The 137,577-nt window shown below is 30.9% G+C and overlaps 12 protein-coding genes across 14 annotated transcripts; 5 read left to right on the top strand and 7 right to left on the bottom strand.

Moving 5' to 3' along the window:
* Window positions 1–10,298: 10,298 nt before the first annotated feature.
* LOC119678928 (fatty acyl-CoA reductase wat) lies at window positions 10,299–14,164 on the bottom strand. The gene is made up of 10 exons (XM_038091029.1): window positions 14,095–14,164; window positions 12,919–12,993; window positions 12,741–12,853; window positions 11,882–12,130; window positions 11,489–11,744; window positions 11,315–11,425; window positions 11,172–11,253; window positions 10,860–11,099; window positions 10,540–10,797; window positions 10,299–10,461 (listed from the first exon to the last, which is right to left on the bottom strand). Exons 1-10 carry the CDS (start codon window positions 14,153–14,155, stop codon window positions 10,371–10,373), a joined length of 1,536 nt encoding a protein of 511 aa, XP_037946957.1. The 5' UTR covers window positions 14,156–14,164; the 3' UTR covers window positions 10,299–10,370.
* A 44,521-nt stretch (window positions 14,165–58,685) lies between these two features.
* LOC119675811 (SCY1-like protein 2) lies at window positions 58,686–61,963 on the top strand. The gene is made up of 7 exons (XM_038087030.1): window positions 58,686–58,967; window positions 59,027–59,626; window positions 59,734–59,936; window positions 59,997–60,669; window positions 60,733–60,952; window positions 61,144–61,326; window positions 61,381–61,963. Exons 1-7 carry the CDS (start codon window positions 58,832–58,834, stop codon window positions 61,883–61,885), a joined length of 2,520 nt encoding a protein of 839 aa, XP_037942958.1. The 5' UTR covers window positions 58,686–58,831; the 3' UTR covers window positions 61,886–61,963.
* Window positions 61,964–61,966: 3 nt separating this feature from the next.
* Window positions 61,967–63,932, bottom strand: LOC119675812 (beta-1,4-galactosyltransferase 1). Its single transcript, XM_038087032.1, has 3 exons — window positions 63,550–63,932; window positions 63,051–63,497; window positions 61,967–62,994 (listed from the first exon to the last, which is right to left on the bottom strand). The coding sequence occupies exons 1-3, from the start codon at window positions 63,833–63,835 to the stop codon at window positions 62,759–62,761; spliced, it is 969 nt and encodes a 322-aa protein (XP_037942960.1). The 5' UTR covers window positions 63,836–63,932; the 3' UTR covers window positions 61,967–62,758.
* A 75-nt stretch (window positions 63,933–64,007) lies between these two features.
* Window positions 64,008–64,887, top strand: LOC119675813. The gene is made up of 2 exons (XM_038087033.1): window positions 64,008–64,333; window positions 64,403–64,887. The coding sequence occupies exons 1-2, from the start codon at window positions 64,258–64,260 to the stop codon at window positions 64,783–64,785; spliced, it is 459 nt and encodes a 152-aa protein (XP_037942961.1). The 5' UTR covers window positions 64,008–64,257; the 3' UTR covers window positions 64,786–64,887.
* A 363-nt stretch (window positions 64,888–65,250) lies between these two features.
* On the bottom strand, window positions 65,251–66,553 carry LOC119679481 (venom protease-like). The gene is made up of 3 exons (XM_038091862.1): window positions 66,380–66,553; window positions 66,051–66,321; window positions 65,251–65,914 (listed from the first exon to the last, which is right to left on the bottom strand). Exons 1-3 carry the CDS (start codon window positions 66,483–66,485, stop codon window positions 65,323–65,325), a joined length of 969 nt encoding a protein of 322 aa, XP_037947790.1. The 5' UTR covers window positions 66,486–66,553; the 3' UTR covers window positions 65,251–65,322.
* Window positions 66,554–66,756: 203 nt separating this feature from the next.
* Window positions 66,757–68,570, bottom strand: LOC119679482 (probable dimethyladenosine transferase). The gene is made up of 3 exons (XM_038091863.1): window positions 68,168–68,570; window positions 67,393–68,108; window positions 66,757–67,195 (listed from the first exon to the last, which is right to left on the bottom strand). The coding sequence occupies exons 1-3, from the start codon at window positions 68,223–68,225 to the stop codon at window positions 67,046–67,048; spliced, it is 924 nt and encodes a 307-aa protein (XP_037947791.1). The 5' UTR covers window positions 68,226–68,570; the 3' UTR covers window positions 66,757–67,045.
* Window positions 68,571–73,425: 4,855 nt separating this feature from the next.
* On the top strand, window positions 73,426–77,289 carry LOC119675454 (uncharacterized protein K02A2.6-like). The gene has a single exon (XM_038086654.1). The coding sequence runs from the start codon at window positions 73,426–73,428 to the stop codon at window positions 77,287–77,289; it is 3,864 nt and encodes a 1,287-aa protein (XP_037942582.1).
* A 399-nt stretch (window positions 77,290–77,688) lies between these two features.
* Window positions 77,689–79,976, bottom strand: LOC119675453 (putative nuclease HARBI1). Its single transcript, XM_038086653.1, has 2 exons — window positions 79,179–79,976; window positions 77,689–78,086 (listed from the first exon to the last, which is right to left on the bottom strand). Exons 1-2 carry the CDS (start codon window positions 79,252–79,254, stop codon window positions 77,689–77,691), a joined length of 474 nt encoding a protein of 157 aa, XP_037942581.1. The 5' UTR covers window positions 79,255–79,976.
* An 8,938-nt stretch (window positions 79,977–88,914) lies between these two features.
* LOC119679328 (protein kinase C) lies at window positions 88,915–103,608 on the bottom strand. 2 transcript variants are annotated; one of them, XM_038091615.1, is made up of 14 exons: window positions 103,435–103,608; window positions 102,389–102,574; window positions 102,131–102,324; window positions 102,014–102,071; window positions 101,834–101,946; window positions 101,685–101,758; window positions 101,052–101,083; window positions 91,151–91,221; window positions 90,807–91,094; window positions 90,328–90,738; window positions 90,013–90,240; window positions 89,703–89,955; window positions 89,447–89,586; window positions 88,915–89,379 (listed from the first exon to the last, which is right to left on the bottom strand). In XM_038091615.1, the coding sequence occupies exons 2-14, from the start codon at window positions 102,540–102,542 to the stop codon at window positions 89,218–89,220; spliced, it is 2,178 nt and encodes a 725-aa protein (XP_037947543.1). In that variant the 5' UTR covers window positions 102,543–102,574; window positions 103,435–103,608; the 3' UTR covers window positions 88,915–89,217. The 2 variants fall into 2 exon arrangements, with proteins under 2 accessions (XP_037947543.1, XP_037947544.1); XM_038091616.1 differs by lacking the exons at window positions 101,052–101,083; window positions 102,389–102,574; window positions 103,435–103,608 and having other exon boundaries at window positions 102,131–102,162.
* An 11,824-nt stretch (window positions 103,609–115,432) lies between these two features.
* Window positions 115,433–116,728, top strand: LOC119675452. Its single transcript, XM_038086652.1, has one exon. The coding sequence runs from the start codon at window positions 115,433–115,435 to the stop codon at window positions 116,726–116,728; it is 1,296 nt and encodes a 431-aa protein (XP_037942580.1).
* A 6,888-nt stretch (window positions 116,729–123,616) lies between these two features.
* LOC119679326 (probable cleavage and polyadenylation specificity factor subunit 2) lies at window positions 123,617–127,041 on the top strand. 2 transcript variants are annotated; one of them, XM_038091610.1, is made up of 7 exons: window positions 123,617–123,706; window positions 124,215–124,504; window positions 124,564–124,829; window positions 124,888–125,545; window positions 125,594–126,057; window positions 126,120–126,364; window positions 126,417–127,041. In XM_038091610.1, exons 2-7 carry the CDS (start codon window positions 124,356–124,358, stop codon window positions 126,873–126,875), a joined length of 2,241 nt encoding a protein of 746 aa, XP_037947538.1. In that variant the 5' UTR covers window positions 123,617–123,706; window positions 124,215–124,355; the 3' UTR covers window positions 126,876–127,041. The 2 variants fall into 2 exon arrangements, with proteins under 2 accessions (XP_037947538.1, XP_037947539.1); XM_038091611.1 differs by lacking the exon at window positions 123,617–123,706 and adding an exon at window positions 123,846–123,934.
* On the bottom strand, window positions 126,899–128,920 carry LOC119679327 (pre-mRNA-splicing factor Slu7). The gene is made up of 5 exons (XM_038091614.1): window positions 128,193–128,920; window positions 127,879–128,107; window positions 127,645–127,828; window positions 127,329–127,580; window positions 126,899–127,274 (listed from the first exon to the last, which is right to left on the bottom strand). Exons 1-5 carry the CDS (start codon window positions 128,788–128,790, stop codon window positions 126,915–126,917), a joined length of 1,623 nt encoding a protein of 540 aa, XP_037947542.1. The 5' UTR covers window positions 128,791–128,920; the 3' UTR covers window positions 126,899–126,914.
* Window positions 128,921–137,577: the final 8,657 nt, after the last annotated feature.

Here is a 137,577-nt window from a genome sequence, read left to right as displayed (position 1 = left end):
ATTTTTTTTTTTTTTTTTTTGCTTCCCTTTATTATACAACTGCCAAGATTTAGCATTTAGTATACATTTTTACATAATGGAACTTCAAGTAATAATTCAAAAACAAGATTAAGAATTACATGAGTGAACTATTATTAGTGGATAAAAAGAAAACTTTTCTTTAAATTATATAAACTAAGTATTATAAAATAATTAAAATTAATGGATAGATGATATAATAAATGAGTCAATTAAATAGACTGCTATGAATTTACTATGAATATATTAGTTAGTTTGCTAGTTCTGATGGAAATAAGCGTTTCAATCTTCTGTTATGTGTGGCTTCGTCATTAGGTAGCTGCCTCATTGTTGGGTTAGGATGGAAAAGTAATCTGTCTGTGTGCTTTTTACTATTTTTTCGGATAACGTCTGCAACGAAGGGTATCTTTAAATCGCGATGAATGTCATAGTTTGAGATGTACCATTCAGCGTTGATGATAGTCCTAAGTATTTTTGATTGCAGTCTTTGCAGTATTTGAATGTTGGATTTACATGCTGTGCCCCATATTTCGGCTCCATATTTCCATATTGGAGCGATTACTGTTTTATATACTAGAAGTTTATTTTCCACTGTTAGTTTTGATTTCGAGCAGAGTAGCCAGTACAATTGTCCAAAGCGGCGTATTTAACATTCTTGTCTTTACCTAAAGTGCGGTGCAGACTATCATACTGGTATGTCATACGAGAGAGAAAAACGTCGTATGACACACAGGTATGATAGTCTGCCACCTTTACCAACGTGTTGGCGTGCTCACCAAAATTTTGGTGAACAGCTCTCGCATACGCGTTGTGTATGATAGTCTGTCACCCCTAACGATTCATACGTCATACAAGAGCATTTTTGCCTTGCAAATTTATTGTGAGCAGGTGATATATGTAAAATTTTAATATGAATTTAATATGTTTTTTTATTATTTTATTATTATTGTATTTATTATTATTATATTTATTATTATTAAAATTACACTTATAAATTTGTGTAAAATATTTAATTGTATTTTAGTTAAAAAAAAAATATAAATTTTTACATAAAATTCTTATAAAAAATTAAAATACAATTAAATATTTTATATAATATATTAAATATTTTATTTAATTTATTAAATATTTTATTTAATTTATTAAATATTTTATTTTCTTTTATTTTAATTTATAAACGATGATTATAAGTAAAATTTTTTTAAAAAAACATCTAAATATAAACATAATTAAATTTATGATCTAAGCCCAGTAATAAAAAAACATATTGAAAATTGGTCGTAATAACAATTAATTAATAACCTAAATTTAAGATATAATACTTTGTATTCTAAATATGCTTTTCTTTCTTAAAACTTGTTATTAAAATAAAAGAATTTTAAATGTTAATAACCTTTAAGTAACAAAAATATGGAAATGATCAAATTTCTTGAAAAACAATGAAGATATATACATTCTTATGTATATATATATATACATTATTTGTATGATCTATTTATGAAAAATTTCTTAAGAAACTTTACAGGTAGTGAATGAAATTAACTACGGTTCTTTACTGATCTTTTCATTTTAACTACTGTGCTTAATGACCAATAAACCTAAAAAAAATATGAATATGGATGCAGATAAAGCATTTTTAGATGCTTTCATCGAATGTTAATAAAAGTAATCGCTGTTTGTGTAATGTCCAAAGCTGTGAATATAAAGATCGCAAAAAGAAACGCGGCATATATAAAATATACAACATTATAATCAATAAGCATAGCACAACCTATACGTTAACTATCAATTTTTTCAATTTTAAAATTTTATTTTAAACACACAAATTTTCACAGCACTACCCGCAAAAGCACTCTTCAAAAATTTTGCTTACTCTTGTGTGTCATACCTGTTCAAATTCGGTCGCTAGAAGAAATTTGAGCAAGAGAGAGCGCAACTCGTATGACACACCAGTATGATAGTCTGCACCCCACTTTAGAGCGACAACTCTAAAGATACCACATTAAGAGATTGAGATATTTTTGTTTGTTTTGAATCGAATATCAGGCTTTTTCGGACTTCTAATTTTAAAGCAATTAGATTTAAACTTATTTCTCTTCAAGTTTATATATATGTATATATTGTTTTTTATTGGACACTATTTTGTCATGAAATTTTTTTTACAATTATGTTGTTTTCATAAATTACTATTTGGATATTTTTACTTTATGATCATCAATAATAATTAAAAAATGTATATAATTAAAGGTTGGGAGTACTATTAGATAAATATCTATCCATAGATGCCCCCAATGTAAGAACGTTTACCTATATATCAACGGACATATATTTTAGAGTGTATTCGATGCAGCAATTTTTAAAAAATTCTATTGTAATAATTTTTGTACAGTGACAATTCTAATTATTAGCCATTATTAAAAATGTTATACCTTACGTTTTGCTTCTTCATATAGAAAACCTACACATAATATACTTTAGTTTAAAGTGTATATATTTAATATACGTATCATTTTAACAACTAAGAAAATGGGATTTTAACCATTTTTTCGTAAGGTGACTACTTAAGAATTGATTCTAATTAGAAAATTTATAGCCAATATGGCTTTTACTTAGTACAAAGATCATTCAGTTTCATTCAGCCGTCTGACAATAGCATCATGTCTTTAAGTTTTATATCATTATGCGTCATTTAACTAATTGCTTTAATAATATAATCACTAAATTTGCGACTTGGCAATACTACTGTGTCAGTAATTTATTAATTTAAGAATTACATATTTAAAGATTCTTTACTTGAAGTAAGATTCAATATCACAAGTTCACAAGTCACAATTAATTTAAGAATTACATATTTAAAGATTTTTTACTTGAAGTAAGATTCAATATCACAAGTTCACAATTCACAAGCTGATAAAAGATGTATTAATGTGGGGATTTGAGGTTCCCAAGATATTGATCCGGAGGCCAGAGGAAATCAAAGGAGTTTTTTATCCCAAAATTTTAATTCTATTAAGTGGCTTTATCTAAAAGTCGTGGTCCTTACAATTCAAAATAATCAAAGTCAAAGTTTCGAAGAACTTCAAAGGAATTTATAAAGCTGTTTCAATTTATTCTCTGGAAGTTACGATAAAAGCACAGAAGCCGACAACAGGTCTACCTCAATGTTATAACAGTCAACAGTATGGTCATATTGCTTTCAATTAAAAAGCCCTGTCATAATGTGTTAAATGTGCTGGAGTTCTAAATTATTAAACTGCAAAAAAAATGAAAACATTAAAAGAGATAAGCCTAAAGTTGCAAATTGCAAACAACCAAGTAATTCGTTAAACTAAAAGAAATTCAGATCTAAAATCTCCAAAGATGCAACTATCGCAGCTAATGTCATTCATACAGTATCTTAAGCTGATGCAGTTAAATCATAGAGTCAGCTAGTATTTACGTTCTCTTAATGAAGCGCAACATGATGCTTTATATTATCAATAATGAAATTAATATCTGACTGGCGCAAGAAACCTTTCTAAGGCAATGACTTTTAGATTACAATAGTATAATATTTATAATATGGATAGAAGACATAGATGAGATGGTGGTAAAGCTATGATGCTTAAAAGAGGACGGCCACATTTTTTATTCCGAATTTGCATCTATAGATGCCACAGCAGCCGTTGTGGTCTACATTGCTGACCTGGATATTATATTTGCTTCGATACTTTGAATTTTACTAACGAACTTCACATCTTTTTTCATTTTAATGAGCGTACTTTTTATAGAGGCATGTAAACATAAATTTGATCGACCTTTATTTAGAAGGTTCGGTTGGTTGAGTATTCGTTAAACTGAGAGTCTTGAGCATGGAATATTTTGGTTTATTATATGACATTTTCTTAAAACTCATAATAAAATATTTATGTTATATTGTTAATGAAAATGGATTATTCAGAGTCATGTCCGTATTAAACATTGTCTTTAATTTTTATTATTTCACAAAATTTGAATGTTGAGTAACTAAATTTCAGTGAAATAAACAGTCAAAAATTTTATGGATCATATTTCTTTGAATCTGAACACATATGAAATTTGTTAGTAAATTCTAATGAACAAAAACCTTTTTTTTATTTATATTCAATGCACTTTTGTGCTTTTGAGCATTCACGAACAACACAAGCTTTTATGTGAATAAACAATGGCAAATGCGTTCAACTTCAATAGAAAAACACCTATACAGTGTCAACGAGCTTCAGGGCCAACATTAATATCGTAAAGAAGAAAAAAAGCAGGAAACCAAAATACGATTACTATGAATGAAACATATTTTTAAAATTATTTTGAGATATATATATTTAATAAATAGTACATACAAATTTCAATCGAACTCGAAATCGCACAGATTGATTCGACTCACTCTCAATTACTTAAGTCGGGAGCAATGTTAGTTACATAAAAAAAATTTAGTTATAAAAAATTATAATAAAATACAAAGAAATGAAAAACAAAAATATAATACGAGCATAATAAAACAATAATCCAAGGAGAACTTTGTTTCTTTACTCCTTAGATGTTGAAAATGCGTTTGGTTCGTCAACCAAACACAAAATCTACAACAAAGTTTCGAACTGTAACTAGTGCACTCATACACTTTCTGCCATGGTCGGTATCCTTTGTGTTTAAATCCTTGATGCTGCCGCTATTGTTGTTGATGCTTTCGCGCTCTTTTAAACACGATACTGGTGCAGTATTTCGAAAGTTTGTGATACAGTAGTTGCTTTTATTGTGTTATTGGTATGGGTTCGGCTATTTTTGTGTTTGTTGTTGTAATTGATTCATTTGCAGAATATCTCTATAACCATTTTCCGCATTACATTCGTTTATACTCACACAAACACATAAACGCGAAACTTATAACATGAAATATATAAGAAAAATAAAAATTATCACTTTCCACCCTGGCACCTTATAGTATACTTAAAGTTTTTACGAAATTTACTCAAATCCTAGCTCGAAGGCGAACCGACTGTGAAGTAAAATGGAAAAGCATAAGTACGAGTTTAGGTTGCAGCTGCTACATTTCTTGCCTTCGATTGTTAAGTTTTAGTTTACTTCGTACACCAATACACCATTCCTTCAAGCACTTAATCTTTTTCTTTTTTCTATATACATATATATTTATTGAAGTTGCAGTATGTGTGTAGTGTTTGTATTAAATCAGAGTTTTTCGTTTTCGTTTCGTATATTGAACAAAACTATTTCAACACATGTAAATAGTGTATAAATTCTGTTCATGCAGCAACATGAACAGCGTACGTTCACATATCTTATAAATGCCTAAGTATTATTCAACTTGAATGGTTGAGTGAAGTATGCGTGTATTGATCTGCATACTTGTTTTTGTAGTTGTAAGTTTTTACTTATGCTTGCGGCAATTGTTGTTTGTAAGAAAAGAGAATCAAACAAAGAAAACAATTAAAGAAAAAGGCTTTTATGCCGCGCACATGAATTAAAGGTATTATAAAAATTTGGATTTAATTAAAAATAAAAGTTATTGATGACCTTTGACCCAACTGGCCATTATGATTTTTTACTGTTTTTTTTTTGGTCAAACGGCTGAGAAAAACTTTTCTCCTGATTTTTTTTTAAATTTTGTACTTTATATATTTATATATATATTATATTTATAATATATTATTGTACATTATATAGCGTATTATCCATATAGCGTTTAGCTTTTAAGTGTTTTTAAATTTTACTCAATTTAAACATGTCGAAGCTATTTGACATTGGTTTTCAATTTATACTTAAATAGAAACATGAGCTCTTGAATAATAAAACACAAAAACAAAATTGAAATATTGAAACAAGGCCTTTTCTTTAAAAATGGAAGCCACAGTAACAAAGTTTTTGAATAATAAAATTGGAATTATTGCAAAATAGTTATATATTCAAATATTATTATTAGAAAACTTTAGGTATTATCATTTGGAATTCCATTTGACATACCTAAATAATGATATTAGCGTACTATTGTTAAACAAGCCCTTTTTAATTTCTAAAAATATAATCCGAATTTAAAAAAATTGAATTTTAACACATTTGATGCATTTTCGGAGATTTTAAATGGAATTAAAAATGATAAAATTCACCTTCACTATTTATAATAGTTTATTTATTTCTCAATAATTTCTTACTTTTTACTAATTTAAATAATATATAGTATTAAACATAAATTTTCAAATTTTTGTAAAAAAAAAAATCAACATAGTATTGTGAAAGTGTTATGTAAAATTCAATATCACTAATTTAGTTACTCATACGCAACACGGCGGTAGACAGAATTTCATTATATAAGAAAGAAAGTATAGTCTCCAATTTTTTGCATTCCTTGCTTATTGTTAGGTAGAACTACCACATTTAAATACTTTAAACAATTTTTATATTGAAATTTTACAGGATTCATCATTCATTAATGAATTATTGTATTAATAATACATATATGTACACATAAAAGGAAAAAAATTTCTTAACACTACTAAGGAATGGTAATGACAAAAATGCATGAATATAATCTAATATAACATAATATCTTACCATTGCAGTTTTGTAGTACTTATTGATATTGTTTAAGCTATTTTTAATCGAGAAACTATGTATGCTTTTAGTATTAGTGAGATTTATTTAAATAGTTTGAATTTCAACGAATTATCGGAGGTTATAATTACATATGACGTAAACAATAAATCACAATAACTTTTAATTGAAAAACAAATATTTTTTATGCAAAAGACTCGCTTTGTTTAGCGACAACAAGATAATCTCTTTGTACATATGTTTTCATACCACTTGATAAAGAAGCATCCTATGATTAAGTATAAGTGTTGTACTTGTGTATGCCCTTAAATGCTATTCCAACTAAAACAGCCATAAACAAACAAAGCATAAAAAAGTAATGAAAGAAGCTGTGATAATATTCGCTCACTCATTTTACATATTTTTTGTTTTCGTTTTTGTGTATTATTTAGTAAGGCACACACTTGCACACTTGCACAATTCCATACTCCCACACTCGCTCACTCAAGCACTCAAACACTTTCCCACTCACGCAATCGCTTATCTAGCATCTCATTCTCGATATGGAGGAATTTTACTTTAAATTATATTCAGTTTTTTATTGCAACTTTTTTCTAATTCTTTGCAAATATATAAACACTAAAGTTGCCACTTATAAAGATAAAAATTGAGACTTAATAGCGTCTAAGAATGGTCCTTATACTATAATGTATCTTAAAATAATAATTTCTTTTATTCTATATACTTCCGAATTTTTTTTACTCAAATTAATATTAACTATTTATGTATTTTAAAACCACAGTAGTACGGTAGAGAATATGTTTAAATTTGAAATTAATAATTTTAATAAGCGTAGAGTCATTACGAAATCTAATTAGTTTGGTCCACCGCTGGCTTTGACGTTCCCAATAAACTGATTGCGAGCGCGTAAGGACGAACTTCAAATACCCTCGAAACTTTACGAGCAAATATTTCAACAAATCGAGAAACGTTCAGTTTTTCTATGTTCAACATACAAAAGCATTAACCGCACAACAACAATACCAAGCATAACATAAAAACATACAACTACATGAAGATAATATAGTGTTCCTAGATATCTAACTTTATCACAAACATGCCTCCCAATATTAATTTCACGAATGAACAACCCTTGAACAACCGTTATTATTGTAATAACTCGAGATGGAGCATGTCCCCAGCATCTTTTTGAGTGTTGTCTGCTGCTTGCTACATTTGAGACTTATTGAACATGAGAGTATGTAAAACACGAGCGAGTTTTCTTGTTTATGTACGAGTATGTGAGTGTATACAATGTGCGCTTTGTAGACACACATACAAGTACAATGCGCCGCTTTTTCTCTTTCGCTTTGTATTATCTTTTAAGCTTTCTTCTCTAAAAAAGCTTTTTTAACGCAAAGTTCATTCCTTTATTGGTATTTTTGCATTTATTATCGCAAATTCTATACATATAATTGACTGGTTTTTCGCCGCTGAAGTACATATTTCCCAAACGTGTATTTTGGTAAAAAAACTAATTTGAGAGATTTGTACAAGAGCCTCAAGCTTCCAAATGTCCAAAATAGAAAAGTACATATTCTTTCTCGTTCCCAGCTATGCGCAAGTACTTTAATTGAGTGCATTTTGTTGTCATAATTCTAAAGAGCAGCTTTAGAATGCAAAAATAAATTATTTCCATCAACAACGCACAGTCTGATTTCTTACAATACTTTATTAGTATTGTAAAACTCGATTAGGTCCGGTGGTTCTATTTTAATGTTCAAATTTAAGTTTTGACCCTTTCAGGTTATCAGAACTCAGTGTGACATATAAATATGGGTTTTTGAAATATTCAAACTGATATTCTTCAATATATTCTGTTTTAATTACTTATTACATTTTCTACACATATTTTTAGTAGGATTCGTCAAGACATTCACAAAAGGTCTTTATTTGTGATATTACTTCTTTATTGGAGCTATGTAATTCTTAAAATTTGGCTTTCTTCTTTTCCATTTAGGTCATCTTTATGAGATATCATTTTTTTCCAGTAAATTCTTGAAATTGAAATACAAAGAAAGAAAGAAAATAAAAATAAAATATGAAACGATTGCTTTCTATCAATCTAATCTAATCCAATCTATGCTAATCTTATCTAATCTAATCTAATCTAATCTAATCTAATCTAATCTAATCTAATCTAATCTAATCTAATCTAATCTAATCTAATCTAATCTAATCTAATCTAATCTAATCTAATCTAATCTAATCTAATCTAATCTAATCTAATCTAATCTAATCTAATCTAATCTAATCTAATCTAATCTAATCTAATCTAATCTAATCAATCTAATCTAATCTAATCTAATCTAATCTAATCTAATCTAATCTAATCTAATCTAATCTAATCTAATCTAATCTAATCTAATCTAATCTAATCTAATCTAATCTAATCTAATCTAATCTAATCTAATCAAATCTAATCTAATCTAATCTAATCTAATCTAATCTAATCTAATCTAATCTAATCTAATCTAATCTAATCTAATCTAATCTAATCTAATCTAATCTAATCTAATCTAATCTAATCTAATCTAATCTAATCTAATCTAATCTAATCTAATCTAATCTAATCTAATCTAATCTAATCTAATCTAATCTAATCTAATCTAATCTAATCTAATCTAATCTAATCTAATCTAATCTAATCTAATCTAATCTATTTATACAAATTATTCTATACGAAAATATTGAATAATGCCTAATTAACAATAAAAATTAATGCATTATTCACAAAACAATAAATTTGTCCACGCTGAGCTGACATAATTATTAGTCAAAATACTAAACCCTTTCTTCAGGACAATGACCAACAAGAAAAGCTGATGATAATTCAGAATTGCACTTTTCGCTGGTGAAAGGCTGGTGGTACTGCGGGCCTAAATGAAATGTAAACACACGTAACCAAATATTAGTTGCTAATAATAATAGAAGAATTAATAAAAATATTGAATAATTGTAAACATAATCACTGTATTTAATAAAAAGAAATCAATATCAGTGGAAAAAGTTTATAAGATTCTTTTAATGCATTTTATTTTAATTAAAAGAACCTAAAAGGTTATGCTTATATTGTGGCAAGATTTTTACGAAACGATGCATCTACCCCTTGAAGTGATCTCATTCTTGCAGCAATGTTCTTGCAGACACACTGCTGTAATTGGGACATAGTACTCATATTTTTCGAAGCATTCAAGTTTTTGTTTTTTGGATAGAAGAACATATTTGTGATATGATCATATGTTGTATGGTGTTATTCGTGGTTTTTAAAATTTTCAAGATTTTGGAAATCAATGTAATAACCAATGTTTTCTATATTACCCGGAAATTAATTGTTATATTTCTGTGCATCTTCCATTTAGTTATTACTTCACTTTTAATTAAGAGTACATAATATTTTCAAAGAAAATAAAAAGAAAAAAAGTTTTTTAGCAAATAAAACCTATACATAATTCGAGAAGTGCTACCTAGTGTAATAGTTACACATCGTTCAAAAAAAAATAATGCAGGAAAAAAATATATGTGTAAAGTATAAATTATTATTGTTTCATTAAAATAACTCGTTACCCCCACTAAATGTAACATGATAAATTTTTAAAAATAATTTTACACAACATGAATAACAATTTTTTACAAAACTTAAATTTAATTACATTGTATTTTGGTAAAATATTCTAAATTTATTTTATGTTTTAAGAACATACTTTATGTGTACGTTCTATGTACAAAAATTACAAAAATATTAATTTGCATATCTGATATAGTGCAGTAAGGGCCAAGCCGTAGATTACGAATAATGTGCAGTAGTGTAACACTTTAAGGCTGTAGGAAATAAATTTAATTTAAATATAGTTAGTTAATGAGTCAAGGATATATATACATATATTTATATATAAATACCGTTCATAGCGTTTCACTGACTCAGGTATGCTAGCAGGATCGTCCTTTACCACATAGTGTCGTAAGCCAACCAAACTAACTCGAAACAGTTCAATCCAATTCAACTTGCGCATATCAAAGTCAAAAAGCAGCCTGTCCTTTTCATCCAATTTTTCTGACAGCTTGCGTATATTGTGATTATCAAATTTAAAATCATTTGCACTAAAGTATTCCATCACAGAACAGAATTTATGTATTTTCCGATAAATTTTTAACATTCTTAATACAGGGAACATAAAATAATTAAATAAAAATTACATATTTAAAAACGTAAAACTCACTGGGGTTTCTTTCCGACAACTATCCTTGACAAGTCCATTAACATAGCCGGAATTGTGTGGTATAAAAATGATAACAAATGGTACTGCCATACTGATGGCACAATAGTAAATCTTGGATACCAAATGGATTTCCTCAGGGGAATATCACAACCATATTTAAAACCGAATTGCATGTATTCTTTCCATGTGACTATATTGTCGGCATCAGGTACGTAATTATAAATCGGAGGCGTATCATAGCTATGTATACATAAAAATATTAAATAATGATATATTTTAATATAACCTAATTGACTTGAATTGGATACATACGAGTTTCGGGCAATATCCCAAGCACTCGCCAGTAATGCGTTTACACATAAATCAACTGGTACAATATGAGCTTTATTGTCAACTTTTTGATAAGAAAAGCAATTGCGTTAATTTTTTTTAAATTTTTACTCTAATTTTAATACCTTTTCCACTAAAAACTCGCAATACACCGGAACCAATTCCTACAATAATACCACATGGACCATACATATTGTCTATCCAACCAGCAACGGGCTCCTTGTATGTAGTGATCACTAAAAAATATAAAGAACATAATTAATTCAGTCGGTTTCAATATTAAATTCAATAAAATTTACCTATTCCAGGTCGGAACACAGTCACCGGCAGGTTAGCAGCATATTCTTGTACAATATTCTCAGCTAGAACCTTCGTAAATGTATAAGTATTTGGATAATCTTGAATTATAGATGGTGTTAACATATTCAATGTATTCTCATCAATACATTCGCCCAATTTGCAAGCATTCTCACCGGTTAAGTAACTATTATAGAATTTTTCTTGAATATACCTATGATTGCAGTGAGCAAAGGCCGTGGAAACATGTACAAATGCCTTCCATTCAAAGTTAGAATTTTAATTTATAATAAAACAATTACATGAAAGAAAAAACAGCAATAATAATTAAAATGCTATACACGAATTCACCACAAAAATGAATTAATTGAATTGCTTCAAGCCAAGTGGCTTACCTTCAAGTGCACGATTTCTTTACCCAGTTTGAGTATTTCTTTGGTTCCACTGACGTTGATAGCAATTGCCATTTTTAGTTTCTCATCAAATCGAACAGTTGCAGCACCGTGTATAACAATATTGACATTATCTTTTATTATATCACGTTCATTTTCATCAATTCCTAGTGAAGGCAGAGAACAGTCGCCACTGATAATAGTTACTTTCTCACGATAATTTGGATTACATTTCTTAAGTTTCTCAAACACCTAAAATGAGATATTCGATGTGTATATTTTAAGGATATAGAATTTTAATAAAGAAAAATAACATTTATACTTCTTTTTTAATAATTTCATTACATATTGTAAATAAATTAAAACCTCGCCCATATAATTCTTACCTAACAAAGGTTTATGAGAAGAGCGGATTGAGTATGTCAGATTGTTTTTGATAGAATGAAGGAAACATCAGAGCCTGTATACATATATATATATATATATGTTTCATAGCTTATTACTAGTGGAAATCTAATTGTTATATAGTGTATAGTACATTCATCACTGGTCATCAGATCGTTTCATAATAGACATATAGATCGATATACTTTGAAATATGATCAATTAGAAACAGTCTCGTCAAGTTGAACGATTGTATAACAAAACAGATTTCGAAAACAATGCAGAAACGGGCATTCTTCCCACCAGTACAAATGTATATATATGTATAGCTCAATCAATTTACAGTCGGCTTTCTGGACAGAAGTCTTAAAGTTAATATTTTTTCGACTGTAAATGGATTCACAACATTCATTTTTAATCTATGTGTAGTCTAGGGACTTTTATTTAAGTTTAAATAAAACATGTTATCTTTACTTACAGGGTCATTGAACAAATCATCAATGCGTGCAAATGCGTCTTTACCCTTTTTAGTACGAATAAGTAAATATATATTCGCAACGTCAGTAACGCGTAACAGTTTTTCTATAATAACTATTTGAGATTTAATAATTAAACATTTTAATAAACACATTTAATTAATTTTAAACAATACTCACTTTTGCCAAAAAAGCCCGTGCCACCGGTTAGAAAAACGCCTTTGTCTTTGTAAAATTTCTGCATCGGTGACTCTTCTATACAATAAAAACAAAAACAAAAACAAACATTGTTAATTTATACAGTAAATTCAACTAAATGCAAAAAATGTATATATCATAATTACATTGGAAGTTTATTATAATTTTTTTGTATTTTGCAAAGTAATTGTGACAGCAAAGCAAAATTTTAAGCGAGAAACTCAAATGCTTTCGTAAGTTAACACAAGGGAGACTCTGAAGTGCACTTATTGCATCTTATTGCCGAGCTCCTTCAGATTGGCACTGCACTTTGCACTTTTATTTTTGCTAAGAGCGACTCAAGCTTGATTTCTATATTTCGAAATAAATTCAATGAAATGGGGTGATAGTTCGTAAATATTTGTACACGACAATAGCTTTGAATTAGTAAGCACATAATTGCCAATCGACGTAAATGTACTTGGTACTTTAATAGACGGAATGCCCAGACTCTGTATAGGCTTTTCAAATTTCTGAACAGTGCTACTTAATAGATAATCAACTGGCATGTGCAATATAGGGTGTGATCCACTCATGAATCTGAATTTGTTTGCATGCATAATTATGCAAACAATAAGATTGGTTCTATTTCCCTCCCTGTAATTAGTAGTCTACGTAATGGTTGATAGTTAATGATTAAAAAGATATTACGCCTGTATTTAAAATTATGTTTATGTAAGGAATCTGCCATTAAGTTAACCTTCTACAATATGCAAGCAAATACTTTCAAATAATTAATACATAATTTTTAACTTTTTTAAAGCTTAACAAATTAAATTGCACAATTCAATAATTACAAAAAAAAAAAAACTGTCTAAATGTTTCTCATATACAAATGGTAAGTTTTGTTCAATTTTATACCGATGAGAATATTGCTACATTCCAAGTTGCAATAGATTTTTTATAGAAACACATGCCCCTTTTTTCAAGAATTCAGTATGATGATTTTACAAGCTGTGAACAAGCTATATTTGGGAATTCCTACAGAGCAAATTTTCTTCGTTATTATATGACTTAAATACTTTATTGGTAGTTATAAGATTTATATTTTATAAAAAAATAAAAGTGTAGTGTTCGGGCTTAATGGACTTGAGAAAGTGAAAATGAAAATGTACTTACGCTCCAATTCAGTTATTAGATGATTGTCCATTTCATAATAGTTTTTAAAATGATTTTTCATTTCTTCGATTATCTAAAAATAAAAGCAAAAGCTTTGTTTAGAAGGATTTTTTTTGTAAACTAAAAAAATTAAATATAATTGTGAGCATCCAGCACTTGACCAAACAAATTAATGAAACCATCAATTGGAGAAATAAATTGATAAAAATGTGTTTAAAATTAATTAAGAGGAAAGATAATGCATATATCTCTTTAGTAATCTAACAAAAACTGAGAGACTTTGACTGAGATGTTCAGATACAACCAACGTACAGGATAGTTATAACACCGTCAAATAATCAATTGTTGTGATTTAAATAATGGCAACATCTTATTCGCCCGATAAAAGCTGATTATATCACTCATTAACTTGACAAGAATATATAAAGATAAGGTTATTATTGATAAATTCATAGTGGTTTTAGTAACTCTACTTTTATCATTATTAAACAATCGAAAAGAGTGGTAAAAATATCGGTTAAGCAATGCAATTCACAATGCTTTGTTGAAATCAACTGTTTTGGTTTACTGAGTTTACCCCATAAACATCGATAATAAAAAATACTTTATACGGACGAATTTGTTGCTAACTACTGAAAGCAAAATAAAACTTAATAAAAACCATTTCATGTGATAAAATAATGAAATTCAGGGAAAGAACGTTGGGTCCTTAAGCACACAACGATTATTTAACGATATAAATTTGTGTTCGATATGGGCAACGTATTTGCATATACTAAACTAAAAACAACGATGCGTTGATGATTTCTATCACTATTAATGCAACAAAAAGGATTATTTCATGCAATATATAGTAGTTAATGAATCACGGCAGTCAAGTGATAGACAGCAAATGGCGAATTTTGTCCAAAACAGAAGAAAATATATATATCATCTTGTACAGCCTTCATATTTTTAGCCTACATATTAGGTGTAGTAAAAAGAAATCCATTATTTTTGCATGAAAGACTGAAGACTTATTTACCCTTGTTAGAATGACCCGATATAGGTCAAATATGCACTATTTTGTTTAATAAATTCTTGACTATTCCGATATGGTTCGGCAACTGAATCGTTCGGTGATGCATCACTGTTCCTTCAATAATTACACTATATATAGAAGTAAACAATGTTGAAGTTAAAGATGGCAAGTTTTAAAGTTTTATTTGAAAATTCTGTAAGCCAAACCATAAAATATTCATTCATTCAATGAACATTAAATAAAAATTAAGAGGTTCTAGTATTTCATTACACCTAGTATTATTTTAAGACTTGGGTTTCAAAATGAATCATTAATTCTTATATATTAGTTGCAGTAGACGCTGTTAATGATAATGACTTAGGTTCATAGCAGAATTTCTTTAGTTGTGTTCACCTGATAGGATGATCTCATCAACTAGCACGGGAACCAATAATTACACGGTGATTATAGAACCAGTCTGTTTCACGTACTGGTTCTATAATCAGTACGTTATACTGATTATATAATAATATATAATTGTGGAATGTATGTGCAAAAAAAGCGTGGAACATAATGAAAAATGTCGTTGGCAATGCAGCAATCACAAAAACAAATAAAAAAAGAAGCTACAACTAAAAGAGTAAACTAAGAGCTGATATATGTATATAAAGCTTTGCCAATCAATTACATTTGTGCTCTGCATCGTTTCAGCAAGGAAAATCCAGGTTAATCTTTGCTAAAATGGAACTTTTGTTAAATACAATTTAATGCAACTAATAACGATCAAAGAGAATTATTCAACTGATAAATTTCTACATTTTATAATTGTAATGACAACTACATATACCTATAAAGGAAATGCTTTTAAATTTTTTTTTTTGTGACACTTTTTAAAATGCTCTGCAATCAAAATTCGGTAAACTATTTTAAATAATTGAATTAAATATTATGATGTTTGATAAACTTTTAGCATTAAATTTTTATACCCACTAACGTCGCGAGGTACTTTTTTTATTGTCAGAAATGAAACTGAAAGCTGCCAAACAATTTCAACATAAACAAGAAAAACGAAGAGCACAATAAGCATAACAGTAACAATACTAAAAACGAATAACACATACCATAATTAAACGGAAAGCAAACATATAAAAAATACTGTGCGAAACACAAAAACAAATAAAAACAAATCAAAACAAAGTTGCACTACTACAAGCATGTGACCAGACGCATAAGGCGGCTAATTGAATTTTTTGAAATCACCAACAATGGCGCGAAAATTACAACCAAGAACAACAACAGTGGTATTGCAACAGCGCTGCACCTGTACTACGCTACTACCTGTACTACAAAAACTCTTAGGCGAACACAACAGTGCAATGTGCATATGTAGCCACAAATGTAAAAAGATATTTTGCGCTACTGTTCCACATTATTTTTTGTTATGTTATGTTATTTATTATTTTATTTATGCTCTATGTGAAAGACACAGAGCATTAAACGTTGTTAGTAACTGGAAGTGCTTTGACCGTTAGTAAAAAGCAGTTACAGAAATTGTCTAAAACAGCGCCGCACACAAAATGTCTTCAGATATTTTTAGCCTTATTTTTCAGTGAAATTGAAGTATTAATTTGGTTCGACTGAATTCAATCTGTATCCAACAATTTGAAAAATACTATTGTGAAAAAAGGGATATGTGATTCGTTGTAATGTTCGAAAAGTTATTACAGAGATGTGGGAGTTCAAACACAAACACACCATACACTCGTTCATTATTGACTTACATAATGATAAATAAACGAATCGACGTGACAAACCTAGCAGACCTAACAGACGTAACAGAATGGACTTTTTTGAATCCAGAATGATCCAAAGTTTGTGAACGCTATATTCTAATACTCAGTGCCTGCGTTAAAGCTTAAATTTATTGTATTAAATTGTATTGGCATTAATATTAAAGAATAATCACATTTGCAGAACCCACAAGAATTGTAAGATTGTAGCAATTATTTGCGAAATTGACATTGCATATTTCTACAACATATTGTTGTAACATATTATTATATGTTATTATTGTAACATAATATGTCATAATAAAAATTGAAGGCCAAAATTATATAACAAACATTATTTATGATAATAAATTAACGATTAATGATCAGGAATTAGCAGGCGTGCAGAAAATAGAGGGTAATAGTGCTCATTTCGCCTCATTTTGTTGAAATCCAATTGAATTTGGGACGTTTATTTATTTTTGTGAATTGTTATTCGTAAGAGCAGTATTATTTAATGTCGTGATGTTTCAGATTATATGGAAAAATCCATCAGAATTTTGAACTTTATTTTATTTTGAATTATATTGCCTACATGATTTTAAGATTAAAAACGATAATGAATATAGAATTAAGTAATTATAATAATAAATAATCATTACTTCGGTCACTCCGAAGTACGTCGACAATAATAAATCTCTTACTATTTCTTTTACTATCTCTATCTATACTTATGGAAATGCCTTATTATCTCCAAGAGACAGCAGAAAAAAACATTCCAAAGCTATGAGCGATTTATCGTGCTCCTTATTCGGAAATTTAAACGAATAAGTCAAACGGTCAAAAGTTATTTTCAAAGTAAAATTTAAACAAAATTATAATTTCACAAATTTGTTCATTTCGGCAAAGAAACATTTTAGAAATATACAAAAACTAGATGACCCCGCGAACTTCGTACCGCGTAACAGTCAATAAATGTTATATTAAATTACAGGTAAACTAAATTTAGAAATTTATTAACGTAATAAAATGAATACAAAAAATTTATTGTATTCAATAGTTTATTAGGATATTGATATATAATTAATTATTTTAATGGTCTGTCAGCAAGAACCTATGGGTTGCACTCCGATTGATTCTCTTCAATAAAGAACCTTGTGATATACGATATTTTTTTTTTATCAGGCGCAAGAACAAATAAAGCAGATGGTTTGCCTACTCGTGAACATGCCACGTACAATTGACCATGAGAAAAGCATGCATTTTCTAGATTCAGACCACAAACACTTAAGGATTGGCCTTGTGATTTATTTATAGTCATAGCGAATGCAAGCCGAATAGGAAATTGAATTCGTTTAAACTCAAAGGGCATATCGATTGAGATCATTGGAATCCTCGGAATGAGAACTTCATCACTTTTGAATTTTCCTTTGAGTATCATTGCGTGAATCACATTGGCCATCAGTTTTGTTATCACTAAACGCGTTCCATTGCATAGTTTTGGTTGGTTTAGATTTCGAAGCATAATGACTACCGAACCAATCTTTAATTGTAAATTGAGTGGTGGTAAGCCAGGCACATTCAAGGAGTTCAAAAATTCAGTTGGATAGTTGGTAGCTTCTTCTTCGTTTGTTACACAGTCAATAGATTCAATAGCAGTCGGAATATCGCGCGAACAGTGGCCAAAATTAATGACATGAGGAATGTTTTACCAGTTCCACCGGGGGCGTCCAGGAAAAAAGCCACCATTTTCTTTATCAATCGCTTTCATTAATGTTAAACTTCCTTCTGTTGCGGATTCAATAGAGGTACATTAGTTTGAACTAATTCATGTCGATCATATTCACGTTCACGTTCCAATTCTCGATTAAATGCAACAATATTTATTTATTATATTTGAATTTATCATATTTGAAATTTCAAATATTTCAAATATTTGAAAAAAAAATTTAAAAAGAAATCAATATCACTCAAACTGTCGAACTGTCAACAGTTTGAAACAGCACTTACAAATTTATTATTTTTGCTAAAATTAGTGGATTTTTCCAATATTTTATAATGTATTCTGCTATTCGGAGCGGAGACGATTCCAACAAATCAAAGATAATTAAAATCGGTTCAGCCGTTCATGAGTTATGAGTGGTGTAACTAACACAACTTTCTTTTATGTATATAGATTAGAAAAATATTGTTTTGTTGTATATTCGTACCTACATTACTAAAATAGAACAAGTTTTGAAATTCAGTGATAAATCGAAAACTATTGGGTAAACCAATCACCCTGATGGGAAAGCATACGGTGGTACTGGTATCTTGGTACGAAGGCGTCTAAAACACAATTTTTCAGGTACTTGTGCTCATAATTCTATGCAAGCCACTTTAATATACCTTAAGCATAAAGAAAAATATTTAATTTTGTCGGCAGTTTACTGCACCCTCGTTTCAACATTACTGAGATCCAATTTACGGATTACTTCTTAACTCTGAATGACAGATTTCTTGCAGCAGGAGACTACAACGCCAAGCACACGTATTGGGGTTCACGGCTCTGAACCAAAAGATTAACAGCTTTATAATTCTATTTTAAATAGGAAAAATGCACTAGACGTAATCTCTCCTGGGCAGCCAACATATTGGCCTGCAGATAACAATAAAATACCAGACCTAATAGACTTCGCTGTGACCAAAGGCATAAGCAAAAATTTTATCTCATCGTATACATGTTGCGATTTGTCTTCTGACTATTCTCCGGTTACATGATAACCTCAGCTACATGACTGTTTCTATAGCCTAATAAGTCCTAGAACAACCTGGCTCAAATATAGAAAGTACAATAGTTCGCACATATACACTGGGATATGATAACATCTCACTATCATGATAAAAAAACTTACCCTTTTTGGTCATAAATTTTATTACAAGACTTTTTAATGCCTTTATTAAATTTGGCTTTTACCCAACAGAGTGGAAAACATCTATGATTATTATGATTCATAAATCAGGTAAAGATCCCACGCTCGCCTCTTCATACACGCTAATAAGCTCACTGTTCTTAAAGCTGAAACCATTCCTTGACGAACAAAACCTAATACCCTCGCACCAGTTTGATTTTAGGGAAAAACATGGAACTATTGAGCAAGATAATCGTATCATGAACGAAATAAGACTCGAATTTGTGGTCAGAGAATATTGTTCCGCGGTATTTCTCGATATTAAATAAGCATTTGACGAAGTATGGCATAATGGGCTCATAGGTATATAATATAATATACGCTGTTCGTTATCTGCAAATGTCCAGTCAGTTTTAGAATCGTATTTGCATAACAGAAGCTTTAAAGTTAAATGTAAATCATATACTTCTAATAATTTCCAAATAGAAGCTGGTGTTGTACAAGGAAGTAGCTCAGTCGTCACCACAACGTTTGCTGATGATACGACAATTTTATGTCGAAACAAAAACGTTGTGCTAGCTTCAAACCAACTTCAATCTCACTTGTTTCGGGTGGAGAAATGGATGTCAAAATCGCGAATTAAAATTAATGAACTAAAATGTAAATACGTCATTTTTATCTTATATCGGAGCACATCTCCAACAATTTCACTAAATAGCATAAATAGTATACTCATGAATTTGACAATATAAGAAAAAAATACAATAAAAGACTGTCAGAACATGTTAACCCCTTAGCTAGGAGTCTGACATTCCAATGAAATTCAGCTTTACTTATTTTATTCTATATTATGCAATGTATAGTTAAAATAAAAATTGTAATATTATGTAATTAGTGATAAGATTTTACAACTTATTGTTAGTCTCATTGTAAGAGAAAAAGAGAAAAAAAGAAAATAAAATTGGGTAGACCTACAAAAAAATTTATATAAAACAAAGTAAAGGGCAATAGATTAAGCAACCAAAAAATATTTATTGTAAATCCAATTTTTTATTTTTCTAAAAGTTATTGTAGTTTTAATTTGTTCGTACGTTATGTGTCGTATGTTACAAAATGTAACATCTGGTATTATCAATATAACCGTATGAATCCATTTAAAAATAATGTAAGGAACATAGCCTTATATTTAAAATAGATATTAAAACTATTTACTTTGTTTTTCTGAACTTAAAACTAATTTAAATTTGTTTCTGGAATTATCCATACATCAAATTTGATATGGGAAAGTATGTCAAAGGACTTAATTTTTCCACAAAGCCAAACTACTCGAGTGAAAATCGTAACTTGAGTATAAAAAAAAATTAACTCAGTGGTCTTCAATTTGACTAATAAGACGATAATTTTCAGCAACATTTACTTGTAGTATAACCTTTTTTTAAGTTTAAATTAATTTTGCTGATATTGTTTGATATAGCAATGCTTTTTGAAATGTGGCAATTGCCAAAAGGGGTAAGTCTAGGGGCGACTCTAGACAAATTTGAGATGCAATACTGAGGTCTCGGATTGATTCAATATCATGCGGTTTTCAAAAGATGCATATGTCACAAGATACCGATATTTGTTGTTCTATTTGATTCATTTTTTTTGGTAATATATTCTTTGACACTCACGTCCAGCACATTTTATATGAGCTCAGTTTTTTCCTACACAAACATATAGGTTTCTTAGCTTCCTTTTTCCGAAACTAGTTCACTATAACATTTTCTACCATTTTATTTCGCCATTTTGTGGATATTCTTATATGCAGATACGATTCTAAACAATAAAAATTTACTTTTATAAATTTTAAATAAATAAATATTTATTTTAGGTGTCATACGTTATAGGTATGTAACTTCAATCTTTTGTCTTATCATATGTTAGGTCACTATCATCTGTGTTACTTTTTTTAGTACTTGCAATATCATAAAAAATACCATAAAAACATAAAATGAGCTTTTGTAGTTGAATCCGTCCTATATATAAACACTTTTTTCAGAACAAGATAAAACGTAATGAATAGCGAAATAAATTAAGATTAGAGGATTAATCAAATATATAAAAAAATTTTAAAATCGATTTTTGGCAGAAAAAACTAATTTTTTTTCTTATTTTCTTAGTCTTAGTCACTTAGTTGAGTGATGTGTTATCATATTCAGTTTGGAATATGAAAGTAGAAATATATATAAATGCATAAACAGTCAAAAACAAAAAACAAAACAAATGTGCAAAAAAGAATTTCAGTTTTGGTGGAGCTTTTCTGGAATTGCCCACATATAAGCGTTTAATTATATATCTACTATATAATCTACTATAAAGAGTATATTACACAATGTTTACTTATTATTTTAGCATAATTATGAACAATAACAGTTTGTTCACACATGCGCAAGTGAACATAAATTTCAAATTGACGCGCAAAGATTTTCAGATAAATTTTGACCTTTAGTGTGTAGATATTTTCTACTTATTTAAGTAATATTTCATGGTTGTTAACACAAAAGCCATTAACATAAACATAAAGAAACAAGTATAATTGTACGCCGCACAGCAATGACCAAGGCATAGCGTGTAAAACCTGATGTATAAATATTTAACCATTGTTATTGCACGAACAAAATAATATCACTTTTTAATCAGACAACCATGCCGAAGATTTAAATGCTAAAAATTGTCGCAACAATTACTTTGAAAGAAAATAATTAAGTTGATTTTGAAGCAAATATTCAGACTCGAAACACAGACATCAAATTAAATAATTATACTTAAATTGATAAATATTCATTTCCCGAAAGTTTAGAGTGACGTTAGCAAAGTTAATGAAAGTACAGTACAGTTGTTAACCGCTTTAGATGATTACTTTTGCAAATAGACGTTATTCAGCTATTTGCTTTAAAAATTTTAAAGACGTAATCTTCCAATCGCAAGCCTTTTTGTTCTACTACTAAATTAAGTTCTAAATAATCATATTTAAAAACAATTTTATAAAAATAGGTATTTTACCGATTCCTTCCTAGTTCTTCAAAATAATTTATACTAATCTGTATTTCTCTGTTAATTTTTAATATTATACAATTATTTCCATTATACAATATTATACTAAATTATTTGATCGATTTATACATTTTTTCAGTCTCACGTAGTAAAAGTTTGAGTTAACTTTTAATTTTTCAGTTTATATCTGTGGACATATATTTATGTTATATTATTACATACTCAATTATTATTTCATTATTATTATTATTTCATTATTTCAACTGGACTGTCACGTCAAATTTTGTATTGTAAACACTTTTATGCACATCATTTTCCGGAAAGATATTTACATCGGTCCTTGTAAAACATATTGAATATTCGTCCGTCCTGTAGTACGTTTTGGTTTGAGCAACAACTAACGACCATTATAAATATTTTCCTACCAGATTAAATGTAAAAAGATTTATTTATAAATTCAATATCAACAGTTCTTGTGAATTTTTACGCAAATTATATATTTTAAAAGTTAATAAGCGGCCGACATATCGACATACCTTACACCAACAAAAAATTTTTAAAACTTAAGAGGTTTTAATTGAATTTCAAGAAATCGTTAAATTGCTATAAAAAAAATTACAGGCGCCAGTATTTAATCCCCTTTGTTTTAATAGAACAAGAACTTATTCCACATTTAATACTTAAAAACTTTCCGACTACAATATAATTATATTTAAATTAGTAGAAGTGTTCGAATAAATTACAGGGTTGCTGACGAAAATTGTTGGATCTAGTTGCCCGCAAGTGACTTTGCGGCATTTAGACCTTTTCTTGGGTTAGCGCTTGGTTTAGACCATTGACATTTTGATATTTTTTAGTGCTAACCTTACTTGTTAAAATACCCCAGATCGAGAAATCTAAAGGATTTATATCAAGGGAACACGATGACCTTTGTGGAATAAAGCACAAAATTTTGTTTTTCAGTCACTTTTGGTGGACGCGCGATTTGTGCAAAAATGCTGAGTCCTGTTGAAATGTTCAACGTCTGCGACCGAAATGCTTATCTACCCAGGGCTTTAGTGCTCACTCTAAAATAATTTCCCGATAAATTTGGGCGTTTATTTTCACCCCACGGTCGATGAATAATAGCGGAGAGCGACCATCGTCCGTTACGGCGGCCCACACTATCACCATCGGTGGCGCCTGCTTTCTGGTGACCATTCGTATGTTTAAATTTTCAGCTGACCTCTCTGACAAGTAAACTCGATCAATTTGCTTGTTTCCGTACTGCTCAATTAGAAATGGTGCCTTATCAGCGAAAAACCAAATTCGTAACAGTTTGGCTCTTTCGACTAAAACTTTTAGGTATTTTAGGTGTTGTAGGGCTCCAGTTGTGTTTTTCGAACTAAATATAAAGACATTAGACTATCACGTTTGAACTCTATCACATACAACTTCTTTTCTACAACACAAAAATCAAAATGCCTTCGAACTCTTGTATTCAAGACAATGTACTATCAAATAAATTAGTTTTGAAGTTTCATTCCTTATTGGTTTGACAGCTAGATCGGTGCGAAGTTTGTTGTAATTTTCGTCAGCGACCTTTTAAATCCGTGTCTATATTTATTTTCAATGTGTTATTCAAAATTAAGCCAATAACAGTAACACAAATTTAATATTCGCACCAGTATACACATCTAATCAGGTTTTAGTACAGGAAAAACAAAAAAGTAGTTGTCGAGTTATAGTTTTCTGTCATTGCTATTGTTCGATGTATCATACTAGCCACTTGCAACTATTTACTTCGTAATAACATGCAAACGAATAAATTTCGAATGGTTGAATGCTTGAATCTAAAACAAGTCGTATACCTGTATGGATAGAAAGTTTTTATTTGTGTTATGTGTTTCCATCCTTCTAATTTTTCCGTGTAGCTTGCCACAAAAAAAACTGTTTTCGAACCCCTAAATGAATATTAACAAGTGTGTAAGATATCTGTACTGATCCACCACTACATTTATATCAGTGTTAGCTGCTTTAATTGTCCTTTTATTTCTGATTGAGTTTTTTTAATTACCGCTAAAAGCGTTGATACCGTTGGAAATATTGAACGACTCTTCGCAATCATTTGTTCTAAACACTAAACTGATCACGATAAATTTAAACAATTCGATTTCTGAAATGATGATGTCATAACTTCGACAAAAACTTGTATATCACATGCTAAGAAGCTTTTCGGTACATGTGTACAGAAAAAGCAGAAAAAAGAAATACTTTAACTAATGCAGATAAGAAGTTGGATGAAATTATAAGAAGAATGACCGCAAAATTTGAAATCTATCAAGTTATGATGATGTTCTCTATACTCCATACTCTTTATACGCTTAAGTTGTGATATGGAAAAATTTTCGATAGAGTAATTCTAACCAATTACAATAAATATGCTTAATTTAACTATAATGGGTTTCTCAAAAACTTTTAAACTAAACTATAATTGAAAAAAGTCTCGTAAAAGATACTAAAAAACTGAAGTGAGTTAAAGTCAGCGAGAATGGTAACGTTTGACATCGTCAAAGTCTATAAAATGTGATAATCGAATTAAGCTTGGAAATGACGGGAACGCGAATATTCTAATCGACTTTAAGTCAAAATCGAAAGCCACTGCTCTGAAATAATGAAAATTTAAGATCCTCTACCACAAGGCTCCCTCTTATCACCAATCTTATACAGCTGAATTTCCAATTGAAGACAATAACACATTACAAAAATCCATATTTATTACCAGGAAATCAAATCAATACACAAGCAAACAACTTAAAAATAATTCCTTGACTAACTAACTCTAATGTAGAAATATAATTTAGAAGCAGTTAATCAGACTAAACTACCTTAGTGGCTGCGTAGCATTTGGTAAAGCGTCTCGACTATTTTAAATAAACTTCAATCAAATAAAATATATGTAGTTCTAAGAAGACTAGTAAATGTCCTGTGATATGTAAGAAATTCGGACAAACACAAGAGTATTAAAGTTAAAGGCATAAAAAAAATATGTTAAGGCAATGTGATTACTCGCCAGAATACAGATTGAAACTCATCAAATACTAAAAATTCTTTTGTCACCAGAAGCAAATATGCTTTAAGGAAGATCACATATGATATCTTCAAAGTCGATATCATAAGAATGCAATTTACTACATTCAATATAATAAATTTCATCTATACTTAGTAGTGAATTCTTCTTATATAGTATGTTCAAGAAGTTTAAACACTAAGTTCAGGATGAAAGCACAGTAAGCCAAAAAAAAATTGTATGTGAAAATGTTCAACTTTGAAGTCTTAGTTATATTGATATATGAGGATGTGTAAAATAAGGTTCACAATATCTGCCTTTACTAAATTCAGTTGTTAAACACGCCTGCCTAAGAAATCGGAATCTCACCGAGTTAGGGCCCAACCGCTTAACAGGCTACGTACCTGACTATGATTGTAGTTTCTGTATCGCTTTTTATACCTACAACTACTTTATGCTGAATATGTGCGTTGATTTGCTTTGTCTTATTTTGAAACTAAATGTATTAAATATCATTTCTTATGTCTGTGATAATTAAGTTTAAAAATAATTTTGTGGCACAACGTGCCATAAAGTAACTGTAATTTAGACAAAAATAATTGTTGAGTTTGTGTGAAGAGTATGAGTGGTTGTTTGGCCGTGTATTTAATATTAATTTGCACTAATTTAGAAGCTAGAGAAAAAGTATCATTTCTTAAAAACTAGTCGAAATCTTCTTTGACTTTTGTTGTAAATGATCTAGTACGTATATTGAAAAAATTATTAAAAACTATTTACTATTTACCAAAATTATTTTATCACAAATCAATTATTTACCCCAGTCACTTACTGTTTCTTTGGGATGTTCTTTCACGTACTCAAACTCACAAACTAATTTAAAAACTTATCTTCATCATGTACTCTATCGGTTTGGTCCATTTGTCGGCTTGATCTACATGAATGCAGACATTGTCATTGAGCAAAGTTTCATTCAAATACACAAAAAACTGACATTTTTTTCCAACATCGATATAGTTCACCTAAAATAAGTGTGGTTTATAGCCATGTGCCTCTGACACATTTTCCACTACGGTAGAAAGTTCCGAACTTAATAAGCCTCTTGTGCATAACAGTGTAGTGCACAAAAAATATAGATGAATATGCATAAATAAACGAATATATAAATATTTTTGCATCTACGTATTTTTCTTCAACATTTGCTCTCTTTCCATTAATTAAAATTAGCCAAAAAAATTGAATAATTTTCAATAATAAGTAAATAAGGAGAAGACAATTTACCAATAAATAAAGAGAAGAGTACCTGAACCTAAAAGCGGAAGTAAATAATGCTAATGATCATATATAAAAAATTCAATTTAAAAAAGATATTCATTTAGCAACGATAAAAATCAAAATATAGTGCATTATAAATAAAATCAAATTTTGGAGTTGAGTGTCTGAATTGTAGTTGATTAAATGAAACATGCAATATACCTTGTGGCTTCAATTTTTCAAAAAGCAAAGGTAACTGACCTACAAAAACCGGCTGATTTTTTAATTGAACTCAATAAACACGTCAACACACTTCATTTATTTTAAACTTCTTGGTAGTCATCGAAAATTTCCTGTATTGAATTAAATAAAAAACAAAATTAAACAAAAAAATAAAATGCACAATAATAAAAAACGTTATTGGCCACAAAGAACAACGAAACTATGAGGTAGAATATTCGTCACTCAGATTTGCAAAATAATCTAATTACAACTGAAGGCTTTAAGTGCGAAGACATATATGGTACTAGTTGTATATCGGTTATATATACTCCACTCGAAATTGAAAACAATCATAAGTAAACCTCAAAAATATGTGACATGCATTTAGTCACAATACTACGCCAAATAACTCAGCTTACAATTACAATTTGTTTATAACTTAGCAATTTCATCTTATTCAAAATATATTGCAATCTTCCTAATACTGTAATCATATAAAAATAATATTAATATAGACAATAATAATGCACAATATATAATATGTTTAATAACTATGAGCATAATAAAGAGCTTTAAATGACTATTAGGGCTTAAGAAAACAAGTGATAAGTAAATGAATTGATAAATGCAAAAACCCATATGAATGACTTTATAAAATACTAGAACTTAATCACACAAGCTGTTAAAAATACAGTATGTCCTTTGTTATGCCATAGAATTGGATTTATGAAAGCGAGAAAGAAATTGAAATGGCGATATTCGCGCACAAAAAGTTTTGCGATATGATTACAGATTCCAAATCCAACTATCAAATATAAATATATCACGTTTTTATTAAGAAATTTAGAAATTCAGTTAAGAATTTATTTTCTCTCTCTCCCTCTCTCTCTCTCTCTCTCTCTTTCTTTTATCTTCATCTCCCAGTGGAGCATAGGGCCACCACGATCCTTTTATATCGGATTCTATTACTTGATTCTCGGCAGATATTAATTAATTTATTTTCTACCGACTATGTACTACTTTTTCAGTTGAATATGAAATCTCTAGATTTATATTCTTAAGGTGCTTATGGCTCTTGTTTTAATAATGTATAAGAATTAAAGATCGCTTCAGCTTAACTGAAAAAACTTTATTTTATCAATAAACATCATTTGCAAAGCAAGAATCTCAGCTATTTTTCCAAAGACAGGTGTGGAGCAAATTCCACACAGGGTTTTTCGTATTGAAGTACTTTACTTTTGAGAGTTGGATTTCTGTGCCTAAGAAACAAAAAAAAATCAATATTTGCCAAAGTATGGGATTTTAAAGAAGCACCAATCCAAAAAAAACAGTCAAAAAATCCCTTATAAAACAAAAATATTTTCGAAATCGAATAACTTGAATCGCATACTACTGAGTCGTTCATATTCCTTTTTTTAGTTTTTTGTTTTTAATTGACTATTCAACTTTAGTAGGCTCAAGAATTATAGTAGTTCAAAGTTGATATTTTTTTTTGTCTAAACTCATATTTTATTTACTCATACTTTGTATTTTAGCTTCTTATTTTCTTGTGATCATTTTTATGAACATTTCCATTTCCACATTTGACCTAAAAAGGCCTCTTGAAATAATTTTTTTATTATTAATCATATGCACTGAAAGATTTGTACCATTTTAAACAAAAAAAAAACTGTGGATTAAACCCTTCAGAGGGAAAATACAGCATGACAAAAGGAAAATGTCTGAAAATAAAATGTTTACAAGACCGATAGATAATAACAATATAGTTTGAAAAGGAAACTGAAAGCATTCTGAAATGAAAATAATTTATTATGTAATTACAGAAACAGTATCTGAAAGTACTGACTAGAGTCAAATAGCACAACACAAGTGGGAATCACTTCACCATCGATCCAACATATCAATTATATAGTGAAAGATGTGGACAATACATACCATTTCGTCTGTTATGGTTCTCTTTCTTTTTTTTTCTCTCTCTCTCTCACTTCTATCTTTCTCTCTTCTCTCTCTCTTTCTCTCTCTCTCTCACAATCTACCTGCCCGATTATGTTAGATTTGTTATGACAAGTAAGACATTCGTGTAATATTTTTAGAAAAAAATGAATGAGGTATTTATATAAGAACAATAAACCAAAGTAACTGTACTTTTAATTTTTGAGAAAAATTAAATATATTAATCAATTACCGCCACATTTTCAGAATCCATTTTAATACTAGAACTTATTAGATATAAAACTAAATAAAAAATTTAATTAGTACTCGGTGGCATAATTGAATATCCGGATAACTACTTTTTTTGACTGCATTGTTTTTTTTTTGGGGTAAAGTTCCATTTCACTCCTCATATATCGCTAAATATTAAAAATGAATCAACATACATCACACTTTTATTTTTGCTTTCGAAGTTCAAGTACTTTAATACAAAACACCCTGTGTGTATATCGACTTCAACACTTTAAATAGTTTTTTGTGATAAATAAATAAACTTAGTAAATATTTTTAACAAGGCAAAATATATAAAACCGGAAGATCTTATAGATGCATATATATTAGCAAATCTAAAACTCCAAAATAGTTGCGCTTAAACAAGAATTGAAAGTAAACAAGTTCGGGTTACTTTTCGGTATCCAAAAGTTTTTTAATTAATTTAATAGTTTTTAAATTATTACTGACTGCAGCTGTGTGCATTTGCAATATGCAGCATTTACTATGTAATAAATATGGTTTCAACATCTTTGTAGAAATGTGAACCAAGTGACAGACAGACCCATTTACGAGTATATTCACATACACTTGTACAATCAACTTTTATTTTGATACACATAGGTGTTTGTATTAAAACTATTGAATTATCATACTAAAGTTTACAATAATTTCTTATTATTTATAGCAATATATAAAATTATATCTACTATGTATATATAAATATGCAACAAGCATGCAACCAAAAGCATTCGACCACAAAGCGTTTATTTGTAACCGTGCAAATTAGCCTCGTGCCAGTAAATAATGCAACGCACTATGTCTGATTGAGACAACACTGCAATTCAAAATATTATGTTGAAGCGATTCAGATACATTTGTTAACGGTTCGAGGTTGTGAAAATATAGTTAACTTACCGGCATTTCATGTAGTAATCTTATAGATTGTGACAGCCTCAGCCAACAAATTTCAAATGAGAATACTTTATTACGTTTTCAGAATCTAAATAAAATATGTGAATTTTTCTTAAACATTGACAAAAATTTATTTGGAATATTATCGTGCATAATGAACGTTGTACGGGATAACGCGCTCCCTATCTAGCAGACCCACTCATACAAATAGTCCCATTATTAGCAGGCAGTGGTCAAAACTGATGCTGGTAGCGATATTACATTTAAAGGAGTAACTCACACCTTACTCAAGAAAAATAAAGCTACCGGTATTGACAATATCTGGGTAAAAATACTGTTATGTAATATAGAAGTGTTTACAATACTTTAGCATCCGTTTATACAGAGAATTTGATAAAAAGAACGCCCGCCAATCTCGTGGAATGAAGGTATTTTGGTCAAAATACTCAAAATAGGAAATGCAAAGGACTGCAATAATTACCTCAGTATAACGTTACTCCCTGTACCAAGTAAAATACTAAATCGAATGAACCTAACAAGTATTTCTGGGCGGTTGTAGCTACACTAGAATATGTAGATGACCTCTATCTCCTCAACCAAACTCCTAATACTCTGCAAACTAATATTGATCTCATTTACAGTAAGTCTTTAAATTTGGAACGAGAAATGAACATAAAGGTAATTATAGTCATGGCTAGTGGCTACCGCGCCGATCCTACCGCAAGTATTAACTTAAATTTAAATTTAAACCAGTAGAATATTGAATATATTAATAACTTCAACTACCTTGGTAGCATGATCAATACTAACGGTGGGCTTATGAGGACATATCTGTGCGTATGAAAAAAACTAAGGTTTCATTTGTCACTCTACGCTCTATTTGGAAATCTAAACATATCTCCATAAAAACCAAGCTACGCATCTATAATTCCTGAGTCAAATAAGTGTTTTTAGTAGATATGATACGTGAAAACGCACTACTGTCATCGACATACGCCTAAAAACATTTTTCAACAAATTCTTGCGTTAGATTTTCAGCATTTATTGACCTAATCGTAACAGCAATGCTGATCTTGGGGATGTCACCAACCAAATGCTAACCTATGAAGAATTGTACATGTCGAAATGGCGTTAGATCGCTCGTACTCTTTGCAGATCCATTAAAAAACATTGCTCGTCAAGCAATCAGATGGAACCCCTAGAAAAGTAGTCATCTTTTTTCGGCGGCTTCTAAAACATGCCGAAGGACAGTCGATGCAGAATTGAAAGTAGGAAATTATTTTTGGAATGACATCACACGACAAGCACACAATAAAGTTCGATACAAAAGGATGGTGGCGGCCCTATGCTCCACTTGGAGAAGAGGATAATAGAAGAAGAATTAAATGATACATGGGGTCGGAGCTGTTTTCTTATTTATCTGCACTTTTCCAAACTACAATGATCAAGTACAGAGCTGTATAGTTGTTTTTGTATACCACAGATGTTACGTTTCACTACATGTAAATTCCTATTTAGCTTGAAAGCGCGGTTAAATACAAGTTGGCATCTATTATATTTAATTCTGCTATGGAAGTGTAGAATAGAAATGAGCAGAGTACCTTCTACTAACAGAGCGGACCACTGCAACCATAGTTGATATTTTGTGCTGCTACAGACCCTAACCGAACAGAAAACAATCCACTCTACGAATGAAAGCCAAAATGTTAACCGTTAAGGACCTCCTAATGTCAGAAGGGGAAAGGTTTTCGATCCAGTGACCTCCTCTTGGCCCAAATCAAGGCTGTTTTTAAGCAGAGTCTACAACCTATTTGTTCGGACAGACCCATTTTGTTAAGGCGATAATGTAGTCTGTGCTGACCGGTTAAACATTCCGCCAGCAGCCTCAGCTGAGAAAAGATACCGTACCGCAACTGTTGGGCCAAACCACATTTCCTCACCCTGAGTTTTAGATATATGACAAATTGAAAAGTTAACATACATTTCTTAGCCCCATATATAGGAGTAATTTTTCAAAAATTATATCTACGACTGCTGTTCAAAAAATGTTGAACTCCACAGAGAAAGGAACAATTGAAAGTTTTTGTTTATTTGTTGACATAATCTGTTCTTGACTTGGTTAATTTCCATCAACGATGCCTTAATTGATTTATCAAGTTATGGTTAGCATAAAGCTGTGCCAATGACCGAACGTTTTACTCAACCTCTCGACGGGTTCAGTAATAGTTGAAATAAAGTTTTAGAGATTCTATCATTAAATATTACTTAGCAAGTCCGCAACAAGGCAATATTGTATGACTAATTAGCAATCAGCCTCACTAGCGCAAAAAACTGTAGTCATGACCCTCCTAGCTAGAACCACAGTCTGTTCTCATTAGTATTAGTAGTGGTGGATCCACACTCAGAAATCTGTTCAACCTATTTTAACAGAACCTTAAAATGTACTATTTTTCTCCATAATATTCGTACTTATGGAGAGCCAACGATGCGCATAGAATAGTGTTTTAGTATTTAATAAACAGTTTTGGGTATCACCTCAACTATATGTTAACTATTTAAGTACACAAACGCAAACATATACAAAAGACAAACACAAATATTTGTAATTATTGACACTTATTTTTTATTTCTAATTGAAAAATAACAAAAAAAAAATTAATAGTAAATACATATATTAATGTGTTGTGTATCTTATATCGTCATAAGATAAGAATTAAAAAATCAATAATATGTGAGTGCGACTAAGTTGGAACGCATCAAGTTCAAACATGGGAAGCAGAGTCATTTGGTTTTAGATGAGTCAATAAAATTCTTCTACTGAACTGAGATGCCTGCATTGTAAGCGAATTGTGCGGAAATCACTTAATGGAGAAAACAGGTTCTTTAAGGAACAGCAATGGAGCAAAATTCGTGTTACCAAGAACACAAAGCTACTTCCACAATGATTAGCAAAGACAATGGAAAGTGATCTTGAAGCCGTTTTCTAGTTCCTTTGGATCACTTAGTCTTCTGTGCATTAAGAACTATTAAACAACCTTCAACTTTTATTATCATCTTGTTTTGTCTTTAAAAATAATATTCGAGTCAACTTTTTTATTAACTGAACGCTGTCGGTATCTTAATTTATATATAGAACGAAATACGCAAATTTATTTTTTTTTCTTTCTATAAAACATTAAATGAAATGTAAACAAGTTTCTCCTTTAAAACACAGTTCACTCAATTTGTTTTTAATGTTTCTAGAATAGAATACGAAGCGTTTAATAGTAGTGAATTGTGAAGTTCGTTAAAGACTTTACCGATCAATTTAATTCAATTTTTTTTTAGAAAGTCCGAAAATAAATTTTGTGTTCCTTCCAAAATCTGATAAAAACCATTTCAAGGCATTTTTAGCGAAAAATTTTTCTTATTCCAGTACAATTGATGTCAAATATCAATGAAATATTCATTCAATTTCGAGGAAAAGGAGCTTTGTAAATCTTATAAATAATGATTTTTTTTTTAAACTTCTGAGCAGATACGAACCATTAGCATAAAAAAATGAAAAGGTAACGCATATTTTAAGAGGCAGTATTTTATCAGTAAATGTTAAATTTTTTTTAAAGTACAAAAAATAACAAATAAATAAATTGAAGAAGCAAAAGATCTTCTTGGTTTATATCCGTTAATGCAAATTCTGCAATTAACAACAGATTAACAACAGAATTGAGATTAATATAGTGAAGTTTCATTTGTCCATCTTGTTGACCGTATTTTTCTGATGTTCTGTGCTGATCCATTCATGCAACTAGTATCATCCAACACTTTAAATTCATTTTTTGTGTGATTTCTTTTCGAGTACCACTGGGATCATTGACGTTAAAACTACAATTTCAGTTTTTTTATACTATTATTATTTAAAGCTTAACGCTATGTGGCTTTGTAAGTGGACATTTCTTACTTATTTTATGGAGCTTCTTTTAGTCTTTAGCAAACTCAAAGTTACTATCGCTATCTAATTTAACAAATACTTTTATAGCGTTTTTCTTTATGCATTTTTTTATGAGTTCTACTTTTATTGTTATTCATTATCTTCAAAACAAAAATCGCAATCATGTAATAAAATAAATAAATATCCATTACTACCGTTTGTGAAACGAAATATTCGTATAATTTGTTAGCAGCGGATAGGTAAAGCTTAAATCAGTTGCATTTTCTCTTAAAGAAGTGGCTCATGTCTAAATAGAAAATCGGACATCTTAATTTTGCCTATTAGTCATTTGCGTATTGGTCTATTTACTTTGCTTTTTTTTCACGAAACGAATGGATTCTGCCAATTTTACTATGTTAATATTAGAGTACGTATTATAAAATAAATAAAGCACGAAAACGTCAACGGTTTTCCTTCTACCAAAATTGAAAACAAACTAAAAAATTAATGATCATGTTATAATATGCAGTGACATCATCACATTACAACGCTATATAGTTACAATATTGTGAAGCACTTAAACCATCCCATGATACCTCATATTTGATTTATACTTTTATTGACAGTGATATAGAAAACCTATACAATATAACATAACTGTGATTCTCTTATATATAAGATAGGAGATTCACAGTCATAATTTAAAGCTCAATTAGTTGTGCTGTATAAAATCAGTTGATCCATTTTACCTTATTGAAAACAATGCGTTCATGCCAAAATAAAAATCATGTAAAAGGGGGGAAACGTAAGACCCAATTAAACCAATTTCTTGACGCTTTTATAAACACAAATAAATAAAAATACTTTTATTTATTTTTAAACCCGACATATCATTGGTTCCTTTGCAACTTCTTTGGGGATTGAAATAATATTTAATTAATCTGTAAATTATATTAAGAGATTTTTGAATAATTATTAATATATGTAGACATGAAATTTAATACTGAATTTTTGGTTTGAAACTAAAAATTGTAGCATATAAGTTTATAATAAGTAATTATAATGTCCCTTGTTTATTTTTTAATATTTTTTGCCACTTAGTTTTATCTATGCAGAACCAAATAAAAAAGAATTGGAAAGATGTGTTAACCGTTCATTTGATAAATATAGAAGCAACTGATGCTTCTTAGTTGTCAAAAGTATTTACACACATTTTTTTCGCGTCAAAAGTATTTACACAAAACATTAATTTCATTTTTTTCTTCTCAATTGATAAATTTTAAAAAAAAATTTTATGCTTATTTAATTAATATAATTATTATTTAGTTACACCACCTTTGGCATCAATAACTGCCTGCAACCTAGCTGGAATTGATCCAATCAAGTTGTCCATAGCATGATAGACATCCGCAGAACATCGCCGTGGCACCTTCAAACCTATTAAGTGGCTGCATTGATTTATTCTTTTGGTATTGTAAATGAATGGAGTTCGATCGAACCCTAGAATTGAAATGCAGACTCATCTACCCATAACACATTGCACCTATACAGTATAGGTTTCTAAAATACTTCAAGGCAAATGAGACACGATTTGATAGGGTCGTTGATAGGTATTGATATTAACATCTTTCAACCTGCGATGCAGTGTAGCATCATTAATAATGTTGTGAATCAACTTCTGCGATGATGCTTCTTATTTTTAATTAGATTTTACACCGTTTTACGTGAAATTTTGTATATCTTTACTAAGACCGTCGCAGAAATACCACTCTTATATTAGGAACGAACCTCAGATCGAATTTAAACTGATAAATCCATTTTCCGGAATAATTTCTGAAATTTTAAAATCTCTAAATTTGTGTAATATGTCACAAAAGCTAACGATTGCACTAATTTAAAGGAAATCCCAGAATAAATGCTAATTTGCATTGTGTAAAAAAAAGTATGTAAATACTTTGGACAACTAATAAGCATCAGTACATTTGCTTCTATATTTACGAAGGCGGTCTGATAAGTTAGTTACTTTTTGAATAAAACAAATTTTTTAGGGCAAATAAACATTTTTCTTTTTACATAATCACCTTTTAGCTCGATACATTTAGTCCAGCGTTTTTCTAATTTTCTTATTCCCTCTAAATAATAGATTTTCTCAAAGCTTTCAAAATACGCGTTTGTTTCGGTAATGACTTCTTCATTCGACTTAAATCTCTTACCGCCCAGCCATTTCCTTAGGTTTGGAAAGAGAAAATAGTCGCAGGGGGCTAAATCTGGAGAATATGCTGGATGGGGTAGCAGTTCGTATCCCAATTCGTGAATTTTGGGCATCGTGACTAGACAAGTGTGCACACGTGCATTGTCTTGATGGAACAGCACTTTCTTCTTCGCCAAATACGGCCGTTTTTGCTTCAAATCAACGTCGAATCTGTTCAAAAACTTTGAATAATATTCGCAGGTGATCGTTTTACCTTTCTCGAGGTAATCGATGTGAATGACACCGCTTGGATCCCAAAAACCTGTGGCCAGGACCTTTCTGGCTGACAGAGTCTGTTTGGCCTTCTTTGGTCCACGATCACCCCTAGCAACCCACTGTTTCGATAGTTCCTTGGTCTCTGGCATATTGTGATGGATCCATGTTTCGTCCACAGTAACAAAACGGCGCAAAAATTCGTTCGGATTACGGCTGAACATCTCGCGGAGAGTTTTTTCATGTCCAAATATTCGTGTAAAATGTGATGTACCCGTTTAGTTGAGATATCTACAGTATAAGCCAACTCACATACTTTCATTCTCCGATCATCAAATATCATTTCATGGATTTTATCGACGATTTCCGGCGTGATCACTTCTTTTGGGCAATCTGAATGTTCGGTGTCACTAGTACGTTTCTGTAATGTTGTAATTGCTACATGACCAATTTTCCCGAAAAAGCAAGCGACTATTTGTTTCGAAATGCTTCAAGCGCAAACAACTTTTATTGGATTTGGTTCATCTAGAAACACTGATACAGTCAACTGCTGTTTACGTTCTGGCTCATATGCATATACTCGTATCCATGATTTGTCACCTGTTACAATCTTATATATGTCCTTTGAAACAACGGTAATGTACTTCCTGAGCATATGTGTGCACCAATCGACACGAGCATCTTTTTGAGATTTTGTCAAATGATGGAGGATGGGGATCCAACGAGCACAAACCTTTCTTACGGCTAAATGTTCATGCAATATTATATCTATGCTGATGGAATTAATGTTTGGGATTTCCTCAGTCTTACAGTATGTTGCATGTCGATCTTGCATTATCAGTTTTTGCATATCATCAATGTTTTCTGTCACTACAACTGAACCACTGATTTTGGACGACTTTCACGAATTACATCAGTGAACGAAATTCAGCCACGATTAAAATCTCTTGTCTTGATAATGTTATCAAGGTTCAAAATATTAATAGTACGTCTCTATTAAAAAACGCATTTTTATCATTTCTAGCCACTGTCTTCATAAATTCCACACTCTTATACTTCTGTACTGTGCATAACATATCGTGAATACCCTTAATATTATCAAGTGACAATTTATCAATATATTTGTACTCACAAGTATTAAGCAAACAAATTAAAAAATAATGATAATTATTATTATTATAATATATATACTAGATATCATATACAAGAATTATCACATATTACATATATTTCAAGGAACACTTATAAACTTATTATATACATATGTGTACACATTTGCTTGTAGAGCTTCAATTTATTTGAACTTGTAGATGTAGGATGGTATAGTGTGTTAGGAATAGTGGAGTCTTATAGTTTAAAAGAGAGTAATCGAAAGTATTTGATTCTATTTATATTTAAACTATACATTGCAGATGAGAGCCCAAATGTTTTTCTTAAAATGTTTCACGCTTGCATGAGAGAAGACAATTTTAGAAAGGTATAGAAAGCAACACCTAACACTGATAACTAAGATAAAAGAAAATCCGGAATCACCATAAGCATACCGGCCACTTTGCTAGACTCTAGAGGAAAGTTGTTGGAACACTTGATAAAAAACAGGCTAACAACTGTCATACAGAAAGCTGATGGGTTATCGCTACGATAACATGATGATCATAGTTTAAAACTTGCAACAGTGAAGAGAGAGAGATACTTCTAATAACGAGACAACACATGTTGCTAGAAGTTAAAATCGACAAATGTGAAGACAGATTCTATGTGAAAGTAGTAATAAAATATTTGGAATTGAGTTTAGATTTCAAGCTAACATTCTGTCAACATTGCTAATGTCAACAGCAGGCTAATGTCAATGTCAGTTGATTACATTAACTCTGTCCTACTATATGAAAGCAAAATATTGTAAGGTATTAGCATCAGTGTAATGAATGACAGCTCGAATGAGTCTCTTCAGCATACCATATAGTATCTGAGGCCACAGTGCTGATCATTAGTGGCATCTTACCTATAGATTTAGCAGCCAAAGAAAGAAAAATGAGGTGACAAAGAAATGAGCAACAAATCATTAGGTTAAATTATCTAAAGGTTAAACGACAGATTCAACAGCTGTGTCAACAAAGATGAAATGCAGAAACAAAAAGGTAACAGACAACAATATTGATTCCAGACGGACAACAAGATTGATTAATTCCAAATAGGTAAACTGGGGAAGTAATATATTATCTAATGCAATACATTACTACCATGAATATTATCAAAAATACCTTTTTCGAATTGGTGCAGCAAACGTTCCGAAATGTATATACAGAAATACAAACGGAGACAACGCTGAAGACAGCATTTTCAGATGCAACAGATGGAACACCGAAGGAACATCACTTGAAACAGGAATCGGTGAGATAAATGTCGAAAATATTACAACGAAGATTATGCTATCCGATGAAAACAAAGGGACATAGGCCTATTCAATACGATCATACTCAAATGGAGAAAAAATGATCTCGAAAATTGATAATTAAGAAGAACAGGTAAACAAATAAACTTGTGCGAATATGCTGGATGCCACCTAACGAAGAAAACTATCAATGGTTAATAAACATAGGGACCCTAACCTGAAGAAACGGTCTGGCGTACGAGGGGCATTGTTTCTGATCCGTATAAATCGAGCATACTACTGTTGCGACGACATAGTGACAATGCGTTATACATTTTTAAACCTCCTTTCGCACAAAAAGAAATAACGTTTACACTGTAAAGTTAAAAGCGGTTGAGTGATAACATTGATTACGATACGGTTAAAAAATCCAATATCAATGCTAACATAATTTGATGCACAATAAAAGTACAAATCAATAAATTATTTACATAAAAGTACAGAGTTTTTTGAAATACGTGAAACTCAAAAGAAAATCAAATTTTTTAAAAACTGCTATTCACCTTATTCATCAAACGAAGCTGCATTTTTTGCAGTGCTGACCTTGTCTTTTGCTCATTGCACTTCAGCGCTGGTTATTCTTGTCTGTAACTTGAATTTAAGTCTAAAAACTTTAAAGAATTGAAAAGGAAAGAATCAAAACATGAAAACACTAAACGTGTAGTTTGTTTCACGAGTAATCTTGTCTGAGGTTGGCATAAATGTAATCGTAGACTACCGAGAGCATTGGTTAGATACTGCTTTGTAACCAATACAAAAGGTACTGAAAAGCAAAACACATCGGTAATGCCACAAACATTCAATGATTAAAAAAATTTAGTTTATAAATTTACAAAAATTATAAATTTTATTTCAATTTATTTCACAATTTTTTGTGTGTTTCTGCTATAAAATAAAACCACATTGTATGAAAAATTCTAAAAACTCTGAATAAGAATAAGCAATATAGATAAAATATCTATCTGATCGCAGTGACAATACTCGTACTCGTACTTATGGCAGCAGCAGTCGCAATAGTTGTTGCTGTTGCTGTTGCTGTTGATGCCAAGAACAACTAGATTTTTCATTGAATTTTACTAATTTTTTTTTGTAACTTTTTTGTAGATTTTATTTATTTTACTAGAATTAAAATTCTTATAAAAATTCAGAAGCATAGAATGGAATATTGTAAATTGGTCAAAACAATATTTAAGTTTTGTGGAGAGGTGCAAATGAACGTAACCTGCAAATTAATGAGTTTGTACGAGTGCATATTTAAAAAATATTTGTATTCTTCTTCACTTATTCAACTTTAAGCTCTTCACTTTGTTTCTCGCCAGATATTTAATTGGAACTTGTATTTTTAGAATACTTATATCTATTTCAGTTTATTGCATTTAAGGATTGCCTTAACTGGAAGTATTTTAAATGTTTTATTTATAAGTTATTTTTATAATTTGTTTTTTATTAGTTTTCTTTTTTAATTTGACCGCAACTCATTTAATTTTGCGTTAGCCGTACTACTTTAACACAATATTTGCTATGGCGTGGCATATCGCATACGAATTATTTTAAATTAGCAATATAAAAACATACGTCATATGCATATATACATATTCACAGATACAAACATTTTGCAGTATTGTTTACCTAATTGTATCTAGATACTAGTACGTTTCGAACTCTCAAATTTGATTTTTTCATTGTTGAGATTTTCTTTGATTTTATTTATTAGTATTCTTAGTAACTAATTAACCTGTGCGAAAAAAAATTAACATTTTTGTTGATAAAATTGTGTGTATTTACTTTAAATATTATTTGAAGTCGATTTATTTAATTTTTCATAAATGTGTATTAGTATATGTGAAAAAATCTGCTAATTATCGAACACGTGATGCGGAGGGATAATTCGAATAAAATATATGTCAGGGGACTTTTCACAATTTACGACGTATAAGAAAAGCTTCTCAAAATATGCTAACAGAAATACAATTTATGTCTATGAAGTCAAATAGGTCAAATAAAATAAAACGCTTAATTTGTAAACATTGTATAATTGTTGTAGAGTGTTGAATTCTTACATGTATTACATACTACAATATAATTCGAAACCTGCTTTTAAAATCTAGTAAAAAAACACATAAACAAATGGAGTTATTAGCCGTTTAAGTAAGATGTCACGTACATTTAAAATCGAATGAAAGCAACAAACTTCCAAAAACTGGGATTATTACTTTATGTCATATTTGTAATATATAAAATAGTAGTTGTCAACAACCAGTAAAGTTACTTGCAAATTTAAAAAATACGAATTATACAAAATGTTTATTGAATAATAGTTTGCAAATTGTGTATGATTTGCTTATTAATCAATTTTCTATTTAAATAAACAGACTTACTGGTATAAATAGAAAGGTATATTTACATTTTAAAGACTGCAGGGTTTTGCAGTCTTTAAAATAACAGAATTCAATACTATAAAAATAGAATTGCTAAAAAACCTATGCACTTACAACACGATTAGGACGTATATACATATTTATAATGTTGGTAGCGATGGTTGGACGTTCTGTATGATACATCTTAGACACTTTGTTTTTTCTAAAAACACTACATATATATTGCCTTTCGAAATAAATTAAAATTACGTACATATATATATATATATATATATATATATATATATATACAAAGTCATACGATTTGAGGTTCATAAATACCTTGTAGTAATAATAATTGACTATATAAAAAGACAGAAAATTTTCACATATTTCCTTGTTGCCACACTAAATTCTCATATTTAGAAGCTGTAGATATGTTGCTTATGCTTAAAAAATGCATTCTTTAAAAGAAACTTATTTATTTCCAATTTTAACCAGTCTATAAAATATGAATGTTTTGTTAACAAAAATTATTTATTAGGAATTATTTAAGGCAAACTTACAACTTACTTACTTAAACTTACTTATGTTATACATACATTACTTACATATTATGCTAGATGAATATGTAGGGCTAATTTTTAAACTTTTAATATAATTTGCTATAATATTAAAAATATATATTTAAAAATGCACAAAAATTCGATTGATTATTGAAATTTACTTCTGATTTAGTAAATGCTTTTGAACTGAATTTTAAATCGAAATTGAAAATGTTAAATTTGTAATAAATTTCTGCACTTAACAGTTTCACACACTGATTTTAGATTCTTGTTAAAATTTAAAATAAATTGAAAAATTTAAACATCCACTATTTTATTATTTAAACCGTCCTGTAGTCGTAACAGTCAAAATCAGACTTAAATGAAAAAAATTGTAAAACAACCTACAACAGCTCAGCAGCTAAGAAGCAATTGGAACAAACAGAAATTGAAACAAAAAGTTAACGTTAACTGCGCAAGCGGAACTGCAACGACAACCACATGTAATAACATTGAAGTGTCGAAGCTCATATTTACTTCGTTCACTAAGTTAAGCGAATTATTTCAAAGACATTAAAACGGCTCCCACATTTGTATATGATATGGATATGCATATATAGAACAGATCACTGAACGTCAGAAAATATAAAAATTAAACAGCCCATTCATTTAAACGATCTTCTCAAGAAAAATTCTACTCAACTCGTGCAACTGTCTTAAAGTACGTACAACCAGATGTTGTAGGGTACGTTATGCGATACTTATAATCATTGCGATATGTGGAATAATACACACAGATGCAGTACAATACTTGGGTAGTTTACGGTATCAAATCGTACCGAATTTAATATTGAATCGTATTGATCGAACGATACTAGGAAGTCATTTTTCTTAAAATAGATAAAAAATAAATATTAAGCGTCAATAGAGCAGTGAATTTGAGAAATTGACTAAATAAAATTACAAAGAACAATAAGAATTCAATGCAATTCAGTAGCAAATCTGGCAAAGTTACCTCGCCTATATTGAGGAAAATGTAGCAATATCAGCTAAGAAGCATATATTTTGCCTTCAGTTTTTGGTTATTTTTACATGTACACCTTTGGCAACTAATGCGGCATTAACTCTTATTGTATTTACTATTAATGAATTTTGTTCTAATTTCTACTGAATATTTTATATGTAGATATTAAAAGATTTCATTTAAATTTCAAATAATTTAGCTTTTTCATTAGCGTTTAAATATCTGGTCTATATATAATAAATTAACTTGTATGAGAATACCTATTTATATTTTGAACCTTAGCAACACTGATTGTTGTCAGGTGTCATCTGCGTTTCTATACGGAAGGTTGACATTATTTAACATAACCTACCTGAGACTTTTTGTTGAAAGAGCGTTATTTACAGTTATTTGTAAATTAAGTGATCGCGAGAAAATTTTCGTATGATTATTTATTACGACTTTCGACGTGGATGATTTCAATCGTGGCCGGAGTTCGCTCACTGACGAAATTCGTGAAGGTCGTCCGAAATTTGTTGTTCAGTTGTTGTGACAGAAAACATTGAGGCTGTGAAAAAACTGATATATTATATATTTAATAATATATATATTATTATATTATATTAAAAATTTTCTCAAATATGATTTTTTAAATATAAATAATAAATATAAGTTCTTTAAAATGTAAATTTTTTATTTAATATAAATAATATTTAATAATAACATATTTAATAATAATATATATTATAATACATATTTAATAATAATATATATTATAATACATATTTAATAATAAAATAAATTTAATGTAATAAAATAAAACAAAAAAACATGTTTTTAATTTTCTGCATAGAATACAAAAAAAAAAAACATAAAACCGTGCAAATAAACCAAATGCTTTCATCCTTCAAATAATTTGTGTGATGCACGTTTGTTTGCATTTTGCGCTCTCACTTCACCTTTTGCTTACGAAGTCTTCGAAGTCTTCGAAGTTTTTCACTACACTTAAACTTCGAAGATTTCGAGAACAAAAACTCACAAAAACTTCGAAGTTTTTTCCAACTTCGGAGACTTCGTTTACTATTCGAATATTCGAATTCTTCGAATACTTCGTAAATTCGAATATGAACAGCACTAGTATATATATATAATAAGGATATATTTGAAATAAGGAAAAGATTGGACAAATAAACAAGTACTCAAAACTCTTTGGACAGTTAAGTAGAAACTCAGGCAGTTTATATTACTAAACATTTTTTATATAGAAAGTATGTGAAGTTTATGCTAAGCTGTTGTATTTTGCATAATTTATACAACTAAACCAATAGATATTTCCAAAGGACCACTAATGATCGATATTTGAAGGTTTCTAAAACAACTATATGCTCAGACTAAAAATTTACTTGATTAAAAAATTTTTTTTGGATTTAACAACTTTCTCTCTATTACCACCCTTTCCTACTCGATATAAATTTTTTTTCATAGAACATAAAATTCTTAATTGATTTGTGCATAGAAAAAGGTAACTTGTGATGAGAATATTTATTGCCTCAAACAACTGAGATAGTATGCATTGAACAAAATGTTATTAACATATGTAGTTTAAAAAATGAGAGGAAAATTAAAAAGAAGTTTTATTGCAGCCAATTTATACATTGAATACAATTGAATAAAATAAAATATGACAACAAATATTATAAATATATCTATTTGATATTTATACCCATATTCAATATTTGCTCATATCTCTTTTGCTTGAATTTTTTTTTGACTATAACATTATTCGATCGCTTCAACTTATTTTTATTCAAAGACATCTTTTAAAAATACATGTTGTTTTCACTTATCTCTCAATCTCTATATATATAGTATATATATATTTTATGGTGTATTTAAAATTCCAGCATATTTGCTAAGTATTACAATATTTCAAGTTTTTCAGCAAGCAGTAAAAATGGAAACAAGAAAGTGTAACCTGAATGAAAAAGGGTGTAAATAATACTTCCACCTGCTTCGATGGTGGTATTCTCCGATTTACCTTTCTTTACGGATTTCGACGTAACCTTAAGCGTACGGAAATATTTAAAAGGTTCCAATGGCATAGGAAGCTCATGCACCATCGCTGGGTCTATCTGAAAGTGGTTTAGAAAATTTCTGACCGAACATTTTTCTGTGGAGAAGAAATCTCCCCAAGGTCGCCTAAAATCATCGATTGATGCTGTAAGCGTCACTTTGATGAAGTCCAAAATTATTGAAGATCCCAGATTACCCAGAAAATGATTGCTGCTCAACTAATCTTGAAACCCATAGTTTGTTCATTTTTATTAAATAATATTTGCACTATATTCATTCCCAAACAGACATATATTTTTTTTTAACCTACCTATGGGTTATTTATTTAAGTTTTAAAAAATCTAATAGTAACAAGAATCTAAACGAGTTTTGTATATCTTTTGTTATAACACGAGTTGTTTTATAACAAAATTGAACGAAAATATTGAATTTCTAGAGAACTGAGTCATTATAAGAGGACTAATATGGTAATGCTAATTTAACATTTTCTAATCTAATTGTAACAGAACGTACATATCTACCAAGCGCTAAATGAGACTCATCACTGCATTTTTGAAGTAAAAAAAAATTGTATGAAATCCTTTTTTTGTGTTACAAATACGCAATTCTTTAAATAATCACACAAACATTCCGTTATATGTCCCTAGCAATTTTTATTAAATACTCAAAGCTATATTGTGGATTATTTATTATAAAGAAAAGTTTTTGTGCTTTTCACTCTGTTTTTGCTCTATACCTGAAAGCTTAATTAGTTGTCGCGTTGTTGCATTGCGAGCGTAAAATATGTAAATATCAAAATTCAGAAAAAGAGATTTGTTATGACGAAGTTCGATCAAAGCAAAACAGCGTATAAAAAGAAAACAACACAAATGCAATACGACCACCAAATATTTAACACACAAGGAAATGCAATGCAACCTTTTGATGATCGCATGAGCTAATATAAGATTTCTCCTGCGTTTGCGGCGATCATTTTCACTCATTTGTCTTAATAAATATAAAATACTCACAATTTTAGCAACAAAGGTGCAACTACATAAACCCAACTTGTTTTCATTTCACAAAAAAAAACCCTCCCGGAAAAAACGGTAGTGATACCGTTAAAAGTTGATTGATATGCATATTATCCAATATATTATATTTCCTATTACTGTCCCCTCTGATTTCTGGAATGGGGATTGCATCCGCGTTCCTAAGAGATGGTGTTAGTGGGTTCTAAGACTTCAACTATGGCTTTCGATGCTTTCCACCTAATGTAAAAAAAATAAAAAAAAAATTCCGTTTTATATGAAAATGGATTTGATTGAATGTTTTCAAAGGGAAGCAAATGTGATTTTTTGATTTTATATTGAACATTTTTGCAAGATATTTTCGAAAACATCGTAAATTAGAAAGAAGAATCAGTAGACAAAATCACGCTTGATTAAGCAGAAGGTATTCTGGCTACTAAAAATGTTGACATACACGATATGACAAACATCATTATTAACAAAATTGTAGGGGAAATAGTGAAATACAAATCTGACTTGATGATTCCGGATGAGTGACTCAAATAAGGTGCCAATAACTCGATAAAATGAGAAGTTACAGCGTCACCAAATTAATAAATTAGAGCAGGATCAGATATGTTAATTTTCTTTGGTTTACGCTGTAATATCCGGTGATTCTTATTATTGTGAAATGCGGTACAAAATTTAAATTTAATTTGAAATTTGAGGGAAATACATATAAGAAAAAAATTTTAGATTAATCTTAAGTTCACTTTTTTTCATTTTTTCTTGCTTCAGATGCTTTGGCAATTTTATTTTTCAATTCTACCGAGAAAGAGTAGACTCTATCAAGTCTACAGTCGTTTGTCATTTCATCACTTTAGCTGTTATCAAATTACTGCGTAACGTTAATATACCTTCATCGATAAGTTTTCTCAGAAAATCTATGTTTACTAGAATACTTTTATTTACTTTCCAAATAATTCACATCAAACTGAACCCGGTTCGGCTAGTATTCCATATAAAAAATCAAAAGTTTACACACTCTTTAAACGTTCAATTTAATCAACAATGTTTATACAGATGTGTTATGTGTTATCAAAAGATTAATTTACAATTACTTTCAGTAACAAAAAAGTAACAAATAGTTTGACATTCCGGACATTTGAAGTGGTAGGATATAACAGACTTAGTAAATTCCTATGAGATTTTCAGAATTTGACTTAAATTAAATGTAAAGATAATTTAAATTCTTTTTGAATACAGCTTGATATTCACCGTTTCCGCTACATCAAACCATGTAAATCACATTAAATTAACGTTTATTGCTCATGTCAAAATATTAGTATTCTTGAAATGCTTTCAAAAACATACAGAAGCACATAGAAGTACGAAACAGTACAAAAAAATTTAATTTTATACTCAATTGATAAATAGTTTATGATACTAATGTCGGTATTTAATTCAAAACTGAAGATATAGTATATATAGTGCGCGAGAAATGAATATATATACGCTTTACACCACAACAAAATTAAGTGCGCTCCCACACACTCTTCTGGTATGGGACACACCTCCTGTGTGAAAGTCAATTGTAAATATTTGGTCCGCTTTTTTTGTTTAAGCACATATTGATCTATATTGATAACTGATCTGGAAAGAGCAAATATTTATGAAACAATAGGTTAATAATCCATTTATAACAGAAAAAATAGCAATAGTTGTATCATTTGCAATGTTAAATTAGTCTAGATCAGAAAAAACTGGTAATATTCAGATCAAGTTTAAGGTCCTAACAACTACACGCTTCGCTACATTCTTTTTTAAATTTGCATTAATTAAATTTAAGAGTCTCTATACTATCTTCGGGTTACTCTGCGTTTGTAACCCAAAGACTTCTGGATCCTTTTAAGTTTTGTACAAGATTTCAACTGGGTTGTATGTCCTTAATGTATTATACTGTGCGACAACAAATAATATATGTGGAAAACAGGCCTTTACTGAGAAAATTGTTAATATCAAAATGGAAAAAACCAAACCACATTATTAATGAACATACTATATTTATTTCGGGGGTATCAATCCCTCAGTCCTCTCCCTAGACTATGCGCCTGCAGTAAAGATACAAGATTATGTTTACTATTCATTGTTCGTAGGTTTCATTAATATGTTGCCAACATACAAAACAACGAAAAAGCGTGCAGGAAATTACAGTATCTTTATAATATATATGATATCGTACCATTTGAAGATTTCGATCAAATTATTTAGGTTTATTTCATTTTCGATTAGTGAAGAAAGTTTTTTCTCCTTGAACGCACCAGATAAATGGGTAAGGATAGGAAATATTTCATACATCATAGTATAGTATATTTTACAAAGAAGGATGTTATATTCAAATGAAGCTAAAATGGTTAATAAAACAAAAAGGTCAACATGTTTAATTTTATTGAAACCAAAATCTATATTTGTACTACTAATTCCGCGACAAAAAGTTAAACCTTAACAGCTAAGAAACGTTCTCATTAAAGCTTGTTGTATTATTATTGGTCATATCCGATAAATCATATCCTATCAACAACTTTTGTTGTGCAATTTACTACTTTTCAAAATAAATCTATATTAAAACCATAATATCTATAAATAAAGTTTCTTTTATTAAAATTGACTTATAAATCAATGTACATAATTTTAATGTAGAATTCATTTTTTCCCATTGTAATTAAAAATTATTTGTCAAATTTTCCATTTGGCCTGAGCGAATCGTAGAGTAACATAACCAAACATAAGATCGCTTAAATTTCTCCAGAATGTCTTTCTTCAGGCCCCTGAGTTTATTGTTTGGCTATGAGGATTCTGTTAGAGATATATTTAATGAAAGACATATTTTATGTATTATTGCGAATTACTTCAGAAACAGTCGACGTGAAACCACCTGTCGTGTCTTAGTAATTCAGTGTACATATTTCTTCGTTTGAATTCTTCTGCTGTAGAAAGTATTCCTTCGCTAGAATATTGTTTACTAGGAAATTATTCATTTTTATTTAATAATTCGTTATATAGAATTACACCGTTGCGATTTTTCTGTGCACCAAGTGCTAATTTGAATTTGCTATTCTGAGGTGTATATGCGTTAGAAGTTATATTATTTTGTTTTTTGTCTTATTTTCTTATTTTTCTTTCTTATTTTGCTGGCTTGTTTTGATTTTTGTGAAACGTGGATTAACTAGTGTCGGCTGTGGTGTTTTATTTTTAATATTAATATTTTATTTATAATAATAATTTTGTTTTTTACGGGTTAATTGGTCAATAGTTATATAATAAATTTCTTAAAAAATTTTTATTTATTTTTAAAAAATTTTATATTAACCGATATTTTGACTACAATCTAAAGTCGTGATCAGGGTACTGTAGATTATAGTGGAAATATCGGTTAAAATTATATCTTTTAAAAACTAATAAAAATTTTTTAAAAAGTTTATTATTTAACTATTGACCAATTAGCCCGCAAAAAAACAAAATTATTATTAAAAATTTTTTGGTCATTAAAACAATAAATTATAATTTTATTTATATTAAAATTGATATTAAAAAGTTTGGAAAAGTTAAAATTTATTTTGAATAATTAAATATAAACGATAAATAAATAAGGTAAGATATAAGGTAAGGTATTATTTATTTATTTATTTAATTATATTTCTATATTTTTATTTCAATGTAATTGCAGATCACTTCGGTATGTGACAGGATGTGTTGCAAGGGTGGGTTTTCGGAAATAGTTTTAAATAAATATATTTAATATCAATTAATCAATTTTAACTCTATATATTTGCAACGTTCATTACAAGTAAGTGCTATATTAAGTGTGTAGTGTTTAAATGTAATAACCAATGTACTGCGCCTAAATAAATGCCCTGTGTTGTAATTTTTTTTTTAGTTTGTGTCATTTATTAGTGATGTTTTTAGTGTATATTTATATAGGCAGAAATTTGGTGTAAATTTCCGACCTCATACACAATACTTTCACATTTGAAAAACTTGAGGAGAAGGTAGATTGCAATTATGTATTGGTTTTGAGTATTGCAGGACAAAAACTACTGCACGTCCTTAATGTCATCAAGTATCCTGTAAATGAATTATAGTTGAACTGTAGCTGAACTACTATATTTTAATGGGATGAAACATTTTATCTTAAAAACCATGTTTCTTTATTGCAAATAGTATAAATAATATAATATTATGGCACTATTGAAGATGCAAGGGCAAAGTTTGAACTGCACATAGGCTTTCCGATTTTAATATCTTTTTCGTGATGTGACTTATTTCTATCCATGCAAATTATGGTGACCGAATCTATAATGAGTCAACAGTTTCAACATTCCTATGTGTCGATTGTTGAAAAACCAGATATAAATGTGATCGTCAGTCACAAAGTTGAATTTTCAGACATACTCACGTTGGTTAACATTGAAAAATTTTCAGCTTCTTACTCTTAAGATTTATCATGCAACCACTCCTTAATTTAAAAATTAATATTCGAAGTTCAGAGTAATCTAAGATATTAGATAGTTTTATATGACAGTGTTCGATTGGATTCTCCACGGCCGCGTTTTTTTAGTCATTTTTATAGGGGATAGTATCGGCAACCCTTCAAGGTAAAAAAATACACACAGTAGACAGAAAGTCAACAGTTAAATTTAGCGTTATAAACAAAGTTAAAACGGCTCATTCGCCACTCATACCATTCAGGAACTTCTGTTGTAGTCTTGAACATTAAAGTGCAGCTGGTGTGTCCAATGGAGCAGCCCAAACAACACATCGATTGTTTTTGTTTTTTTTTTTTTATTTAACAATATATCTTTATTGAATCGCTTTAAATTAAAGCCTAACAATAAGTTTTAGAATCTTAAAGATTAATAACATTACATTACAAATTATTTTATATAAACAAACTATAATGATATAATGATTTGTAAATTATTTCAAGGGGCTTCTGAATAAGTAGCCAGAGCTTATTTACCAGATATCACGGTGTATAAGTTGAATTAATCAGAATACTCATTAAGAAAGTAGGTTGGCGGGTCTTTTGTTCCGTTTTAGTCTAGAGGAAGTAGTCATATTAGCAAGAGATCTAGCCAGCGGATTCACATGGTTTTCAAGATTTGAAATATGTTTTTGCCTTATTCTCTCGAATTCGACTTTAACCATCGGAACTCTTAAATCGAAATGTATGTTTTCATTTCTGATATACCAGAGTGCACCAGTTATTATTCTTAAAATCTTTGCTTGAGCTCTTTGCAGGATTTCTACATTTGACGAACAGGCATTGCCATATAGCTATAAGCCATACATCCAGATTGGCTTAATGACTTGGTTGTATAACAAGACTTTGTACTCTAAACATAAGAGAGACTGATGACCGATTAGCCAGCGAAGTCTTAAAGCTTTGAGCTTCATTTGAGTCCTTTTTGTTTCTATATGCCTCCGTCAAGTTAAGCGTTTGTCAAGGTGAATATCAAGGTACGTCACTGTTTCTGTTTGCGGAACTACTATTCCATTGAGAGTGATAGTTGGTGATGAGGATCTGTTAAAAGAGAAATTATATGACGACATTTTTGCTCATTGACTTTAATTCGCCATAGTGATAACCAGCTTTCAATGGAGTACAAATGATTTTGCAGTTGACTGGAAGCGATTGCGGCATTCTTATGTCGGCACAAAATAGCGGTATCGTCAGCAAATGTTGATATTACTAAATTGGTATTTGTAGGGATATCTGAAGTAAAGGTGAGGTACAAGAATGGACCAAGAACGCTGCCTTGTGGAACTTCTGCACTTATTGGAAAGTCATTAGTTGTGTGCATATTGTACTTTACATTAAAAGATCTGCCTATCAAGTATGATTGAAGTACTGCGTGTGAATTTTGCGAGAGTACTTGTCGTATTTTGTGTATCAGGCCCTCATGCCATACTTTGTCAAACGCTTGTGCAACATCTAAAAAGACACAAGAGCAATATTCTCGATTTTCAAAAGCACTTCTTATTTCATTAGTTATTCTGTTCACTTGCTCGATAGTACCATGTTTTTGATGAAATCCAAATTGATGGTTTGGGATCAAGTCTCTATCTTGGAGGAAAGGCATAATTTTTGCAAGAAACACTTTCTCAAATAATTTTGACAGACAAGGCAGCAAACTTATAGGTCTATATGATGCGGCTAGTGTTGAATCCTTTCCGGGCTTTTGAACCATTATAATTAACGCTTTTTTCCATTCCGTCGGGATATGTCCAAATTTTATTATGGCGTTAAAAATCTTTGTAATGAATGAAATTGCTACGATGGAGTTATAGGAGTTATAGAATCGTGTCTAGGTGCTTTTTTGAAGACAAGTTTTTCTTTGATGGTTACCTTGATTTCGTTTTTACGGAGATTTGTTAGTTGATAATATTATTGTTAATATGTTGAGCTGGTTAATTTAAATTATTGGAGGGATTTGGTTGAAAAATTTGACTCAGATGATTAGCAATATCCTTTGTTACAGCGAAATCAATAAGATCTGGGATTTTGCTGTTGTCTGATGGCAAATACGTAGGATATCCGGGTGATGCGACATCTAGTTTGTTGTTCTTGTTTGTTATCACGTTAAAGAGTTTTTGACCTTTAGGATTGCAGAGCCGAGAGTCCCAAAAAGTGTGTTTTGCATTGTAGTCTCCTGCAGAAATGAATTTTTCTTCCAAAGTTTTGAAGAATTCAAGATATTGCATTTCGTTTAGTATAAAGCGAGGGGGGGCAATACACTGCTGATAGGGTAAGATTGTAGGTAAAGCATTGTATGCACACTGAAGTTGCTTGAAGGAAATTTTCAGCACATGAGTTCACAAAATAGTGTTTTAATCTTCTTCGGACTAAAATTCCCGTACCTCCATGTGCTTTGCCGTCAGGATGATTTGTTTTGTAAAATATATAGTTTGGTATAAAAAAGTAGTTTTTATTAGTTAAGTGAGTTTCAGAGATGAGCATCACATCAACTTCATTTTGGTTTAAAAAATTCAAAATTTCTAATTTATGTTGGCTTATGCCGTTTGCATTCCATGCACATATTTTTATGCTACTCATTACCTGGCTAAAATCGCTGACATCAATTGCGATTGCATTTGTATTATTTGGTTGAACATAGTTTGCATGGTTTGCATGAACTGTGAAAACATCATTTCAAAATTACTGCTTGTAGCTTGTTGTATTGGATTGTACAGGTGGCTAGAAATTTCTCTAAACTTAAAAGGAGTGTGGGCTGTCTAACAAAATACATCGAGCTTTTCACCATCCACTATATACAGTTTTAGCCCAGACACGTCAAGCTTAGTATTAATTTCACAACCCTAAAGTTATACTACAATATTTTTAATTGTAATAAGGTTTAAATATTATTCTTAGATTTTTGAAACGTCAATAATTCGATCGTGTGTTGTAAATTGCCTTCGAATCAAACCCAACAGTACGACCGTGATGAAAAAAATTAGCTCTGGAAACTAATTGGATAATTATATCCAAGGCAAAGCAAAAAGCGAAAAGCTGAAGCGCCTCCAGTGTGGAATTAGTAAGAATCAACCTCTCAAATAGATCTGAGCAGGCAATACCTAATCAAAAATTTCGAAATCAGGCAACATCTATTATTATTTTTGAATTCTATGGAATATTTCGCTATAGAAGATATAAGACTCGTCTTTGAAAAACAAAATTTGTAATTATGTTTAAACTAGTGTTATCATGACGTCTGTAGTCGCGTTAAAATAATAGCCAAAAGTGCTTTCTCAGTTAAACTTTAAAACAAAAATGTATACAAAATAAAAATGTATACAAATGTATAGAAAAAAATTTACATCATACGTGTAGTTCAAAGTTGATCATTTCCGACCTAATAGAGCAAGGATTCAACATATTAAACGTGGTTAACAAATTAAAATGAAAAACCCGTGAGCCCCTAAATATGTCAATAGAAAACATAAAATAATTGTTTGAAATTAAATATATTTTACACTCTGTTGTCATTATTAAGGCTATTAAAAGCCCTATACTTCTTCCTAAATGGAATAATTGTCAAGCATTTGGACACACCAAAAATATCTATGGTAAAGCACCTATATGTACATTATTCGAAGTTTTTAAAAATTCGAAGTTCTTCGAATATTCGCATTTCAACGAAGTCTTCGAAGTTGAAAAAAACTTCGAAGTTTTTGTGAATTTTTGTTCTCGAAGTCTTCGAAGTTTAAGTGTAGTGAAAAACTTCGAAGACTTCGAAGACTTCGTAAGCAAAAGGTGAAGTGAGAGCGTAAAATGCAAACAAACGTGCATCACACAAATTATTTGAGGGATGATAGCATTTGCTTCGTTTGTACGGTTTTATGTTTTTTTTTTGGTATTCTATGCAAAAAATTAAAAACATGTTTTTTTGTTTTATTTTATTACATAAAATTTATTTTATTATTAAATATGTATTATAATATATATTAATATTAAATATGTTATTATTAAATATTATTTATATTAAATAAAAAATTTACATTTTAAATAACTTATATATATTATTTATATTTAAAAAATCATATTTGAGAAAATTTTTAATATAATATAAAATACATGAAAATTTGATGAAATTGATATATTGTTTTTGTTATTTTATTTATAATGGAAATTTAAATTAATTTTCAAATTAAAACTTTTAAAATTAGTTATGAAAAAAAACAAATTACATTAAAAATTAATCATTAGACAGAAATGCTTTATTGTGATATACAAAAAGATTTGCTTCCACATTTACTGGGGCAAGACAACTGCGATGAGGAGTTACAATATTTCCTGCCGTTGAAAATACTCTTTCTGATGCTACAGATGTTGCAGGTATGCTGAGGTATTTTTTAGCCAACTGTGCCATTATAGGAAACTGTTTTTCATGGGCTTTTCACCAGTCAAAAGGATCCAAATTGACATTGATTTCTGGTTGAATTGTTGCGAATTCGTGGTGGGATGTGTAGTTAAATTTTTATTAAATAAAAAATCTAATGCACTTGACGATGGCGCTTCTACATTTAAATTGTTCTCTATTCTAAATATAGTCTTTACTTCATCGTGAATGGCTTCCCGGATGGCACTTCTTTGTGTAACAGTTTCAGGTAGTAGGTCCTTGTGCCGCGGATCTAAGAATGATGCTTTTTAAGATATCAGCACCGTAGCAGAATTAAGATGAAATCTTTTAATTAAGTCTTCTGCTAATTTGTTGGAAAATTCTGGCCATTTCTTTCATTTTTTAAATGATTTTCTATTATTGCTCTTATAATTGGACGCACCATCGATTCTGAAGCACCACTGGATAGCACAGTTGTCGCAATATCTAATGGTTTCAGAATTGGTATTACTTTTTCAAAAAGATTCCAATCTTCTTCGCGCATTTGTAAGAGTTGTGCTTAGTTTGGAGTTTTAACGGATCTGTCATCAATTACGGCAGTAATGGCAGTGCGATTTTCGATTAATCGTTCAATCATTTGGAGATCTGCATTCCACCTGGTTCTAATGCTTTGAATCAGTTTTCGTTTGGGGAGTTATGCATTAATGAGCAAAACTCATTTTTTCATAACTAATTTTCAAGGTTTTAATTTGTGATTTTCTTTTTTAATGGAAAATGAAAATTTTTTAAAATTTCCTTTACTAATAAAATCCATCAATATCAATTTTTGCATATTATTCCGTATATATTTTATATTATATTAAAAATTTTCTCAAATATGATTTTTTAAATATAAATAATAAATATAAGTTATTTAAAATGTAAATTTTTTATTTAATATAAATAATATTTAATAATAACATATTTAATATTAATATAAATTATAATACATATTTAATAATAAAATAAATTTAATGTAATAAAATAAAACAAAAAAACATGTTTTTAATTTTCTGCATAGAATAACAAAAAAAAACATAAAACCGTACAAACAAAGCAAATGCTTCCATCCCTCAAATAATTTGTGTGATGCACGTTTGTTTGCATTTTACGCTCTCACTTCACCTTTTGCTTATGAAGTCTTCGAAGTCTTCGAAGTTTTTCACTACACTTAAACTCCGAAGACTTCGAGAACAAAAATTCACAAAAACTTCGAAGTTTTTTTCAACTTCGAAGACTTCGTTTACTATTCGAATATTCGAATTCTTCGAATACTTCGTAAATTCGAATATGAACAGCACTAATATGTACTAAATGCTGTAAAAAGCATAAAACCATTAAATGTAATGAACCAAGAAATGAAAAACCTGAATGCTGCAATTGTGACAATAACCACTCAGCAAATGACAGGGGATGCGTTGTGGCAAAAGAACTACAAAATATTCGCGATAAGCAAAAGAAAGATTCTAACCAACATATAACAACTAATAGCTTGCGTACTGTCAATAAAATCGAAAATAGCAATAATATTAAGCGCATATCTAATAAACCGCATTTTTTTGATGTTTTAAAAAGTAGTGGAAGAGGCAACAATAGTCAACACATCCATAAGTACGAGGACCTGCTAACTAAAATACTTAAAATGTTAACCGAACATGATTCTTTCAATAAAAACCTCCAAAAGTGACTAGATAACCTTAAACAAAAACTAGCTATTCGATCATGAGTAGTACTTCTATTCGATTTCAGTTTATGAAATGGATTTCGAATGTATTGTCAAAACACAAAAAAGAACTAGAAATGTTATTGCACTTATAACATACAAACATATATATAGATGTTTGCTTAATCTCTAAAACACATTTCACGAAACAAAGCTATACCATATGTCGATCAAAAATTACATTGTTTCTCACACCATTCATCCTATCAATTGTGCAAAGGGAGGTTCTGCAATTATTATTAAAGAAAATACAGATCATTATGAATAAATAACTGTTTAAATTAAAACAATAAATCAAATATTGTCAATTACCGCTATTTATTGTCCGCCGAAAAACACAAAAACATCGAATGAGTAAAAAGATATTAATTTGTTCAGGGTGAATGAACAAATTAATAAATGTCAAACTTTGTAAATAGCTAAATAAATGATTATTTAACAGACAAATAAACAAAATAAAACCAGAAACCGCGTATATTCCGTAAATTCCTTTTGAAACTTGGGACAACGAACTAGGATAACCGCTTTGCTCACCCCAGCAAATAAACGACAGGAAGAGGGTCGTTACACCCGGACCATTCTCTTATATGAGCGAACTATGACCTAATCAATGATTGAAAAAGAAGATAAATTCACTCTTTATAATAAATACACCGAATGGCTATCATTCAAATTTGAACTTGAATACGAAATTAATGCTTCAAAATCAGTTTGAACTATTCAGAGGGAAGACTTGCAGTTCACCAAGATCTTAAAAAAATAAAGCCCATAAAATGTTAAGGCGCATGTGCGGGATAGAAACAAAGCAGATGGGAGGCACTTTCATCGTCCTCACCATTACTGTGGCAGGTAGGGTTGAGAGGAAGATTTAGTCTCCTAGCATGGTTACCTAAAATACAAAACGGGCCACCTTTAATTATACAGCAAAACTTATGCCAAAATCAAAAGGCATCAACCACTCTAAAGGAATAATTATTCTAACAACTAAAAAAGAAAATTACTTTGCATATGGCAGCATACGCATTCTCGTTGATAACATCAAACTTAATAAAGCATGCAAAGAACTAAAGAGAGAAATTAGCTTAATTAGCTAATGTGGTAATGCACTCTCTTAACCTTTCTTTGCTTAATGCAAAATTTCCAAGACCAATTTTTTGCAATCTTGTTCTTGTAATTATTTTTACTGCCCGTAGTTACTAAAGTCCAGCACTTCCTTTGGTTTCAAGTAATCATTGAAGAAATCATTAGGTGTATTCAGGCAAGAGATTAGTTGCTTAGTAGATTAAAAACCTTATATAAAAAAAATTAGCATTTTGATGATAATCTGTAGCATGACCGACCCAAAATGCGCAATTTGATTATTTTGTTGTATGCAAATTGCTTGGCAGCACTCGTATCAACAACAAAGTCGAAACATATGTTTACAGTGAAATACTCAAATATTCGTAAAATTTAATATCATTTAAAATTATCATATAATTCATCATATTACTAAAATTGCAAACGTGTCATATATATTAAGAAGTAGAATATTCAATTTTATACATTTTAATTATATTTTATCCCTTTAAAAATTATAGTTTTACTGAATTTTATTTATTAATTTATAATATTCTTTTTGAATTTTCTTGCTAATGTAAACGACAAAAAGCTCAATGTTACTAAGTAACTTACTATGTAAACAGTGGAAACGTAGTATAAATGAGACAGTGTGAATGTACTATTAGTATGAAACTGGTCTAATTATAGAAAAACTTTTATCAAATGTATTTCATATCTCTAAAATGCAACTGTGTCAATCCGCACTGAACGTGAATGAATTGTATTGATTTTTGATAAAGAAATAAAACAAAGATTTTTTGGGTGGGGGAATGTGTATGTCCGAAAAATTCGTAATATTTATATGTGATTTGTATAAAGATTAAGTAAATTTGGGTAAAAAGTATATTCAAAGCTTTACACTTTAATATGGAAGTATTTAATAAATTTTATTCAACTGTCAGTACAGTAACTTCGCAGCTCTCTGGTGTGACAAATTATTTGCCTGGGAATAATGTTACACGCGAATATGAAATACTCGATCAAGTATGTACAGCAGGAATAGGTATGTTACCGAAAACATAACAGAACAACATAATGTATTTCATTTTTCAATCAATACAGGTCTTATGTGGAAAGTATACAACGGTTACAAAAAGAGCACAAAACAAGAGGTATCAGTTTTTGTTTTCGAAAAGAAATCACTTGAAAGATTATCAAGAGAAGATCGGGAAATTGTGCTTGAAACACTTCGCCGTGGTGTGCAGCAACTTACAAAAATAAGACATCCCCACGTCCTAACTGTGCAGCATCCGCTTGAAGAAAGTAGGGACTGTTTGGCATTTGCGACTGAACCAGTGTTTTCATCAATATCTAATATAATTGGTGATAATATTCGTCCAGAAAATAAACTTTATGATGTCGAAATCAGACACGGATTACTACAGCTATTTGATAGTTTAATGTTTTTGCATGACGATGCAAAGATAATCCACCGTAACGTATGCCCTGAGTCTATTATAATTAATAAAAATCGAAATTGGAAATTGTTTGGTTTTGATTTTTGTATACATCACAATACAACAAGCGATGGCAAAAGCCAATGGCCTTGTCGCGAGTATTCCACAAATATCCATGCATTTGCTCAACCAAATTTAGAATATACTGCACCAGAAGTGGCTTTAAATAATATCAACACTCCAGAGAGTGATTTATTCTCCCTTGGTATGTTATATTAATTAGTATAAAAAATTTGTTCAAATAATGTCTTCTATTAAAATTATATCATATTTATTTTTAAAAATGTGTTATTTTTAAAATAATATGTGTAGGTGTGCTAATTTTCGCTATATATTCTGGTAAACCTTTAAAAATGTTTGGTAACGATTATAGTTCGTTTCGACGCTACGCAGCGGAACTAAACCAGCGAAAATATCCACCAATGAATATTGTGCCAAATGACATTACTGATAGCTTAAAAGCACTTCTACATCCTAGTCCTAGTTTGAGACCAAAATTACATGAACTTAAACAGGTATATAGTATAGTATTTAATGTATAGAATATTAAAAGCCATACAATTTTTTTATTATAGATAAATTACTTTCAAGATGTTGGAGTTAAAACGCTTAGCTATCTTGATTCCTTATATCAATGGGATAATTTACAAAAATCCAAATTTTACAAGGGTTTGCCCCAAATTATACAAAATCTTCCGCATCGTGTTAACTTACATTCCATTTTGCCACATCTTGTTAAAGAATTTATAAACTCTCCAATGATTCCCTTTGTTTTGCCTAATGTACTGCTCATAGCTGAAATGAGTACGCAAAAAGAATATGGCACTCATATACTACCTCACCTTAAACCAATTTTTAAACTAACTGATCCTATTCAGATTTTATTGATTTTTATGCAAAAAATGGACTTGTTATTGAAACTTACATCGGCTGAAGAAGTTAAATTACATGTTCTACCATTACTATATCGCTCATTAGAATGCGATATGCCACAGATTCAAGAATTATGTCTATCGGTACTACCAACATTTTCAACTTTAATTGATTATAATGCCATGAAGAATGCAGTAATACCTCGCATAAAAAAGCTTTGTCTATGCAGCACAAATATATCAATAAAAGTTAATTGCTTAGTATCAATTGGAAAGCTATTAGAAAACTTAGATAAATGGCTAGTATTGGATGAAATTTTGCCATTTTTGCAACAAATACAAAGTCGAGAACCTGCAGTAATTATGGCTATAATAGGTTGCATCAAAAATTATGACACTTAGTTTTTCATAGACTAATCTCTTTTTTTGTTTGTCGTAGGCATATACAAAATTGCGATGACTAATACAAAGCTTGGAATAACTAAAGATGTAATGGCCCATAAGTGCATACCATTTCTTATGCCGCTATGTGTAGAAAATGGCTTAACAGTTGCACAATTTAATACCATAGTTCTACTTATCAAAGAAATGTTCAACCGCGTTGAAAAAGAACAGCGTGAAAAATTGGAACAATTATCAACAATTCAAAGGGACAACAGGTTTGCACATTGTCGTTATCAATTAAATATTATAAAATAATTAATTCGTTTATTTATTTTTGTTTTAATTTTTGAGTCGTTACTTCAAAATTGTTTAAATGCGGTTATTTTTGTTTTTTAAAATATACTAACTTTTAAGTTAGTATATTTTAAAAAACAAAAATAACCGCATTTAATTCGTTTAATTTCAGACCTAAAGATGCTTCAGAAATATTAACATCCGAATTAGAAAAATCAAATTTAACAATTTCAAACTCTGATGATGACGATATGTTTTCTGAGTTTTCGATGTCAAAAGCAAATAAACCCACAACATTGCAAAATCAAAAGGAAGCTAAAGGAAAAACGATGTCATCCTCAAATGACGTACTGAAGTAATTAACGTAATAATACATTTATTAATTTTTATTAATGACTTTTTTACGCAGAATATCACATGATAACTGTTTTAAACCTGATATCTTATCATCACTAATGAACTCAAATCTGACTTGTTTAAATAATTCTACTGAAAATAAAGTCGGTTTCTCAAATGTCACTCGGTACAACAATATTTCAAGTCCTTCTACTAATGTCGGTACGTTGACTCGCAATTGGCAAAGTACGAATCCATTAGTAATGAATGATTTATTACCATCGCCATCAACGCAAAAAAAAACCAATAATAATATTTCATCATTAGATGATTTTGATCCCTTCAGCAACAATGTAGGCCCAAGTGCAAATACGTATACTTTACAAAAACCAACTGTTAATTATATATATCCATCAAATTATAAATCAAATGCAAATAATAGTATTAATTCTACAAATGTGGGTCTCACTACTTGGAACAAAACACCTGCATTAAGTCCTCAATCAACGCAGCAAATACAAGACAATAGAAATTTAAATGTACTATCACAGCAAGACATACTAAATTTTTTGAACTAACATAAATCAATGTAAAATAAAATGGTTTTATTTTTTAAATAATCGTCTACTTCTAATGAAATACATTTATGTTGTGTTTAAACTTTCTGTATTTTATTTTCTTAATCAATATTTTCATATTATACCATAAAAGAAATTAAATATATTATTTTCAACTTTTTCAAATATTTCGGAATGAAAAATAATGACCTTAAATATGAACACTTCAGATTGAACATATCTGCTCTATGGCAATACTTAAAAGTTATGAGCAACGTTCGAATGACGTTCTTCTAAGTGATATCTCCTGAGTCAATCATGATGATAACTGTTTAATAATTTAATATATTTACATTAAGATATTGCATGTAGTGTAGTGTAACTTTTTATAGCAAATATTAAGGTTAAAAGTAGAAGACAGTGAGTGGAATCGTTTATATTAAACGTAACACATAAACATGTATTAATTTTTCTTATCAATTAATGTCTCTCAAAGTATTGGAGATGTATAAACACAAGTAACGCTGCAGTAATTGGCATTAGCATATTATTGTATGCGCTAAGAAACATCTCTCCCGTACGGTAACAACTGTCACCTACAAACACGTACATTTTCAATAAATGCCCAATCTCATGTCGCCAATATGTTATTATGTTCCAACACGCGCACCAACTTGAACTTCTTTCGATTTATTACTCCGTCCGATAAAAGTAACGATGTTGTTTTACCTTGACTCGGCCAAATCATAATTAGCAGTTCATATTCATTTCTTCTCAATTTTTTACACCTATTACCGTATTTTCAATATATTTTTATTACATTCAACAATATATATAACTTATCTTTTAGTACTTGCAACTTAAATAAAAATTAAACTTTGTGTAACAGTAGTCTTAAATCTCTACTAATATGTGCGTAAATAGGCTGTGAATGCGCCTTTCATTTTCTTTGAAAGTAAGGGAATTTAAGCCGTCTATATGAAAACGTAGATGTGAAGTAGTTAGAAGCTGACCACGATTTTGATTAGGTGTTTCAGGTTTATGTCGCAACATTGTGTATCCGCTATATTTGGGTTCAAATCGGCATATACTGTATTGCTTTGCTAAGATACGTTCATAGAAATCATCATCTAATAATTAAAAGTCATTATAGAGATATTAATTTCAGAAAATGTAAATTGATTACCTTCACCGCCCCAACCTTGATATAAGTTAGACATACCATTGATAATATTATACACTTCACTACGTATGGCAACAACTCCTCCAAAAAGCGATGTATACGGTAAATTAAAACGAAATTTATCTAATGCAGAGCACATATGGCGCGGTTTTTCCGTACAAGCATATAAATTCCCAGAGTTGAGAGGTAATAGATCAACGTCATGCAGGATAAGACATGGAAACTCATTTTGTACTGCAATCGTTGCTCCAATATTAAACAATTTTGCACGATTAAATGGTAATTGATCGTTCTGTTCTACTAAAAATATACGATAATGTATTCGTTGCTGCCGCAGGTAATTGTGCATATAAGTTAAAAAAATATGCAGTTGCTCCTCACGTTGGCGGTATGGCACTATAATTGCTACGCTGAACCGTGCTTTACAGTCCCGTGGATAATATTCACCACCTAATATATGATATTGTTTAACCTTTTTTGTTTGCTTGGAAAATTAGTTTACCTGGAAGAATTTCTTCGTTTCGCAAGACCTTTTCCTGATAATGTTTTAGATAAGTATATGCGTTTTCACCAACAATTGCACTATAGTCACATTCAGGCAGTTGTTGCAGTGAAATATTATTAGTCACTTGCTCAACTAACACCTCAAATATATCTTCCTCAGTTAAAAAATCGTAGTGTGATGCGAACCGCCAAGGTAGCATACAATAAATAAAAATCCAAGTACATAAACCAAACATCGCATAATCGGCTATACGGTAATTTTTACGAAAATTTTTAAAATTCATTTTACATAACTTGTAGTTCGTTGTTATAAATGGCTTTTTATCATTTTGAACAGTAATTTGAATTCCCTTTCATCTAAGAATCAGCTGATCTATAAAATTGTATTTAATAAACAGCTGTAAAATATAATGATGTAGTTTTATGAAAGTAATCGATGCACACGGATAACTATAGAAGTACGTACACATACCTACGTTCAGACAATAAAATATGTACATATGTAAGCTTGAATGGAAGATTAGCGGGGATATCCTTTATTTATGATATAATATTTTTTTTATGTATTTAAATGTTCAATACAGAATTTGTAGCGTTACCAAATATTTCCGAATTTTAGATCAATTGAAACTGCTTGGCAATATTTACTTAACTTTTTAAAAGAAAATGACGCAAACAGTGAGATAGTATAATCAGTAACAATAAAATGTATTTTTTTAATTGGAAGTTTTGCGTCTTTTTTAAAGTTGTGATCGCAGTTTGCGGTATTTCTTCACAACCATGTGAAAACATTCAAAAAAATAAAATTAAATAAATAAATAATTCAATAACTAAATTATTTTTTCATGTAGATATGAACTGTTCAGACAATGGTTTACAGAGTTGCCCCAAATATTCCTCATGTACAAAAATAGGAGTAGAACATGCATGCGTCTGCGAACAAAATTATGTCCAAAATCTGAATTGGGGTATTACAGACGATAAATTAACATCTCAGTATTGTGTTCAGAATACAAATGGAACAAAAATTTACGTTCAACAACCAGCTAAGCCTAAAGATGTAGCTTTAGGAATTTTGATGGTGTTATTTCTAGCCACATTTGCTACGGCCATTTTATATTTGCTTAAAGTTTGTAGTCCTATAACGCGAGCCAAATACTCTTATCAAAAGTTAAATCGACGTCGTCAGAACATTCAACAGCTCCAGGAATTGGATGTGATTTCATTAAAATAGAAACTTATTCCAAAGATTGTAACCAATTATCATAATAAATTGAAGGCTTTTCTATACAATTCCAATTTTATTCCATTATTCTCCTATGTTTAAATGAAAATAATAAAGTGACAGCAAAGAATAATTATATTTAGTATTTATTATGTCAATTCATCTGTATGTATATTGAAAATAATTTCATTTACAAATCAGTTTGAAATATGAATCCACAAAAAAATGTATTTACATATTTTAAATTTGCTTGATTGATTCGTTCTAATTAAAACAACCTGAAGAAAAAAGTAACTTATAGTCATATAAAATATGTCTACATATTTAATATAAGAAAGATAGTCAGTCATTTTCAGACTAAATGAAAACACTTACGCCCTTTAGTGTTTCAAGTGTGTTGTATATGTGTTTATTTTACAAAAAGTTTAATGGTACAAAAAATTTAAATCAATATTTTAAGAAAAATTTATTGTAAATTGTTTTCTGATAAAAATCAAAATATTTTAATTATATGTCCATAAATTTTGCTATCAAACATATAAATTATCACCATATGTGTCGTTTTATCCAATCAACATATTTATAAACTCTTGTATATGCTGCAGGAACTCCGGGTGTTCCACATGACCCAAAACCAGTCGAAGTTATTCCAACCACATAATACATGCAATCATATTTGGGGTGATAGGACAACAAAGGACCTCCGGAGTCTCCGTCACATGTATCTTCCTTTTTTTTTGAACCGGCGCATATTTGAGAATCACTATTAAAACCGTCTTTTAATTTATCAATATCAGAATCTCTGGCACTTGTGTCGCAGAGATTTGATGGAAAATGTTCCAAACCAACTTTAAGTAAATAACCTGGGCCTGGCTGGGCAAATGCAATAGATCCCCAGCCAACAGCAATGAGCTTTGAAAATTCGTCTCCACTTGTTATCGGCAAGCAGGCTGGAAGTTTATATTCACTGAAAATAACAGATTTAGCGAGTTCAACTAGACCTATATCATTGAAGGCTGAATCATCATTATAATCTGGGTGTGCTATGTATCGAGCAATATTAAAATCTTCTGGTTGTGCATCATCATCCGTTTTATCAAAATCAAGTTCACCTAACCGAACGCGATTTAAGTCACCACTAGAATTTATAAATAAAATTGCATATACAAAATTACATAAAATGGAAATTCCAGACAATATAATTGATATATGTTTAACTATTTGAAAAAAATAGGTAATTCCATTTCGTTTTATACAAAAAACTACACACTCACTCATTGTACTCAAAACAATGTGCTGCTGTCAAAACCATTTTTTCGCTCACAAGAGTGCCTCCGCAAAACCAAGATATGGGTTTGTTTTCTTCGGCATAACCCAAACGAGCCATGTGTGGAAATTCCTTACCCTTTGCTGGCTTCCCACCAACAACGAAAGGTGCATACGATTTACAATTATCCTCTTCCACTGCGATTAGATTGGGTTTGTATATTAATGGTTGAAAGGTCACTTCTTTGTTAAAAACTCTTTTCTTATACTGCTCACATTCTACAAACAAATTAGTTTAGATTGACAAAATAGATAATGCATAGGTCAAGTTAGTTACTTGAAGTCTCAATCGAATTGCGCGTTTGACCCGACACATAAACTTTGTTAATTATAAATAATAATAAAAAAAAAATAAGTTTTTCATTATTTAAAAATATCTGCATTTTATGATTAGACAGAAATCCTGTTTCAACCTCTTGACTCGTCTTCAATAAATTAACTAAACTTGTTTCGCCACTTATACTTCTAGACTAGAGAAATAGCTTTGATTTTTTTTTATTGAGATAAGAGTTTATTTTAAGTTCGCAATTATAACGAACAAAGCTAAATTAAAACAAGCTTTAAAAGAAATTATTTTGTTTACTATTGGATTTTACTGTAATTGAGCTTTTGTATAACAACAATAATTTAATTCATATATTCTGTTTGTAGTTATTGAAAATGTGAGCCGTCAATCTACTATATGTTTGTAATTGTGTGTACCCCATATTTTAGTAGTTGAAGTATCATATAGCTGCTTATTAAAGGCATATATGTGGTATCGATCCAAATTACTACTCAAATTATATAGTTGTTAAAATCGGCGATTTAAAATTTACTCATTTTTGATATAAATAAAGCTAATATATTACACATAATTAAATTAGTCCACAAAATTTATAAATTTTATAAATAGAATTTATATACTAATATAACGATTTTCGAATATTTTTTACACTTAAAATTAATTAAAATGAATTCCTTCAGAATTGAATGCTAAAAGCAGTCTCATAAAGTCATCAACATCCATAGATCGTGCACGACAGGTTTCCATTCCAAGTTTTTGCAAAATATTTATGACTTTGCTTTGCATATTAAAATTTTCCTCAATGGACTAAAAAGAAAATTATATGAAAAAAGTCGAATATATATCTGGTTCACAGTGCAACATCGCATACGACAAAGTTACAGAAAATTTTTAAGATATGTTCAAACAAATGAACTTATTTCTGTAGTGGAAATTCTTTATTTTTTGCAACTTTCTCAATACGATTTACATTGCAAATCTCACATTATTAAATGAATTTTTACCATATTGTGAAGAGATAAATGTAGTTTATAATTTTTTTCTAGCATTTCCGTTACGGAACTTAGTTTAAATCCAGCCGCTAAAGTTTTATTTTTTCTCAAAAAAGCAATACGTGTAAGTCCATCCCATTCAGTAAAATTAATGGGTGGTGGTGGATTTTTTGGTTCCAATCGCACAACGCTCGATTCAACTTTTGGTGGAGGTTTGAAGTTATTTTTTCCTACTTTCATAAGCATGTCAACATGTGCTAATAGTTGTGTATTTATACTCAGACGACAATATAATTTATCCCCAGGCTTAGCGACAAGTCGTTGAGCGAATTCCCTTTGAAACATGAGCACAGCACATCTAAACAATGGACGGTGCAACAATAATTTAAAAACAAGTGGCGAACTTATTTGGTAAGGTACATTAGCTATACATAAATCGAATAAAGGTAGTTCTGCTTTTAAGAAATCCCCCAAGAGCACCTGCAACTTCGTTTGCATTGGTGTACCTTGCACCCGTTTTTGCAATTCAGCTGCCAAACGTGCGTCTATTTCACATGCAATCACTTTCTTTGCATGCTCAAGTATTTTTACAGTCATGTTACCAGTACCAGGTCCAATTTCAAGCACAATATCTGAATTTGGTCGTAAGGCCGCTTTATCCAACATTGATTTTATTACAAGTGGGTTCTTAAGAATATGTTGCCCAAAATCCTTATTATAAATGATACCTTAAATAAACAACATATGCATTCAGAATTTTTATGTATTTATGTACGAATATAGCTACCTTGTTTCTGAATTTCATTATGTATACGTGCTTTTTTTTCACTCTTAATTTTTGGCATTTTTTCTTAGAGAATAACAAAAGCTAACTCCGTTTGAAACATGTGCTCATCGTATATGACAATAAAGTAGTGTTGCAAAGCGCTGATTACTCTGGATGTTAGTTACAATAAACATTACCAGGCCTTTTCTGTAGCTCGCAAGTATGCAAGTATACAGCAAGTTGCTGGCCTATACTGGCCGAAATGTATGCATTACAACAACACTATTTTCTCTACCTTGGCCAGTATAGGTACACTGGCCACACATATCGGCCAGTAAAAAAAAAGTGTTATCTACGCAATAAGCCAACTATTGTGAACCTTCATTGGAAATTTCAACGAATATTGTAATCAAAGAATATCTTTAAGGTATTCTTTGTTTGCAATCTTATATCAAAAATTATATGTAAATAAAAATTCAAACAAAATTCATAAATTTCAAAAATTTGAAAATTAGAAAAAAAGAAAAATATCAAGGTCTTACTTTGAAATTTTAACATTTTTACCATTCCTTTTAATTTTGTATTCAATTTAATTTTTATTTATGTTAATTATTTATTTTAATACAAAATGTAATTAATTGCATTATGCTATTTTTTCAATTTGTCAAAACATAACACTAGACATATTGCAACAGTGATGCTAATGTCTCGCTTAACGAATATAGGCCAGCATGTGTTTTTAACCACACTTGCGAGCTACTGAAAACGCCTCTTGTGTGCATTTGAATTTATATAAAAGTAATTTTATATGCAATATAATTTTGTTGTCGGACAGTTAAATTCATATGATCATGAAAACTTTAACCAAAATGAGAAAATATTAAACACCGTCAACCTGAAAAAACGTCAAGGTGTGCAATAATTGTTTAAATTTAGTGAGGCATTGCGGAAATACAAGACCGTGAATAAATTCGTTTATATAATTTTCAAGCTTGTAATATCACTAGTTAACGCTAAATGGTCAGTATTTAACACTGTTTTATTTCTCTTGTAATTGTCTTACAACAATTTGTTTTTGTTTGCTTTTTTAACGATTGTGTATAGTATTTATTCATGTATTGCATTTTTTAATGAACACAAAAATTCAAAATTCATTAATAAATAATTAACGAATGACTTCTTCACAAACATTAACCTGTCACAAATTTTATTAAAAAATTTATTTTTTTTAAATATTTTAATATACTCATTAACATTAGCAACAGTTGTAAATATTAAACAACTGCCTAGAGTTTTCCATTTTCTTCCAAAAATCATTCACAACAGATCAGTTTTATGATTTGGCGTCATTGTAGCGCGAAGGGGTTATTCGTTAATCACTTTCAGGAAAGTGGGCTTACTTTAGCGCTGTTGTTTCGTTTATTGACGCTGTCATGAGTTGTTTTTCCGGCTTCAAGCTGTTGTATGTTAAATTTAACTGTTTCCAATCTTTAGTTTTATAGTGTTAAATTTAAGTCTTTAAAATCAAATTTAAATCATAATTGAAGCCATAATCTTAGTTAAGATCATCACTTTTTCACTTTACTTCTTCTCCATTAAACTTCATGTTTCAGATCAACAATTAAAAGTTTCGCTCAGGTCATCATTTATATATCTTAGTTCAAATTATCATGTTAAACTTATTATTTCATATCAATAATTAAAACTTTAGTTCAGATTAACATTTTAGATTTCTTAGTTCAAATTATAATTTTTGACTTCTTAAATAAGACGACAAATCAAAACTTTCCAAAACTTCCAAAAGACTTTCCCTTTTGAAAATCTTAGTTAATCTAAACACACCTAACTTGGTGTGTCACCTAACGTTTGGCAATGTCATAAATTGCTTCATATAGGTTTGCAATTATTTCATAATCACAATTTATGTAATTATATGATTAAATTAAATTTCGTTATCAATTTAATATTATATGAATATATTACTATTATATTTAATATTATATGATTGAATTAATTACTAATTATGAGAACTTGAAGATGTATTTAATTATTTGTACATTAAAATATAAAACATAATTAGATATTTAATAACATGGTGTTTATTAATATACTTCATGATATCATGGCTACTATAGGTCATAGTACTGTCCTTACTACCATACATATTAATACCATTTGCACTAACAACAACTATGGTTGGGCTACTGCCGGTGTTTACTCACCTCATAATAGGCAAATCTTTCATCAAAAATCAAATTAATAATAATTTGGAAGAACTTGTGCATTGAATGCACACAAAGCCAAACATATACTTTAGGAAAAATGTATACAAAAGCAAAGACTATTTGTTTGAACTCAGCAAACATTTTCAATCGCGAAAGAATCTTGCGCGAATCGTAATGCTGAGCAATTTAATTGCGGAAGAGCACGTCTGAGAGTCGCAGACGATGCTTTCGTTGTGAGAACTTGTCCGTTTATCCGTGAGTCACTTAAAAGCGTAACAAATTACGCATCTGTATGCATCGCGTATGCATCGCGTATGCATCGCAGAGAAGCATAAAAACTTACTCTTTCGTATGCATCGCAGAGGAGCGTAAAAACTTGCTTTTCTATATGTATCACAGAGTAGCGTTACTCTGCTACTCTGTGAAATAGAAAATAAAATAGAAAATAAATAGAAAATAAAATAGAAAATAAAATTTAAAAGTTGAGGTTAATGGTTTTAATAAACCATAAATGATTAATTAAAATTATTAAAAACAATATCAATAAATTTTAATATATATTTATAATTAATTATATATTTACAAAAATAAAATAATAAGAAATAAGTATTAAAAGTAGTTCAATATTTCTTATTGATAACTTAATGCTATTATTAATTAAATTTTTTAAAATACTAGAGATAGATATTAAATAAGATATTACTAAGGTCGTGTGCGAGTTAGGCTAAGTTGCGTTCTAAATGAGGAAAATTCTAAGTTGTGTCGATAATGTATTGATGTGTCGATACGTGTTGATAAATGGCAAAATGTATGCAGTGCAAAAAATCCCAAAAAATCTCCCATTTGGTTTAGCATCAACTTAGCCTAACTCGCACACGACCTAAATATTAATATACAGCTATAGTATGTGCAGCGTACGCACGAATAATATTACATGTGTCCTTTTACTCCCAATTTAAATGATCGATCTGGTGCATCCATTATAAATATTCAAATATTAATTACAATTTCAATTTAGAAATAAAATTACATTGTATTTAGTACATTACATATTTAAAATTATTAACTTTAAATAATAAGAAATCAAAATATTACTTACCTATATACGAGGGTGGTTTGATAAGTCAGTGACTTTTTGATTTCCCGCGCAGTTACTCCAAATGCAACAGTGCTGCCGTCAGCTGTAATCTACCAGTGGGCAACTTTTTCGTGAATTTTTACGAAAATGGAAAAAATGAATTCCATTTCTTTGGGATTTGGGATCGTAATGCTTAATCAGCATACGAAATTCACTTTTTTCCATTTTCGTAAAACTTCACGAGGTTGTCTGCTTTGAACGGCTATCAAACACCAACTGAACGACGTAGCTTGCTCAAAATTAAAAAGTTGCCCACTATTGCATTTGCAGTAACTGCGCGGGAAATTGAAAAAGTCACTGAACAATCGCTTAACAATCGTTCAAGTGCGTAATAGAGGAGTAACTTAAAAACACATTCGCCAAACAAACGTCGAGGCGAGTAATAATTGCACTTTAAGAATAAAGAAAGAAAAGCGACATATGGAAATATTATATTACAGAAAAAGCAGAAAGAGTAATAAGGCGAGTAATAAGCGACGCATTTTGACGATTAGCGATAAATGAATCGTATAAATGCTGGCTGGGAATTTGTGTGTCCATTCAACAGTAAAAAACTCTTCTTCGTGTCTGTCTGATTTCCTCTTAACTAAAACGAAACAAAATTTTGTGAATATATAAAACAAAAAATTGCTTTTCACTGATTGCCCTTTCGTCTCGATGCAGCAAAACAATGAAAGCATAAGATTGCAAAACAGAAAATCATCACCATATTAATCGCACAGGCCTCCAACTTAACAATATGAATAGAAGCTATAGTGCCTATTATGAATTGTCTATCGCTGATAGACAGTAGAAAAAGTTCTACTGCTGATAGACAAAATCAAATTTTGGTATTATGAATTGCAAACCGATAGAAGTTTTTCTATCAGCGGTAGACAAATTTCTCTACTGCATTTGAGCAGTAAAAGTTTGTCTATCGTATAAAATAAATGCTGTTAAAACGCTTTATACAGTCAATTTAACATATAAATTTAATATAACTTAAATATTACTAATTTAATAGTTAGTAATAATTCATTTAGATTTAATATTATATAATATATCATTTTATATATCTGTTTTCAAGTGTAGTGTATTATATATTGAGAGTAACGGTTGTTACATTTTTGTTTTTTTATCTTATTTGCTTATGTTTGCTTATTAGTCCAATGCAGGAAGCCATTGATAATTTGGTGGATCTAAATCAGTCTACGGATCCCAAGGGCTTTGAGTTGGGGCTGCCAAATGAAGTTAATAATTTCGAAATTGTGGAAGAGCAAAATGCGGGAAATGGTAGTGCAGAAAGTGAAGATGAAGTTTATCTGCCACCAACTAGTAAAAAACGGAAAAAGGTAGCTTCTAACCAGACAAGACTAGAGCTACTAAACAATGCCCAAACAAATGCCCAGGAACTATTTTATAAAGATGTCTCTAGGGGACTAGAAAATATTGAAAATCTTTTAGTAAGAGAAAGCATTAAAAAGCAAGAGTATTGTGATCGAAAACTTGCTCTAAAAGAAGAAAAATTAAGAATATTTAAAGAAAATGCCGACAAAAGAAATAAATATCGCTCTCTTAAGCTTCAACTGCTTAAAGAAAATATTAATGCTAATAATTTATGTAGTATATTCGATAATGGCAACACTGCATAAAGAAATAGAGAAAGAAGTAAAAAAGACAAAATGCGTAGTTGTTGTCGGAATCGTGCAAAGCAGAGTAAACGTGCTGTGGTGTAATCATAATATTTATTAAGATTAAATTGTAAATTATTATAATACTTTAAGTAATAAAGTATATGTTGTTATATATAAGAACATAACAAAGTTGGCGACGAGGATAAAAATTAAAGGATGGCGAGGAGTTTTGGGGTATTGGATCAATTTGACGTTGCGTCGGGGAAGTGGAAGACTTACAGGGAGCAAATGGAGTTTTTTTTTATGGCAAATGAAATCACAGACGATAAAAAGAAAAAAGCAATCTTTTTAGCGTCATGTGGGCCGGAAACCTACACAATATTAAAATCGGTTGCCACACCGATTAATATTGTAGAGGAAACATTCACATTTGAAGCGGCAACTAAGTTATTGACCAACTATTTTTGTCCGGCAGCGAATGCAATAATTGAAAGGTTTAAATTTTATCGGAGAAACCAAGTAGAGGACGAATCAATTATTGAATATTTGGCAGCGCTAAGGAAATTGAGCCAAGACTGCAATTTCAAGGATTTGGAAGAAATGTTACGAGACAGACTAGTCTGTGGCATGCGCGATGAAAATTTACAAAAGCGGCTCCTGGCGAATGACCAGTTAACACTAAAAATAGCGCAGGAGGAAGCTATAGCATCAGAAACAGCACAAAAGAATGCGACGGAACTTAAAACGTCAGCCAGCCTACCAGGGTTGAATAAAATTTCAAGCAACAAGGTAAAACCAAATCGTGCTCCAGTGGACCATATTCAGAATTGTTATCGTTGTCGAGGAAATCATCATTCAGATCAGTGCAAATTTAAAGACGCGGAATGTTATTATTGCAAAAAGCGTGGACATATTGAGAGAGCTTGTATAAAAAAAGCAAAAACCAAAAAGCCAGCAACAAATAATGGAAGAAGACTAAACAGAGTAAATCTTTTAGATACAAACCAGGAAACTCAAAAGACAGAGTATTTATGGTCAATGTTCGTTAAAGGTAGTCCATCGGTCAAGAGAGTGATTACGATAAGTAAGTCACCGGTACAAATGGAAATAGATTCGGGGGCAAGTTACTCAATAATAAGTGAAAAGTTATTTAGAGAAAAAATGCCGTATATTCCGCTAAAACCAAGTCAAATACAATTAAGAACTTGGGGAACAGAGAAAAATCTTAAACTGAGTGGAGAAGCAGAAGTACCAGTCTCGGTTGGGAACGTCACAAAGAAACTAAAGTTGTTAGTAGCAGCGGGTGAAGGTCCGGCTCTAATCGGTCGAAATTGGTTTAACGATTTGGGAATTACTATAACCAGCAATTTATGCAATATAGAATCAACTATTCCAGTAGAAGTGATGAACTTCAGTTCAGTTTTTGATGGAAATCTTGGAGATTACAAGGGAAATCCTGTGAAGTTACAAATGTCAGTTTCAAGTAAACCGAAATTTCTTCGATATCGACAAGTGCCGTTTGCACTAAAACTCAAGGTGGAAGCAGCATTAAAGAAGTTGGAAGATGAAGGCGCACTACGTTCAATATCCTTTAGTGAGTGGGCAACACCGGTTGTACCTATAATTAAACCAGATGGTAGCATACGCATTTGTGGAGATTATAAGTGCACAGTGAATCAAATGCTTTGCAAGGAAACGTATCCATTACCTACTAATACAGAAGTGCTAGCAACATTAGCAAATTGTAAGTGGTTTACAAAGCTGGATTTAGATCGAGCGTATACACAGGTGAAGGTTGACCAAGAATCAGCAAGGATACTTACATTAAACACACATCGCGGACTTTTTGAAGTTACAAGATTACCGTTTGGAATTTCAACGGCACCAGGTATATTTCAACGGGTGATGGAAGGAGTTCTTAAGAACATAGATGGTGTGATTATTTATTTAGATGACATTCTAATTGGCGGAACAACTTTGGAAGAGTTGTGGGATAGAACACGAACTGCTCTGAAACGTGTACAGGATGCAGGATTGAAGCTTAAAAAATCAAAATGTGTTTTCGCAGTACAAGAGATAACATTTTTGGGGTTTAAGATAAGCCGAGAAGGAGTGCGTCCAACTGACGAAAAGGTGAAGGCAATAGCTCGAGCACCAGAACCAATAAATAAACAGCAGCTACAAGCTTTTCTTGGGTTAATTACATTTTATGATAGATTTTTACAAAATAAGGGCGATCTATTGGAACCGCTGTATCGACTATTAAGAAAAGAGATACCTTTTAAATGGGGTAAAGAACAGAAATTAAGTTTTGAACGAGCAAAGAAACTATTACAATCAAAAAATCTTTTGGTGCATTATTCGGCTGACTTACCACTGATATTATGCGGAGACGCATCACCGTATGGAGTTGGAGTTGTTTTGGCACACAAGATGCCGGATGATAGAGAAGCACCGATTGCTTTTGGCTCCAGAACATTACAGGGCGCGGAACGAAATTATTCACAGTTGGATAAAGAAGCGCTAGCGATTATGTTTGGTGTGCAAAAGTTTCATCAATTTTTAAGTGGTAGACAATTTACAATAATGACTGATCATAAACCACTAGTGGGATTATTTAATCCAGAAAAACCAATATCACAGCATATATCACCCAGAATGTTAAGGTGGTCGTTAAAGTTAGGCGCTTACCAGTACGAGATTAAATTTCGAGAAGGGAAACATCACCAGAATGCAGATGCATTGAGCCGGTTACCTTTAAATGATGTAAAGCTACAAATACCGGAAATACCTGAAATATTATACTGCAATGAGGCTGAGGAACAGTTTTTAATCACTGCGAAAGAAATTGCACAAGCAACCAGAAGAGATCCAATACTATCAAAAGTAATGTGGCATATCCAAAGGAAAGATACAGTTTTGCCATATAAATCAATCCAGTTTAAACCGTTTGTGAATAAAATCCAGGAACTATCAGTGAATGCACAATGTTTGTTATGGGGAGCCAGGGTAATAATACCAGCAACACTACGTCCCAGAATACTTGAGATGTTGCACGAAGTTCATCAAGGCATGTCGGCAATGAAAGCAGTTGCGCGAAGCTATTTTTGGTGGCCTGGTTTAGATGAAGATATAGAAATGTTAGCCAGACGTTGTGAAAAGTGTGCATGTAACAAAAAGAATCCTCCAGTAGCAGCAGGTAAACCATGGCCAGCAACGCTAAGGCCATGGTCACGGTTACATATTGATTATGCGGGACCCTTTATGGGTACATATTTTTTTATCGTCGTAGATGCTCATAGCAAGTGGGTAGAGATAAAAATAACCAGTAAAATAAATGCGATTAGAACAATCGAGTTAATGAGAGAAATATTTGCAACACATGGTATACCAGATACCATTGTGTCCGATAATGGGCGAACGTTTGTGTCAGAAGAATTTGAGAAATATTTAAAACTTAGCGGTATAAAGCACATACGTACGGCACCGTATCATCCATCGTCAAACGGGCAAGCAGAAAGGTTTGTACAAACCATTAAGAATCACCTTAAGAAAATGCAGTCTTCAGACATCAGTAAGAATTTGGCAAATATACTTTTGCATCTGCGTACAACTCCTAATGCAAATTCAAATTTGAGTCCAGCAGAAATCTTGATGGGAAGGAAGTTGAAAACATTGTTAGATCATTTGCACCCCAGTGATCACAACACTCAGAAGCAGCTAAATTCTGATGAGTATTCCAAACAAATAAAACCAGTTCGCAGTTTCCAGTGTGGTGAAAGTGTTTGGTATCGAAATTTTGGAAGAGGTGAAAAGTGGATGCCAGGGATTATACAATCAACAGGAGATCGCAACTACAAAATTCAATCAAATAGTGACATATTGTCGAGACATATTGACCAGTTGCATAAGCGAGTTTCGGAGACACCGACAAGGTTAGAATCCAATATAACTCCAGTAGCAGTAACTTCAGTGGCACAACCGGAAGAGCAAGACGACCAAGTAAGGGCAGGTCAGTCATCAAATGAATATATCCTACCAGATAGTCAAGTAGAGGGGTCATTAGAAGAAAAAGATGAAAGAGATGAAACATTAAAATCGCGACCGTACCGGCAGAGGCAACCGCCAAAAAGGTTACGGGACTATTTGATGGGGGAGGAACTGTAGTATATTCGATAATGGCAACATTGCATAAAGAAATAGAGAAAGAAGTAAAAAAGACAAAATGCGTAGTTGTTGTCGGAATCGTGCAAAGCAGAGTAAACGTGCTGTGGTGTAATCATAATATTTATTAAGATTAAATTGTAAATTATTATAATACTTTAAGTAATAAAGTATATGTTGTTATATATAAGAACATAACAATTTAATTTAATTTAATGTACATATGTAAATATTATCACATATTATAAAAATATTAAAGTATATATAAATATAAACAATTATTTCTAGATTATTTAAGTTTAAGTTTAATATATTAATATATATATATTAATAAAATATTTTTAAAGAATATTTGAATTGGATTTTATACTTTTAGAGGAGATGTAATTAAATTTCAATTTTTTAATGCATAATTGAACGTGCATTTTCGTCCCTTAACAAATGCGGATTTGCGCCCAATGGCGAGTCGTCATTCGAAATTTCCAATGGATCATCTTCCGGCTCATTATCATCGTTATCTTGATATATATCTGGTGGTGTAGGCTCGGACAAATCGTATTTAATGCAAATGTTGTGTAATGCTGCACACACATGTATTACTTTTTTTGCTTTTTCTGGTGTATAATGAAGACCTCTAGCTCCAATTAAGCATCTGAAACGATTTTTAAAAGTGCCACTACATCGTTCTATGATCTCTCTTCCTAGGACATGCTTCTTATTAAATTGTTGTTCTGCAGAGCTATCTGCAGGGTTCCGGTATGGTGTCAAAAGATATGGTTTTAAGGGATACCCTGAGTCTCCTGAAAAATTAATTCAATTAATAATTTGTTTTAATATTGTTCTCTTTGGATCCCGTACAATTTGACGATCGCTCAAAAAAAGGCTCGTGTCGAAAAAGGTGCAAAGAAATATTGAAAAAATACGTTCGCGGTGCTTCAAAAGACGTTTAAAGGATCGTCACAGGTAACGAATCATGGATCTATGCGTGTGAGCCTGAAACAAAACAACAATCCACCGTGTGGGTGTTCGAAGACGAGCCAAATCCAACGAAAGTTGTTCGTGGAAAAAGCACTTCGAGGCAAATGGTCGCAAAACTGGTCATGTGGCGACTGTTCCGCTTGAGAAACGAAGGACGGTCACTTCTGAGTGGTACAACACAATTTATTTGCCTGAAGTCTTCGAAGAAAATCGAAAAACGAACAAGAGACATGGCACCTAATGACTTTTCATTCTCACACATCAAGAAAAAAATGCGTGGTCAACGATTTTCGTCGCCAGAAGATGCTGTTGAAGCGTTCAAAAACTATGTGTTGGAGGTGTCTTAATCGGAGTGGAAAAAGTACTTCAACAATTTGTTTGAGCGCATGAAAAAGTGTATAAATCAGTATGGAGAATACTTTGAAAAACAATAAAATAATTTTTGATGATAAATATTTGCATTTTCATTATTAGGCCAGCAGTCTCGTATATTAGTAAAAGAGAATAATGAAGCCACAGTGAACATTTTGGGAATATACCGTGAAATATTTGCAAAATCACTGGAAATGCGATAACAACTCTTTTATAAAACGGCAATACGTTCCATTGATGAGGCTATAATGAATGTAAGTGTTTATAAAATTTTTCAAAAAATATTTACAATGCACTTTTGTTTTTAGCTTCCATCACGAATAAGAACTTTTAGCAAAAGGAAGAAAAGTTCAGAGTGGTGGGATATTGGAAGTTCTGCAGTTTTATGACGATGAACAATGGATTGCTGATTTTCGAATGAATCGGCAAACATATTTCAGACTCGTAGATTTACTTAAGGATAGAATGGCACCAGTAGGAAATACTTTCGTTGAAGGGTTGTTTGTTGAAAAAAAAATAGCTCTTGCAGTTTACAAACTTACCTCTTGTGCTGAACACCGTGTAACTGCAAGGCATTTGAAAATCAAGTCGGCAAAATTTTATCCTGAGCAAACACATCAAAATGTGAACGCATAGCCTCGAGATTTGAACAAAAATTTAAACCGCCGAACATTATTGGTGTTATAGGCGGCACTCATGAGCCAATTACACCTCCACAAAACGGTTGTGCAGAATTTCGTAACAAAAAGGGTTACAGTGCAGTGCAAGCTATTGTAGATGACCAATTATTTAGAAATATTGCAGCATAAAACCTTGGCTGTACACATGATGTATCAGTTCTTAGGAGCAGTTCTCGGAATTTACAACACCCCCAATGAAGCTATGCTTTTTAAACTTCCTTGTCATATTATTGATGATGCAGCTTATTCGTTTTGCAACTGGATTATGGAAAATTAAAGGGACGAGTTAACTCCTGAAGACACATCCTTCAACTTATATTTGAGTCAAGCACAAATTGTTGTGGAACAAGCATTTGGGCACTTAAAAGGAAGATGAAGAATGCTTTATAAGAAGAGCGACCTGGATGTTTATAACATGCCGCATGTGATAATACCGTGCGGAATTCTTCACAATTTTGTGGAGATATCGTTATAATTCCTCATTGGATGTAGAAAGAGTCCACGGCGAAAGTGAATATCCTCAGCCTGTACTTATATATAATTGATAAAATTCTTCAGTCCGGATATCTTATATTTCACTTATACTAAACTAAAATATTTTAAATATAAAGTCACCATTTGAGTAAAAGTAAGATTTAAAAATGGATAATAAAAAATGAATATTTTTAATGAATTTAGATTCTTGGATGCAATTAGGCTTTTAATTGAACTTTGAATCACCTCATTGCTACTATATACCATATTTTCATTATGCTTATGCTGCTCTTTCAACATTTTGGTTTTCCATTCACACATTAGTATTCATTCTTTGTCGAAGCCAATTAAGTGTACATAAAGAATTAAATTCAAAATTTCAATTTTGCTCATCTTTATTGTCATTTAAATATTTCTATTTCTATTCGCCTGCAATTAGCAAAATTAAAGTTCAGTAACAAAATATTTATTTGTATCATGAATTATCATTCACGTGTTCAACGCTACTCTCAATGTCTAGAGTATCGTACCCGCTATATTCAAGAACTGATGATGGCCTTGCGTCAAGTATTTCGCACATCAAGCGATGGTATTCCATGTAACTGTTATCACTACAATTATTTTTTTATTTTTTTTTATTTCAAAGAGTTGTCTTTTTAATGCCTGCGACTTTTGTTTTTTATTTGCTGTACATTTCTCTACCAGCCACCGATTTTCATTTCTTGGTGAACTATTTCATAAATTGTGTCCTTTCTTTTTTGTTTTTTATTAAAACATACATTTATTTATTGCATCTTCTCTTAGAATGAGACTAACAATAAGTTGTACAATCTTATAACTAATTATATAATATTACAAATTTTAATTTTTCCTATACATAATATAAAATAAAATAAAATAAGTAAACCTTATATCACGAACCTCACTTAGATCAATGGGTTAAATTTCATTGGAGTAAAAGTTAGGTGGTTTATTAAGAAAGCAGATCAACTTTATCAGATTACTTAAAAGAAAGGTGCGGTTTTTGCTTCAAGCTATTGAATATTAATTAATGGCTGGACGATCAGCTCTTTGTAGGCGGGAAATAATGGATAGAAGTGCGAGATTTCTTGCTAAGAGATTAACATGCTCTGTCAGCCTTTTATTGTATTTTTTGCTTATATTGTCAAATTCAGCTTTAAAAAGGGGAATTTGTAGACTAGCACTAGCATTACCAAATAGCTGGATACCATAAGTCCATATTGGTTTTATGATGCTGTTATACAAGAATATTTTATACTCTAGACACAGGAAAGATCTGTTATTAATGAGCCAATGCAACTTAGAGGCTTGGAGCTTCATCTGAATTTTTTTAGCTTCAATATGTTCGCGCTAAGTTATTCGTCTGTCTAGGTGAATGCCTAAGTACGTTATATTATCTGTTTGTGGTATGGGAATGTTATTTAATAAAATTGTTGGAGACGTACTCCGATTTAAGGTAAATGTGACGTGTCTACATTTTCGTTCATTAATTTTAATTCGCCATTTTGACAGTCATTTCTCCACCCGAAATAATTGAGATGGAAGTTAGTTTGAAGCTAGCACAACGTTTCTGTTTCGGCATAAAATTGCCTTATCATCAGCAAACGTTGTGTTGACGACTGAGCTATTTATTGGGATATCAGATATGTGAAATACATACAAGATAGGGCCAAGAACACTTCCTTGTACAACACCAGCTTCTATTTGGAAATTATTAAAAGTATATGATTTACATTTAACTTTAAAGCTTCTATTATGCAGACACGATTCTAAAATTGAGTGGAAATTTGCAGATAATGAACAGCGTATCTTATATATGAGCCCATTATGCCATATTTTATCAAATACTTGTTTAACGTCGAGGAATACCACGGAACAATTTTCTCTGAGCTCAAATGCGTGTCTTATTTCATTCGTTATATCACTTGCTCAATAGTTCTATATTTTTCCCTAAAACCAAACTGATGGAAGGGTATTAGGTTTTGAACGTCAAGGAGTTTAAAACCGAGATTGCGTCCTCAATATGAGACTTACACTTTATCTTGTAATTTGTGTGTATGTGTGAATTAATGTACTTTTTATATTTCAACCAGTTTGTTCTAGGATTTGTAAGGCTATAGGAACAGTCATATAACTACAGATCATCAAGTAAGCAAAATGTAACTGGAGAATGGTCAGAAGACAAATCGCAGCTTGTGTATGTTGAGATAGAATTTCTGCTTATGCCTTTGGTCACGGCGAAGTCTATTAGGTCTGATATTTTATTGTTATCAGCAGGCCAATATGTTGGCTGCCCAGGAGAGATTACGTCTAGTGCATTTTCCCTAATTAGAATGGAATTGTGGAGCTGTTTTCCACAATTCACGAATCTGTGGATTACAGATTCGTGAACCCCAATACGTGTGCTTGGCGTTGTAGTCTTCCGCCGCAAGAAATCTCACCTAGAGTTAAGAAGTAATCCTTAAATTGGGTCTCAGTAATGTTGAAGCGAGGGGGGCAGTAAACTGCCGATACAATTAAATTTTTTCCTTTGTGCTTAAGGTGTATTAATGTGGCTTACATATAATTATGAGCATATGTACCTAGAAAATTGTGTTTTAGACGCCTTCGTATCAAAATACATGTACCACCATGTACTTTGCCATGGTTTTATAAAACAAATAACCAGGAATAGAAAAGAAATTTTTGTTTGTTAGATGCAGGGTTTGAATTGCTTGCTGAAAATTAGCAAAAGCAACCATATTTTGACTAATGCATAAATATTAACCAGTCGATTTTTGTCAAACGACTAATTGCTAACGCATTGCATATGAAAATGAAATAAAAATATGCATTAGCAACAGCAAAAAACGTAAACTGGTTTCATTTTGATTGCTTGCTAATAGTCAATTTTACATTTTTGACTATTATGCATTTGGAATATATGCAACTTGCTTGCTTATGCGTTAGCTGCTTGTGTTTTGCTATTAGCAAATGTATATGGATTTCTTCTTTTTGTTTTTGTTTTAAGGGAATGTGTACGCATTATTTCTTTGTTGGTGCATTGAATATAGTTGTGCAAAATTGTAAGTAATGTGTGTGCGTATAATTTGTATGCTAATTAATATATTTATCTGTAAATAAGATTATGCTAAATTTATTTTTTTTTAATTATAAATCCCTATTGAATATAATGAAAAATTTGATATTAATTATTAATTATTATATATATGTATATATATATATATATATATATGTTTATATTTGTGGGAAAATTTTAAGTAATATGTAGAACATATTATATACAAAGTTGCCGTTATTCTAAAGTGTTTCATTTTAATCGGTGTATCATGACTTAATAAATTCGCAATTCTTCAACATTTTAATATAAATAGTGATAGCGATTTAGCAGTTCGACTTCTTCGTACAGCTCGTTGGAGATGCTTTTCAATACAAATTTTTTATTAAATTTTTCTTCTAAGCCACGACAAATAGGGTCAATAATCTTTCTCATATTTTCCGAATTAAGGACATTAAATGGAATAGCGAAATAACTCTTTTTTGCTCATTTCGATTTTAATTGTTTGTTTTCGGAATGATTTTTTCACAACTATTGCACTACTACTTGAGCTGGAATCTTCATTTTTATTTATATTTAACTGGTGCATATTTTTTAAATGTGTTCTTAAATTAAATATTCTGTCCCTCTTCAACGAATGTTTGCAAATTTTACAAACTGCTAAATCGCTATCACTATTTATATTAAAATGTTGAAGAATTGCGAATTTATTAAGTCGCGGAGCCATGATACACCGATTAAAATGAAACACTTTAGAATAACGGCAACTTTGTATATAATATGTTTTACATATTATTTAAAATTTTCCCACAAATATAAACATATATATATATATATATATATATATAAATTAATAATTAATAATTAATATCATATATATCATATATATCATATATATCATAAATTTAATAATTAAAAAAAACATAAATTTAGGCATAATCTATTTACAGATAAAATAATATTAATTGCATACAAATTGTACGCACACACATTACTTACAATTTTGCACAACTATATTCAATGCACCAACAAAGAAATAATGCGTACACATTCCCTTAAAACAAAAACAAAAAGAAGAAATCCATATACATTTGCTAATAGCAAAACACAAGCAGCTAACGCATAAGCAAGCAAGTTGCATATATTCCAAATGCATAATAGTCAAAAATGTAAAATTGACTATTAGCAAGCAATCAAAATGAAACCAGTTTACGTTTTTTGCTGTTGCTAATGCATATTTTTATTTCATTTTCATATGCAATGCGTTAGCAATTATCCAAGCAATGCAATTAGCAACAGCAATTCAAACCCTGGTTAGATGTGTTTCTGAGCAAAGCATTACATCCACACTTTCTCGGGTCATGAAGTTTGTGAGTTCAAGTTTATGTTGGCTTAAGCCATTTGCATTCCATGTACAAAATTTTAAAGTACTCATTTATTAGACAAAAACATTTGCATTAATTGGCTTTGCATTTTAACTATCTCGTTAAGAGTAGTTTGCATGATTGACATGAACTGAGTTAAGCTCTGGGTGAGAGTGGAGATCATAATTTCTAAACTTTTACTTTGAACTGGATGGGCTTGTTGCTTGTCAGATTTAACGACATTAGCATATGAAACACCTGGTGTAACAGGCTTAGAAGTTAAAGGTTGGGGTACTTCAACTAATTTGATGGGGTTGCTTCTTGTAGGATTACCCAACGCTTCTTTCTGCAGAGCTAACCTGTGCTTCAGTTCTTTATAAATAGGACAGACTTTGTAGTTTGCAGTGTAAATTCAAATTATTTGTACCTATTGACTGTTAACAACTAACAATTCAAACCTTAAACTGCTTTTAAGGTGTTTATGCAATGGTTAAAAGTGATATTTCTCACTAAAAGTAATGTTAGCTACTTTCAGTAAGCGATCTTAAAATCCATTTTAAGAACCTTAAAAGTTGCATTCTACATTTTTGGTCTAGTTTTTCTTGCTTTATTTCTAAGTAAATTAAAAAGTACAAAAGCTGTTTGTGTGGTTAATGAAATGCAAGTATACAGACCAAGTATGCGCTTTGCTATACACTTTGAAACAAGGTGTACTTTTACCGCATACATGTTTGCAGACCGAAATTTGGTATTCATACTTACATTTACACAGTGCGATTTGGTAGCACGAAAACAACTATGAACGTATGTATTTGTTTCTGCGGCCATCCAATCTGTATCGTGACTTGTATTGGCCTGCGATTGCATCTGATCTGGACACCCCTGGTCTATATCATGGTCAAGTTAAACTATGATTCATGCTCACGAATCAAAAAATTTAATTAATTAACTTAATTACATTAAGTTGTATTTAAAATACAACTTAATAAAATAAATAAGTTGTATTTAAGGGTGGACGAACGACAAAATATTATTTATATATTATAAACAATAGAGCTTGCCATTTCACAGTAAACATGTATATACAAAAGATAATGATTCAGGAGCCTTAAATAAAACTAATCCCTTGGAAAAATATAAGCTCCAAAGTAAAATATATTAATTTAAACTGTGAATTATTTTTTTTTTATTAATTTTTACCGTTCACAATTAATTTTTTTTTTGTTTTTGATTTTTTTTTGTAGTGTTGCATATTTTATGTATATTGTTTCTTAACTGCTTAATTTTTAAAATTTTTTATATTACAATATCTTTAAATTTTTCACTTACGATTTTTAAAGGTAACATCAATGTTTTTGTTTTTAATTATATTTTTTATTTTATAAATACAATTTATATATTCATATTTTATCTACTATATTTTTATAATTATTTCAACGTGTTCAATGTAATAGAAACAAAATGACACTACATACATAGCAAAAATTAGAAACTAATATATATACTGAATAGGACTACATATATCAGTTTTAAACATTAAATTTACTTTGGTTTATTATTTTAATTTTTGTAATATGACTTTTTTAAAACTAAACAAAATATTAATATTCATATTAAATTTTAGTTAAATTGAGTACTCATTAAAAACAAAACAGTAAAACTTATGTTACATATAATCATCTGCAAGTATATATTCATTTACTTTCATTGTTCTGATTAAAGTATATAAACATTTATGTATTAATATTTATATATTTATGTATTAATTTTATATTCAAAAAATTATTTATTTTGTAACAGTTTTTTAAAAATTATTTAATTATGTTTTATTAAAACTTAAATTTCTGTATTGAGTACATTTTGCTGCTTTTTTTAATTTTAACGCCCAATGTTTTCATATTACGAACATTTTGTTGTATTAAAAATGCTTTAGATATATTCTTACGAAACATTAAAATATTTTTTATTTAATAATATATATCGATTTTCGTTTTATTAGTTTTGCTGCAACCTTTTAATGTTTTTATTTATTTTTAATTAAGTATAAAAAAACCTGATAATTTAAAACATTTGTGAAGTGTTGCAAAATAGTTTTCTCCTTTTAATAAAAACTACACAACTGTATAAAATATATTTATAACGTTGTTTATATCAAGATTATAAGTTTAATAATCGTAAACCACAATGCCCATAAGTTCTTAATTAATATATTTACTAAATTCCAAGTATGTCTATTATCTGAATTTGTTCACGAGTCTTAAATAAATAACATCAAAACAATAAAGATCTGGATTTAGTATTTCGGTGGTTACTTATTAAAAACTTCATTTTTTTTTTTACAAATAATTATTATTTTAGTACAACTGTTATACACATATTGTTTTCTTTTTAATATTTTTAAACTAATACTTTCAATAATATTTTGTAATATTATTTCTAATTTCTTTAATCCATATATTGTGAATTTGTGTACTATTTTAATTTTTTTTAGATTTGTTTTTGACTATCTCTTTTATACAATATTTGTTTCATCTAATAAGATGGATAAAATTGTTTATTTTTTATAGTTTTATAATTGAAATATAGTAAGTTTGTTTAAAGATTTGATTGGGGAGGGAGAAGCGAAACATTTAAATTCTATAAAGAAATCATCATAAATATGTCAAAAATTATATTCATATGTTAACACATATAATTAAAAAAATATAAAATTAAAAATAAAATCATTTTATTAATCTTTGGTGGGCTACCATTTTTAATAGTATAATGGAATTGCAAATACATTCTGTATCAAATAAGTTAAAACATATACTGTTAAAATGTTTTACCATTTTATCATATGCTTTTATAATTGAGGATATACTTATGTAGCTATCTTTCTGTACTTTTAATAGTTATTAAAACATATTATAAATATTTTTAAATTATTCACACAACAAAATGTATAAATTTCAATTATATGTAACAGCTTATTTTAATACAAACGTCCATTATAACATATGGAAAATTATTAGCATATACTATTAATTATTATATCTTAAATCGGCCAACTTTTTTAATTTATATTTTAGATTTCCTTGTTTTATCTGTATTATATTAACAAATTTTATTTGTTATGTAGAAATTAAAATCTTAATAACTAATTAAGGGTACTTTATATACTGTACGCATATTTTTGCGGAATACTTTTTTAAATATACCGATTAACAAACTTAAAATATATATAATTTAGTATAGGTATTACAATCTATAGTAAGGATTATTTATATAGATGGGAACTTAAACATTCATTTAGTGATTTGTTTTTCGTAGTGACGAAAATAATTTTTATCATATTAAAATATAATTCTAAAAAATACATAAAAAAGTTTTATATAAGTTACATAAAAAGTATTTATGTAATAAAAAAGTACAAAACAAATTAGTTCCTTTAACTTTCATTTATGTGCGCTTTTATTTATTTAAACTTTGAAAAATGACAAAAGAAACTTTTAAATTGATACTCAATTTATATTTTGGAATACATAATGCAGTATTAATACTTGAATATATTTGGTCACTCTAAACTTTCCTATTACAATTTAGAATTAATGTGAATGGATTATGTGTGATTGGATTATGCATATGTTCGGATTTGATAACCCTAAAACCCTATCTTATGCATTTACCTACCACGTTACGAATAAACTGAAACATAAAACAGGACAAAAATTTGTATTATCGATTAACCAACTCATTTGCGGAAATATATATGTTATTTTCCCGTTATTTTCAAATTCTGTAAAAAAATAACCATTTTTAAGAACCATTTATATTTCTTTAAATGAATTTATAGAAAGATCGTTTACACTAACTTTGCTGTTAGAATTGTATAGCAACAATGAACGATAAAGAAAATTATAGTAAAATTTCTTTGTAAGAAAATGCATATAAGTTATAAAAAATGTATATGACTAGATGTAGGTATTACTACATATTCAACAAATCCTAATCTACAAAAAATAATTATGTAAGCTAATTCGAAACTTATGAAGGTGAATCTATAATACGTACATGTATTATTCTATGTATATTGCATTAAAAAAGACAAAGAACTATTTTTCACTTTTCAATCTGTTATATTGTAATATAAAGTTTTACTAGGAACTTGAGCTTGTAATTAATTTTTTATTGTGTATTATGTAATATTATGTTTAATAATTTACGTGCCCGTAAGTTTACGTTTAATATTAAAAAGTCCAAATTTTTGAAAAAAAAATTGAAAAAGTATAATTTTGAAGTGGTAAATATAACAATAACAATAAATATTAGCGCGCAGATTGAAATAAGTATTGTAACAAATTGTACGAACAAAAAATACAATAACATACATAATTAGCTAAACTAACATTACATTTATCTTAAATAATATTTCCTACATGTAGTAAAAGTGATTCAATTAAATACATATTTCTTTCTTTTATTAATACGGTTTTTTTTTATTAAATACTGTATTGCACGCTTATTTCGTTAACATCAATAAATTGCAAGAATTTTTTTCAGTTTGTCAACTTTCATATAGTTTTTTGTAGTTTTTCTCATTTAAATTTTTCAACTGATAATAGCAATAAACAAAAAAAATTTTAAAATATACATAAAAATACTTCAATTTGGTACTTTTAATTATTTTAAAAATTTCTGCTTTAATTATCTATTTAAGTCCCTAAAAATGCTCTTTTACATAAAACACAATTTTGGTTGTAAATTTGCAATATGAATTGTTTTAAATATTACTAACAAACTACATACAACGTAAAATTTTACATTTTCCCAAAACGCTTAAATCGGGTATGTTGAGTTTAATTTTTAAATTAATGCGTATACTTACATTCTTTTCTGCATGGTCACAACAAAATGGGATATCAGAATATCTGTTTCGTATTAGTTGTGATTATAGAATTATTGTGTAATTCAAATTCAATTTTTTTCAGGCATCCAATTCTAATTAATATACCTTCCGTTCTGGTCCAAATTTTGGATTAACAAATGAAAATCCTGCAAACTCATCTTGATTTATACAACGAATAATATCATTTGAGACGGGTGTAAGAATAGGTTCCTCTTTAGTAAACTCGGTATCAAAATTATTCGCGTCACGTGGATTTTTCTAAAAAAAGAATACAGCATTTAGTCTTAAGCTAATATCATTCACTTATAAATATTCAAAATCTCACCATTTTTGGTCGGAATGGAGGTTTTATATTGCGCTTTTCTAATTCTTCCCAATCCAATTTTCCGAAAAATGGATGTCTTCGGATTTCGTTTTCATCTCCTGAGCAACCGAGACGTTTTTCCGGATCTTTAGTCAAAAATCCTAAGAAAGAAAATTAACACTATAAAATACTGAATATCCTTCAATAATGATACAAATTAAACTTTTATTTTAAGTATTGTAAATATATTCAAAAGTAAATCAGCAATTTTATGAACCTTTTAATATGGAGACAGCTTCTCTTGATAACCAAACTGGATATAACACGTCATCATGCATTATCGATTCAAATAGTTCATCTTCATTATCAGCCTCAAAGGGTGGTTGCCCAGCCATCATTTCATACATTAGTACACCTAACGCCCACCAATCAACAGAAGCTCCATATTCTTGTTCTTTTAATATTTCTGGTGCGATGTAATCAGGTGTTCCACAAAAAGTTGTTGTTAAAACACCATTGGCAATATTCTCCTACATAAATAGATTAAGTATAATATTTTAATATAGTTCATGCTTTGTTTATATTACCTTGCACATGCCAAAATCTGCCAATTTGCAATGACCCTCTTGGTCTAACAAAATATTATCCAATTTTAAATCGCGATATATAACACCATGTGAGTGTAAAAACTGTAAAGCCAACGTCACTTCTGCAGCATAAAATGCAGCACGGGAGGCTTCAAAACGACGTGCCTTTTGAATTTGAAACATTAAATCTCCACCGTTGACATATTCCATAACAAAGAACAAACGATCCTGTAATATATTATAAAAGTTAAAGAACCATGCATATGTATACAATATTTTTAATAAATATTAAAATCAATAATAAATTTAACTTACTGGTGTCTGAAAACAGGAATGTAATGCCGTTAAGAATGGATGATTTGCTGCTAAAGCTAATATTCGTTTTTCAGTCATTGTGCAATCGACATCATCGTCCTGTATAATAGCATCCTTTTTCAATACTTTTATAGCGTATATTTCGTCACTGCCTTTTTTTTCGGCAAGCATTACTTTGCCAAATGAACCCTTTCCAAGAACTTTTATAAAATTAAAATCTTGCAATGCAGTTTTTCCTGACCGTGAGTCAAAGTATTGTGAACCACTACTACTGCTGCCTCCTACCGATGGAGTATAACTCGATTTTGTCATTTCAGATAGCATAGAACTCCGTGTTGAAGAGCTACCTTCACTTTGATCACTGCGATCACTAACACTGTAATTATCCTCCCCTCCAGGTTGATTTAAGTACTAGATATATTTATTTTTTATAATCTAATAATGTATTTGTGTTTTTTCACTTCATATATACCACTAACCTTTGATCGCCGTGGCTGAGCCTGTTTATCTGGTGAAATTCCTAAAGAGCTTAGTATTTCAGCCATTTGCTTTGTATTAATACCACAAGTATTAGCCACATTTTTCTGACATCTTTTATGCACGTTCATGCTACACACTTCACACTGCAGTCCCTGTTTTATTAAACCATAAAGCAATGAGCCACAATGATCGCAAAACGTGAACCTCTTGTAATTATGCACAACAAATCGATGCGGTACATTCACATTAAAACGTTGACCAGCTGGAACAACTTCTAATTTGTTTTGCTAAAGAAATATTAGGAAATATACATCTGGTTATTTTTAATATATAAAATATTTACCTCTTCTCGCATACCCGGACATTTTGTTACTACAGATCGGTGACATCGTTTATGTACAACGCAGGTGCATACTGAAATTTAAATAAAAAATATTCGAATTATTTCATTTATTTTCATTTATTTAAATAAATACAAAAGTTCTTTACATGCCAATTCGACAAATATCGGCGAACATCATCATTTGATTATTGTTATCTAATTTTCAGCATTCTAAATTAATAATATTTTCAAGATAAAATTTTATAGAGTATAACAGCTTCTAATATTATATTTTTTGACACATTAATTTATTACATTTTTTAAAAAGCTATGAAACAAATTTAAAAATCAATGTATTGTAATATAAGTATATAATATTTTATTTTGTTAAAAGTATTATTCCACTACTATGCATTTTAAATTCCATATTTATATTTAGTCTATATGACTATATTTAGTCAGAATGTGCCAAAATATTTATATTTGAAAGCATCAACTCTATAAAATAAACAAATCCTTTACTAAAGAATACATATACCGAAAACATACATCTGTTTAATATGTTAGTTAAACACAAAATTTATATGTATATATAAAACACATTTTAAAAACAGTAAAGTTAGTAACATTAACAGTTAAAAAGCAAAATTGATTTAAATATAAATGAGATTTAAATTTGCACAGATAAAATATAAATATTAGTTAATGTTTAGTAATCAAATGCAATGCAAAAGTATTTTAAAATGTGAATTCAAAAATAAAACTTTCCAACAAATCGCTTATTTAAATAATAATTTAATTTATTATTCCTCAGAATATGTACATGACATATAATATATATTTCATTTGCAATACATATTCTTATACTATGTATCCAATATCTTCAGTAATCAATTCAACCTACAAGTCACTTGATTCGTTTTATGTAAAGGTATTCACTAATTCGAAATGTATTCATTTGCGGATTTTTTACGATTCATATACATAACAATATTATATATTATAAATTCAAATTGTTAGTTAAATATTTCTATTAACGGCTCTATGTATATGAGCTAGTGCATTCATTCATTCGAGGGAATGAATGTTTGAATATTTGTAGTGCATGTTTCACTCTTTGCACCGTAACACTATCAAGTAGCTGTTGTTTTATATTCATGCTTTTCTGTATAACATTCGTTTAAATACTATGAAACAAATACATTTAAAATGAGTGAATCCAGAATGTATGAAATCTAGAGCAACTCTATGGTCCGTTTACGAATGCATTTTCAATTACAATTTTATTTTAATGGAAACTCCTTGTACATATAGTTAAAATATTTATGAACAACTTATTTATTTTTACTCAGTTAAATGTTTTTGTTTTACAAGAACAATAAATTTTAACATGATTTACGAGGGTCACTATATATATGTTGAGCCTAATAATGAAAAAATATGAAAAATAATGAAAAAAAACTTGTTGAAAATTGCTTTATTGTTCCTCGAAATATTCTCCTTTTTGAATAATACAATTTTGCATGTGTTCGAATCATTTGTCAAAGCATTTTTTCAATCTTCATCAGACACCTCTAAAACATGGTTTTTAAATGCAACAACTTCTTCTTCCGCCGACAAGAATCGTTGTCCCCGCAATTTATTCCTAACGGTCGGGAACAAAAAGAAGTAATTGGGTGCCAAATTAGGACCGTATGTAAATCAGGCGGATCCATCAATTCGATTTTTTGAATGTTCAAATAGTAGATTGTTAGATGAGATGTGTGAGCACTCGCATTGCCTTGATGGAGATTGAGAATGATCCGACGGTGCTTGTTTGTTTTCCGTGTTTCACTGAAGACTTCTGGTAAATAAATAGTTCTATACCATTCGAAATTGACCGTTTTACGAGTACGTTTCTGTAATGGTATAGTTGCCACATGACCAGTTTTCCCGATAAAACAAGCGACCATTTGTTTCGAAGAATTTCGAGCACAAACTTTTGTTGGAGTCGACTGCTGTTTACGTCCCGGCTCGTACGCAGTTACTCGTATCTATGCTACGTCACCTGTTAAAATATTAAATACTTCTTTTGAAGCAACGCCATTGTACTTCTTGAGCATTTGTGTGCACCCCACCAATCGACGCGAGCATCTTTTTGAGATTTTGTCAAATGATTGGGGATGGGGATCCAACGAGAACAAACCTTTCTCACGGCTAAATGATCGTGCAATATTTTATATATGCTGGTGGAATTAATGCCTTGGGTTCCCTCAATTTCACAATATGTCGCATGGCAATCATACAACATCAGTTTTTGCACGGCATCAATGTTTTCTGACACAACAACTAAACAACTGATTTTGGAAGACCTTCACGAATTTCGTTAATTTACAAATCACTATAAATAACAAAAATAACGATCTTTTAACAAAAAGTCTAAGGTAGGTTATGTTTAATAATGTCAAACTTTCGTATGGAAACGTCAGATGCTAAGGCTCAAAATATAAATAGTGACTCGCATTTTTCAATTAAAATTTTATATTTGTATGATACGATTTAATCTAACGATTTAAAATCTCTTAAAGTTTTTATAATTCATATTTATTGTTCTATATTCTTATAAATATGTTCATTAAATAACTATAAAAAGATATAATCCGTACATAATTTTTGTAATTATTGGCCTTAAAATTCGAAATGATTTACAATGTTTACTGCTAAAAACAATGTGATATCTGTGCTTGATATTTCGTCTAAGATATCAACTACTTTTTCCTCACCATTATTTATTTGTTATTAACTTGTTGTTTCAGTAAATCACTAGTTCTTTAAATAGGATTATATAAGTATAATAAAAAAAATATTATTCGACATACATAGGTAACGGAATAGTTATTGCTAAAATGAAAAATTTTAAGTCTGTTTTGTTTTATTTTCAGATCTCGGAACAAGATAAATTTTTGTTTTGAATACTCTTCAAACTTTGTTTAGCTCTAATAATTGTGCACTGAAATTATACAATATTCTTTGTGTAATGTAAAAATTGTTGAAGAATAATGTAGACAAACATTATAAAGATGTTTTCCTGTGTTATAGTATTGAAAAAAATATAAGAAAAGTGTAGGAAAAGGATATATGATTTCTTTAAAGCTTGTCTAAATAACAATAAATACAAAAATTTATAAAGAATTGAATCTTTTACCGTCTACTTAAAGTATCGAATGACTAAAATATTTTGCTAGAGATGTTGATAATAATCTCTGCATGGAGTATATCTTTGAGGTTTGCAAAAAAAATTTTAAGAAATATTTATTTTTATTAGGAGTGGTCCGTTTTGTGTTGGCATTATATGTCTTTCTAAAATTCCTTTTTATTTAACATTTTACTTAAACTATATGTAATTGCATATCAATGAAATATTTGAAAGTGAGGTACAGAAACTCTTGATATTATATATATATATATAAAAAATTTTAATGAAGTTTAATTATTTACCAATTAAGTTTAAATAATTTAATCTGATTCTCATTTATTTGTTTATATTCTTGTAATTATATATATAAGATGGTATAATAAGTTTCAGTAGTATATAATATGTACACTCCTTTAGGGGAGCCTGATATCACTAGATGGCGCGTCCCCGGGTGGCGGATAGGGGAATGTCTCTCAAAAATGGATGGTAAGAGGGAAATGAAATACCTCTCGCGAACCACACAGGTAGCGAAAGGAAAACCTTTTTGACAAACCAATCATTAGTAGCGTCTGACCTCAGAATGAGCGGCTACAAACAGCGTTTGATCCCTATGTTAAGGGCGGCTGAAACACGAATGGAAAACGTAAACCTTTCGGAAGGCACCGGGAAACCACCGAACTATATATATCCTTAGAAATATCGCATTTCAAAAAGAATATAAATAAAATGAGAAACAACATAGAACCACGACCTTCAGTCCCCGGCAATACGAGGGTGCTAAAAATCCCCGGAGGTAAAACAAATCATAAACTTAAGATTGGGACATGGAATGTGCGCAGTTTATACAAAACAGGTAAACAGGCCGAAATGAAACGTATGGAAATAGACATTTTAGGAATAAGCGAAACTTGGTGGCCTGATTCTGGCCAATTAATATCAAACGAATATAAGATTTTTTATTCGGGAAATAACACTCAACTGCATAGAAAAGGCGTGAGAATAATAATTTCGAAAAGAATGATTAACTCAGCTACTGAATTTGTACCGTACTCTGACAGAATAATATTACTTAAATTTAAAACTAAACCAATTAATCTAAATGTAATTCAAGTTTACGCACCAACCGCTATTATTATGGGAGATTTTAATTCAAAAGTTGGCAATCAGAAAACAGAAAATATAGTAGGGCCATATGGTCTTGGTAATAGAAATGATCGCGGAGACCGTCTGGTCAAGAAACAAAGTGTAAAATTATGAACAAATGGTACTGTCTATCTGCACGAAGATTGTATACTTAGAAGTCTCCCCAAGACAACTCGGCTCAGATAATTAGAAATCAGACAGATTACATTTTAGTCAATCAGCGTTTTAATACGTCCATTACAACGATAAGTATATATCCAGGAGCGGATGTAAATACTGACCATAATTTAATACTTGCTCATATAAGAATAAAGCTTGCAAAAATCAGAAGAATAATGTATTTAATAGATTGAATCTAGAAAATCTTAAAGATGAAAACATAAGAAACGAATTATCATCGGAAGTTAATAGATGTGTACAAATTGCACAAGGTAATGAATCTGATGTCCAACACACAAACACTAGTTGGAATCAAGCAGTCATGACGATAAAAGAGGTTACCAAAGAAAAATTGGGTCTACAGAAATATAAACCCAAAAACCCGTGAATAACTGAAGAAATATTTGATCTAATGAATCAAAGAAGAAGGTTTAGGAATAAAAACCGGCAAGACTACAATCGCTTACATTGTATTATAAAAACTAAAATACAGCAGGCTAAAATATCATGGTTGAATTGCGAATTTTGTGAGACAGAAAAACTCCAAAGAGCTGATGACGATTTTAATGTTCATAAAAAACCAGAGTTCGGAATGTGGTGCACAAAATCGCACACTGCACTGTGCGAGTGGAAATTATTTTTAAAATATGCACACGCACATTTGTGGTGTTAAGAAAAAAAATGCACGCACTCAAATTTGTTGTGCGATTTTAAATTTCACATCGCACAAAGCGATGATTGTGCACACAGATTCGTGCACACACATTTGTGCTGTGTGACTGATTTTTAAAAATGTGCACAATCAGATGTGCGAGAAAATTTTATGCTCGCACCGCACTGTGCGACAAAAAATTCTCTTTGCACACGAGTGTGCTGCTCATATTACGTTTGCACAAATGTGCACAAATGTGCGACTGCACAAACGTGCACAAATGTGCACAAATGTGCGGTTGCACAAACGTGCACAAATGTACGATTTTGCGCTTGCACCCAAGGGTGGAAAAAAATTACAGGAACTTCACAATTTTGTTTGAAATAGAAAATATTATTTTGTTGCAAATTTTGAAAAAATTGATATTTGCGTTCGTTGGGATCGTAATTTATGTTAAAAATTGCATAAATTAACAAATATTTAAAATAATTATTTTTGTTAATTAATGTAAACTAAAAATTATAACTGTCTTAACCTTATTTGTATTTTAACTTAAAATATTAGTTTTTTGTATATTACTTTGAGCATTTTTAAATGCAAATATAGTAAGTGAACTTAAAGTATTTGTTTGGAAAGTTTTGCACCAGTTTAAAAAAAATAAAAACATATTTTAGGAAGATTTTTTTATGCCCAAAAAATATGAAAGATTAGGAAAATATTTTTTTTGAACAGGTAGCAGGTATTGGTATTGGTGTATTTGTTTAATAAATTTTGCAACAGTTTAAAAAAGATAATACGGGAGGGCCACAAATAGGTATTTTTCTTCTCCAGAAATATGTATTCACTTAGGTAGAGTATCTAACATTCATTAAAAAACGCGAAAGATTAAGAAAATATTTTCTTGAACAGGTAGCAGGATTTTAGCGCCCTTTCTACTGTGCTAAGTAAGCAGAGATATAATTTAAGTGAAAAAATTATTTCAGCAATGTTATTAATAAGATTAAATGAAAATTTATTTCAAAAAATATGTAATAAAAATTATATATTTTTTAATAAGAAATTAAAATATTAAATTATTAAATTATTTCAATAACTTTGTAAAATTTAAACTGTAATTAAAGATAAAAAATTAAGTGAAATCTAATAACAAAATTAATTTATGTTGTTGTAAAAAATATTTAATTTGCTTTTTATAACCTTACTAACGAATCTTAGTGTACAACTTACTATTAAATAAAATTTTATGAAGTAGTCCAAAATTGATATATTTAATTTTTTCAAAGTACGATCCGTAGAACCGATCCTCTTTACTTATAACATTTCGAAACAAATACTCTTTCTCTATTAAATTCATGTACCTATTGAATATAACAAAGTTTTCAAGTACATTGTGAAATTAACTTTATTCCCATATTTTAAATTAATAAACCTTAAAAAAATAAGCAATATAAGCAATAAATGTAAATCTAATAATAAATTCAAAATTAAAATATAAATACAAAATTATTTCTTCAATAAAATATTTCGCATTAAGACCAAAATTAATACAAATCAGTTTTCCGTACTATTTTGCTGCGATATTTGTCATAATATTGTGCGCTTTTAAATCATCATTTCACACAAATGTGCAGTAGACATTTCGTCTCCGCACATTTGGGTGCATTTTTATTTTCGAGTCTGCACACAAAATGTGCTCCTCGTATTCTTTTCTGCACACGTTGTGTGCGAGAGCAAGCTGGCTGCCGCACACACAATGTGCTGTGCGAAATAACTTCGGCACAAACACCGAATGCGTGTGCGAGTTTTATTTCACTCCACCACACTCGTGTGAAATGTGCGTTTCGTTTGTGCACACAAGATGTGCACTTAAGATGTGCACAAAAATTTTCGCACACCACATTTGTGGTGTGAAATTTTAGAATCGCACAACATTTGTGCGTGGTGTTTTGCATTTTTGTGCACAGCACAGTGTTTTTCTGAACCCTGTAAAAAACTCAAAGAAGCAAGAAGCAATATCATGCTTCATACATGATAGACAAGCAAAACAGAAAAATAAGCTCAGCGCCTGAACTTTCACTTATGTAGAACAAATATATTGAACAGCTGTTTTCTGATAGCACAAGAGAACCAATACATAATATAAGAAATTTAACAAGTATGTCTGAACCAAAGATAAACAAATCAGAGATCTTAAAGATCTTAAATAAAATCTTTAAAAAATAATAAAGCTGCTGTACCCGATAATCTCCCTGCGTAAATAATAAAATTGCTTGAAGATGAAAGTATCGAATATTTAGAAAAGATACTCAATAATATATACAACACTGGTATATACCCAGATGACTGGCTGCAATCGACGTTAATAGCGATATCCAAAAGGAAAAATGCCAGAAAATGTGATGAGTTACGGTTAATAAGCCTAATGAACCACAGTCTCAAATTATTTCTTAAAATACTACACGCAAGGATATACAAAAAATGTGAAACGGTAATGGGTTGTACACAATTTGGAGATTTAGAGATGCTATGGAAACACGAGAAGCTATATTCTGCCTGCAAGTTCTGGTTCAAAACTGCAAAGATGTGAAAAAAGATGTTTATATGTGCTTCATAGACTACGAGAAAGCATTTGATAAAGTAAAACATCAAAAACTAATTGAAATACTCAGAAGTATTGACATTGACGAGAAAGATATTCAGTGTATTTAAAATCTGTATTGAAATCAGACGGCAAGCGTCCGTTTTGGTGACGCAATAACAGACCAAATACCAATAAAAAGAAATGTGAGACAGTGGTGTATACTATCACCACTTCTATTTAATATATATGCAGAAAGAATATTTGACGAGGCTTTTCAAAACTGTAACGACAAAGGTATCAAGATAAACGGCCAATATATTTATAATATAAGATACGTTGATGATACCACGATAATAGCGGACAATATTCATGACTTACAGGAGCTCATAACATCTTTACGTGAAAAAAGCAAAATGTATGACTTAAATATAAACATAAAAAAGACAAAATTTATGGTAGTCAGGAGGAAGCAAAGCATGACCCCACTGTGAGAATTGTAATTGATAATTAGAATATTGAGCGTGTTTCAACATTTAAGTATCTGGGATGTTCCTTGAATGAAATTTGGGACCCAGATCAAGAAATTAAATGTAGATTGAAATGGCCAGAAGTAGTTTCATGCGGTACAAAAATATATTAAACAATCCAGAATTTAGTCTACTGCTTAGAATGAGATATATGAAATGTTAGCTATGGTCAGTCTTACTTTATAAAGTAGAAACGTGGACTCTTAAAACAACTGCAATGAATAAATTAGAGGCTTTCGAAATGTGGTGTTATCGCCATCTATTGAAAATACCTTGGACTGATAGAGTTACCAATGTAGAAGTGTTCAGAAGAATGCAGCAAGAAAGAGAACTGCTTAAAACCATGAAAAAAAGGAAAGTACTTGTGACACATAATACGTGCACCCAAAAATGAAGTATTGCAACTTATACTTCAAGACCGTATAGAAGGTCGCAGAGGCGTTGGGCGGAAATAACTCTCATGGTTACGGAACTTGAACCTGAACAAGACTTCGAACTATTGGCGAACTGATACACTCTGCGCGGTCGAGAGAACTTTACACAGCGATAGTAAACAACATATCGTGAAATGCTTTTTGAATCCTGTATAGATTGTAGTTTAGTTTCATTTAAAATGATGTAGTTAAATGCTAAAAGTTAAATGTTACCTGTTATGATTAATTATAAGTATTATTAAAGAAAAATTGTAGTGTTAAAAATTTAAATTGAAATTATGTACAAAAAAAACAAAAAAACTTATTGTCAATAAATGCGACCGCTGACACTCAAAGTGAGTAGGCAGTCTAAGAAGAAGAATATATATACTAATATAAAATATATATATATAATATATATACTAATACAAAATATATATATATAATTTATATACTAATATAATATATATATATATAATATGTATACTAATATAAAATATATATACTAATATAAAATATATATACTAATATAAAATAAATATACAGACATCCCCCCTATAACGCGGTAGGTTAGTACCGCGTTATATGGGTATTCCTATATACTCCTGATACACACGTGCAAAGGTACGCGAAGCTAATTATGAACTGTACAAATCCCCACGTTATATAGGGGAATGCCAGTGTTATACGGGGGATTGAAATCGCGTGATATGAAAACACGTTTTAAGGGTACCGCGTTAGAGGGGACATTACTGTATATACTATTTATACTAATATAAAATATATAAATATATAGTATGTAATTCATTTGTAATATAAGTATGTATAGTAGATAAAAAAGTTCTTTCTGTAAATAAATTAAAATTTTAAGATTTTATTTAATTTATTTCAAATGAAATTACTTTATGTACATAGGTATGTTGGATTAAAATACACATTAATAGCATACAAAAGTTTTTTAACTTATAATCGATGCGGAAAGTACGTATAAGTGCTAATGAAAAATATTTTCTTTTCTAATAGTAATACAATATATAAAAAATAAAAAACAATTCACAAGTAAATGCAATAAAAAGCAAATTTAATGCATAGAAATAAAATGAATAACAAACAACACATTAACATTATAATAAATGATTAATTTCATAACTTTAATAAAAACATTATAGAACGTAGTCTAACACTATGCAATATTAATATATAGACCTTTCGACAAATAATTTTTTATGGTTTTAGGGGATTTATGAAGCATTTACTGTATAATACACATACCTTGACACTGATAGCCTTGTTTACCAATTCCCCTGCAAAGGCAAAAAATTTCCGTAGCTTGTATATATAGTAAATGTATGTAATGTTTTTACGAATATGATAATATAAACTCAAAGTATGTATGCATTTAAATTTATGTAGTTGCGAATAACAATAGCTCAATCACCTCCTTACATTTGAATATAATTAATCCAAATTTAAACAAATATTAACCAAAGTATTTAAACCTTTAAAACGCAATAAATATAAATATTACTGTAATAAAATTAATGCTAAAACATATGTTAACTACAAAACAATTCCATTTTAAAATATATTCAAATATATAAAATTACCAAAACATAAACGTATACTAAAAAAAACCAAATATATACTATATTTTATCATAAATAAATATTAATTCCATGATTAAGTTAAGTATGATGATAATAAAATAAACATATTAAGCATATATAAGGAGATTTTTATTCATAAAATGAAAAGTTATTTTTTAAAATATAAATATATATATATATAAATATATATATTATATATAAATATATATAAATATATATATATATATATATATATATATATATATAAATAAATAAATAAATATATATATGTGTTTATACATATATACATTGATCTTACCAAATAAATTCTCGACAATGTGAACAAAAAGTTGGTTGACGCAAAAATGTGGCCATAAATTTGTGACCATTGACCTAATCGAATAAGAGGAAAAAACATTAACATTTTATTAAATATATATAAACGGTAATAAAAATATATGTATGCACCTGATGCACACGTCGTCGCATTGCTCCACGGCGTCTATTAAAACCAGCCCGTTCCTTAAACTCTTTGTTAACAGTGATTGCATGCTCCACTTCGTCAATTGCCTTAGTTTGATCTAAATGTAAAGTACATACGTTTTAAATGTAATTATTGAGACATTCAAAAACTTTTGATAAACAAACCATTTCGATTTTTTAATTCAATTACAACATGTATTTTTCCTTGTGGTTCCAAATTAATCTGAAATAATATTAGTTAAAGATAGGAACATATATTTTTTAAGTAAATGTTATGTCTACCCATAAATCTGGCATTCCAGTTTCGTTTTGCATAATGTCTTCAAATGGTATTATACAATTAGCAACAAAGTCATCCGGTGGTAGCGCCGCATCATGAAAAACTGTTAAATTTATATTTTTTGCATTAGTGACATCATGTACAAATTGTTCATTCCAAACGGGATCGAAAGTTTTTGGACGTGTTGTTGATCGATCTAAAAAGTGAAATCGTAATTTTAGTAAGTGAAAAATTCATATGAAAACATTTGCACTACTTACCAAAATGACTGTCATCCACATCTATGGAGACATATGGATCAATTAATTGATCATCAGCTAATTTTCCAAATGTTAAATTATGCCGTTTTTGAAAGTCTGTTGGGCGCAAACCACTTGCTTCACAAACTTTAATTTGTAATTTTCCCGTAAACATATTTAATATATTACACAAATATGAATGTTTTCCTAATAATACAAAAAATATTCATATTTAGAATATGAATCAAATTAAAACCTACATATTTATTTAAGAATTTCAATATAAATAAATAAATAATTGAAATTTTTTTTATTTTATCGCAATATAACATTTTGTGAAGAATTTAATTTTTCATTTATGCATAATAAGATAGACATATACAAATAATTCGTTTTTTACTAGTCTAGACAGAACTGTACAAAAATATAAGTAAAAAGTACTTAATATGAAGAACTATATTGTGAAAACTAATTTGTTACAGTAATACATTTTTGACATTTTCTATTGCTTTCTCAAGTTTTACTTTATTATTTCGCATATATTACCTTGTAATAAATAATAATAAATAAATGATGGTAAATAAATGATAATTAAATCAATCCAGCAATTCTAATGTTTTAATATTTTTAAACTGCGTCACTTTATAATGTAAAATTATTAAATAAGCTGTTATACTTAAATAAATTTTGTGTGGTCAACCAAGAGTTGCCATCACTAAGTTAACAACTGTATACAATGATATGCAACCCAGAATACTATGGGATAATGCATGAATCTCAGTACACATAATATAGACATTTTGTTGGGAAGCGTTTTAGAATAATGATCATTTTACAGTATGTATTATTTGATTTCCAGTTATATGCACATATATATGTGTCATTATATATATAGTATAGTATGTATATAGTAGAATATATACATATATGTATATATGTACGCGTAAATGAATTATGTATTTTTTTATTGAAATGTTTTTTATTTATTTTCAATTGAATTAAATATATTGCACTTCTACTTTGAATAAATTAAGGTACTCATAAAGGTTAGTTGGTTGGAAACTCACTGATGTGTATTTATATGAGAATTGTGTAACTTCACTATTTGCCCGAATTGTGGTTCCTCCACTTTTGACGTTTTTCACGCTTCTTTTTAATGTTGGTATATTAGAAAAGAATAAAAAGTAAAATCGGGAATAGTACTACAATTTTTTTAAATGCGAAAAATTTTTATTTAATATTTATTCTAATTTTAACTGCTTATTTTAATTCACTTTTTGTATACGCCTGCTTAATTTGTTTTGAATGATGAGTAAACACCCTAACCTTCAGAATTAATTGAAATAATTTTTCACAATGCTATTTTTCTTGTTTGGATTTTAAATATATTAAATTTTGTTGGTAACTGAATATTTATAACAAATTGTTTATTAAGTATATATTAGATCATTTCGTTATACTTTCAAGTTAAAAAATATGCACTAAATGCACGGATTAGAAATTTTTTCTTGAAGAAAATTTTACACTTTCGTTATAGATTTATTTGTCTAATTGGACTGCTTTCTATTTCTCTTCTTCAATAACCATTGTTGTATTTCTTTAGAACATAAAAAGTGTAACTGGTATTCTAGTAAAATAGTATTTAATAAGTACTTAATTAGTAATATTTTCAATGTTGCATGATTTGAACAAAAATTCCTATTGAATTTAATAAAATATATTTATATATATATTTAAAAAGCATAAACTTTATTTTTAATTGTATAATCAATTAAAATATTTTTATTTTTTTTTTACATTATATTGTAGCATTAAATTTTATACTAGTGCTGCGACTAATATATAACAAATTTTATGTACTAAAATTTTTTATAACAATTATTTTTATATTAATGTATTTTTATTCGATTAACTTTACGCGAATCATAGCCTTTCCAAATTTCTTTAAGTCCCATTTCGGGATTTCCCAATTCGATGTCGATCGTTCACGTTTTTAATAAAAATCTTGATTAGTAAATACTTCGTTAGTTCCATATGAGATCTTTTTTAACGACTGTCATTTATTAAATTCGATTTTTGTTTCTTGCACAAATACTCTTCCACAAATTCGTTTTAGCAACCATATCTTAAATATTAATAAAAACTTAATATTCTTATTTTATTTTACTTAGTACATATAATATAAGATGTTAATATAAATTTTAAATAAACTGTATAATTAATTTTGTATTGCGACCTGTATATCAAAAAAAATTTTTTTTTACCAAGCTAAAGGTTGGTTATTTAACAATTAAATGTTAATAGGAAAAAAATAAAAACCATTTATTACATAATTATTTCAGTCTACTTCGTAGACCATCTTCAGTGGCCATTATAAAAAAGGATTATAAACATAAAAAAACAAAAAGTTTGACTATTTAATCAATTTTAAATAAAGCTTAAAAATATCATAAGTGTTTTGTTTTAACAATTTAAGTGTTGTGTTAATTTTTAATTTTTGAAATTGCACCAAAAATAAACGAATTGCACATGAAGCAGTGAAAAAATAAATAATTATGTACCTATTTACACATATATTATTTAATATATTTTATTTATTATTTAATTTTCAGATATTTATGATGGAATTCGTGAACTTAAAAACAAAACGCAAGAAACATTTAATAAAAAGCTTTGGCCCACAGAACGCTGATAACATCCTATAAATTAAAACAATGGACTCACTTTTTTTGCAATTATTAAACATCAACATATCTTGAGCAAAAAAACCGCAAAGTAACAAGTACGCGTATGTCCCTCGAAATTCCATATACGGAGTTATTTCCCCCATAAAAAGCTTACATAAATATTTCAATAAAACGCTTATCAGAATTTCGTAAACATTTTCTTTTGAAACGTAAATGATTCCGTGAAATAGTCCATTATTCAATTAATCCACACACCAAGGTTATATTAATTTAATTTTAATTTAAATTTCACAACGGCTAAATACTTTTTTGCTGTAGTATCTGCTTTTAAATTTCAAATTTAAATCATATTTCCAACAGCTGATATTTGTTTACAATTTTTGTTTTTTATATTGACATTTCAATGCATTTCAGCATTATCCATATCGCCGGATAAATTTACGCGAAGAGATTGTGTTAGCAGAATCGCACGATCGCTTATTCTCCTAAAATAAACGAATCGCTTATTTAAGAATTTTAGCGAAGATATTGGAGTTTTAGCGATAGCGATTAGTGGAATCGGCCTGCCGGGCAGTTAACAGCAGATGATCTAAGTTTCTTTGCATCCACCATTGCCTACAAGCATCGCTGTGAATTAGGTTTACTTTGTGAGCATGTGATGCGACCAGACTGTGACCTGTAAATACACCAATTAATATTATACAGTTCCTTCGGCTAGACCATATAACATCCTTGGTGTATTTTACCTCGTATATGTGTCTACATATGATCCTAGCTATTCTACAGGTGGTTAAGTTTCGCCATCTTTCCTTTGCTCTCCTCGTCATGTGCTCGTCGAAAAGTTTATGTATTTGTTTTAGAGGTCTGAGTACTTCGCTCGTTTGTTCATCTGAAAGTTTTGAATCATTTCTAGCAATGACATCAACTGTCTCATTTCCCTCTATGCCTTTATGACGAGGAATCCAGTACATACAAAATCTGCGGTTGCAGGCTAGTCTGGTTATAGCTTCCTTGCATTCTAGAACATTTTTGGATGATGACCAGTATGATTTGATTGCCTTAATGGCTGCTTGGCTATCCACATAGAAATTTATGCAGTAGTTTCTCGTTTCATCCACACACACGAGCTCCGCTGCTTTTATAACGCTGCAGCAGTCGGGAAGTATAAACAGCATTCCTATACTCAATTGCCAGTTCCTTCTCCTGCTTCTATCTTTAAACCGTCTGTGAAAACATTTATGGTGTTGCATTTTGGTACCATGTCTTTTTTCCATCCTTCGGTTTTGATCACAGTTCTTATCGTTTCTCCATCATATATGATCGGGATCATATAATCCGAATCGAGAGTGGCGTTCTGATTTACAACGCCCGAGGCATCCTTTATAGGTAGTTATTAGCCATGATTTTATTGAGTTCGTATCATAGCTCAAAATTGTTCAAAAATTGTTCAATGACCCTGATAAGATTATAAAGGCTATATTTAAGAAACTAGTGAAGAATATTAACAGTTTTTATAAAAAATCTTAAAATTATTACTAAACTACAAACAAAATAATTATTTGTCGATAGTAATATGTTGATATACGTTACCGGCACATGCCAAGAGCAAAGACCTGTATTTTATATTGGTCACACACTTGCCATGTGAAGAAGCGCAAAAGAAAAGAAATTTGATTCTTTTGTTTTGGCCAAATGAAATTCGTAAAGTGCATTAACTTGCATTGGAAAAATTTATTAATATTATATAATGATAAATAAATTTTATTAATATTTTTTACAATAAATTTTATTATAAAAAAAAAAGTTATATCAATGTATTTTAAAATCGACGCTCTACCCTTTTCACGTCCGTCCACAGCACTCACTCTCTCCAACTAATTACCATCAAAAACTAGCAGCGTTGCCAGTTTTTTCGTTTATTCATTTTACTGCCCGCCGCCAATTGCCACATAAATATTAAATATGCTTTACCAAAAGCTCTCAAACATTTTCTGCTATTAAATTGTGTTGGTGGAGGAGAAAAGATTCATATTTACATTTACACGACATTCACATTTAGAGAAATATAAGCAAAAATTCTCGCTGTTTAAATATCGAGAACACAATTTAGCAATATAATAAAACATAAAGCACGGTGCAGACCAAAGAAGATAAAGAAAAGAAACTGAAAGTTACTCGAAAAATTGTGTATAAATTTTTCTGGATTATTCAAAAAATATTCAAAAATTTTGTGTAATGAGGTGAAAATATTACGCAGTACAATAACAAAAAGCCTAATGCTACATAATGGCGCGTGAATATTTTCCCCACCCGGACCCTGCTACTTTGCCCACCCGGTCCCTACTCACCACGATATTTGCTAAAGTAAGAGAGGTTTCTGAGAAATTTCGTTGTTTGTTTTGGTTTTTTGACATTAAAAATTCGTTACGAGAAAATGCGCTAAAGTTGCAATCAAAGAATACTTTTACAAGAACGGAAACTCCGCCCACTTCCATCGAAACGAAGAGAAATTTATTACACTTTGGCACACGTATGGAATACATGTGATTTTACCACGATAACATCAAATTACTCTCTTTTGGGGTTGCAGTATATTAATTTCTTACTACTTGCTTATCATATGCTTTCCTTTTAATAATATAAAAAAGTTGTGCGTACCTTATTTGGTTAATAATATCACATCACTTAAACAAAATATATATTGTAACAACATAAATATATGATAAATAAATATATAAATTAATATATAAACACTTATATCAGTCAATTTTAATCAGTTTAGTTTGCTTAATAATTTAATATGTATTCAGCAAATTCATAATTTTAATTAATTTTTTCATATAAATTTTAAAGTATTTTGATTTATTATGTTCGGCAACAAACTTTTGTAGAAGAGAATTTTTTTATAAAATAAAAAAAACAGTATTGAATATATCTTATTTAATGATTTATATTTTCTTAAATATTTTTTGAGCGTATAAAACCATAATTTCTAATATAATATTGAAATAATATCATTAAATGCTGTTATGATGTGTAATTAATAATAAAAACCGAAGCTACTTCCAATTTACTTTTTTAAACGGCAACACTCAAGTGGTGAATGATGAATTATATTTCTCTGCATTGGCAAATTTTTCAAATTTAGTGCTGAAAAATCTATTGATGGGGGAGGGTGTACGTGCATTCGCTGTAAATTTATGTGATGAATGTACGTATTTTTAATTTGCATGCATTTCTAACTGATCAGTAGCGATGAATCTGTTGATGGGTGAGGATGTACGCGCATTCGCATCAAATGTATGATGTGAATGATGCGTATTATTCGTTTACATACATTACTGTATGATTAGATTTATATGAATTTTTTAAGTAGAAATATTTTTATATGCAATTTAGTAAAAAAGTATTTTATAAATATTGAAAAATTTTTAATATACCATCATATTTATAAAATATATTTATTAATAAATATTAAAGTATTTAAGAATATTAGCTAGGTTTAATTAAAAGAAGTACAAGTTGTACTCATAATTTATTATTTTTAAGAATTGAAATAATAATAACAATAATTTAATAAATATACAAATTTATTAAAGGCATTTGTTTAAAACAATATATATTGTTTGCGTACATAAGGAATAATATTTAAATAAAAGAAATTGTCTTTTTTGAATAATATATTAAAAATATGTTCAATATGATATTAAAATCTGGGACTAGATAATTGTAACCATACATACATATATATTAAACTTTATTACCATGCATCACTTTTATAGAAAATGCACTTGCGATATACCTGAAAATAATTGTTTAAGATTACCGGATCAAAAATGCATTAAAGCCGTTAAACGAAAAAAACTTTAAGAAAATATCATATTAAAATTTTTTATAAAAAATTAATATGTTTTTTATAATACACAATTCTTATTCCAGAAAAAGAATAATTTTTAAAAAAAATGTTATATTAAGGCAATTCAATTATTGTTGAAAATAAAACAGAAAACAAAAAACAACAAAATACAAAATATTAATAACGCAAAATAAGCAACCTCAATTTTTGACAAAAATTGTCAAAAATTTATATTTTCTAATTTCAAGCAGTCGCAAGAAATATACGATTTAATTCAATTCAGTGTTTTTAACATGAACAAATGGAATAGTAAAATTTGTTAATTAGAAAACATATTAAAAGTTATTTTATTACATAAAAGTATTTTATTAAAAATAAAATTGTTGAATTCAATTAATATTAAATTAAATAATATTAAAAGTCTTTAAACTATTAATACATTTGAATATGAATATTTTAATATACAAATATAATTTACATACTCCACTCTTTTTACCACCAAAAAATTGTTTACAATTTTTGTTGTTTTTTATATTTCTTATTAGATTTTTCACATATTTAACAAACACAAATTAACACATAGGACAACTTTATTAAAATATATTAAATATATACTCACATATATTTTTGCTTTACTAATTTGTATTTATACACATCAAAACAAACAAATCACATTTAACACAAAACATATATTTTAAATCCACAATTAATAAATTATTGTTTTTTTACCTTCTTTCGTCATTTTTAGGTGGGTCGAATTGCAACAACAAAACAACGTGCTTGGTTTGGTAGTAGTAAATTATTTTGAGAGTGTATTGGTTGGTTTTTTTTGTTTACATTTAAGTTGCCGTTCTTGTGCAAGTATTCTTTGGTTATGGGTTTTGGACCCGCTTCTGGATTGTCTAAAATTGCTTGTTGCAACGTTTTCACAATTTTTGCGAATGTGTCATCAATCTCCTGTTGTTGTGACATAATCTATAATGTACTGGTGTGTATTCAAATGCTTATTTAGCATTTTTTTTTGTGTGGAAATATTTATCACAAACAAAACAATTAAAATTTTCCATTTGTTATTGTAAAATAACTATAATTGTAGGATTAGAAGATGATTATTAAACTGCTTTAGAAGATTTGGTCCGTCGGTGGCAGGATCGCCATGTAATGTTATGAGCAGGTTGTAATGTTGTTGAAGTCTTCTCAAGGATCACTTATCGACCAATGTAAGTGGATACGACCTATTAGTGGCAGAGGTAAGTATTGCTAAGCTCTTCAGCCGCTTATTGTCCTGTCAGCATCTAAATGCCGCATAGAATACGATTCAAGTAAAAGACGTAACCTTGTCTTAAGTTAAATTAAATCTATTTTTATTATAAAAATCATGAGTATTTATACTTATTCTAGCTTATTTACTAAACAATTATTATTTACTTCTGATTGATTTGAGTAACCAATCAATGCATTGATTACTCCCATAAATTACATTAATTATTTTATTACATATATTTTATAAACAAATACTCTTCTAACGCATTACAATTATACGTCATATATTGTTTTAAAGAGTTAATGCACTTTCTAGAATTTAGGTTGGAATAGTGCAATGACCATACTATCATGCTTATCATGTCTTATGTTACAAATGCATATTTGTAACAGTATGAGTCAAAATATTTATTTTAAGTAATATGATCAAAGTCAAAGCGTCAAACCGGCAAAAGTGCATATTATAATTTATGACACATTTGTCTGAATGAACAGTGGCTTGTCATATATGATATTAATGTAGGTCATGAGCACTACACTAGTTATATATGATAAATGCTTTTTCCAAGAGTTTTATCTAGAATTACTCCTAGATATTTCATCTCCTCAGATAGTATTAAGTCAGTCTTCCCTAGTTTTAGGGTTCCTAGACTTCCTTCTTCTGATGAAGGGTACCTCGTTTGTTTTATTCGGATAAGTCAAGAGTCCTTTATCTTGACACTAATCTTGAGTGATGTGAAGAGCTAGTTGCATCCGATCAGTTATGGTGGAATCAAATTTACCTCAAACCGTGATCGTCTGCAAAGTCCTGAACTTCGTAACTGAGGTCATTAAAAGTCTGTAAGAGCCTGTCAATGACCAATAGCCATTTGTGCGGCCATAGAACGCCTTCTTGAGGGCATTCTTTCTGTTTGATCAAATGTATGATCAAATGTTGGAATCAATCAACTGTTCGCAAGTACTGAACACTTCAATCCAGTACATATGTTGATTCTATCAAATAAAAAACCATTGAATACTTGAATCCAGTGACTTCGACGATTGTATTCAAAAATCCTAAATACTGAACACTTAAATCTAGTGATTAGGCGCACATGTGGTGTAAATTTGGTACTTGAACCAAATCTATCAATCTAATAAACCAGAAAAGAGAATCAATGCTGAATGTGGCTTCGCATCAATTGAATTATCAGAAATTCAATTGTGCCTTTAATTGAAAAATTAATAATCAATTTACAAGGTGAGATGAAAAAACTGCAACAAAGTAAAACGCCATAATTTTTTCATTTTTTTTAAATTTTATTGAATGAAAGCAAAAAATGTCGGAAATAACATCAAATTTGAGAATCGGTTTAGATTTGTTCGAATTGGCCACCTTTGGCACGAACTATGGCCTTCAAACGGCCAATGAAACCATCACACGCTGCCGAAAGTGGCTCTGCGGTATTTTGTCCCATTCTCGGCGAAGCGCTTGCTTGAGATGATCGACACTTTGGTATTTTTTAGTTCCAACCTTGCTTTCCAAAATACCCCAGGCACAATAGTCCAACGGATTGGCATCCGGAGATTTTGGTGGCCATTGTGCGGTGGAAATGAAGCGAGGAACCTCATTTCTTAACCATTCTTGGATGGCGCGTGCTGAGTGCGATGGTGCTGAGTCCTGTTGGAATGTCCAAGGTCTGCGGCCGAAATGTTTGCGTGCCCAGGGCTTCAGAACTCCCTCCAAAATATTTTCGCGATAGATTTGCGCATTTAATTTGACACCACGGTCGATGAATACGAGCGGCGAGCGACCATCGGCTGTTATGGCGGCCCACACCATCACCATGGCCGGCTTTTGAGTTGTGATGGCCAACCGAAGTTGCAAATTTTCAGCTGACCTCTCTGGCAAGTAAACACGATCATTTTGTTTGTTTACAAACTGCTGGATAACGAATGGTTTCTCATCGGAGAAAACCAAATTCGGCAGTTCACCACTTTCGGCCAAGCGAAACAACTCTTTAGCTTTTTCGAGTCTAACTTTTTTTTGCGCATCAGTAAGATCTTGCACTTTTTGGAACTTGAATGGCTTTAGTCCAAGCTCATTTTTCAATATTTGCCGAATGGCATATTGCGATATGTTCAGCTCACGAGCCATTTTTCGTCCACTGCGACGCGGATTTCGTTCAATTCGCTTTTTCACTTTTCGAACCATTTCTGCCGATGTTGCTGTTTTTTTTCGTCCACTTCCTTGACGTCGGGCTACGCTACCAGTATCATGGTAACGAGCGATGGTACGAGACACAAAACATTTATTCACTTCTAAATGCTGGAGGGCTCTAACGATAGCCACTTGTGGTTTTCCAGCCAAATGCAAAGCAATCACACTATCACGCTTGAATTCCATCACAAATAACTTTTTTTTTGAAAAATTCCCACCAAAATGCTTTTGTGCGCTTGTAAACAATATAATGAGCTGTCACTAGAATAAATCTGACAGCTGTGGGACGAGCGGTTTAGAAATGACAGCAGTCTGAAGTTGGTTGCAGTTTTTTCATCTCACCTTGTACAACAACTAAATTAACTTAAATAACCTTGAACATGAATGCCAAACAATGAACTTGTTACAAACTGCAAATGTACATTTTCTTGCAGATGAAATTTGACGCTTTTGGTTTCATGTGCAAACAAAAGCCTGTGATATGTTTTGGGCTTTGCATTGGCAAAATTGTTTTTTACTACAAAATATGTTTCAAACACAATTATTACTATACAAAATAATATCAACAAATTATTCATACAAAATAATACAAACAAATTATTCAAACAAAATAATATAAAATTTAACACTTTCGTGAGTTAAAAGACAACACATGAAGTTGAGGTTCAGTTATTTTATTTAAATTCAGTTTAATTTCTAAACCCTAGATGCTGTCGCTGCTTCGCTATGTTAGTTGTTGTTGCTTACGTTCCGGTACTTCTGCTGTCGACCCCGTTGCTGCTGATGTTGTTGCTTGAAGCTTAGTGGTTGTTGTTGCTACTGCTGTTGCAGTCTCAGTCGTAGCTGCAGAAAAATGTACGTTCGAAACTGTTGTTATCTACTGAAGTTGTAACCGAAGTTGTTGCGTGTAATAATTGTTGCTCTTGATGACGCACTCGTACTGTTGGTATTGTGGTTGATGTTGTTGTTGATGTAGTTGGAGCTCTGATTATTATTGTTGCTCAGGATGTTTGTTTTATATTGGCTGGTCGATAAATTTAGTTATATTTGTCTTAACCTCGCTGATAGTAAAATCTCGTTCAATTTTATTGTATTGATTTGTTTGTTTAACCACACTCGCTGGAGCTTATACTAAACTCGTGCACATTTTAGTGTCAGTTTAGGAGTTAAGATTATCACTTGAATTGTTACTTTTGTTAACCGCACTCGCAGGAGCTTTTACTGAACTTTTGCACAATTAAGTTTCGTTTTGGAGTTAAGATCAACACTTGATTTGTTACTTTTTGTTAACCGCACTCGCAGGAGTTTTTACTAAACTCGTGCACAATTAAGTTTTTGTTTTGGAGTTAAGATCATCACTTGATTTGTTACTTTTGTTAACCGCACTCGCAGGAGCTTTTACTGAACTTTTGCACAATTAAGTTTCGTTTTGGAGTTAAGATCAACACTTGATTTGTTACTTTTTGTTAACCGCACTCGCAGGAGTTTTTACTAAACTCGTGCACAATTAAGTTTTTGTTTTGGAGTTAAGATCATCACTTGATTTGTTACTTTTGTTAACCGCACTCGCAGGAGCTTTTACTGAACTTTTGCACAATTAAGTTTCGTTTTGGAGTTAAGATCAACACTTCATGATCAACCGCTCGAGTTTTAACAGCAACTGCCCGTCAAAAGTTTCTGTACTTTTGCGTTAGCTTCAAAAGTAGCGTGTTTGCTGGTCACGTTTTGTAGTGTCAGCACATTCCACGCTCGCGTTGTGGGGCTATTGCCTTCTGCATAGTCCCATGCTACCGCATCGTAACATGGGACTTACTGCAAGGCTATTCTTATATTTTTATTCATTGACGGTCAAACCGTTTAACACACACCCTATTGTGTATGTACCCACAACACTGTGAAGATTTTACGAGCCAGTGAAAGAGCCTGTGAATCACTCATCACTTCCTGACACGCATGCTCGCATTAATGCACTCAATTTGTCCCAAAATTCCAGAAGCTGAGCCTGAAAAGTAGCCAATATAGATTAGGGACTTTGGCACTTCTGCCATGTCCACTACATTTGGGCGCTTTCCCACGGCTTCAACGTTGAGATCGTCTCCTTAGACCAGGTTACAGTTTCGTTGTCCAAATAGTTAATGGTACACCATCTGGGCTTTAGACTATAACCGGCAAAATGAGACTTCACCTCAGGAACCCGACAAGTTTCGTACGTCTTGTCAAGAATGCATGTTTGCACCTTACCAATTTCTTCAATGGACCAAATGCCCTCTGGGAAATTGTGCGATAGTATACCGATCATCTTAGACCGAACAATTTCTGCCAGACTTAGCTTTGAACTAAGGGCTTCAGAAGCCGGCTTTAGTGCTTTGGTTAGTTTCACTAATAAAAAAGTGACAAAAAACCTGGAACTTCAGCATTGAAAGTTTATGTAGCATTGGCTATTTGTGGAAAAAAACTGGTCAAGCTCTAGAGACAGTACAGACATTTCCTATTTCGAATGAAAACTATCCAAAGGCTCTGGATAAGCTTAAATCGCGCTATGACAATAATAGCCTAATATTCGCCGAAAATATCGCGACACTATTTGATCTACCAGCAGTATCGGGTCAGTCAAGCCAACAACTCCGTAGTCTGATAAACAATGCATCCGCTTTGTATGGTTCACTCTGTTCGCTAGGTACAGAGAAACAAATATGTGAGGCTCTACTTACCTCGTCATGCAAGAAACGGACGCAATTACATGTACGAAATGGAATGATTTGCTTAACTTCGACACATTACCCAGTTGGAAGGATTGCTCAAAATTGTTGGATAGGCATTGCCAGTTTCTCGAATCACTCGACAGTGGAAACGGCAATCAATCATCACCACAACGTTAACCTAATAATCTTAACTCCAAGACTAACAGACGCTCAAAACAATACGTATTTGTCGCATCTACATCCAGCAGTTCTTGCTCATTTTGTTCTAGCAATGAACACCTAAAACAGAATTGTCATCATTTTAAGGCACTGGAGGTGGTTGAAAGGTTTGCATAAACTGCTTATCGCCACGCCATCATGTGGTTAATTGCACATCAACATTTAAATGTAAGGTTTGCGCAAAACCACATCACACTCTCTTGCATCATTCGCAATTACCAATTACCAACGAATATTAAGAGCGCGGGATCATCACGACGCACAGAACACGCCGCTATTCCCAACGACAACGTTGGCAGCCATTCCCATCTTAACATGTCATCGACCGAGCAAATAATTCTAGCCACTGCATTGGTTTTAGTGAAGGACTCATCGGGAAGTTATCAAGTGGGTAGAGCCTTACTTGATTCATGCTCTCAGGTCAACTTCATAACGGAGGAGTTTTCAAAGAAGCTTAGTGTATCAAAACATAAACATCGCCTGCATGTTTCCAGTATTTGTAGTTCGTTGGCCAATGTAAAGTATCAGACGCTCACATCCATCAAATCTCGTCATTCAAATCTTGAACTTGCTTTAAACTTTGGTATTACGAATCACATCGCATATCAGCCAAGTTCTGAAATCAATATATCGTCGTGGAAAGTTCCACCAAATACACCTCTCGCCGATGAACAATTCTTTAAATCCAAGCGCGTTGACCTTTTGCTTGGAGCTGAAAGTTTCTTTGACATTTTGTCTGTCGGTCAAATCAAACTATATGAAAATCTTCCAGTACTACAAAAAACACTATTAGGATGGATCGTATCTGGCAAGTGCAAGGGTCAGCCATTTGCATCACCAGCAGCAAAATGCCTATTATCATTTGAAGATACAGTTTCCGATCAATTAGAAATGATGTGGAATATAGAGGAAGTGCAACCGGCTTCAAAGTCATGGTCACCAGCACATGTTGCGTGTGAGTCATTATATCGTGAAACGGTCCACCAAAATGCGATGGTTCGGTTACCATTCAAAGATTCACTAGATTGTCTTGGCTTGACACACAATATCGCCTTACACCATTTTTGTTCTGTAGAACGGCGCTTGTCATCTAATCGTGCACTGAAGCAAGACTATCAAGAATTCATGAAACAATATCGAGAGCTCGGACACATGTCGCGTGTTGAGACTCCGAAAACCAACGAATCACATTATTATATCCCTCATCATTGTGTTTTAAAACAGTCGAGCACATCGTCCAAGCTGAGGGTGGTTTTTGATGCGTCATGTCCAACAACATCGCAACGTTCATTAAATGATATTCTACTGGTCGGCCCGACCATTCAGTCGGAGTTATACTTGTTGCTACTTCAATTTCGTTTGCACCGATATGCCTTGACGGCTGACATTGTCAAGATGTACCGACAGATACTGATAGATAAACCAGATCGATAATTCCAATACATTTTTTGGCGAGATACGGAGTCCGAACCTGTTAGTACTTACGAGTTGAATACAGTCATTTATGGTACTGCATCAGCACCTTTCCTAGCAACCAGGAGTTTGCAGTATTTGGCGGATAAATTTGAAACACAATACCCAATAGGCGCTGCACTCATTAAATCATCATTCTTTGTCGACGATTTCTTAGGTGGAGCGGATTCCATTGATCAACTCATCAATATCAGACATCAGGTAACGGCCATTCTACAGAAGAGTTGCTCCGATCTTGACAAATGGCATTCAAACCATCACGACTTCATCAGCAATACTACAACAAAGAGTTTGAATCTTGATACAGATACAGTCACCAGCGCTCTAGGCATCAAGTGGCACCAAATGCAAGATGTTTTCCTATTTTCGTTCAATGCGCAACCAGGTCATATTGTAACAAAACGCACCATCTTATCCCTTGCGTCTTCATTATTCAACCCGATTGGATTACTAGCACCGATCATACTCGTAGCAAAAATTATGATGCAAGAATTATGGCTTTTGCATGTGGACTGAGACGAGTCAGTCCCTCGAAATCTTCACTCAGCTTGCAAAACATTTATTCAAGATCTTACAACGCTTTCATCGGTTAAGGTGCCGAGATACTGCCTAACAATAAACTATCAACAGGTTGATGTACACGGTTTCTGTGACACTTTAATACGCGCATACGGTTGCTGCATATTTCTCCGATCACAAAACACATCAGGTAAGATGACGGTCAGGCTATTCACTGCAAAATCCCGTGTGGCACCTTGTTGTGTATGAATTTTATACACTAGTAACATTATTTATGAAGTTTGACAGTTGTCATTTTAACTGAGTAGTGTTTGTTAATAGTTTATTATTATGAAGTAGAAATGTAAAAATTTTATTCTTTTCTGTAACTTGAATGAATAAAGTTGAAATACAAAAGTGGTGTCAGAAGTGGGATTCAAAAAAATGAGTCTCACAGCAAGCGAAATGAAGATCACTCGCAGGTGCGATTCGAATGGCGGTGACGGAAGCGGTTGCTGTTAACAATTTAACAAATTCAAACGCAAGTTCGATGACGTCTAAACCACCACCATTTAAGATTGCAGAATTTAAATTAGGAGAAGGATCCTCAGTGCAGGATTATTTCACGCGTGTGGACTGGGCGTTAAATTTGAGCAAGATACCAGAAGCCGAACAAGGAGAGTATGTACGTGTATACATGGGAACAGAACTAAACGATGCTCTTAAAATTCTCGCTAGTCCAATTGCACCTGATATGTTTACATACAACGAAATTAAAAATATGTTAATTCATCATTTTGATGGTACACGGAATAAGTACGCTGAAAGCATCAGGTTCCGACAAATTAAACAAGAGAAGGGAGAATCAATTTCTAAGTTTGTGCTTCGCTTAAAAGAAGGTGCTAGATTCTGTGAGTATGAAGATTTCTTGGATAGAATGTTAGTGGAGCAATTGCTATATGGGGTTGAATCTCGCAATATTTGTGATGAAATAGTAATTAGGAAACCAAAAAATTTTACTGAAGCGTATAAAATTGCGCATACAATAGAGCGAGCGCAAAAAATAACAACAGACGTCAAGGGTACAGAGTTAGGGCAACCAAGTGAACCAACATATAAGCTAGGTTGCGCCCCAATAAAAACAAAACGTAATTTTAGTGAAAATCATGAAAAAGCGATGCGGATGACAAAAGAGAAAACAGTGAATTGTTATGAATGTGGTGGTCAGCATTTCAGAAGAGAGTGCAAGTTCAGTAAGTCTAAATGCTTTGCGTGTGGGAAAGTCGGTCATATTGCTAAAGTATGCAGAACGAAATTAGATCAAATAGCAGAGGATGATCCCGAACCAGTTCAACAAATACTTAGTATTAATGCACTCAAGGCGGCGGTAGGAAGAATGATGGTTCCTGTTAAAATTGATGGAAAGGAAATTCAAATGGAATTAGACACCGGCGCTCCATGCGCGGTAATTAGTTATAGAACTCTACGATCAATAAGACCGAATTTTAAGTTGCTTAAAAGTGATAGGCGATTCACAAGCTACACGGGTCATAAGGTTAATTGCGTAGGACGGATTGTAGTATCCGCGTCAATGAGTACAATAGTACGACGGTTAAGTCTGTATGTCGTGGAAGGAGATTGTGATACACTTTGCGGCAGGGAATGGATATTACAATTTGCGAGAGAGATTAACTTTTCTGAATTTTTTTTCTTCGTCCAACCATATTAATTCAATAAACTCCTTAGAGCGAGAACTGTTTACAAACCAGCGAGAGCGGCTCCAACAACTGATCGAGAGGTTTAAGAACGTATTTAATGAAACGGCTGGGAAGCTTAGTGGTCCACCTGCTAAAGTGCATCTTAAAAAGGGAGCTACTCCAGTGTTCGCACGACCACGCGAAGTTCCAATGGCATTAAAAGATGCTTACGGCAAAGAAATTGATCGAAACATTCAATTGGGGTATTACAAGAGAGTAGATCATTCGGAATGGGCTTCAACTACGCATATAGTTGCAAAGAAAAACGGTGGTATTCGCATTACAGGCAATTACAAACCTACAGTTAACCCACGAATGATAATTGATGAACATCCAATTCCGAAAGCGGAAGATTTATTTAATAAAATGAAAAATGCAACAATTTTTTGTCATCTTGATGTAACAGATGCATACACCCATCTTACAATTGACGAAGAATTTGCACATGTATTAACTCTAAACACAATCACGCATGGGTTAGTACGTCCAACACGTGCAGTTTATGGAGCAGCAAATATACTAGCGATATGGCAGAGGAGAATGGAGACAGTACTACATGGTATGACGAATGTGTTAAATTTTTTCGACGATATCTTAGTATATGCTAAAAATTTTGATGAATTGTTACAAGTGTTAGAAACCATTCTAGGCCGTATTCAGTTAAGTGGGCTGCGTCTGAATAAGTCGAAGTGTGTATTCGCCACAACATCTGTGGAGTTTCTTGGTCATCGAATTGATGCACATGGCATGCATAAGTCCCAGAAACATGTCGAAGCAATATTGAATGCGCCCAAACCATCAACGGTTGAAGAGCTTCAACTTTTCTTAGGGAAAGCAACATACTATGGCGCGTTCATTCCGGATTTGGCTACAAAGGCGCGACCATTACGGGACATGTTGAAAACAAAAGAATTTTGCTGGACGGGAGAGGCAGATGCAGCATTTACTCAGTTAAAACAAATATTGACTTCACCTCAAGTATTAATTCCGTACGATCCGTCACTACCGGTAATGTTAGCAACAGACGCAAGTCGAACGGGTCTAGGTGCTGTATTGTCACATCGTTTAGAAAATGGAGTGGATCGGCCAATAGCTTATGCAAGTCGAACGATGACTGCTACGGAACAACGATATACACAAATTGATAAAGAGGCGCTAGCTATTGTGTGGGCAGTGCAAAAATTTTTCAAATATTTATATGCTCGTCATTGGATATTGATCACGGATCATAAGCCGTTATCACAGATTCTTCAACCTAATAAATCGCTTCCAGTACTATGTATAAGTAGAATGGCTAACTATGCAGAGTTTTTAAGCAGATTCGATTTCGAAGTTATATACAAAAATTTAAAAGCAAACGCAAATGCCGATTATTTGTCACGTGCTTCCCTTCAACAAATAAATCAATTGCAACAAATAGTAGCGACTCATTCAGATGAACGTGATGAGTTCGATAATTTCATGATTTGCCAGATAAATCAGTTGCCTGTTAAAGCAGAACGTATTGCAATAGAAACCAGAAAGGACGAGCATCTCGGCAAGATAATCAGAATTCTGGAAAGTGGCCGCTGTTTAAAAAGAGAAGGTTACAAATCGCCAGAAGCGAGTTACGTGTTGTCATCAGGGTGCTTGACGTTCGAACATCGGGTCGTTATCCCTCCACATTATCGACAAAGATTACTAGAGAATCTACACACACCGCACTTAGGAATGGTAAAAATGAAGCGCATTGCTCGTTCTTTTATATATGTATTGGCCAGGAATAGACAAAGATATTGAGAATATGGCCAACGAGTGTGATGGGTGCGCGAGACAAGCGAATAAGCCGGTGAAATGCGATAGTCATCATTGGGAATACCCAAAAGGACCATGGGAACGTATTCATATTGATTATGCAGGGCCATTTGAAGGGGCAATGTTACTAGTAATTGTTGATGCTTACAGTAAGTGGTTAGAAGTTAAAATCACAAAATCTACTACGGCTGCAGATACAATTTCGCTTTTGGACGATGTATTTGCTGTTCTTGGAGTTCCGCTTATGGTGGTTTCTGACAATGGAACGAATTTTACTTCTGTAGAATTTAACGATTTCCTCACAACAGTTGGTGTTAAATACCATAAATATTCAGCTCCGTATCATCCAGCTACTAACGGTCAGGCGGAGCGTAGCGTACAAACAATAAAAAATGCGCTAAAAGCAATGGGCACAACAAGCAAGAACTTAAAGAAAAATTTGAACGAGTTCCTAAGGTAATACAAAAATGCCCCACATTCAACTACAGGGTTTTCGCCAGCTCAGTTGTTTTTGGGACGACATCTGCGAACACGCTTAGATCACATTCGCCCAGAGGAAATTGCAAAGAAGGTGAAAGATAAGCAATATTTGCAGTGTCAATCTAGTAATAGGTGTAGGGAATTCGCACCAGGCCAAAGCGTATACTTCTTATCGGGCAATTCGCGAATGCATAAATGGCTCAGAGGAACAATTAATACACGTTTAGGTGATCTTCACTACGAAATACTTTTTAATGGAAAGGAAGTAAAGAGACATGTAAATCAAATTCGAAGAGCTGCAAGTGCACCCATTAGAAATACAGCGAAAGAATATCGTGAATCAAAATATTTGTTCGAGAGTAGCGGTGACAAGACAAAAGACTCGCTTGAAGCAGAGAACAATGAAACAACCACTGAAGGGAGTCCGGGATTGGAGAATGAGTTTGAGAAGCCAGAAAACAATGAAGCAACCACTGAAGGGAGTCCGGGATTGGAGAATGAGTTTGAGAGGTGGACAACGCCCAACACATCAAGAAATGAGGAGTTTTATTCAACACCACACCCAATATCTGAGAGTACGCCTGAGACGACCAACGTAACTCCCGATGTACGATGGTCGACAAGACTAAGGAAAACTAGAGTGTGTTACACACCATGATCCGGTGGAGGAGAGAAAAATGTTGTGTATGAATTTTATACACTAGTAACATTATTTATGAAGTTTGACAGTTGTCATTTTAACTGAGTAGTGTTTGTTAATAGTTTATTATTATGAAGTAGAAATGTAATGAATAAAGTTGAAATACAAAACAGCGAAAGTCGCTACCTAAACTAGAACTCTGTGGTGCCTTACTTTTTGCTAAACTGTATCAGAAGGTTCAACCAATATTTGCGCATTTTAAGGGTGAAACGTTTTTTTGGACTGATTCACAGATTGTATTACATTGGTTGAAGCAGCACTCATCAACCCTGTCTGCATTCGTTGGCAATCGAGTAGCGGAAATTCAAGATATTACCGCAAATGGGCAATGGAGACACGTTCCTACCCAATCCAATCCGGCAGATGTTGTGTCGCGCGGCTGTGACATCCGCCAATTAACAGAGTCTTGTTGGTTTACGGGGCCGGAGTTTTTGTTACTCGCTGATAAATACTGGCCGCATTTGGAATGTCACAATCTGGATATGGAAGAAGTCAATAAAGAGACGCGAAAGGTTGTATTCGTTAACACAAATGAAGACAACTACGTAGTACAGGTATTGTCAAGATGTTCATACACCAAGATGATACGAGTAATTCTTGGTCATCCAACAGCAGTTCTTCGAAATTGATATACAACGCTGGTTGATGAGCCGAATCGTGCATTGCACCAGGGGTCCAGATAACTTGGTTCGTGTTGTTGATTTGCAAACCCCAAAGGAAGTAATACGCCGTCCAATCCACAAACTCGCACTATTACCAATTGAAAATCCTTTCAAGGGGGGCGGGATGTTAAAGCGGTTAAAGTCAAATTGTTAATATTGTAGGATTCTGTAAGAAAATTATAATTAATGTGTTGTATGATTTATATATTATATTTTATTACATATTAATCTATTGTAATTAATATATTGTATACTTAAATTATTAATTAATATATTATATAATTCATATATTATATTTTATATGGTTAATTAATTTATCTAACTAACCCTGTATAAGATGTAATCAAACCAACGGTTCTAATTCTTGTTTTTATTGCCTTTTGTTTTTTGCGCTTGAGATAAGCATTTTTTTGTTATATTTTTTAGCTGCAAGTAAACTCCGTTGGTTTGATTCTGTCTCTTGGTTTTCGAACGCGAAAGTGTCAGCACACGGGTACACACAAAAAAGTGATTAAACAATCAATTACCGAAATTGTATAAATTAAATAAATTCAAAAGTTCAAAAAAATAATTATAAAAACACTTATAATTAAACAATTTACAAAGAATTAAATTTTTAAAAAAATTCTTACCTGCATTTTACCTACATCTTACCTACATTTTGTTTCATGTGTCAAATATGTTAAATTTCGATAATTTCCAATGCTGCATTCGAGATATTTGATATAATTTTGGTCGAAGTTTGTTTACTATATTTTATAGTAAATGAAAAAGCACGGATGCTCTTTTTGTATGGTTAATGCAATTTACTTAGTAAATGAAGCTTACTAAGTACGTAGTGGAAACGTACTATAACTGAGCCTTTAAGCTCGAAGTAGTTGAAGTTTTCGTTCTTTGAAAGGTATTCTTTGGTATATATGGTATTTTGTGACGTTCACAATAAAGTTTCCATTATGAATGAGATATTCTTGCGTTCTAATGAATTCTCTGCTAAAATCATGCCAAAATTCATCAGGTGTAAACGTCGAATTAGTCTACGATTGCTAAAGTGAGCCCGCATTATTTTTTTTTTGTTAGTTATTCTGTAAAACAATTCTAAATAAAATTTAATTTTTAAATGTGACGAAAAAACTAGAGATTTTTGAGAAAAAGTAATATTTAGAACAGAGAAAATAAGTTTTTAAATTGAATAAATTTCTTTGTATAGAAATGTAATAACACTTGCGAAAAGTTCGTTGAAATAGAGACACTGAATTTATGCTAATTGATAGTTTATGTATGTGTCATTATTTATTTATTATTTTACATTAGAGCTATTCTCAACATCGTCATATATAACTGAGTATCATGGTTATGATTTTTGTTTTTTGGTTTATTAAGTACTAAACTTAACTAGAACTTCAAATAAATTCCTTGAAATTAATATAAATAAGAGTAGCTACATTTACGGATATATATATATATTTCTAACATTTGCACATATATATTGGTTTGACGTTGTAAATTGCTTTATATAATTTAAACATTTAAACAACTTTTTTATATATTAAACATAGACAACTTTTTTTACTGTGTACCGAACGTAAACAAAGCAGCTGTAAGTTTGTACTTTTCGCTTTTAATTTGGCGGGTTTGTAAAAGTTATTGGAATAATCAACGAAATACATTCTGTGTGCCGTATAGATATATAAATTAATATGACTTCAATAATAAAACTGCACACAATATCAGGAGCAATGGATGAATCTCCGCCTTGCTACATTTTACAAATTGATGAAGTCCGTATATTGTTGGACTGTGGTTGGGATGAAAAATTTGACTCTAATTTTATTAAAGAAATTAAAAGGTAATTGTTTTTATTATAATATAAATAAATAATGAGCAATAAGTTATAATTATTTGTAGACATGTGCATACTATAGATGCAGTTCTACTTTCTCATCCTGATGCATATCACCTGGGCGCTTTGCCGTATCTTGTGGGTAAATTGGGACTTAATTGTCCCATATATGCAACCATTCCTGTATATAAAATGGGCCAAATGTTTATGTATGATTTATATATGTCGCACTATAATATGTGTGACTTTGATTTATTTTCGTTAGATGACGTAGATGCTGCATTTGATAAAATAATTCAATTAAAATATAATCAAACTATTTCACTCAAAGGTTTTTGATTACTTTACATATTTTTTAATAGTTCCTTGCTTATTTGAATTTTTTTAAGGTAAGGGTTATGGCATTGCGATTACACCTCTACCTGCAGGTCATATGATAGGCAGTACGATTTGGAAAATTCTTAAAGTGGGAGAAGAAGACATAATATATGCAACAGACTTCAATCACAAAAAAGAACGACATCTAAATGGATGTGAACTTGAACGGTTGCATCGTCCTTCACTTTTAATTACAGACGCTTTTAATGCTCAGTACCAACAAGCAAGGCGACGCGCACGAGATGAAAAACTTATAACCAATATAGCACAAACCGTCCGAAATAATGGCAATGTATTAATTTCCGTTGACACTGCAGGCAGAGTTTTAGAACTTGCCCACATGTTGGAAACTGTTTGGAGAAATAGGGAAACTGGTTTAATGGCGTATACATTAGCTCTTTTGAATAATGTAAGCTATAATGTTATAGAGTTTGCGAAATCTCAGATTGAGTGGATGAGTGATAAACTAATGAAGTCGTTTGAAGGAGCACGAAACAATCCATTTCAATTTAAGTTTATTCAGCTGTGTCACACATATGCTGACCTCTCTAAACTACCAAGTCCCAAAGTGGTATTAGCAAGTACGCCTGATATGGAAAGCGGATTTTCTCGAGAACTTTTGTTACAGTGGGCGGAGAACTCGAATAACAGTATCATAATTACTTCAAGGTAACAAATTACATTTGTTTTTTTTTGAAGTATATGGAATTTTTGTAGAACATCTCCGGGAACCTTCGCTACGGACTTACTTGAAAATACATCTCCAGGTCGGAAAATTGAAGTAGATGTAAGACGTCGTGTAGAACTAGAAGGCCCTGAATTGGAAGAGTATCTACGAACTCAGGGAGAAAAGGTAAATCGGTTAATTATAAAACAAGATGAACAACAAGAAAGTAGCTCGGATTCAGATGATGATATAGAAATGAGTGTTATAACTGGAAAACATGATATGGTTATTCGTCCTGAAAGCCGACAGCATACAGGATTTTTTAAATCAAATAAACGTCATTATGCAATGTTTCCATTCCACGAAGATAAAATAAAATGTGATGAATATGGTGAAATCATAAATCTGGATGATTACCGTATAGCTGACAGTGGTTATGAAATTATTAACGATGAACAGAACAAAGAAAATTTGAAAAAAGAGGAAGTAAAGGACAAATATAAAACAAACAACGGTAGAGTATAACAAATGTTAGTTTTTTTAAATAAATTTAAGTTATAATATATGTAAAAACAGATATAGAACTGCTAGAAAAACCTACAAAGTGTATTAGTCAACGTAAAGTTATTCAAATAAATGCTCAAATTCAGCGAATAGACTTTGAGGGTCGGTCTGATGGTGAGTCTATGCTAAAAATTCTTTCACAGTTACGACCTAGACGGGTAATAATAGTGCATGGTTCCAGTGATGCAACTCAAGCGGTCGCCAAACATTGTCAACAAAATATCGGTGCACGAGTATTTGCTCCTCAAAAGGGTGAAGTAAGATTTCAAATTTTTATTATATTCAATTAAAGTACTTTCATGTTTACAGATTGTTGATGTTACAACGGAGACTCACATTTACCAAGTACGCTTAACAGAAGGATTGGTTTCCCAACTGCAGTTTCAAAAAGGAAAAGATGCCGAAGTTGCTTGGGTTGACGGGCGTATAGGCTTGCGGTCACAAGTTATCGATAGTGGAAGCAACGAATTGGCAATTGACCAAAACACCATATGTGAAGAAAAGATGTTTACATTGGAAACATTATCTACTGATGAAATTCCTGTTCACAATTCTGTTTTAATAAATGAATTGAAATTATCTGATTTTAAACAGGTATTGTTGCGCAACAATATAAATTCAGAATTTTCCGGTGGTACTTTATGGTGTAATAATGGAACAGTAGCCCTTCGTCGTGTTGACACTGGAAAAGTTACAATAGAAGGCTGTTTATCAGATGAATATTATAAAATTAGAGAACTTCTGTATGATCAATATGCAATTGTTTAATTGTTTTGTTTAATAAAATCTTTTTATAAAATATTTATTTTAAATGAAATCTAACATTGGATCTTCAGCACGGGTACGCTTGCGTTGCCACTCTTCTATTTCTTCTTCTGTAGGAGGTTTTATTTCATATAAACTGTTATATGGACGCTTCCGGTCATCTATTTCGTTAGAACATTTTGATACATTTGTAAGAATTGGTTTAATCTTATTAGTTGTTTTTCCATGCGTTTTTTTTAGTTTAATATTATTTTTTCTAGTAAGTTCTTCGAAAGATGATGGTGACGAAGGCTCTGATATATAACTATCAGTTTGGCAATCTTTTTTTGTTCCAGCCTCGAAGGAATATGTAATATTGTCACATAATGAATCAGTTTCTTTCATACCAATGCAGTATGAACCCTAAAATATATATATTTATTTTGTTATTAAATCAAAGTTTGTTGAAATATTTACTTTGATAAAAGATTTGCAGCATTTATAACCCCACCGGCCAACACTCCAATAACTGCCCCAAATCTTAGTGTGGTTATTATTATAAATATCCTCTGTATAAACACTTTTTGCCTTCGGTTTCTCCATGCCTTTAATAATTTTTCCACTGCGGGAGTACTCAACATATTCTTCTGTTTGCGCTAAAAGAAGAGATTTTGGTGGTGCGTTCAGATGCTCCTCACCTCCATATTTTTCGACAATATGATCTTTTGTCTACAACCATAAAAAATCCATAAAAAATTTTATTTTCAGCTATAAAACAAAGAACTATTCTTACACTTAATTTAAAATGCTCCTTTTTCTTCTCATATTCTTTCTGTAATAGCTCTAGTTTTGTAGGCTCTGCAAGTAAGTGCACGTCAACGCCTTTTCCATGTGCTTCCCAGGCAAAAAGCTGTGCAGATGTATGTTTTGTAGTATCACCAGTAAAACGTACGAAATTTTCTCCAGCAAATTCAGATCTAGACAAGAGTAGTATAGTATTGATTTAAAATATATTTAGCATGCTCACTCTTCAGCTGGCTTGCTAGGATTTGGATTGTCTCTCATCGATCTTGTTTTAGGGTCGTAATATGCAGAATTGGGATCTAAATTTCGCAAATATTTGGCAGTATCTTCTCTTATGCGTAAGTTTCTAACAGTAATTCGTTGTTTAGAGTCTACTTTTGTTCCAGGCATATCTACTTCATCGACATATTTATCTTCATTGTCATCGTCATCAGACAGCTCTGCATCCGGATCTTAATTTTATATGTTAAAACACGAATTATTAAATATAAAAATTCCTTACAACTAATATTTGATTACTGTTTTTATATTACATACTCATTTTTAACTTTTCTGCTTTGAGTTGCCGTTTAGCTTCTTCGACCTTTTCATATTCCTCAATAATTTCGCGATGATTCGCTGGATCATAAGATATCCAACGATCACGTTTCTCATCATAATTGGCAGCATTATCATGAACCAAATATTCATCATGGACCAAAATTGAATCGGCATATTTTGCTTGTATTTTACGGGGTCGCTCAAGACAATCTTTTTTCTTATGTGTCACAGCACCACAGTTTTCACAAGCCCCTTTGCGATATTTTGTAACAAGTTTTGAAACATTTATACCTTTGGGATATTGCTTTTCTAATTCTCCTTGTAAATCTTGTTTTTGTGGACGCTGATGTTTTAAGGTGGGGCCTTGAGCTCCATAATACCAAGGAGCATTTGATATATATTGTGGAATATGTGGATTTATATCCCGTCCTTCTTCATCAACCGCTGCAGGTGCTGTACCAGCCTTTCGCGCTTCTTCCAACTCTTTAGCTTTTTTCCAATCTTCACGAGACTTTTTTTTGGGCTCATCTTTATCTGTAGCATCCTTACTGTGAATTATTTGTGAGACAGGTGTCCTAATAACATTAGAACTCATTTTTAAAAATTAATTTTATTGTTTAATTTGCTTTAAAACTGTTTTTAATAAATAATATTTTTATTTAATGCGCAATTTTACAACGATTTCAAAGCGCATATTTAATCTGTCAAAAAATTCCTTTATATTGAAATGCATGTAAATACTCGATACCTTTTTACGTATTTTTATAATCAATACTTAAGAATATTATATAGACGATCAAACATGCTCGCCAGTTTGATGCTCGCTTTGCTATATTGTTTATATTCTACAAATGATTTTCATATGGGAAACACAACAATTAATATCAATCAAAAGTGTAGAACAATAAAACCAAAAGAATTATATATTAAGATTATATATCTGGATATTCGAATCAATATAAGGCCTTTTCTTTAGTAAGCATGTTGAAAAAGAACAAATAAATAAGCATTACCGCTGATGGCAACTCTGGACAAAATGGAAATTTTGTTAGGCTTATAAATGCAAAATACGTAATAAAATTTAAAGTTAAAATTTTGAAAATGAATAATAATTTTTTGTAATTATTGGTAGGATTTTTTTTACATGATTGTGAAAAATATATGAATTTTCATGCCTTTTAACTGTAAAATAATAAATAGAAAAAATAATGTATTTGTTACGAACAATGACGATAAGAAATTCGAAGAATTAACGAAATCATTCGTTGACAGTTAACTGGAATTTCGTATGTACGTCCAAAAGTCATTCACAATAGACAAATTTTTAATCATGACAACCAAAGAATACCTTACAAGAACGGCAACTCCATTTTTTTTTTTTTTTTTTTTTTTTTTTTTTTTTTTTTTTCCATTAGAGGTGGAATCTTCTAAAGATGCTGTAAAAGCATGCCCGATTCATACTGTTCGCTACCACTCTTTCTCAAGTTTACGCAGGTACGATGCTCTTGCATATGCCAAACTTGCGACACAGTACGCCTACGGACTAAACCTTAACCCCTATACATAACACTGCCCTTTAGAAAACGTCCCGCGGGACCACCAGCTAGGTATTACTTCGCTAGGACAGGGCGAGCACTAACGCTCTATTTCTCAATTATCATTTACTCTCATTTGGTGTTGTCGTTCATCTCGTCGCAGTTGTTGCATGATTGCTGTAATTATATGATTAACTTGTTCCCAGGCATCTTTAGAGGACAACATGTATTGTACGACTCTATGACATGTAACATGGTTACCCATTAATCTTTCTAATGCTTCTCTAGCACGTGTAAAACGTATACAAGTTGTCAGTATGTGCTCAACGCTTTCTACCACTTTACCACAATGCAAACAAAAGGGGTCATCAGCATGTTTATATTTGAAGAAATATTCTCGGAAACAACCATGCCCTGTGAGAAACTGTGTAACATAGTAATTAGGTTCACCATATTTCCTTGAGGTCCAGGCAGCAATTGATGGAATAAGATTGTATGTCCATCTTCCTTTTGTTGATGTAATCCACCGTTGTTGCCACTGTACGTATATTTGACTTCGTACCTCATCTTTGTAATTTCGGCTAAGACACTCTTGTGATTTGAGATCTCTCAGAGCTGCAGCTTCTTTAGCCTGTAGGTCTATTGGTATTCGTCCAGCAATGACGTTTATAGCTACTTCGGAGACTGTACGAAACGCGCAGCATACCCTTAATGATGCTAATCTATGAGCTGACACCAAAGATCTTGTATATGATAAACGGAAGGCTGCGGGATACCATATTGGTGCGCCATACATCATTACTGAAGTCGACACTGATGCCAGTAGTCTTCGACCTGCATATCTTGGACCACCAATGTTTGGCATTAATCTTGCAACTGCTGCACCGATTCTAATTGCTTTGTCACCAGCAGACTTCAGATGTTCCTTGAAGTTAAGCCTTTGATCTATTTTGACACCCAGATAATTAATTACCGAGCTTGATTTGATAGAAAGCTCGCCAACATGTATATCAATAAATTCTATTCTTTTTCTACTACTTAGAAGAACTGCTTCGGTTTTGTGCTCTGATAATTCCAGGCCCATTGACTCAAGCCAGAGTTTGACCACTACGATGGTGCTATCACATTTCATTGCAAGTTCGTTGATGGTTTTTGCAACCGCTACAATTGCAATATCATCAGCGTAACCAATTAACTGCACTCCAGCTGGTTTTTCTACATTAAATACGCCATCATACATTACATTCCAGAGAATGGGGCCTAAAACTGAGCCTTGTGGAACTCCTGCTGACACTAGATATGTCTTCACACCGTCGTTTGTGTCATACATTAGAATGCGGTCGTTGAAATAGCTTATGATCATTCTAAGTAGATATGCCGGTATTTCCAGTTTTGCTAGTGCTTCTATTGTTGCGTTCCAGTCCGCTGAATTGAAAGCATTTTTGATATCCAGCGTGATTATAGCACAGTATTCTTTGCTGCCGCCTCTCCATCTTTTTCCATCCAGCGCATTTTGGGCTATATTATGCACTTTTGCTATAGCATTTATTGTACTCTGGCCTTTCCTGAAACCATGTTGCCATATTGACAGGCCATTTGGTCCTTCTGTGTACTGTTCCAATCTGGTAGCAATAAGTTTTTCAAAAAGCTTTCCAGTAGTATCCAGCATGCACAACGGTCGGTAAGATGACGGCTCATGTAAGTGCTTCCCTTTTTTAGGGATAAGGACTAGTCGTTGTACTTTCCACGGTTTTGGAAACACGCCTTCTACTAGACACAATGAGAATACTTCCGCAAACAGTTCTGGCCTTCTATATACGATTTGTTTAAGCGCGCCATTTGGGATACCATCAACGCCAGGTGCTTTCGTATCCTTAATGATTTTTGCGGCTTCAAGAACTTCGCTTGGAGTAATTAAATTAACTTGGACGTCGTCATCGGTCAGTATGTGTGTTATCCCAGAGCCTTGTGGGAACAAGTTGCGAACGATATCTTCTAAGAAACGAAAATTAGTAGGAGCTGATGATGAAGTTCCCTTCATTATCTTTTTGACAGTTTGGTATGCTTTTCCCCAGGGATTAGTTGACAGTTCATCTAGCAAGGTGTTGTACAGCCGCTTTTTGCTTTGTAAAATAGAATTACGGAGCTCTTTCCGCTTTTCCTTATAATGCCAGTTAAGTTGCTCAAAATTGTTATGCCCTCTTGCTCGTTGTTGAACTCTGCGTAATTTGTGACATTCTGTCCGCAGGTTTCCAATTTCTTCATTCCACCAAGGTGCAGGTCTATGATGCTTTCTTTCATTTCTTCGAGGCATTGATGCATCACAGATTGCATTAGGCTTGCAGCCTTACTATTCGCGGAACTGCCAGTTAGAATTATTTCATCAGCAAGAAGGTCAACCATTGCTTTATCTAATTTACTAGTATTCCATTTAATTGCTTGTGCTTTCCTTGTAAATTCATGTTTTCGACTTATACGGTCTTGTGTTATTTCAAATATAATCAATTTATGATCACGGCAACTCCATTGTGAACTAAAATTTGTTTTTTCGCACAACAACAATTTGCCGTAGAGCTCTTGAAAGTGTTAGTGAAAAGTGCACTAACACCAGCTGAAATCACTGAAATTTTTCACCTTTTCACCTTTTTCCGATGCTTCGAGTACTTTTGAGAACGGAATATTTCAAAAAGTTTACCATGAAGAGTGTAAGAAAGAGTGTGGTTTTGTTTTTTGGTTTTGATTTTTTGAGAGTAATATAAAATTTCGTTGCGCCAAATCATACAAAATTTAATGCGCAAATATTTAACAAAAAGTAGTTAAAATTTTGCAAACACTTTAATAGCAGTTACCAGAAAGTAGGTATAGCACAATTTTTACACCAAAAATTAAAAAATATACGTCCATATGTTTGCTGTCAAAACTGCAAAACAGACAGTATTTTAACTCTTCTTATAAGAGTACGCATGTATTTCCTGTTAAAATTTTTTAATAGGGTTCTGAAATCACCTGACTATAGGCAAAAGCTCTTGCGTGTAACGCATTCATAGGCTTAGTTTTCCACATGATATTCAGTTGACTTTTACATATAAATTAAATTTTTATTTTAATAATTTTTTTGTTTTTAGTTTATGTATATTTAAATTTGCAATTAATTTTTAAAATTATTCTGTTAAATTTGTATTTGTAAAAGTCTGTAAAAAATTATAACCAATATATAATGGTGGATATGCCTCTTGGGGAATCGGCACATAAACTCGGTAACGCACCTTTATGCATACCTCTTGGGTGGTGTGGAATATGCATACCAAATCTTGAACTTTGGTCGAATAAACTACATAGCTAAATAAACTAAATGTAGAAATAGGAAAATACAAGGGATGTAAAAAATTTGTTATGGTTCTTTTTTTAAATTTCCACACAATAATGATGAAAGAAAATAAATTTTCATTTAAGTTCTATGCATATTTCTAATATAACAGTTTAGCGAAAGTATTTTACTATTTATTTTAAAATATTAGTAGGTGTGCATTTTATGTTCACATTGAGATAAAAATATTTCAAACATAAACATAAGGTGCTACATGATAATAATCATATCCCAAATAAATTTATGTTTTTAAGGTCATTTAAATTCTGAAGAAAATATTCATATATTCTATACATAATCAACACAAATAAAATAAATATGTTTTTAATTTTTATGTTAAGTAAAAATTTATAATATTCATCAAACAGATGAACTAAAAATGTATAGCATATATCTCGTTTAAATCTTGCATTAATTCTGGTAAATAATCAAGTCTATTTCATTTCATAACAATAATAAATTATGTAAACAACTTGTACTTCTTTTAATTAAACTTAGCTTATATTTTTAAATACTTTAGTATTTATATATAAATATATTTTATAATCATAATATAAAATTAAAATTTTTCAATATTAAAATTTAAAAATTGTTAAATTTTATATAAAAATATGTCTTCATAAGAAAAACTCATAAATCCGACAATGAATGCGCATGCACCCACTCTTATCAATAGATTTTTCGCTACTGATCACACAGTAATGTACGTAAATTAATAAGTATTATTCACCACATACATTTAGAGCGGATGCGCGCACATCCTCCCTCATCAACAGATTTATTGTTACTAATCAATTAGAAATGCATGCAAGGCAATAATACGTACCACACATTTAAAGGGAATGCGCGTACACCCCCTCTCATCAACATATTTTTTGGCACTAAATTTAAAAATTAAATCTTCGCAGAGAAACACAATTTATCATGGATCACTTAAGTGCTGCCGTATAAAAAAGTGAATTGGTAGTAGCTTCAATATTTGTTATTAATTTCACATCAAAACGGTATTTAATGCTATTATATCAAAATTGTTTTTGAAATAATATTTTACACGCTCAAAAAATATATAAGAAAATATAACTCACTAAATAAGAAATATTCAAAACTGTTCTTTTTATTTAATTAAAATATTTGCTTCTACAAAAGTTTGTTGTCGAACATTATAAATTTAAATACTATAAAATTCATATGAAAAAAGCAACAAAAATTAATTTACTGAATATATATTACATGATTAAGTAAACTAAACTGATTTAAATTAATTGATTTAAATTATTATATATTAATTTATGTATTTATTTATCATATATTATTTGTTACAATATATATTTTGTTTACGTAATGTGATATTATTAACCAAATAAGGAAGCATAAGTTTTTTATATTACTAAAAAGTTAATATATGATTAGCAAGTAGCAGCAAATTATTATACTGCAACCCCAAAAAGAGAGCAATTTGATATTATCGTGGTAAGATCACATATATTTAATACGTGTGCCAAAATGTTATAAAAAATAAGTTTTCAAAAGCAATTTCAAATGCACTCTCACGAAGTGGGCGGAGTTTCCGTTCTTGTAAAGATATTCTTTGATGACAACCATGCGATTTGAGCTGCTAGCTATTAGTTAAGCGATTTCAACAAGGTTGGAGTAAACGAGCCAACAGTGATGTTGTTTCATATGTTCTTTTTAAAATAAGCAGTCGTTCTTTTGTAATATACTTACAAAATAAAAGGTTTATATTTGATAATCGAACGAGCAATACTGACAGTCATAAAACGAGGCCTACAGAATCAAACAATTAAGATTGATTCACCGGTCACGGGTGAGCAATTGAACGAGACTAGTCATCAAAGAAGTAATAAAAATTCAAGCATGATCATATTCAGTTCATGTTCCCTATTCGGCTGGCCTTTCCAACGGTAACGAATAAAGTGCGAGGCCATTCAATAAATATATGAGCCTTGGACTCAAAAATTCCATAGTATACACACGATAGATTACATGATGCATGTTTCCGTCTTGGTCCTCTATAAGCTTTATTTATGTACAACATAAAACAAGAAATAAATTTAGCTTTACGTTGAATGCAAAGCCTTGTTATTATAGAAATTCGGTACGTAGAAATAGAATATATATATAAATTCGATTATTCGAACGGAGTTCAGGACAATATCGGTCAGCAAACAAAGCCCTGACACAAAATTTACACAAAGTTTCTACGAATGTAAAAACTGACCGAATCGACAATCATTAAATTACATTCAATCATTTTTGATGGCTGCACTCATCAATTCATACCACTCGAGTATATGTTGTGTATGAATGAGTCTTCTGCTGTGTACGCTACTTTACTTAAAAAATTGTACGCAGTCTCACGATTCTGATTCATCAGCACCAGCGACTTGTTTATGTAAATTTCGCTAAAGAGCTGGTTCTCCCTTATAGCTACAATAAGATATCCACTTTCAGCAGAACAGAGTTGAGGATGCTAGTGGGATATCTAACGGGTCACCATGGGCTACGTTACCATCTCAACAAAATGGGCCTATCTGAAGAGATAGATTGTAGACTCTGCTTAGAGGCAGAGGAGACAACCAGCCACATCTTATGTGACTGCCCAGCTCTGATCTGGGTCAGGAGGAGATCACTGGGTCGGGAATTGCTTTCACCTTCCGACATTAGGAAGTCCTCAACAACCGACATTTTGACCTTCATTCGAAAGGCGGAATGTCTATTGTTCAGTTAGGGTCTGTTGTAGCACAAAAGATCAATCATGGTCGCAGTGCTCTGCTCAAATGGGAGCTAGTACCCTGTTATTTCTATTCATTCTCGAACGATTTTTTTTCTTTTACTTCAATTAACTAATAGTCAAAAGCGAGAAAATTGTTCGAGAAAACGATATTAGAAATATTGGTTTTTATTTTTATTTTTGTTTTAATTTTTGAGTCGTTAATTCGAAAATATTTAAATGCGGTTATTTTTGTTTTTTTAGAATATATTAACTTTTATTTCGAAAGTGTTATGTTGTGTATCCCTACACGTGTTTCGGCAAATTCGCTTTTGCCTTCACCAGGAGAATTCCTAATATTAAAAACAAAAGGAAAAAATTTTAACCAGTTTTCCTTATTTATATTACTAAACATATTTAATATACTTAAATGAAAAATAGTGATAATCCTTTTATAAAATGTATGCAATAAAGAATAATACTGCAGCCCTAAAAGAGCGAAATTTGACATAAGCTTAGTGAAATAACATGCATTGAATATGTGTGACCAAAATGTTACAAAAAATGAATTTACGGCAAAAATTTCTCACGTTATTCTCAGAGAGCAAAGACTTTCTTTTCTTATACAGATATTCTTTGGTTCTATTCGAATATCAACTACATGTATAACAATTCAACATGTTGGCGAAGCGGTTAGATGTGCGGCTAAAATTTGCAGCTCACATCACCATACATTTCTTTCAAATTTCGTCTCTCCCCTTTTAGCTGTTGCACCAAAGAATAATAACAGCTTTGTGTGCGGGGTACCTGGTAGCACATTTATGCGTTGCAAGTGTGTTCGATTGTATTTGATCACTGCATAAACATGTATGATTCTAAGTACAAACTCTTTTGTTTGAAAAAAGATGGTTTAATATTAGGCCTTTTCGATGGCTCGCAAGTATGGCAAAAAATACATGCTGGCCTATATTGGCCACGTGAACCGTTGGTATCACTATTGTAATATGTCAAGGGTTATGTCTTGACAATTAGCAAAAATAGCATAATGCAAGCAAATTACATTTTGTATAAAAATAAATAATAAATATAGATTAAAAAATTAAAATTAATACAAAATTAAGAGGAATTGGGAAAAATGTTGAAAATTTAAAAATATAACATTGAAATTTTTCTTTTTTCCAGTTTTCAAATTTATGAAATTTTTAAATTCTGTTTGAATTTTTATTTACATATAATTTTAGACATATGATTGCAATATTCGTTGCAATTTCCAATGAAGGTTCACAATAGTTCGCTTATTGCGTTGGCAACACTTTTTTTTTACTGGCCGATGTGTGTGGCCAGTATACCTATACTGGCCGAGATAGACAAAATAGTATTGTTGTTTTGTATACATTTCGGACAGTATAGGCCAGCATAGGCCAGCAACTTGCTGTTGTTTGCCATACTTGCGAGCCACCGAAAAGGCCTATAATAAGATATATGTGAAAAGTTGTATTTATGCCATATTGATATGGATTATTAATTTTTATGTTTTATGTTATTTTGTTAATGAATTATTAAATGTTATATTGTTTATATATTGTTGCCTGATGTAATATAATTTTTATTAATAAAACATCTTATATATTTCAATTTATCATTTTTAATTTAAGTGGTACATGTAAAAACAACATTATAGAAGGGCCGCACACCCTTCCAGATATGGCACTTCCAAGACAGGCACTGCAACACAAGCACAATGTAAAG

This window comes from Teleopsis dalmanni, chromosome 2 (genome assembly GCF_002237135.1).
Source record: "Teleopsis dalmanni isolate 2A chromosome 2, ASM223713v2, whole genome shotgun sequence".
NCBI classification, from domain to species: Eukaryota; Metazoa; Arthropoda; class Insecta; order Diptera; family Diopsidae; genus Teleopsis; species Teleopsis dalmanni.
Note: the sequence above shows the minus strand (reverse complement) of the source record. Positions and strands in the feature narration are given on the sequence as shown.

Bases quoted from the DNA above. Each gene is read 5' to 3' on its own strand.
- LOC119678928 (XM_038091029.1), bottom strand. From the start codon at position 14,155: ATGAAAAATCATTTTAAAAACTATTATGAAATGGACAATCATCTAATA. The intron at 11,100-11,171 runs GTATGTATCCAA...ATGTATACATAG, and splicing joins TGGGATATTGCCCGAAACTC to CTATGATACGCCTCCGATTT. The intron at 10,798-10,859 runs GTGAGTTTTACG...CCCTGTATTAAG, and splicing joins GTTGTCGGAAAGAAACCCCA to AATGTTAAAAATTTATCGGA.
- LOC119675811 (XM_038087030.1), top strand. From the start codon at position 58,832: ATGGAAGTATTTAATAAATTTTATTCAACTGTCAGTACAGTAACTTCG. The intron at 59,937-59,996 runs GTATATAGTATA...TTTTTATTATAG, and splicing joins AATTACATGAACTTAAACAG to ATAAATTACTTTCAAGATGT. The intron at 61,327-61,380 runs GTAATTAACGTA...TTTTTTACGCAG, and splicing joins TCCTCAAATGACGTACTGAA to AATATCACATGATAACTGTT.
- LOC119675812 (XM_038087032.1), bottom strand. From the start codon at position 63,835: ATGAATTTTAAAAATTTTCGTAAAAATTACCGTATAGCCGATTATGCG. The intron at 63,498-63,549 runs GTAAACTAATTT...ATCATATATTAG, and splicing joins AAACGAAGAAATTCTTCCAG to GTGGTGAATATTATCCACGG. The intron at 62,995-63,050 runs GTAATCAATTTA...TTTAATTATTAG, and splicing joins TCAAGGTTGGGGCGGTGAAG to ATGATGATTTCTATGAACGT.
- LOC119675813 (XM_038087033.1), top strand. From the start codon at position 64,258: ATGTATTTTTTTAATTGGAAGTTTTGCGTCTTTTTTAAAGTTGTGATC. The intron at 64,334-64,402 runs GTGAAAACATTC...TTTTTCATGTAG, and splicing joins CGGTATTTCTTCACAACCAT to ATATGAACTGTTCAGACAAT.
- LOC119679481 (XM_038091862.1), bottom strand. From the start codon at position 66,485: ATGCAGATATTTTTAAATAATGAAAAACTTATTTTTTTTTTATTATTA. The intron at 66,322-66,379 runs GTAACTAACTTG...ATTTGTTTGTAG, and splicing joins CAATTCGATTGAGACTTCAA to AATGTGAGCAGTATAAGAAA. The intron at 65,915-66,050 runs GTGAGTGTGTAG...TATAAATTCTAG, and splicing joins CATTGTTTTGAGTACAATGA to TGGTGACTTAAATCGCGTTC.
- LOC119679482 (XM_038091863.1), bottom strand. From the start codon at position 68,225: ATGCCAAAAATTAAGAGTGAAAAAAAAGCACGTATACATAATGAAATT. The intron at 68,109-68,167 runs GTAGCTATATTC...TGTTTATTTAAG, and splicing joins TAATGAAATTCAGAAACAAG to GTATCATTTATAATAAGGAT. The intron at 67,196-67,392 runs GTAAAAATTCAT...TTTTCTTTTTAG, and splicing joins ATTTATCTCTTCACAATATG to TCCATTGAGGAAAATTTTAA.
- LOC119675454 (XM_038086654.1), top strand. From the start codon at position 73,426: ATGGCAAATGAAATCACAGACGATAAAAAGAAAAAAGCAATCTTTTTA.
- LOC119675453 (XM_038086653.1), bottom strand. From the start codon at position 79,254: ATGTGTTTGCTCAGGATAAAATTTTGCCGACTTGATTTTCAAATGCCT. The intron at 78,087-79,178 runs GTAAGTTTGTAA...TTAATTTTTCAG, and splicing joins CACGGTGTTCAGCACAAGAG to GAGACTCAGGGTATCCCTTA.
- LOC119679328 (XM_038091615.1), bottom strand. From the start codon at position 102,542: ATGTTTACGGGAAAATTACAAATTAAAGTTTGTGAAGCAAGTGGTTTG. The intron at 102,072-102,130 runs GTAGACATAACA...ATATTATTTCAG, and splicing joins CTGGAATGCCAGATTTATGG to ATTAATTTGGAACCACAAGG. The intron at 89,380-89,446 runs GTGAGATTTTGA...TTCTTTTTTTAG, and splicing joins CTCCATTCCGACCAAAAATG to AAAAATCCACGTGACGCGAA.
- LOC119675452 (XM_038086652.1), top strand. From the start codon at position 115,433: ATGTGGTTAATTGCACATCAACATTTAAATGTAAGGTTTGCGCAAAAC.
- LOC119679326 (XM_038091610.1), top strand. From the start codon at position 124,356: ATGACTTCAATAATAAAACTGCACACAATATCAGGAGCAATGGATGAA. The intron at 126,058-126,119 runs GTAGAGTATAAC...ATGTAAAAACAG, and splicing joins CAAATATAAAACAAACAACG to ATATAGAACTGCTAGAAAAA. The intron at 126,365-126,416 runs GTAAGATTTCAA...TCATGTTTACAG, and splicing joins TTGCTCCTCAAAAGGGTGAA to ATTGTTGATGTTACAACGGA.
- LOC119679327 (XM_038091614.1), bottom strand. From the start codon at position 128,790: ATGAGTTCTAATGTTATTAGGACACCTGTCTCACAAATAATTCACAGT. The intron at 128,108-128,192 runs GTATGTAATATA...TATAAAATTAAG, and splicing joins AGCAGAAAAGTTAAAAATGA to ATCCGGATGCAGAGCTGTCT. The intron at 127,275-127,328 runs GTAAATATTTCA...TATATATTTTAG, and splicing joins GCTGCAAATCTTTTATCAAA to GGTTCATACTGCATTGGTAT.